This window comes from Protopterus annectens, chromosome 1.part1 (genome assembly GCF_019279795.1).
Source record: "Protopterus annectens isolate FY-2018-M chromosome 1.part1, PAN1.0, whole genome shotgun sequence".
Lineage (NCBI taxonomy): Eukaryota > Metazoa > Chordata > Ceratodontiformes > Protopteridae > Protopterus > Protopterus annectens.
This window is the reverse complement of record NC_056726.1, coordinates 439,830,259-439,974,437: the sequence shown is the minus strand read 5'-3', so window position 1 is coordinate 439,974,437 and position 144,179 is coordinate 439,830,259.

Sequence of the window (144,179 nt, the reverse complement as noted above, 5' to 3'; positions counted from 1 at the left end):
ATCATGACGTGTGGATGTGTGATCATGAGTATGCACCAGGCATCATCTCTGTGTCAGTGCTGGACAGGGGACAGGAGACTGATGGATGTGGTACCCTCATCCTAAGGGGTGTTAGCAGCCACACACAGTCTTGCTAGGTTTACACATGCCGTAGGGCACATAGCCTGGTATGTACATGTGCCTATGTACCTATGTAGGGGTCCATGCGGTTGCGGGTACCTGTGCTATGCTGCTATTGCCAGATGTGCCTGTGGGTACCCCACGACTACGTGGGGAACTGATAACAGTGCTCCCAGTGGGCACATGCAAGTACACCATAAGTGGCATACGGGTTAACTGAACCAATATGGTGCTACACATGTAACCAACATGCATACTGTGTACACAGAACAATGAATGCTGCACCTGCACTACATGGTATATCTGCTGCATGATGTCAGTGCACAAACCACATCACATATGCACCTGTCACCTGCCATACACAGCCACCACAACATACACATCACATACTATGCAGACACAGGTATCACATACACCTCTCACTATGTTGTCCACCCTGTGCATCAGAATATGTTTGCATAACCATGCACCAATGGTGTAGCTCACGATTATGTGGCAGAGACTTCATCATATGCACAGGGTGATATGTGCCACAGGCATAGGCTGTACCAATGGATGACATCATGTGTGTGCGTAAGGGCCTGTGCATTTACTGGGCATGACTGTGCAGAATGCATGTGGATGTGGTGGAGCCCTACAGTTGTGTTTGCTGTGTGTGGGCATGTGTGTACACAGTTCAGTCATCTGTGATGCCTACACGGGGTATACTTGGCAGCCCCAGACTGTACAGTGCAGGCGGTACGGCTCACTGTGTCGGCCTGCGGCAACGTGACCCGTGCCTGCCTGGGGTCGCATGGGCACTACCGGGTGGAGGTATAGAGTGGCCACTCTCTGATGACACATGTCCGCTGGAAACGTGTCCACGCCGGGGCCGTCCAGGGCCACGTCCACGTGGCCTGCTGTGTCCTGGTGTGGTCGGTGTAGTAGCAGCTGCACTGCTGCTGCTACCAGCACTGTGTGGTGGGCATGGGTGGTGGCATGCACACGTTGACCTGTACTTGGTGGTGTTACTAGCCCACGCCACGCGCTATGCCTCACCCCTACCAGGTGTTCCTGCACGGACAGCTCACGCCACGGATGGCCATGCCTCGGTCGAGATCCCAGCCATCTCACCCAATCTCCTATCCAGAACATCGGCAAGATGCTGTTGGGCATTCGCCAATGACTGGATGTTCTCATTTAAGGAACGGATTGCGGACCTCTGCAGCCTCTGCCCTTCCTGGTTCTGCCGTTCAGCACGTGCCTGCGCCGCCATTACAGTCTGGAACATGCGTCTGGTTATACCAGCTGCTGCACCCTGTACGGCAGGTGTATGTCTAGCAGTGCTCCTCCTACGAGCAGCACCTGCCACATGCCTGTGTGGCACTCCACCAGTCATTACACTGGCAATGTGTGTACCCGCACCTTCTGCAGCCACCACACATTCCTGCTCGGTGCCAACAGACACTGACTGTCCGTCATCTATGGGCAATGGTGTTGCGGTATGTGTCGGCATCTGAACCGTGTGCGGGGATGAAAGGGACGTATGTGTGATGTTCTCCAATGGCACAGTGTCTGCCTGTGATGACCCTGCCTGTGCCTCATGCACATGGTCATCACCACTAGTATCTGTGGGGACACTAGCATCAGATGGACCACTGGAGGGGAATGCACCTACAGCACCTGTCAATACAGAGACATACCGTAAGTTACATTACAGACATGCTGACACACACACAGCCACACACACACACACACACACACACATGCAGACACACACACGCTGACACACACACGTGGACACACACACATGCAGACACATCATGCATGTGATATTGCATGTGGCATGCAGCATTACCACACCACAGCCCAGTGAATGCAGCCCAGACATTAATAGTGGCAGTATGCATACTGCCCTGGAGTGCACACTACAACAGGCAGGTGTCTGTTAGTAGGCATGCAGTACACACATTCATGGTAGTTTGCATGCATCACCGTGATACACCGTGTGACCACGGGTGAGTTAACTGTACACATGGCTGCCGTCACTATGTCATGTACACCGCAAACATGTGCGGTATCATGTGGACATGTGTCAATGGTGTCCCAGCACATGCACCACATCACAACGGATGTCACAGTGCAGTGTTATGTGTACAGTCTACAAATACAATGCATCTGTAACAAGGATGTCTGTGCATGTGTGGTTGGTGTGAGCTGTGTACATAGCTGTGCAGTGTGGAGTACGGGTACTGTGCCACTGCACGGTAGCAGGACACCGGTATGTTTCTGTGCGATGCGTGACCTGGATGCATTACATTGCCATGTCTGAAAACCAGTTCAGCTGCTCAGCAGCATGTATATGGTGGACATTGGTGGCACCTCTATTGGCTGGGGACAGTCATTCCATTTCACTGGTGTACCACATCGGATGTCCAGGGGGTCCACTACAGTGATGAGCCCACTATGTGTGGACAGGGTGCAACGGTGACTACCCACTGCGGATGTACTGTGTGGCAACATGCCTGTAGGTATCACCCATGGCCTTGTTTGTCTGGGTCATCGACAATTGTGTGTGATGGACCTCGTGCACACGGCCCTGTGGTGGCACATGTGACATACAACCGTACTAGTCTGAGGTGTCACATTCCCTACGGCTATGCAGACATTGTGGATGTCTGCTATGTCATGCATAGGTCATGTCATGGTGTGACAATGTTGCAGACAGACATCCACGTGCATGGGACATGTCATGTGCCATGTCACAACATGTGCACCCAATGCAGGGGCATAGGTCACAGTGGTAACACCTGTGCTCTGGCCAGATCACAGCTCACTATGTGGTACTGTGTTCATACTGCAGAGGCATACCAATGCATACTACACATGCAGCCATTGTGGAACACCTTCACCATTGTATGCATAGCTGACTGCACATAACACACCAATGGGTTATGTGGTGTCATGCCACTCTATACTAACGGTTGGATCTACTGTACATGGGTGGTGTGTGTGTCGGATGGTGCAACCTGTATACCATGACTGGGGCATACCCAGGTGTGCATGTCATACCTGGACACATGGGGAATATCAATACACCGTATCATGCCTTTTACTAGCAACAGACTTACCTGTGACAGACCCTTGTCTTTGCGACACACCAGACGTACCTGTATAGGGATGACACAAAGGTATGCACATTATCCATTACTATCGCCACAGTAAGCATTCTGCATGTCACATCATGCACCTGCGTGTTCTCATGTGCTCTGCACATGTGTGCATACACAACATAGCATACTGTAGTATGCATCCTGTGTGGCCATATACCTGGCATGTGTTGCTATATTATGTATTGTACTATGACACCCACTCCTACGTCGCTTGTCATACAAACGTGCAACACTGACTTACCAGGCAGCTCCGAGCTCATTGTTTGGGAGACACCCACCTCCACGATGGATGCGAGGGTTTCAGCGTGTTGTTCCATGGGTGTCCCCAGACCGGCCAGGAGCTCCTCCGTGGCTGTGAGTGGGGGCTGGGTTGGTGGCCCACCACCTGTCCCACCTTGTTATCTGGCGATTGCAGCGGCACGCTGTCTCGCATGCCGGATTAGGTCTGTGCAGTGCCTGCGGATCTGTTGATATGTGCGGTTGTGGCCGCCCAGGCTGTTCACCCTCCTGCGCATATCCTGCCACATCTCCTCCCGTTGTTGTGCCTGCAGTGGCACATGGCTAAATAAGATGTCATAATTATCATGTAGCAATGGTATGATCACCTCGTCTTCTTGTCGGCTAAAGGCAGGCAGCCGGGAACGTGGCATTATCTGTAAGACATAACGATGGTGGCAGGTCACATTTACACTGCTGTTCTGGCATACTGCTGGGAATACATTGCTATGACATGTACAACATCTGCACAGTAATCTCTGCAAGGCATCATGGCAGTGATACAGCCAATGTGTTGCCGTCACACCGTTGAGCAGTGGGTGTCATTTCATATCTGTGTGTCACCTCATCACACTGTACACGCACTATGTTGATGTTAGCCTGCTGTGGACATGTGTACCTGTCTACACCTGTGTCCATATCAGTTGGCACGGGTCCCCTTGTGACAACAGTTCTACTGTTCACCTGGATGCTGTCTATATGTCAATAGACATCACGTACGTGGCCATTATGAACATCAGCAGTGGCACTGTACACATACACATGGACACCTGCACATGCATGTGTTGTGCCATGTACATCCACACAGCACTGTATGGGTGTTGGCCAACTTTCCACGGCTCACCTTTGTTGCACATGTGATACACATGGGACAATGTGTAACCATGCCACATTAGCAGGGAAGGTCATGCATAGCATGTACACACGCACATTGCCCACAGCAGCACACAGCACCTGTAACACCACAGGGTGCATCACCGTAACATTACTGCTGTGTATGGTTGATAGTGACAGTGCCTTTTGGCCATCGCACCATGTAGGACTGTGATAGCACATGCAGCCTTGCTGGGCAGGGCTGCATGGTATGGCAAGGTATGCCACATACATGGCACTGGGATGTGATCCACCTGGGGGGTAATGATATTGGCAGGGTGGCTGTCCATTCCATATGTCATTGCTATGTGTATTTGGACATTACACATGTCTATCACCATGGTGTGGACACTGGCCTTATGCAAGGTAGGCTGCACGCTGCTTGGTGGGGGTGTGTCTGGTGCATGCAGGTATCACACACCCATGCATACACTGTAACCCTGACAGGTGCTATGTGCTGCGATATTGATCTACACAGTGCTGTATGTGGCCACACACTGCTATCCCGTGCACATGGATGGTTACCTGGACTGACGTGGGTACCACATATGTCTACATCCAGTGCCTGCTGCCACCCCCATGTCTGCTGGTGCACTACACACCGCCATCCCTCCCTCTGGAAACGTGATGTTGGGCACAGCATAGGTATCCATGTATGGGGACAGGGATGTTCACATAGCAGGGGCACTGATGGTATCGTTGATCTGACCATACACATATGACGCACCCATCACACATACAACCCATTCAATATGTTGTGAAGAACAGTGACACAGCTATACCGCTACGCCGGAGAGATTCACAGGCGTACATACACAGATGCATGCACGTCCAGCTTTGGCATGGCCTGGACTATTGGTGTGGTTCGGCACATAATGTGTTTGAGTGTGGCTGGCGCAGAAGTACTGTGCACATGTCTACACAGTCTGCCTGTTCTACAGTAGGCATCGTTTATGTGCTGTGCACATATCATATCTGCACATTGTGTTGGTGTCTGTCTATCCACGGGCCAGTGGTGGGACACACAGGGCTATTGTTGAACATATATGCATGCAACCCTGTACTGCTGTACTGCTAGCTTCTCAGGTGCTAATGTGTCATACACATGCACACCATACCCACGGATGTGGTAGTGGGTTGCCACCCGTACCCATCTCCTCTTGTGGGTTGCTATCATCCCACACCCTCTTTGTATTGTATGTTCAGGCTATGCACCTGTGTGGGGCTTGTGGGCGTGCAATGCAGTACTATGTGCCTTTGCACCCATCGCAGAACAAGTCATACAGGTACACTGGCGGCCATACACTGCACAGCTTGATGTTGGCACATCACATGTTGTACACACATAACACATCTCCTGTGGGACATGGTCAAATGTACAGGCATGTCCATCAGTCACATGCCACTACTACCCCTACATGATGGCTATGCAGGACATGTGGCGGTACAGCAACTGTCACATGTGCACCTGCAATGCCCCCTACCTGCATCACGTGGTACTGCCTGTGGGGTATGTGCGTCTGCACCCATGCTATGGCCATAGATGACAGTTGTACATCGATATGTGCAACATACCTCATTGGGAGTTCTCATGTGCACATGTTCAACATGTCAACGCATTGTTTGTGTCTGTCAGACAGTCATTGTTGTGCATGGTTTACATGGCAGCCATGGCGTACTGTGTCTGATTTCACGTACTTCATTGGGCTACCAGCATTGTACATTATCACGGCACATTCCAGCCATCACATAGCCATCCTAGATGACAGTGGGAGATGTTCTGCCATGTGCACATATGTCACACAGTACGAGGGTGACTGACACACATTCTCAGGACAGGGTTCTGACTGCTGTGGATGTGTGTGATGCTGTCGACGACCATGACTGCACCAGATGGTGTCATCTGGATGTGTAACATTCACAACACACACCTACCTTCACATAGCAACACATCATCCACAAGGATGGACATCCCTGCATGAACACTGTATGCAGTATGTCTGTATGACCACTGCATGCACCACTGGTAGCCACCAGCATGGCTGCCAACAGCGGCAGTGTGTATCCTGTGTGAACATGGGTTACACCATTCACAACACACCTGTGTCAGATGTCCCTGTTGTGTGTCACAGTGCAGTTCCACACATCATGTAACAGTATGCATCATGCACCGGTATGTTGCAGACATGTGAACGGCTGTGCAAGTCAACATATGCACACATGACACATCACCTGGTACAACATGTCTGTCTTACCACATGCTATTGTGACCACCCTGTGATGACATTGTACAGGCTACGTGGAATGGGACATCTGATGGCTCAATGGTGTACTCACCCTCTGGGTGTGTGTCTAGCCGAGTGTACAGTAGGCAGTGGTCTGCACACAGGGATACTGTACATTTGCCTACTCTGTCACTGCGACTGTTGACTATGATCATACTGTACTTATGCAGGCATGTGGTATTGATCCAGTATGACAGTCATGGTCAACCACAGTACTGTGGCACACATGACCTGCGGACATCTGCCTAGGGTGTGGGGCCCACATGTCCATCTTCACATGCTATGCTGCCTCTGCAGTAGTGTCACATGTCTGTCGCCAGCAGGGCTGTCACAGGCAGGCACGGCATGCAGTGATGTGTGACAATGCTTGCACCCCCCACTGTGCTGTACACATGCACTGCACACACAGTAAGGCATGCCTGACATTAATCTGCAGTGCCTGGGACCTGCCTCCATGCTCTACAGAGCACACCTGCCGGTCCAGATTGTACACAGATCATACCTCCCAGGCACATACCTGGACTGCAACACACACGTTTGTGTCTCGCTACTGACAAGTGATCAGCTCTTGTAGGAATAACGTCTTTGTTCGGTATGAACATACAGTTTGACTATCCTGGGAGTCTTCCTTATATCCTTCGTCACCTGCGGCATGTGGGTTCATCACACCAATAGCTGTTCCTCGGTGTGTACTTATGCGCATATCACCTGTGCATCTCCTCCATTCGTACAGTACTCGTCGGAACTAGGCCATGGTTCATTCATCGTCTGGGCGTTGGTTATCTGCACTACCTTCGTGGGGATGGTATGTATTGTGTTATATTATGTGTGACTACAACCGCTATGTGTGGCGTCAGGTACATTTGGCTGTGGTGTTAGCCTTGGATTGTGTGTGTTGGGTATGGTATTATGTTCCACATGTGGGTGTCCGTGTCCTGCCGGCGTCTGTCGATGGCGTTTTGCATTCTGATGTGTAACATAGCTCTTGTATTCCTGTACACAATGGATGCAGGTATGCATCCGCTGCTGATAGTGGTTCCCACGCGGGATGTTGCGGGTATGCCGCTGTCATTAACTGCCTGTATGTTTTTGCTGCTATTTCGGATTGTATCCCTTTGATATGTGCGATGAGGTATATCGGCGGCTGTGGGTGACGGGTACGGGTTGTGAGCCTTGCATTTGTACATACACGGTATGCTTCTGTGTGTGCTCCATCCCTGCCTGGGGAGTTACAAGTTACCTGTCTGTTGTTCTAGGAGTGTAGGTTTTGTTGATGTCGTCTGCTGTCGGTACCGCCTGCTTGTGTGCTTCCTGCATGTATTCCTCCGTCACATCGGTAGTATATCTGCAGCTGTTCGTACGTGCCGACTATCCCTTGGCATTTTGTCACGGATATTTACGGTCATTGTGGTCCTGTAGTTGGGACGGCCTGTATGCTACCGGTTGCCACCTATTCGGGTGGCGATTGCTTGTTTAACACTCGTAGAACACACAGCGGTGTTTACGGGATGATACCTGTCCACGATCGGTGCCGGGGTAGCACATGCGTATTTCTGCGGTACATAACTATTGCTGCGTAACGTTGCCGATATATCGTATTGGAATTAACATGTCGGCGCCATACATACGGTGATGGTTTGTACATGCATCCTTTGCATGTCATGTTGGCTATACTCCTGTGGTACATTCTGGGACATTTTCGATTTGCATTGTTTTACGTCACCACGCGCCTAGCCAGTGAGGAGCTCTCAGTACTACTTTGTGGGTACTGATATACATACGCCTGTGGTTCCTATACTGTATGCCTACACATGTTATTCCACTCCGCCTGTCACATGCCACCTACATACACATTTTATAGTGTCACACACATTACACTGGCACAGCGGAACACACGACACCCTCACCTCACACACAGACATACTGCCGCTTTCGCAGGGACGGTTGCACACAGTACCTACATTGACCACATCGCCGGCGGCGGTGTCTACCTCCGCCCTCATATCCTAAGAATATTACACGCACATGTCCTGTTACTGTATCGTGGCCTGGCGATCATCCCGAATGGCGAATATGCATTTAGGTGGGTTGACCTTTCCATGGGTGGAGTTCCCTGCTCTGTCCACCCTCCCGGATAGTCGGGTTGTCGTTCAGTATGTTTACTATGTTGAGAGTTCGCATCTTACTGCATCTGTAACCTTGCATCCCTGTGATTCCCTGTTTAACTTGTTGTACTTTATATCTGTGTATGTGTACATATATTTCTACGTGTGTAATGATATCTATATCCATATTTGTGTATGCACATATGTACATATGTAGACACCTTGCGCCGAACGTGGCAGCATACGGCTACGCCGTCTGCTGTCGGACCCGCGTGCGGTTGAGGTGTTGGCGTTCCATGCTCCGCTGGCTGTTGGTTGTGCAGTGTTTGGGTGCTACCTATGTTGGAGTCACACATGGGACCGCCCATACAGTACACATTACGGGCGGACATGTTTGTGTGCCGTCCATTTCACTGTGTGTGCAGGTAGGGAGGTGTCAGAGTATGTGCTATACGTTCCCTCTTTGCCAAGGCATAGGCATATTGGGTATGCCTCCGTCTGCCTACTGGGGCTGGCACAGTGTGTTCATGGCGCTGAACGCCCTGTGCCTGTGCTTGCCTTGGCAGTTGTGGCGGGCTTGGTGGCCCTACACCATTATGTCCCTGCGGCAGCTGTTTCCGCAGGATCATATTATGTAGCATAGCACATACTATGAATATGTGGGCACATGTGCCTGGAGAGTACTGCAAGGCTCCACCAGATGTATCCAAGCACCGGAACCGTGATTTCAACATCCCAAACACACGCTCTATGATTATTCTGGTTTGTGCGTGTGCCTCATTATGGCGTTCTTGCATGTGTGTGTGTGCATTTCTGATGGGTGTGATCATCCACGGCTCCAATGCGTAGCCAGCATCCCCCACAAGGTGACCTTGTGTGATGTTCCCCCTGGCGAATACCTGATACAGCTGTGAGGCATGCCAGATATGGGAGTCGTGGTAGCTTCCAGGGCTGCCAGCACACATCCATGATAATGCCCTGCGCATTGCACACGACCTGGCAATTGATGGAGGGGAATCCCTTGCGGTTTATGTAGCGTCTACCCTGCTCACCGGGTGGTGACTTGATTTCTATGTGCGTACAGTCTATCGCACCCAGTACCTCCGGTATTGTGCCACACGGTGGAAGTGGCGCATATTGCTAGCCAACTCCTCCTGAGATCTGGGGAAGTATATATACTCATGGGCATGTCGTAACATGGCATCCAGAAACTGGTGTAGTACCCTGGATGCTGATGCCTGTGAGATGCCCATTATATCCCCGGTTGGCCTTTGAAAGGTACCTGTTGCCAGTATTCGCAAGCTTACACATACCTTTGTGTCCACTGGGATGGGCTCCCCTCTGTTGTCTCTTGTTCTCAGGCTTGGCGGCACAGCTCCACTATTTGCTGTAACGTGTCCCTGTCCACCCTGTAACGCTCTACTATCTCCAGGTCTTGCAGCCCCTGGTAGGTCACCCTTGGTCTGAACACTCTCCTTCTCCTCTGAGGCCTCCGGTAGTTGTCGGCACCCTCCTCCGCAACTCCGTCTGTCTCTAACACATGCTGATGCATCACGGCCATGGCAGCACCCAACATATACATTTTAAAAGTTCCCGTGTGTTTACACCATAAGGCGCAGCGTTTGGGAATTCGCGCTGTGTGTTGTGTGCATTCCCACTTTATAGTGTTGTGCTGTACACCCGGTGATGTCATTGGGTGTGTCTCTGCTGCCGTATCTGTGGGTTATCTACCGTGTTTTACCGTTGGCACTGCAACGCTGTTGCCTTTGGTGTTACATTACACTTGCCTGCACTGGTTTAGCTTTACACCTTACTTTACTGTTTCTGCACGTTGCACCTACTATTTATGGGAGTGCATCCTGCAGGCACATGACATGTCATGCATTTTGTCTGCCGCCGCCGTTATGCTAACTCTCTCCTTGGCTGTGCTGTATCGGTTCTTCGCTCTTTGCATTTCTGCAACATCCACTACTTTCTTTGCATTCATATACCTCCCCTTTCCCGTTTTGCAGATTTCTGCATGCAGAGTTGTCAGCTGCCGCCGATTGCCCACCGTCGGTTGATTGGTGTTAATTGCTCATTACGACTCCCATTACACTGCTTCCGCATTTCCTCATATTCTCCGCATCACCTTCCTGTATCCATGGTTGTTGACGGGGCAGCCGTCACATGGGTTTGGGGAACGTAGTCATCCTCGTGCACATGCATCTGTGCGCGCATTGTATACTCTCAGCGCATCTATTTCCTCACACGCTGGTCCTGATGCTGTGATGTGCATTGTACAGCCCAGGTTTGCTGGGTTCCAATGTGCTTCCTCCTACAGCGGCACACCCCTCTGCGATTGACAGGTATTCCCTCTAGGCCACTCCTCGGTGTTTTACCACTGCGCCGTTTGGTGCAGCCTTACGCCGGCGGGGGTTTTGCGATTCAGTATTATCTGCCTCATTTGCATGGCATTGACTACTAATACATGGTTACGGCGCCAGACACCGACGCCACTCCTTGGCAACCCTTGGGCTGTGGTTGTGGCTTTCCATTCATACTATGGTGTATTGTGGCTGTGATGCTGATGTGTCTTATACTGCTCTTTTATGGCATTGTCATATTACTTCATTGTTCCTCACCTTCCGCGGACATGTCCTGGGGTTCTGCTGTGGTTTTTGCGTACATGACATTTATGTCGTTATTTACATTTTCTGCATATTTTCCTTTGACATTCTCGGTTTCTTTCCACATTGCCATGTTGCACCACTATGACACATGACGTTGGCAGCCTTCCGTTACTCCTATGTCATGTTTGGATATATGTAAACCGTTCTTTTTGGTTTACATTGCCGTGCTGTTATGCTACGCCCGCGCCACTTCGTGAATCGCTACTTGCCTTCATTTGCATGGTGCAACACCGCACATGGGGTATTTAACATACCTACGCCAGAGGCGGCGCAACTCCGGTCTACGCCGCTGATGCACTTGGGTTTGGATTGTACCTGAATCGCTCGGCGGCCATGTCTGGCGTTGTGGCGCCTACGCCATGCGTGCGCCTGGCACAAGGTTCATGAATCCCGGGGTCTGTTTTTCTAGATACATAGGAAGAAATGTGGGGAACTGAATAAATAACGTGGTGACATATTTCTTCAATTATTATTTATATTACACTTGGAACAAAAAAACATGTACACAGAACCATACATCTTTTTATTTCATGTTTTTAACTGTAAAATAATTATACTTCTTCAGACTCTCCATCCACCACACTTATATGTATTTGAATATCTACCTATATCTTACAGCTATAATGCCATTGCTGTCACTAAAAATATGCACATTTTCATCAATTCCTGGATCACTGTTAGCATTCAGTAAAATCTGCCATTAAATTTTCCTTGTTTCAACATAGTGTCCCCATTTGCTCCCCCTATTATCTCTTCCAGTACATAAAATATAAACATGTTAAAATGTATGCTTGTACAAGGCATTATTAATGTCATTCCTATGTATCCTGTGCAGATATTTGTAAATTCTCTGCTTTAACTAGTGTTTAGTTTTACCAACACAAAAGACCAGGCATGACACACAGGTCAAAAGATATACCACTCCCTTATTATCACAGTTATATCTCCTACTTTTTAATTATTCATAAAAATAGTTAATATTAACATTTTAGTTTTTTATCATATGTACAGTAATGGAATGCACCATAGTTTTCATTTCCTTTATCCGTGTTTTCATTTACAGTAACATGAACGTTCACCTTAATAATATTTTCATGTTCTTGCTAACGATGTTCCAGGAATCAATGAAAATGTGTGCATTCTAGACATGCATATGTAAAATTGAAAAAAAAAAATACATTAAACAATTTCAATATGATTTAACAGCATAGCATACTGTGAGGATTTCTTCCCTTAAAGGAAAAAAAAATGAAAACCAAATCAAGAAGGTTCATATCTATCATTTTATTGCATTGCCTTCAAGACTGCTAGTTCAGACACAGAAAATTTGTGCAAGGTGAAAAAAACATGAGAGACACCCTCACAAACAAGTATGACACACTAGACATTTGAGCATCTGATGCTAATTTAAACTGCACCTGGTGCTGTGTGTTAGTTTTCATAGGCTGTCATTGGTATGCTTAGTACTGGCATTGACGATCCATCTTTCTGTGAATTTTAAGTCAGTCTAAAACAGTTACATGCTATATGTGCAAAACTGTACAAACTTGATTTGCACAGTCGTGGCAAGAATCCCTGTAACCTCAAGTGTTGTGCACAACTGGGTAATGTGGCTCCATATACAGAACTGATTCAAACCTCAATGTTCTTCCTTACTCCTTGATTATGAGGTATTATACATGTTGACTCTGAGATAAACATAAAAGTCAGGTACACTTTGGATGAAATTCATGCATCCCCCTCTTAACTGTGTCAAACCTGGTAGGAGGCCACACTGTCAAAAAATCTTGACAGCTCTAGTCTAGATAGATATTTAGAGAAGAAGAAGAAAGATTAAGAATCACCTCTTAAGCAGATATGAACACCAGTGCCTTACTCTAAGTAAAGAAAAATGGTTACCAGTAAGTGATAAGGCTACTTTCCTCCTGAGTACACTCATCTTCAAATTTCTCTTTCAAAGACAGTCCATCCCTTCACAATAAATTGTTTGTTAAAGCCCTGTCCTACTCATTCTGTAACTCTCTCCAACTATGGAAAGCTCCATTTACTGTTACAGCTTGGGAAAACATCCTCCTCCTCCAAACTTGCCACTGCCTGCTGAATCTCTCTTTCAGAAGAAACTGAGCAAACAGTTAATCTTACATCCTTCAAAAAGTCTCTTCTTTCCCATTTACTTAAGGAAAACTAATATAACTGCTTCCCATATTTTGGTTAAGGAAATTAGTTTGGACCACCATTTTTCTAATTCCACCTTTTTTACCATGATAATACTAGACAAAAAAAGCAGTTTGACTTAGTCTTTTATATATTGTTATAATATTTACTATTATTTATATTATGCTTTATTTTTTTTTTAATTCAACAGACTGAGCATTCAAACTTTCTGTATTAACTGTGTTTACTATTACAGCTTAATAACATTTATCAAAATTCTTTGTGTACTACCAAAGTATTTAGTTATTTATGTGTATTGATTTTCTGATTGCATTTGCCTGCTTGGTCTGGGTTGTGGCTAAAATGGATCAATGGACCAGCCCACTGACCTGGTTAACAGACACTAAATAAATACATTTCTTTCAGCCCATTTTCAAATATTTTGTTCAGAATTTTCCAGTCTTTTATGAAATCATTCATGATATTTAAACATTCACCTAGAGCAATAGCATTATACATACAGTTTTCATACAGTGAATGCAAAGTGTGATAAGTAATTGCAACATATATCTATCTCTGGATTTTAACACAGAAATTGCAGCATACTATTGAGGTGCAGTCACTGGTCATGTAGTTTGATGATTATTCAGTGGTCAACAGCTAACTCAGTTTATTTTACTAAAGGGTAAGATTTAATTCATAAATGTAGCCTTTGTGTGTCCTGTGAAAGGCAAGCATTTGTAGTACAAGTGCTTTATGCAGTAAAATGCAAGAAAAATGATGGAAAATGCATGTTATTTGAGCAAATTCTCCAATGCGTGTCTTGACGGCCTCAACATATTATATATAAAGTATCTGAAATTAGCTATTGCATTTATATCCGGCTTGATACTAACATTAGAGCAAAATAATTGAGCAGTAAATTCAATATAAGTTAAAGATACCTCTTTAATAGTAAAAACAAAATATATGACAAGTCTACTGTTTGAAAGCCTCCATTTAAACGATACTCAGAATGAGTCTGATAATAGAGTTGAAAAGAAGGGAGATGTTTTTTCCTTTCTTCTATCTGTAATATATACGTACATACAGGCATATATATATATATATATATATATATACATATATATATATATATACATATATACACATATATATATATACATATATACACACACACACATATATATATATATATATACATATATATATATATATATATATATATATTTATATATGTATATACACATATATATATATATATATATATATATTTATATATATATATATATATATATATATATAATATATATATGTATATATGGGTCTAGGACTATTCACTGAAAGCACATTTCACTGAAAGTCAGATGACTGTGCACAAATCACTGAAAGCTCAGTTCACTGAAACACATTTCACTGAAAGTTATATATGGCCTTTTCACCTCTGTTATGCAACCCTGGAGTTAGTATATATAGTAAAGGGGGCACCGCCCCTACATCGGGGGGTGGGGGGCATAGAGCCCCACATAGTTTGGATATATATTACGTTCAGAAAAGAGTAATTTATTGGAATTGCAAGTATCCATGTATATAGTTCAAAATATTTAAAATAGGTGGGGAGCGATGCCCCCCACACCCCTTACTATATATACTAACTCCAGGGTCACACTACAGTGGGGAAAAGGCCATATATAACTTTCAGTGAAATGTGTTTCAGTGAATTGTGTTTTCAGTGAATTGAGCTTTCAGTGAATTGTGCACAGTGAAATGTGTTTTCGGTGAATAGTCCTAGACCCATATATATATATATATATATATATATATATCTATATATATATATATATATATATATATATATATATATACACACACACACACACACACACACACACACACACACACACACACACACACACACACACACTCACACACACACACACTCACACAAACACACCCACACAGATATAGTAACCTATGATAAGCATTCCCAATCCAATTAGCACAACACCAAAACCTGAATAAGGAAATAGAACTAGACTGCAGCAACAGGAATAACAAATTTATTGTAAGCAAGATTAAGCGTTTTCAGCCGAGTATATCCCAGACTTCATCAGAATCAATTAAACAAATAAAATGTATGTTTAAATACTTGGTCCATGAGTCACATGACCACAACTGATCCATACAAAATAGATCATTCCTAAAAAACCCATTACTCAAAACCAGAAATAAAAAAACAAATGTTAATAAAGTACTTTTTGAAAAAAGCTTGAAATTATTTCCTATTTTAAAACAAGAGATGAACCTTATACATTGTAAGATCTTAATTTTAAAACACTTGTGATACACATCTGATCATTTAAGCCAGGGTATGGATAGACATTAAGCCTGATCTGCCAAATCAACTCCTTAGCTTCTATAAAAACAGTCCAAAGACCCCCCCCTCGGATTTTTATAGACAATATCCAGTTCACCAAACAAACAATTATGTGTAGGGAATTCAGTCACATATCTGTATAAAGCATTATGTTGTTTTTTATGTCCAGTGTCATACATATGCTCATATATGTGGTCCCTTAATCTATGCTAGGTCTTGCTGACATAAAAACAAACACATTCTTGGCATTTTACAGTATGAATCACACCCACTGAATTGCAAGTGTAGTGAAAGGTAGATCTTACATAACTCTTGCTGACATATAAAATATTGCTCACTAAAATATATCTGCACTGCGGACATGCAACACATTTGAATGTATCCACCATTTTAGAACTGGTACTACAAAAAGTTCCATTATCCTGCTCAAGGTAATTCTTGATAGATTTAGCTCTCTTGGAAACAATTTTAGGCTGTTTACCAATAATATCCAATATACCCTTAAAATCATGAAAACATAGCCCAGTTATTATTCAAAATATGAATGATGTCCAGGTGTTCAACCGTGTAAGTAGTGATAAAGGAGTTGACAAATCCAGCAATATCTTGTCGAGGAGAGGCTGACCTACAAATCCACCTTCTTGTTCAAACAACAAAAGTGGTCTGTATATACTCTCACTTCTTTTATTCTTTACTTCATCAGAAATATTCTGCACTAGCTGAACTGGGTAATCTCTAGCATATAGGTTCATAGGTTCATAGGTTCATAGGTAGGTACTAGGCTATCTGCCCAAAAGCATTTATAAGCCTAGCCAGAATGTGTTGGTTTTCGCCGCCCCCTTAGATTAGTTCCCTGTGCCTCTGTCCAGCAGAGCCATTGAAGTGATCCCTGGGGTAAACTTTTTGTTTCCCATCCACTCATCAAGGTTTCTCTTGAAGAGGGTTACATATTCTCTAATTTATTACATTCATTCAAAAATGTCTGATCCTCTGAAATTATCCAGGCCAATCTAATATACTGCCCTTTGACCAATCCCCATTTCTGGTGGGCAGGATGCCAGCTGGCGTAGTGAAGGAGGCTGTTCAAGTATGTGGATTTCCTATAAATATTACTCACATATTTATTGCCCTTTAAATCCTTAGTTAATTCTACATCCAAGTAATTGATGTTAACTTTATTAAATGTGTAAGTAAATTTTAGAAAGGTTGTGGTAGTATTTGGAGATTTTTTTTTAAAGTTACAGTATGACATGCAAGGGCAGGAATGCAACCTGTTTAAAGGCTAATAGGTAGGAATTTCATATAATTCTTTGGAGTCTTACCTTGGCTGTGGATATGGCTGCTTTCATGCGCAAAAATGGGGAGTGCAGGAGTCCTGAGTTTTTGTTGGACTCCTGGTGGAGCATTATAGACCCCTGCTGCTGGAGGGTGACTACCAGGGATCAGAGTATAAGTCTGAGTGCTGGGATCATTTGGTCAGGGACCTTACCAGTGCTAGTGGTATCCCCCACGCTGGTGAGCAATGTCATCACCACTACGATGACCTGAGATGTAGGAAGAGGAGAACCTTGGACACCTGGGTCCAAGAAACTAAGGCTGGGCACACCCCATAGATATGTAAGTATGTTTCCCATAATTTATAAATATACAAGCTGAATCTGTTGAAAATTGGTATGTTTAATGGTTCGCTTCTCTTACCACAGCTGCAGAAGAGAGGGCTCACAATGTCCAGTCCCATGCAGGGCGGTTGGCCAGGATGAGGCGAGCATATGATAAGTAGGTAAATCATCAAAGTAATAACTTAATGCATAATTTAATAATAAAATAAAGTAACTACAGATTTTGCAGTCTTTACAGTCATGTATGACATACCTGGGACATGTTACATCTTTATTAATGTGTCACTACCTATCTGAAATGATCAAGCAAGTTAAAGCAAGTAAGCATGCACTACTGTGTAGCATAGCTTCCAAAAATCAGTTAATGTTGTGGTCTACCCAGATTGAGAGTCACTGTTGTAGTCTGCTCATTGTCTGAAATATGCTGTAGGTTGCACTCAATACATGAACAAGGTATACAGGTAAGTTAACAGAACTGCTAGACAGCTATCCATGTGTGTAAATAACAGATTTCATGCAACATTAATCAATAAAGGTTAAAAGGAGATGATGCATTGATAATTTATTTCAAATAAAGTGTTCAGTATTCCTGTACTCACTGCTTGTGTGTTCTAATCTGACACCAGTCAACTGCTAAAACTTAAGGTAGTAAATAATGTGTGGACATATGTCAGAAATAAATGCAGTGCAATACACAAATTAAGGTTCAAACTTGTGTTCTACTCATGTAAAGTGCACAGAGTAAAAGAACAGGGTGTACAGTAAGTTAACAGAATACCTAGACAGATATCCATGCGTGGAAATGTCAAATTTCGTGCAACAGTAATCAATAACAGTTAAAAGGAAATGGTGCTTTGATAATTACTTTTATTCAAAGACAGTGCTTAGTCTTCCTATAATCACTACTTATAGGTTCTAATCTGACCCTAGACACAGCTATGCATGTGTGTAAAATTTGGATTTGACACAATAGGAATCAATAACATTTCTAAAGGAGATGGTTGTCTGAAATATTATTTTTTAAAATAAAATGCTCAGTCTTCCTGTAATCACTGCTTGTGGTTTCTGCTCCCATGGCAGCCAACTGAAAAATGACCAGCTGTCTAGTGTAGTTAGTGTACATGAACATACCTCTCTACTGTCATGATTTTTGCAGAATGTAATGCCTCCCACCCCGTATGTGTGGTCCTTTGATTTGCAGATATATGTCAATACTGGGAATGGGATGTCCTGGCAAATCTGTTATCACAACACCTTGGTACTAATGTATGAGAACACTATGTAAAAATATTAGTTTCATACGTTCATAGGTAGGTACTAGGCTATCTTCCAGAAGGCATTTATAAGCCTAGCCGGAATTGTGTTGGCTTTTGTCACCTACTTAGATTAGTTCGCTGTGCCTCTGTCCAGCAGAGCCATTGAAGTGATCCCCGGGGTAAACTTTCTATTTCCCATACACTCATCAAGGTTTCTCTTGAAGAGTGTTAGCAAGGAGGTCTGCCTAATGAAGACTGGAATCTTGTCCAGAGCATGGGAAGTCTCTGGGACAGGAATCTATCCCTCCAGCACATCCTATTTATTGTTGTGGGGAGGTTTAGATCCCTAGAGCTTGTGGCTTGAGCGGATATGGTTTTCTTGGATCTATATTACAACATCGACATTTCACAACTTCAAATGTTCTAATATCGACCCCTATTCAGCGAACACTGACAATCGAACATGTAGAACAGCAAATTTTTTCCTAGGGAAAAAAATTTGCTGTTCCGAAACACATACACACAACACAAGCACACCAAGCAAACAGCAATACGCCCCTAGTTTGCAGTCGTCTGTGAATTTGGTCAGCCATAGACCTCATGTGCTTGCCTGTACCTCTGAGAGGTATATGCTGAACAGAAGGAGTCCTAGGACTGAGCCCTGAGGAACACCACTTGTAACTGGTTTAGAGTCAGACCTAGCTCCTGCAACTCTTACCCTGTCGATGTGTCTTTGTACCCTCATTTTGTATGGCTTGGCCCATAATGTCTCACACTAACCAGTTGAGAGCTATGTATGTGCAACAGTATATATACAATATAAGTAGTCACTGTTCTCACAAGTCAAATTTAACATGTCTAGAAGTATGTAGTGGTAGACTGTGTAGTTATATTATCTGTGAATTTACCAATGTTCTTCTTTTTTCTCTCACACCACCCCTTCTCTTCTTTTATTTATTAATTATATTTATTATTATCATGTGATATTATCATATAATTTGTAGTTATCTGATGTTGGCCTTATGTATGATTTAATATTGCTTTGCTATTAAAAACTTTCATTTACATTATATATTGTTGTGTTCCTCAATATAATATTTTCAATTTCTTTCCATTACTCATTTTTGCTTTCTTTTATGTTATTACTTAAATAGTTTTGGTTATGTTTATTTTTCCTTATGTTTATATTTAATTTACCACAGAGCAACAAGGTAGGCCAGTTCCTGGTGAACCACCTACCTTGGCTCCCATGGCCGAGGCACCAGAGCCCAGCACATCTGAGCTGCAGAGCCTGGAGGCACCTCTTCTGCTGCCCCAGCACTACCTGCGCCATCAGGTAGTTCCACCCCACAGGCTGAGGATGGTGCCCCCTCTGGGAGTGGAAGTGGCAAGGGTAATTATGTCACCTGCAATTAACTGCCAGGCATGGTGTGTGAGTTGCTGCATTGAACTGTTGGTGCAGGCCTATGCTGGATGAAGAGCATGCTGTCCATCCCAGTGGGCAGCCTCACCCCAGGCACCGGAGTCAAACACTGCTTCCACAGGAGCTGTGAAGGATCAGTGCTGATAGTCCCATGGGTGAGGACTTGAATCACACTGCTACCATGTCTGATATTCATGGGACTGGGATTCTACAACACCCTCCCCAACCAAGGTGTTTACCCCCCACTTGCGTCACACACCAACCCTGTCTGCTGTCTTGTCAGTCTTGTCTGTCTGCAAAAGCTTCCTCACCTTCTCAAATTACCTACCCCACACATACCTATGTCCCTTCCCCATCATTCCATTCTTATCTTAAAAAAAAAAAAAAATTATAGGCACGTGCCACAAAAAAATATTGTCCCATACATAGCTCTCCATTTCGCACGTGTCCACTGAAGACATGTAATTTGGCCCAATTGGCTTGAAAAAGTACTTATGTTGTCATCATCCCTCCCTCTGGGGTGAGACTCCAAATGCAGCTAAAAAACTATTAAAGTGCACAGTTGATGACGTTGAAGAAATGGATAGTTATGGTTCTGCTCTACACCCTTCCTGCACATACTTTCCTGCCTTTCACTATGTTTTACCCCCTGCTTGCACCCCATTTCATCACTGTCCTATCTCCCCATTTTTCTTTTTTTTTAAGATTATTTTGCACAATGCTGCATGCTGTGCAGCATCGCTTAGCTATGCAAACAGCACTATATTGATATATGTATCTGAAAACATAGTAATCACATTGAAAATTACACCTGCACCCTATTTTGAACCCAGGACCATTGCACCTGAAGGGCAGTGCATTAAGCCACCAAGCTATGCAGCTAATTAATTAACATAGGTGTTTTGAGTGAAACATCATACTTGCCATTTTTCCGTCATTAAGTGCATTTAAGGAATGTCGTGCATTGCACCACATCACGCAAATTTGCTAAAAGAGTAATGGAAGAATAAGAGTGTAACTTGGACTCAGATATAGAAAAACATCACTACAAAGCCAGACACATAATAATAGATGGAAGTGAGGTATCTAACAGCAGGTAACTCTGCAATTGTATCTGCAACATTTAAAAATACACCTGCTAAAACATTAATGGAAAAATAGGTGTTTAACTGGGACTGTGTTGGAGAAATACATCACTGTAAAGTCATACACATAATAATACATGTAAATTTTATTTATTTATTTATTTATTTTATTTGTCTTTTATTAACGAGGTAGTCCACTGGGTTGGTGGCTCATTTTCAGAGGAGACCCAAGGAGAAAAGCTCCACAGCAAAAAATAACAATAACAATAAGCTCCACAACAAAAAAATAACAATAACAATTACAAAGTTTACATTACAAGGTGAGTTTATATACATAATTACATGCATTCATGCCATAAAATGAACATGGGCACAATAGCAAACAAGTATTCATGTGATAGTGGAAAAAATTAATAAAGCATAAAAAGTCAACAAAGACAGTAGCTAAAAAGTAGAAGAGGTAGAAACGGGTCTATATCAATTACGCGAAAATCCATTTCAGTGAATACCAAAAGAACGACACATATTAATCGAACCGCGAACAGACCGAATGCGCTAAACTGCAAAATTTAAAACATCGAACGGTCATAGTCGGCCAACCCCACCACCCACTACATACTACCTACCCAAACAAAATAAATAAACCACATACATACACTAACCAAAACCTACTCCTAACCCTAAAGGAAAGCACCAAAACCCAAATTCTAACCCTACATTAAACCCACACACACAATTAACTATGCACTATCCTTAACCCCTCCCTAACCCTAAGGTCCGTAACTACTGCACATTTCCCCTAAGGAGATATACCCAAACAAAATAAATAATACACATAAATAAATTTAACAAAGCCCTACTTCTAACACTACACTAAACCCCACATACACAACTATCTATGCACTATCCTTAACCCCTCCCTAACCTTAAGGTCCATAACTACCGCACACTTCCCCTACAGAGATATACCCTAACAAAATAAATAATACACATAAATACATTTAATGAAACCCTACTTCTAACACTACACTAAATCTTACATACATTACCTATCTATACACTTACCTTAACCCACACCCTACCCTACCCTAAGGTCCATAACTATCACACACTTACCTTATGGAGCTATACCGCAGATGGGCCAACCAAAACACTTTGACATTTCGGATTTCACTATTTTGGACATTCGGCATTTATGTAGTTTGCGCAATACATGTCGATCATTTCATATTTGCGGAAACGGCGTTTTGATCATATAATAGGGACCTGGCAGAGACCTGTAATGAAATTAAAGATTTACAAATAGGGTTTCAGAAAAAAAGCTCTTAAACATCTTTAATGAGTAAAGCGAGCTGGTAGAGGAGAAGTGAAAGAAAACCAGGTATGAGAAGAGCAAGGGGGCGGTATAGTAGGTAAGGAAGAGAAAATATGAGATTTAAGTATAGTATTGTTCAGTGGCAGAGCTGAGGGACTACAGTACTAGTGTTTCTGAGAATTATATTAAAGTAAGGAGAAGAAAGTTGTTATGATCTAACAACTGGGCAAGTATGTATTAGGTGAGATGGTGACAAGTGCAGGAAGGAGAGTCAGCAAGGTAGTTCTTCAGTTCTCTTCTAAAATGAAATGATGATTGAATAGAATGTATATTGGTTGGTAGTTTTTTCCAGGTTTGAGATATAGAGCACTTATAAAGTAATCTGCCTATTCTTTTGTTAGGCCTGTAGGTGTCAAGTAGCAGTTGGTCAGCACTATGGACGGACTGTGAGGTTTTGTAAATGGATTGGAGGGTGGACAGGGAGGGACAGTTGGCAGGTTTGCACAGTAGAGAATGTGTCACCATTAGCTGAGAAAGTTACAGTAGTTGAGGGAAATCAAGCCATTGTAGTTGGTTAAGGGCAAGGCAGAGATGGGATTTGTAAGGGAAATTACAGGCAAATCTGGCTATCTGGTTGTAGGTTTGTTCAAGTTTGGTTAGCAGATTTGCTTGGGGGTGGGTAAATATAGGAGCGGCATAGTGTAGGCAGGGGAAGAGGTAGTCATGAGCTAGTGAAGTCTTTGAAGTGATGGATAAGAATTTTTTGTTTCTATACAGTAAACTGAGTTTTTGATTGGTCTTTTTGATGGATTGTTGGATATGATGGTCAAATTTCAGATGATCGTCAATTGTGATTCCTAGAAGTTTGGTATGGGAGTCAGCATGAATGACAGTGTTGTCTAGACAGACAGATTTTGGAAGAAAAAGAAAAATCTTAGTTCTCTTTGGATTAAGGATGAGTTGGTTACTGAGTAACCAGTGTTCAATGGTGTTAAAAGAAGTCTGGGTGAGGGAGTGAAGGTCAGAAGGGTTGTCGCAGAGGGTAATAAGTGTAGAATCATTGGTGTATTGGATTAGAGAAGAGGTACAGCAGGTGGACCGGAAATTATTAGTAAAACTATTAAACAGTAGCAGTCCTAGAATGGATCCTTGGGGTGCACCTGTTTGGATAATTAGGAAAGGTAACCAGGAAGTTTGCAATCTAACAGATTGTTGTCTGTTGTTAAGATAACTAGGGAACCAGAGAATAGTTGAGGCAGAGAGGTTGAGTTAAGTTAGGTTAGTAAGAAGCTTAGGGTGTAAGATGGTGTTGAATGCCTTGGAGAGGTCCAGGAATAGGCATGACACTCTTGCCTCTGCCATAGTCTGGGTGAAGGATTGAAGGGTTGTGGATGTGCTTTGGTAGGGCCTAAATCTGTGTTGAGATGGGGTGAGGATATTTTCCTGCAGCAGATATTTAAGAAGTTGGTAGTGAATACATTTCTCTAAAATTTTTGAGAAAGGAGGAAGGATGGCTATAGGTCAGAAATTGGAAGGGTCGGTGAAGTTACCTCCTTTGTGAATTGAAACTATATAAAAGGATTTCCAGATTTCAGGGACTGAGGATTCTTTAATAGAATGGTTGATGAAGAGTGAGATGGGATATGCTGTAGTTTGGCTGCAAGTTTGAGAAATTGGGGGACAGGTTGTCTAAGGAAGGAGAGCAAAGTTTAAGTTTCTGCAAAAGGGATTTTATATAAGCAGTGGAAACAGGTTTCAGGGAGAAGGATGAGTGGCAGAAGATGGTGGAGGGGGGTTGTGATTGGTTAGAGTTGGGGGAGTTAATTTGTGGATAGAGTCTATAAAGTAGTTGTTTAGTATGGTGGCAGTTTCAAGAGGTGATTTATTGGGGAAGGGGTTGGGGTGAGAAGGTTTCCCTGGGTATAGAATATTGTTTATGGTGTACCAGAAATTTCTGGGGTTTGAGGTGGGAGTAGATTGAGCATGTTGATAGAATTTTTTCTTGTCTCTGTTAATAATTTTTTTAGGAAGATTTTGACTTTGTCCATTATTTCTATGTAGTTTCTCTAAGTTTCATGGAGGAAAGGGTATCTTTAGAGAGCCAGGTTGCAGGATTAGATTTGATCCTAATTTTTCTAATGGGTACTAGGGCATTTAGTATCTTTAGAAAAATATTGTTAAACTCAAGAACAGCATCATTTAGAGGAAGGTTAAACAAGTGAGACCAATTGACAAAAGAGAGCTGGTTGTGAAAGTCTCTGTGGTGAAATTGGTCAGGTTGTGACAGTCTTTATAAAGGTGGGTTTTTAAGGTTTGAAAATATACTCTTAGTATTAAGATGGGGAGGTGATTACTTAAGGAGTCTGGTAAAGTGCTGGGATTATGATTCTGATTAGGTTTGGAAGTTAAAATCCAATCAAGAATGGAGCTGGAGTTTTTATTGATGTGGGTGGGAGTAGAAATAAGTTGACTGAAACCAAAAGGTTTATACTAAGGCTTGGGGAGTGTGTGGGGGGTGTATTCCAATCAAAATTGACATCACCTAGTAAGACTGCCTCATAGGGTAGATGTTGGGAGATCCATGATAGAATGGATTTAAGAATTAGAATATTGTTACCAGGGGGCATATAGATAGATGCTATTGTAAGTTTCTTGTGTGGGTTAAGGTGATAGTTGAGAAAGATCAGTTCTGCAGGAGAGAAGTCATGGATAGGGGGTGAGGTTAAGCTGTTCTGAGTACATGATAGCAACACCTCCCCTTTTTTTAGAAAGTCTGTCTTGTCAGAATATGTTATAGCTGGGGGGGGTAGAATTTCTGAGTTAGTGATATGAGGTTTAAGCCAGGTTTCTGAGAGAGTTAAGCTGTGTGGGGAGTGGTGGGCTACCCAAGCATGTAAATCTGTGATTTTGTTTGGAAGACTTTGTAGGTTTATGGAGTTGATGGACAGGTATTTAGTTGAAGAGGTGGGGAATTGGTGTCCAGTAGGTAAGGTGGAGGTGGTAGAGTTGGATGAAGAGGATGGACCAGGATTTGGCTGGATGTCCCCATCTGACAGAAGTGTTATTGGAAGTAAATTAGGTTTTGAGAAGTACAAGTAGTAGGTGGTGGGTTTGAACTTCAGTTTAGTGGATGAGACAGCAAGATTGGGATGTTTCAGTTCATGCTAAAATATATAGGAGTTATTGTAGACAAAAGGTGCAACAGGGAAGTGCAGGGTTTTATAATGGGAGGATGCTTGATGGGTAAGAGTGGCTAATAGTGGGGGGTATAGTAGGTTAGGGTGATAAATGATAAGCCAGATAGGAGGCACAGAATTGAAGTTAAGAGGAAATACACCAGTATGCTGTTATTTTATGTGGGTGAATTATTGAGATGATGAGAGTGGGGTTATTGAATGTAAGGAAGATTTTGTAAGAGAATTAAGAAGGTATAAGGAGGAGCACTAGGTGGAGGAGGGGGAACATTCAGGGATAAGCAGATATGAAGTGAGGACAATTTTCTTTGGGCTATAGAGCTACAAGGAAGTGGGAGAAGAGTGAGGTAGGGGATAGAGAGCAAGGTATGGGAGCATTTAGTGAATAGGATAGAGCTATATTGAGATTAGATAATTGGAGTGAGGAGGGAGGGCTCTTACAGGGAGGTTAGAGTACAAATGTAGAGTATTCAGGGGTGGGTGAGAAAGGGGGCAGGGTAGAGGAACGGAGTGAAGCCGAGCATAGTGAGAGCGATATGGAGTAGGCATACCCAAACTACTAGCTTCTCCATGAAGCCAAAAAAAGAAAAATAAACTATCAGTAAATAGTTTGAATCCATGTGACGTTTGGCGGTAGGATGTTCCAGTTCACAAATAAAATGGAACTTTATGAAAGAGCTTGGTTACTGGTAAATAATAATCCAAAAGTATTATTTCTTGTAACCACTCTGCTCTTCTCTATATGACTTTTCAAGATAAGGCTGCATGGTCAAAAGTTTAACAGCTGGTGGGGAGCTACAGTGATGTGTTGTGACTGCAGTTAGCTGTTATGCTTAACTACAGAAAGAAAACATTTAAGTGGTAGACATACAAAGCTTAGCAGTATTAGCTTAGTTAAGAATATTGGTGGAGGCATGAGAGTGTCAGTGGTGGGGTGCTTCTTGCAGAATGAACAATGCAAGAATACAGCTCATGCGAGGAAGTGTTAGACCTGGGGAGAGAGAGAGAGAAAAGAAAAAATGAAATTAGTTCAACCTTTAAGGAAGAAAAAAATGTCTTACAGCAGGTTGGGTGAATTATGGTGGGATGCAGAAGGAAAGAGGAAGAGAGCTGAAAACATCCTCATAATTGAGGAGTTAAGACAGCACTACCATGTCCTGCTGTCCAGAGGGAGGGCAAATAGACAAGGGCAACAAGCCCTATGGGATGAACTAGTACATAACATAAATGCTGAGGGTCACCAGAATTGCACTTATGAGCAGGTGTGACACCGTGCAACACACACATGATCCACTCCACATGCAGATGTGCAGCGAATGTGGAAAGGGACTGTCAGGTCATCGGTGCTAGGCCTGCAGTGGAGCAACCTCTGTCAGCCACTTCAGAATTCCTGGTGAACCTTGCAACACAGGACAGCTCCAGGCATCCATCATACAATATGTCATGGATGTGGGTACCACCATTTCCACTCAAGAGGGGAATCCAGCTATGCTTAGTTGGATCAGCATTGGAATACTGTAGCATTTAGTGTGTCAGGGTGTACATAGTTTTACGTGGGTGTTAGCTGTTTCAGCGGGTGGTGGAAGGAGGTTGTGTGTGTCAGCTGTTTCATCAGGTGGTGGAAGGAGGTTAGCTGCAGTTTTAAGCTAATGCAGAGATTGTGACCCACATACCTGTTAACATAGCAACTACTGTAAATGGGAGATATTCAGATGTAGTACCAATGTTATATTGTAACATGTGATGCTGTTTACATTGCCGCTCCCTCAAATGTTTTTCAGGACCACCAGGAATAGGAAGAGGCTGTGCTCCTGCTGCTGGTAAGCACAAAACATTTTTGTTAGAGATGTAGATTTAGTTCAAGGTATTAGCTAAAGTGTCATCCCAGGCCTGCTGGCTGGATTGATGTACTATTTGCATGATTGTTAAAAGTACAGATATGTTCTGACTGTACACACTTTAGGGTCATGCTTATGCCTTGTAGGTGTAACCACAGTGATTGATTTCACAGTATTGTCAGGACTTTTCAGAGGGCCATACCTGTAAACTGTGCAGAGTTCTGCAGAATGTCAACAGTATACATAGTTTGTCTAGCTCATGAGAGTCTAATTTAAAGAACTGTTATTTTAAAATATTTACAGGTTTGTGTAAGAAAATAATGTCCTCATGTCCTACTATATCAGATTGTGGATCATACAAGTTTGTAATAGTGACAGCGGTATGTTCAGCTTACCATATATTGCAACATAGTACTTCATAGCATAGTAGTGCAGGTACTAATGTGATGCTTTTCCCTTTATATCACAAGTGACCTGGGAGGTTGGTCGTTGTCCACTTTGCAACCTGATGTCAGTGCCTCTTCAGACTCTGATGATGATGGTGGCCAAAGTGAGGCACAGCTGAAGGTTTCAGGGGCTGAATCTGTCACAGAGGTTTACATCCCTCATCTACCCTCATTATCACCGTACACACTCAGTAAGCCTATGCATACGCAGTCCCCTGAGGCCACAGATATTGGACAGTCAGAGGGTGGGGACATTGAACAGGGAAGTGTGGCTAATGGGGCTGTAGTGAGTGTTGACACTTGCCATAGCCAAACAGTTGGCGATGTTCCACACAGGCGGATTGATAGGGGTGCTTGTAGGAGACCTTCTCTCCTCCACCACCTGTTGCAGGTGTCTCATCATCTGTCACTAGGTTCATAGGTTCATAAGTGTGTACTAGACTAATGGCCCTGGGGCCTTTGCAAGCGTAACCCATAGGATTACCCTGCCATTGTGCCACCCGACCTTAGTTCCCAGTGCCTCTGCCAAGTAAGGCCACTGGAGTGATCCTCGGGGTGAATTTTCTGTTTCTCATCCACTCATCAAGCTTTCTCTTGAAGAGGGCCAGTAAGGTGCTCTGCTTGACATGTATGAAAAGTCTATTCCATAGCATGGGCAGTCTCTGAGTTATGAACCTGTCCCTCCAGCATGTTCTGATGATTGTGGTAATGAGGTTGAGGTCTCTGGAGCGCGTGGTGAGGAGGGATTTGGATTTCTTTAGATGTAGCATTTCTAACAGAGCTGGGTCAGACATGGCTTTGTAAGTCAAGCAGAGATTGTCTCTAAGTAGGCAATATGAGACAGAATAGTTAGAGTTTTTTTAGTCTGTCCATATAGGACAAATGTTTAAGGCCTAGGATCCTCTTTGTGAGGTACTTTTGTGGCCTCTCCAGTTGTTGCAGGTGTTTAGTGAGGTACATGCCAAATGATTGGCCTAATGAGGGAAGAGTAGAGGGAGACAATGACCTCTTTCTTCCTAGATGCAAAACCCTTAGTAATGAGATGTGCCAAATAAAAGGACTTTCTGACCACTAGGCGTATGTTCAGGGCCATCATGGAGGCACAGACGTGTTCCAAAAGGAACTCCAGATGAATGCTAAGGGTTATGGATGAAGCATAGTCTGACATCTGTGACTGCCTCCACTGCATTGCTGATACCCTGGATCAGTTGACTGACACAGTGGAAAGACATTGATCTGAGATAGATCGCAGACCATCTGTCTTGGAGCACACGTTATCTGTGATGGAAAGTCTGGTTGGAGTTGAGCGTCGGACTTGTGGGCATAGGTCAGCAACTAAATCTGTTGAGAGTCCACGTGGCCATGCACAATCACACTTCTGTAATGGCAGTACATCCAGTGCTCCAGAGGGGAGTGTGCTGTCCATACCAAGACACAGCAGACCATGGGCTCATGGTCCTGGGTGTTCCAATGGAAGACATTGTCCCAGCAGACAGCAGTAACTGTCAGGTAGTAGTCCAGCATCTGACCTTGGGCATGGAGGTGCCAGTGCAACTCCTGGCAGAGCCAGTTCTCTTGTTCATGGGTGGAGACAATGAATAGTCAGCTCTACCATGCATGGCTCAAAGTGTCCAGCATAGAAATATGTAGGGCTAGCAATGATCTTGGCTGTGGTCACATAGACACACACACACACCACTGACACATTCAGGTCACCTACAGACACACACACCACATTTACATGGTCCCTCTTGCCTACTTCCCTTCCTGACTCACACACATGCTTGCCATCCTATTGGGTCAGCCTAGGCTTTCTGCACCCCCACACAACACCCTATGCAAGTGATGATACCTATGTCACATCCCTGTCATCCTTCTCATCGATGCAGGGAAATTAAGCTATGTGTCTGATGCACAGGGTGACCATCTAAATTAATATGTATGTGTTTCATCCATTGCTCCCTTAGACATGCTACTTGTACTAGTCAGTTACAGATATTATACGCTGCCATTTGTAATGGGTAAACCACATTATTTTGTGTACATTACATTGGATGCTGTTATAATATCTGTGTAGTCACACAATGAAAGGTGTCTCATGAAAATGTTTACATTTCAATTTCAGGATTGTGTAGGACACACCTATGGTACACAGTTACAATAAACCCATCAACATCAGAGCACAGGATGGAATGTCAGCACAGAAGAAAAATGTCTTCAGAAAGGTAAAACAGCATAAGTGCATGGCTGCATAGGTTCATATGTGTATAATAGGCTAACAAAAAAGGGCTTATTTCAGCCTAGTCATGCGTTCTTAAACTCTGACAAAGTCTAATACCCTTGATAAGTGGAAGCAGGGTTTTGGGAGCTGAGACATTTATAAGATGGTGTGTGGGAGATGAACCATCTGCAGTTTCTTGTGTCCATTACAGACATTTTTCCTAAACCAGTTATGATTATTTTGTACTGCATCCTATTGTATCACTTCCACATGATGTGCATTATGGCCGAACTCTGCTTCACATGGATGGCTAGGGTGTAGTCTCTGGGTTACATACTTGTCTCTCCAGCATGTCTTATTTATACCACAGTCAAGGTATAGGTGTGCAGAACAGGTAATTCTCATGCTAGTCCTTTCATGTATATGCAGGAGGTACACAGTGTGGTCTGACACCTCCCTGTATGGCAGGCATACACCTCTCCTCCAAAGCATGTAAGAGACAGAATACACAGTTACGGCCTTGACGTGGTCTGCATAGGACATGTTATGTACATTGTGTATTGGTTTACTGTGGAACTTCTGTAGATGTTACAGCTGTCAGAAATGCCTGGTTAGTTACATACCAAAGGTGGCATTTCAGTCAATGATAGGTGTAATGAATGCCACATACAGTGGAACAATAACTTTCTTTGATTTACATGCCATAACTTTGTCTATAGTTTGTGCAACATAGAATGAATCCCCACATATTAACGACTCATGACAGTCAAAGGCTAGATCACTCTCTATGTGTCCATAAGTCCCTGACTACTGGGTCAACTGTTGGAGGTGTGCAGACAACAATATATTTACCAGGAGTGGATGACATCCCAAAGGATAGTATTGTGCATTCTATGGCATTTAGTGTTGGTCCATGGCCCTAACAACAACTGAATGTCTGTGTCAGCCCATCCCAGACAACTGTTGAGTCAGTGTGAGATTCAATGACAGCTCCTAATTTGCAATCATCTGAAAATTTAGTCAGTAAGAGGCCACTAACAGTGGCCATGACAGCAGAAAAGGAAATGCCTAGAAGGAGTAGTCTCAGGAATGATTTCTGAGGGAAGTCTACTGGGGACTGGCCTCATTGTAGCAGTGGACTCCCCAATTATATTGCCCCAGATAATGTCTGTCAGCCACTTGTCTATCCACCAGCTGACATACTAGTTTGTAACTAACCTCTACAGTTTGTCAACAATGCCTGATGGGCTAATAATGTCAAGTGCCTTGTCAGGCCATGGCAGGTGGAGTGATTCATTTTCCCCTCATCCATTACTTTGTTTATCACTCAATGAGGTCCACCAGTTAGGGTAGGCATGATCTGCCTTTGACAAAATCAAACTGGATTTGGTCCAGTGTCTGTAGGTGTACTACATATTTATTGATCATTTCATGTTAATTCTTTTCATAGCTTTAAATATCGGATTACTGAAACATCTGGGGACAGTGCTTGGCACTGCATGCTGGGTGTCCTGTGTGCAACATGGTATTTCAGTTAATTCCATCATGGTTCACAAGAAAATTGTTGCACAAAATGTCTGAGTCTGTACAGAACACAGGCAAACACTGGAGGGGAAAGTAATACATATACCCTGTGAAAGTAATGATGGAGATTTTACACAGTTATTCTGCAGTTAGACACTAATCAAGCAGTGTGTACTGAAAAAAAACAATTACCTTGTGAAGAATGCTGAAAAGGCAGGAGTCCCCTGAAGAGCTGGTGCCTGGCTACTACTACTTCTGGTCTCACCACAGTCACTCTCTGCTGGGATATCAAGCTCCTATTCATTTTCTCTCATTGGAGGCAAAAACATTAGTGCCGAGCTCAAGATGAGAAGCAGGCCACCACCTGTTTGCTGATCCTGAGATTAGGAGCTGTCACTGAATCCCACACTGTCTTAACAGTTATCTGTGATGGGCTGACACAGACATTCAGTTGTTGTTAGGGCCACCCAGTAAGGAAACCTCCATAAAAAATTTCTCCAAAGCCAACTTCATGCTACTCAAGTCAGAAGATACAAACTTCATGACACCCATGCAGATGGGAACTGAAAGTTCGACTGCTGAATCCTACACTAAGGCACTGTATGAGCACATCCACTCATGCATGAATCGTGCCATTCCAATTAGAACCAAGATGCTCTCCTCCAAAAAAAGGAAGCTAATCTGGTGGTCCCCTGCCATAAACAAACTTTACAACAAAAGGAAGAAACTGTTGCAGAAAAGAGGAAAATCCCAGGATGCATAAAACTCCCTTACCAGCCTCAGTAAGAAGCTGAGATCCCTCATAAAATCCTCCAAAGCTAGTTACGAAAATAAAATTGCCAAAGATTCCAAAGACAACCACAAGGCATTCTATAACTATGTCAAGAATCTAAATGGCAATGCTCAGATCTGCTCTGAGCTACAACAGAATGGCATTAAATATACTGATCCCAAAAATATTGCCAATATCTTGGCAGATCGATTCACTGCCAATTTCACCCCCCTCTCACCCCCTAAATGGCCCATCTCAATACCGGAAGATTGCCAAATTCCATTAATAACGGCCACACAGGTAAAAAATGCACTCTCCAAAGCTAAGAATACAGCATCCATGGGACCAGATAACATCCCGGGCTGTGTACTGAACTACAAAATGAACTGGCACCTCACCTAAGTGTCATGTTTAATCATAGCCTCACCTCAGGCTTTGTGCCCACTGAGTGGCGCACAGCTACAGTTATCCCACTCCACAAGGGGGGATCCACCTTGGATCCCGGGAACTACCACCCCATCAGTCTGACAAGCCTAATCTGCAAGACCATGGAATGTATTATCATGGAACTTATAAACAAAGACATTGGCAACCTTCAAACACTGGACCAAACCCAGTTTGGGTTCGTGAAGGGACGATCTTGTCTCCTGAACCTGACTGACTTCTTTGAATCAGTCTCTAGAGCTGTGAACAAGGGTAAGGCAGTCCACACAGCCTATCTGGACCTCGCCAAGGCCTTTGACACCATCCCCCATTCTGGAATAATAGATAAACTTACTAAGCTGGGCATTAATCCCTACATCACTCAATGGGTTGCCAACTGGCTTACTGACAGAACCCACACTGTAAAAGTAGCTGACTCCAAATCCAGCTCCAGACAAGTGACAAGTGGAGTACCTCAGGGTTCAGTCCTGGGACCTGTCTTGTTTGGCATCTACTTCTCTGAAGTACAGGCCAAAACTAAGTGACTCTGGCTAACAAGGTTCACAGATGATTGCAAACTGGCAGCCATTATTGAATCTCCAAATGATGTGGATACTCTACAAAAGGGCCTCACAGAAACAGATGCTTGGTGCCAGAGCCATGGGCTCAAGCTCAATGCCAAGACATGTATAATTATCCCCTTTGGGAAAAAACATGTACCCGTGAATTACCACATAGGTGGCAGTACACTAAACACTGAAAGTGTGATAAGAGACTTAGGGACACATGTGGACAGTGGTCTCACCTTCAATAACCACATCGCCACAACAGTCAGGAAATCTTTCTATGTGGCACACCTCATCACTAAGGGCTTTTCATCCAGAAAAAAGGAGGTCATTGTCCCACTGTACTCATCCCTCATTAGACCCATTATAGAATACAATGCCCCATTTGGTATGTACCTCTCAAGACATCTGCAACAACTGGAAAGGCCACAGAAATACCTCACTAAAAGAATCACAAGCCTAAAGCAGATGCCCTATGCTGACCACCTTAAAAAACTCTAGCTATACTCTGTCGCATATCGTCTACTCTGAAGCGATCTCTGCTTAACATACAAGGCCATGTCAAACCCAGAGCTGTTGGACATGCTACACTTAAAGAAATCCCAATCCCTCAGAGCTACATGCTCCAGGGATCTAAACCTTGTCATCACAATAAACAAAACATGCTGGAGGGTTAAGTTCCTGACCCAGAGATGCCCCAGACTCTGGAATAGACTGCCCATGCATGTCAAGCAGAGCACCTCTTTGGCCCTCTTCAAATGGAACCTTGATGATTGGATGGAAGAAAGGAAATTCACTCCGGGGATCACGTCAGTCACCCTGCTAGACAGGGGTCCAGGGAAGCAAATAGTGTGGGAAGAAATAGCCAGGAATTGTTATGGCTAGGCTTGTATAGGCCCTAGAATCGATAGCCTAGTACCAACCTATGAACCTATGAACCTATAATCCACACACTTATCCCACGTCATGCTAGGTTCTGGTGGCTTGACATACCCTTTTTCCAGGTAGATGCATTGATTAGCAATCAGAGCAGTCATTTGAGTTTTGCATGTATTATGCCTTGTGTTCCGTGCCTCACAGGATTTGACTAGTGTACTGACCTGATGGTGATTATGAGCACAGCTTTTGTGTCACAATATAATGTTCAATGTCAGGTGACATAGATGTCCAAGGTTGCTCTAGTAAGCTCTACAGCAGCAATGATCCATGTTAGGTGACAATTTCACAGCAGTTCATGCAGCCTGCTTTTTAACAGTGCAATGGTGGGCATCTGCGTGACATGGATCTGAGGCCTACTACAGAGGAGTGGCCACCTTTGGCCAATGTGTTTCTCCCTCCCACATGTCCTAGGTATGTTATACTGTACATTTATGTAACCGGAACTTCTGTGTTCCCACATCATTTCACACAACATCCATTTGCTGTCTGGTTGCTTGACAGGAACTGTAGATTTGCAAGGCCAAATTAATGACTGCAAATTTGAACAAGTTTTTTGTGCATGTATGGACATCCACATCTTCATTGCAAATAGTGTGTTTGAGGTTGTCAACCACAAGGGTATAGCAGCATGACCCTAACTTTGCTGGAGTTATACATTGTCACATATGTAGGTATGCTATTGTGACCCTGCCTAATAACAGAATTATGGTTAATGCAAGTGCCACATGCCTGGCAAAGCAGTGTACCCAATCTACCATGTTTTGCCACACTGTCAGGTACTGTTTTACCTTAGGATGACAACATAAAGGTGATAACATGTTACATGTAAGCATCTGTCAGGCCACTGTCTAACGATGGCTTGTTGCGACATATACACAAGCAAGAGTCTATTGCTAATGGCATTATCACTGACTGCTGATGACATGTGGAAAGCATCCTCATCCCTCTACTCCTACTCCTCACAAACACAACATGTGAGAGATGTGACTATATTCAAAATGTTGAATCCATGCTGTCTCACACACCAGTCAATACATATGACAATGAGCTGGCTGCCAACATGCACACCTCACCTCCTACTCCACCCAAACCCACATCACACTGACCTACATGTGCAGAGCTCCTTACCAGACACATACATAAATACCAGACACCTCAGAAACCCAAATGCAAGCTCGCTACACATAATCATACCTCTGCAGAGCACAGTACACATAACAGCTCATGCACCACTGTCTCACTAGTCAAACACCTAAGGCAAAACACAAAATCAAACATATTACTCACTGACTACATCATTACACACATTGATGTCCCTCTCACCAGTCTACAAAGGTCACTGTCAACTATCTGTGAGGTGCCAGCATACGCCATATCACACATGCACTCAAGTCTGTCAACATCAGGAACTGTCATGACTATGTCGTAGTTCCTGTTGGTGTATGCAGCTTGAGACATACCTCTCTGGACTGTATGCAGAGACATGACTATGCGTACGGACTCTGTGTCTCAGGCAGGTATGCCCTTGGCCTTCAGCTGCATTTGACCATCACCTAGGATGATGGTTCAATAAAAACAAAAAATTATTAAATTCAATAATTGTCTTAGCATGTGGTATCACTGTAAGGGAATCTACTATCTGTCAGCCTGAGGTTACTTGTTCAACAGACCTCGATGCTTTGCCAGTGATAGTCTTCATCTGTCACCCCTGGGATTTTGACTTCTGGCTAAGGCTGTTGGCACCCCCATAATGCCCCTTTTAAGTGGTGTCTCAAGGGAAAAATTTCCAATGAAAAAACGCCATCTACAAACAACATCACTGTTATGTTGCTACATGTTAAGAATATCAACATGAAACTCCACTCACTGGAAGCTGTCCCCACTTTGGAAGATGCAGACATTTGTGCAGTCACAGACACCTAGTTCAAGGCTGTGAAGAGCACCACAGCCATACCAGGCTCTGCCTCTTTCCACATGTCCAGACCTCAAACTTAAAGTGTGCAAAGTAATGCAAGCGGTGTATACATATTCATTAGGGACAGATACACATCCATCAAACAGTATGATTCCCTGGAGAAACTGCAGGTGCTATTGACTGCTTGTAGGGTACCTAATCAAGCCATTGCCAGCTACAGGAGCAACTCCATGAATCGGGACACTCATTGTGCTTATTTGAATCTAATTGTGTCTGTCAAGCTACATCAAAACAACATGGTTTAGGTTGACTTTAACTACCCACCAACTGGGTTGATTACTCGTGCTCAAACTAACTTGCCCAAAGGTTAGTCAACTTCCTTAACTACAATGTCCTGGAACAGCGGCTTGAAATCCCCAGAAGAGGAACCAATGTACTGCATTGGGTGCTTACCAATATGTGTGATCATTGTAGCACCCCCCCCTTCACTGTGAGGTTCTTCTTGGTGAGATCTGACAACAAACTGGTCTCATTAAAAGTAAGTATCAAACCTGACACTCCCCCTTGCAGCAAATAAAGTAATGAACTTCAACAAATCAGATTATAACCTCCTATGAGATGGTATAAATAGCTTGACTGCACCTCTCCCCTTAGATGGAACAGGCAACTATGCTGAGCTCCACACCAATGCTCTATACAAGCACCTGTACAACTGCATTGACTCAACTGTATCTGACAGGAGCAAAACAAGCTCCTCATAGCACAGCAAACCTGCCTGGTGGACAACTGGCATTAGGGTTAGGGTTAGGGTTAGAGGTAGATATTGCTGTCTAACTGTAGGAGGGAGGGAGCCCTCCTAAAATGGAAGCACTCCCTCCTCAGCTTAAACAAGCAAATAAGTGTTGTTGTGAAGTCCTTTATAACAAAGTATGGGACAAAATTAGCCTCCTCCACAAAGGACAGCCACAAGGCATTGTGTAGTTACATGTGTAACCTAAAAGGAAAGGCCGAGATTGTTGTTGAACTAGTAGTGAATGATAACATATATAATGAGTCTGTAGCCATTGCTAAATTGTTGGTCTACAGGTTCTGTGACAACTCTGCTCCCCTATCCCTACCACACATACCCCATGACATCCCTACAAGCTATACCATACCTTGTATTTCTAGAGAGCAGGTCATAAATGGCCTCTATAAGGAGAAAAACACAGCATATACTCGACCTGCTAACATCCCAGGCTGCATCTTATATGAGATCCAAAATGGATTACTAACACTATTGGGAACTCTTGGCAATCATAGTGTAACCACTGGATGCATCCCAGCTGACTGGAAAACAGCCACTGTTAGTCCCTTGCACAGAGGCGGTGAGTTCATTGACCAAGTGAACTATAGACCTATTAACCTGAGTTGCCATATCTATAAGACCATGGGGCAAATCATCATGAAACTTTACAGCAAAGATATAAGTAATCTACAAACACTTGACCCTACACAGTTTGGGTTTGTGAAAGGGAGATCACACCTGTTAAACCTGGTGGACATCTATGAAGCAGTCACCAAGGACCTGGATGAGGGGACATCTGTGCATACAACTACCTAGACATAGCCAAGCCATTTGACACTATCCTCCACTCAGGCATCATTGACAGACTCACCCAACTAGGCATCAACAGTAATATCATTAGAGGACTCACTAACTGGCTCACAGATAGAACTCATATAGTCAAAGTAGGAGAATACACCTACAATAGCAGAGCTGTAACCAGTGGTTTTCCACATGGGTTCAGTCCTGGGTCCTCTACTGTTTGGAATCCATTTATCCAAAGTACAAGCACAAAGTGAATGTCTGTGGTTGACAATGTTTGCTGATGCCTGCAAACTGGGAGTGGTCATAGAATCTCCAAATTATGTCATCCTACAAGAGGGTCTTACATGAACAAATGATTGTTGCCATACTCATGACCTTATACTCCATGCAAATATATGTAGTACCATTCCTGTCAGTAGTGGCAATGTTCCTGGTAAGTAGCACATCAGTAGCAGCACCTTAAGTGCATACTCAGGGGTGAGAGACCTGGGCACACAGGTTTACACGTACCTTAGATCAGCATGTCTCTAAAGTGGTAAGAAGGGCATTATATCTTGCTTATGTCATAACTGAAGGCAGTGTCACTCAAAAATGAAGTTGTTATAACATCCATGTACTCTTCCCTCATCAGGCCAATATTTGAGTGCAATGGCCATTTTCTCATGTATCTTTCCAAGCAATAGTGGCAATTGCAAGGGAAATTCAAGTCTTCAGCATCTGTCCTATGGGGATCATCTGAAATCACTGTCACTTTAGCCTGTGTCATACAGGCTACTCAGAAGTGAACTCTGCCTTGCATACGAGACAATGTCTGACCTTGCTTTTTTGGAATTGCTGCATATCCATAAGTCAAATGTTGCAAGGATTACAAAATGTAAGGACCTTAACCTGGTATGTGACATTAATAAAACATACTGGAAGGAGAGATATGTCTATCAGAGTTTAACAAATCTTTGAAACAGACTCCCACTTAATGGCAAATAGTGCACCTCATTGGCCTCTTCAGATGCAATCTGTATGACTGGATGAGTAACTGTAAGTTCACCATGGGAGTTCTGCCTGTGTCTCTCTTGGACAGGGGCAACAGGTGCTGATCATGTAAATAAGGGTGTTAACTTGCTAGGATTGTAAGGGCCTACGGCCATTAACCTAGTAAATTCCAATGATGCTATGATCCAATACATGGATGTAAAATGCTCTGACTAACATCCAAATACACCAAGCTGGCTACAGTGAGAATAGTACCACTACTAATTAATGTTTACAGAACACTGCACAGCACACACATACCCCAAGATGGCTACAATGAGATTAGAACCCCTACCTATATAATGTTACACACTACAGATCACAGTGCTTAATGCATGCGGCATGGCTCAACTCTGATATTAACATCTCTTTAGGTACTCTTATGCTAGATGACAACAGCAGGCCTTGTGGTGGAGAGGAATCACCTGCTATGCCCAAAATACTGCAAAACCCTGCCTTTTTCTAAGTCAGTGTAGTAATCATACTTGTTTTGTAGGGAAATGCACATACACTCACCTATTGTCAGCACAGCACCAGCAGCACTGACTTCAGCATCTATCACATATAGATGTAACATAGCTGCAGCAGCCCCTAGCATTATCTCAGTTAAAATTCCCAAGTCTCTACTCTAATCATCCAGAGTATTGATGGAAAATCAGAATGTTGGGTGTATGCATACTTTATACAGGTCTGCTGTAGGTCCACCATGTGGGATTGGCTAATTATGATGCATTTTACCTGCCTAGACTATAATTAACATGATTTAAAAGATGTTCAGCACAGCTTAGCTTATACACAATAATAAATATTCATTTAATATATCCGGTTTTCATTGATTGCTGCCTATGTCTTCACTGTCACATGTGTAGTGTGTTCATGAGAACACGTTAAGCTATGTGCTGCACCAGCGCAGCAAAGCTTATACAACAGTCAAAATTATTAATTGAATATATCCGGTTTTAATTATTTGCTGCCTACATCATCACTGTGACATGGGGGGGTCTGTCCACACAAACACGCTAAGCTATGCGGTGCACTGGGCAAACACACACACTGGGAACTGAAAAACCTTAAAAGTAACAGAATGCACCCCCCCCCCCCGATGTCATCCACATCCAGTGGGAATATCAATACCGTGTAGCCTGGAAACTATACAGTTCATAGCCATGTGAGCTGGATAACAGCATGAATGCACCATTGTACAGACCTGATGCAAGGTCCTATAGTACATTTGTGAAAAATACATTATAAATGTTTTTTTTCTCTCTTTTTTTTGTTTTGTATTTTTGTTTTGTTTTTTCTATTAAGCATGTTTGTGCAATGCGGCACATAGCGCAAACATGCCGAGATTATTAAAAAAATATTAATTTTACATATTCCCTTTCTCTTTCAGACATCCACAATGTACCTTTTGGACATATTTGTATGTGATATGTGATATAAGATTTTCAGGGGAGGTATGTCCATGTTCGTGGAGTTTTACATCCCCTTCTGTCTGTGTTGATTCCTGTATGTGGAAAAATTCCATGCACACTACAGACACTGACACGGATTATACACGGATTCCTTTCTGCTTGCTGGATTGCTCTCCTTTGTCTTTATCTACATACAAAACTCCATTTTTTACTGGGTTTAATCTACAACCCCATATAAATGAAAATGCCGCTAGCTACATAAATACACTTGCTAAGCATGCTATTTTTCACATCAGTACTGCATTTATCAAGTAAGCATTTTTTCTGAATGATAATTTATATCTTCCCCAGAAAATACAAGTTTGTTTTACTTCTACTGTTTTCCCCATAGAATTCTACTTACATCTTTATTCCCAAATTTTTTACCTAACACAGAAATTTCATTCATTGTAAAATATATATACACCCGTTCTTTACCATAAACATAAACATTTACTTTTCTCTTTATTTAAAGCCATCCCTATTATCTGTAGACACTCATTTGTGCAAATTATTACTTATTTTATCTACATTTTCTTTTTTCCAATTATTATAATGTCATCTGCATAGGTTAATAAAACTGGAATTCTCAACTCTTCAGGTTTTATATAACCGACCTCTTTCGTTTTGTAATTTATTTCATATACTATCACATTCATAACTAATGCAAAGAGTATACATCTCATTGGACATCCCTATCTTACATCACTCTTCATATGTACCTCTTGACTTAACCAGCCATTTACAAGTATTTTTACTTTATTATTACTATACACTGACATATAATTTCCTAACTTCCTCACTTATATTCTTTCATTATTACCCATACAATTTCATGTCCAGTTGTGCCAAATGTAATATTAAAGTTTCCTACACAATTTTTACTTCTTCTTTTCTGTTCCTATCATCCACAATTTCTCTAATTATCATAAATAATTCTTGACAACCCTTCACCTTTGTATTATATGTGCTATCTTCCATAATACTTTGCATTTTAGCGTCAAATCTCTTTTGTATTATTTTCATAAAGCTCTCAAAATCATTATTATTCAGTACGATCGGTCTCCAGTTTTTAAGTGTCTTCTATCTTCCATCTTCCATATGAATTTAAGTATTCCACTGCATAATCATTTAAACATTAAACCTTCATTTAACCATTCATTCCAAATCTTTAAAAAATAATGTTTGCCAGTCCCTTAAATTCTTATACAATTCCTACCTTATTTTGTCTGGTCTTGCATCCAAATCTATATCTACTTGTCCTAATATGTTATCTAACTCATTTAAAGTAATCTCCTTTCTTTATTCTCTTTTTCTGCTAACCTTTTCATGTTTTTTTTTTTCTATAGATTTTTTCTATAAACATTTCCGGCACTTATTGTATTACACTATTCATAATCTTTTCCTGAGTTCTACTTCTCTTTTTACATTTTTTATTTCTCTCATTATAGTGCCATCTCCCTTTATGAATTTGCTTAAGTATATTGATACTTCTCATTTTTCTTGTAAAAATATCTTTGCTTATATGACAATTCTTGTATTTTTTTTTCAAAGTACTTTCTAGCATTATGTTCTAAATCTTCCAATGCATTGTTATATGTTCTGTTATATTTTTCTATCTCTACTTTTCTTACATCATATTGCCACTGTAAAAATAATTTGTATATTTTTCCTTTAAATATCAACTACTATTCAGACCAGCTTTTATAAAATGTTCTCATAGTAATATGATCTTTCCATAACTGTATTACTAATTTCTTTCCTTCGTCATTCCATGCTTTTTCATTTATCCTTTTAATTCATTTACCTACTTTATACATTTGTTGTTTTCCTTTATCTCTAGACATATTGGAAGATGATCAGAAAATTCTGTTTCATCTACCTCCCCTTCTCCAATAAGTAAACTTTTTGATACTATAAAATTATCAATTTCCGCTCTCTGTATACCCCTTTTGTAAGTCCATGAATTTTTGTCCCAAAGTTTCAACTTACCACATCTTATAAGTTCTAACATTGTTCTTATATCATTTCCTTTCTTTTTACACTTACCTCTTAAATGAAATTTAAAGTCTACTGTTATTATAATATTCATATTTAAGACTACATAGTCTAGGTTCATAGGATGATCTAGGCTATTGGGCTGGAGTTCCTTATAAGCCTAACCAAAAATTTCACCCATGTTCCCAAAAAGTCAGCACATGTTTCCCCTGTCCAGCAGGGACACAAGTGGGATCCCAGGGGTGTATTTTCTGTTTCCCATCCAATCGTCCAGGTTCCTCTTAAAGAGGGCTAGTGAGGTACTCTGCCTGACATGGAGAGGGAGTCTTTTCCACAGGTGGGAGAGTCTTTGAGACACAAATCTATCCTGCCAACAAGTTCTATTAATGTCATAAACCAGGTCAAGGCCTTGCGTGCGGGTTGTGTGAGTGGAGTTTGGCTTATGGATATGCAGCAACTCCATCAAAGCTGGGTCTGAGATGGCTTTGTATGCCAGACACAGGTCACCTCTGAGCAGTCTGTATGAGTCTGAGTAAAGGCACAGGGCTTTTAGCCTATCTGTATAGGATAGGTGTTTGAGATCCTGGATTTTCCTGATCAGGAACCTCTGTGGTCTCTCCATCTGCTGCATGTGCTTGGCAAGGTACATGCCAAAGGGGGGCATTGTACTCGATAATGTGTCTGATAAGGGAGTTGTACAAGGATGTTATGACCCCCTTGTTCCTGGATGAAATACCCTTACTTATGAGGTGGGCCATGTGGAAAGCCTTCCATACAACAGAGGTAACATGGTAATCAAAAGTCAAGTTGCTATCAACCTGGGTGCCCAAGACCCTCACTTGCATGCTTAGTACATTGTTCTTAATGTGATAATTAGTGGGGACACCATTTTCTCCATTGGAGATAACAATGCATTTCTTGTCATTCAGTTTGAGGCCATGTTTCTGGCACCATTCATTAGTTTTGGTAACGCCCTCTTGGAGGATGTGCACATCACTAGGGGAATTTAAGACAGCACCCAGCTTGCAGTCATCTGCAAACTTGCTCAACCACAGACCACTGGTTTTGGCTTGTACCTCAGAAAAGTATAATCCAAACAGTAGAGGCCCCCAAAGCCAATCCTTGGGGTACTCCCCTTGTTACGGGTCTACTACTACAGGTGGCTACCCCTATTTTGACTGAGTGAGTTCTATAAGTGAGCCAGTTAGCTACCCATCTGGTAATATACAGGTTGATGCTTAGCTGAGAGAGTTTTCTATTATGCCCGAGTGGGGAATAGTGTTGAAGGCTTTGGCTAGGTCAAGGTAGGTGGTGTGCACTGTCTTCCCCTTGTCTATGGCTTTGGTTACTGTTTCGAAGACGTCAACCAAGTTTAATAGGCAAGCTCTCCCTATGACAAAAGCAAACTGTGTGGGGTCAAGCATTTGGAGGTTGCCAATGTCCTTGTTTATAAGCTCTATAAGCAATCTTATGTCTTCTAATATAATTATATCTACATCACATGTATTACACCACTCCAAAGTCTTTTGAAATAAGCTTTCCATTTCTTTACATTTAGTATTAGCATATTATGTTATACATCTATATACTTGTTCTTTTCATTTTAAATCTACAATGATTAATCTTTCCATTTTTGCTAAAGTTAAAACAATAAGTGAGAAGGTCACTGAAAAACCAATCAGTAAAAACAAAATGAAAACTCCAGCAAAGCTAGAACTTCCACTGAGTGACCTCCCAAACCTCTTGTATCAGAGGCACATGGGATATATGCAAATGACCCTTATGAACATCAGTTGTTTCAGCTAATTGGCGATTCTGAATGCCCATGACTTGTTTTGTCATTTTAATGGACAATTTCACCCCAATAAAGTCAAACCCCACTAGCTGCGGATATGCATATTTCGGTCTTGTTATGACCTCATCAGCACAGCACAAGCAGAGTGTTTGACTAATCATAAGAAACACAAGGATGTTATACCCAGCTGATGTCCATTATCATTAGGGTCACTGCAAAAATATTCCAAACAACAAATTAAAACAATAAGTGAGAAGCGTTACTGCAAAAATATCCCAAACAAGAAATTTAATGTCTATACTGTATTTCTACAGAATGTGGCTATTCCTGAGAATCTCTCATTTCCCAAATCCCATATTATCTTTCCTCCTCATAGTTTCTCTGCAATCTTTCTTAATTTGTTAAAAAATACTTGTCTTCTAATATAATTATATCTACATCACATGTATTACACCACGCCAAAATCCATATTCACATTTACAGAAATCACTCTAAAATGTTCATCTCCTTAGATTTATGGTTCCATAGGTTCATAGCTAATTATTAGACCAGCTTTCTTAATAAGCCATTCTAAGCCTAACCAATTTCTTTTCCAAAGGTGAGAATAAAACACTGTATGTTTTGTCTGAGCCAGATGTGTTAACCATTATACCAAGCCCAAATCTTTAGCTGTATATATTCTTTTTCATCCAATTCCTTTCTTTTTCCCTTTTGTATTTATCCCTTTAAATTTTATATTTCTGTTTTTTACCTTTTTAACAACAGAATTCTTTTTTCCTTTTACTACCTCCCAATTTATGTCTTCTTCATCACTTATTTCAGAATCTTCTTTTATGACCTCTTTATTATTTTTTCTCATTTTTTTTTCTATTTCTACTACTTCTAAAATTTCTACTCTTATTTTTCTTTTTCCTTGGTCTTAATTTAATTTTTGCAATCCATCCATAAATGTCCATTTGTTACACTTATAACATATCAATTTACATCTTTGCATCATGTCTCATTTCCCACAAATATAACATTTTCTTTTGTCACAGATACTTATCAAATATCCTTCTTTTCCACAAAAAAAAAATGTTTTGGATTGGCCTCAGTATTTTACGAAAGTATTATTCCCCTCTACATTTATTATGTTTGGTATTTGTATAATTTTTTTTCTCTTTCTATGTTAATATAATATTAGACTCGCAGCCACCAGTCCATAAAACCCTTTGGCATAAACATTGGTAATGTCCAATAATTCTTTACATAAAGCTTTCAAATGTCCTTTCAAAGTCTTTCTTTCTGTTAAAAATTGTACACAAATCTTCTTTTTGTTTCCCTGTTAATTACTTTTATCACATAAAGATTCCATGGGTTATAGTCTTTCTTTTTTCATATTCCTCAAGAAACTTTCCATTGAAAAAACAGTCTCAAATATAACATCACAAAATGTCTCTTTGTTAATACAAATAACTGCTCTTACCTCATGTGCTTTTACACCCAAAGAAGCTATTAAATTGTCCCTCACTTCATGCCTGTCCATTTCTTTGTCTTTTTTACTTTGAATCCTTACCGTGTACTTCATTTTTCATTTTCTTCTGCCTTCTTTTCTGCTTCCCCACTTTTGCCTTCTTTTACTTTCCCCACATATATCTTCTTTTCCATCTCACCACTATTCTTCAGGATTGCGTCAGCATCATCCTTTTGTATTTTCTCCATAATGTCCCACCCAGGAAAAATCTCCTTCATTTTCTATCTCACTGTTCTCCATCATTTCTTTAAGTAAATCATACCACAACCCTCCTGACTGGAGGGCTGTAATTATACATCCGTCATTTGCTGACTCATCTCCATCAAACAGGTTTCTTTGAAGCATTTCCTCAGAATCCAGCACACATTTTCTAGTCTTGATATTTGCTTTCTCCTTCATTTCTTTCACCACTCCATCATCTCCTCCTCTCCATCTTCCTTAATGTTTCTCTGGGCCACCTCTGCACCTGGAATGGAAACAGGTAGTGCTCCTCCAAAATAGGTCCTGCTCACAACAATGACAACTAGGGGCTGTTCCCTGATGCCCTGGCCAAATTTCCCCTAGTAGTATAAATTCCAACTCGAGTCTCTCCTCAAAAGAGGCTACTAGCCTAGTGGGACTAACCTAGTCAACAAAGTCTGATTGTCACATTGAAATACCTGTGGTAAGTAATCCTTTATTCGACCATGTTCGTACAATCAATAAACATTAAGCGCTTTCATCCACTGCTGTGGACTTCATCAGAATGCCATTGCCAATGGCTCGTAACAATTTAGATTACTTTTTTGGCGCCAACTCCGCCCCCTTAAATAACTTCCTTAAAGGCACATAGTTGCATATATAACAAACTATACATCTAAATGATTAGAAACTTAAAAATATCAATTTCAATGTATAAAGAATAAAAAATAATTCACATATTCATGCTATCATCTGTCTATACATAAATAATAAAATTAATGTATATAAAAAAATGAATGCATGTATGGATATTCATCTATTAATATCAATTGTCAACTTTAAAATAACTTGATAGGCATGGACAAAAATTCATATAATAGTCAGCAAAACTGTAAAATACTATACTACGCAAGTAAATATAAAATAGAAGAAAACATAAATAATCACATATTACAAACTAAGACATCAAGTAATACAAATATAAATATAAAATTATTGTGTTTCCAAAATAGGTTTTATCGAAATAAAATCATTCAGTCCTGGTTTCCTAGCAGCGTCAGTGTAAATCTGCCAGAGAACTTCCTTTTTACTCAATAGAATCTTGTAATTACCTCCCTTAGAATCTATCTTCACTTGGTCAATAATACCAAATTTAAAAGTGTGCTCATTACCATATTCAAATATATGTCTACTTAGCGCTTTGTTCATATCCTTATTTTTAATAGAATACAAATGATCGTATATGCGTTTCTTAAAACAACGTTCAGTTTTCCCTATATAAAATCCTGAACAGAAACTGCATTTTGCTAAATATATTAAATTCTTCGTGTTACAATTACCCCTTAGAAATTTGATAGTGGTCCTATAGTGGTCATTATAAACATGGACATGATACAGATAATCCTGAACCAATCCAAACCACCTTAACAGGATCCATTCTTATGGGTTGTCATCCCTGTGGACTTTGCATTAATTGCAAAAAAATATCTAAAACCAAAGAATTCACCAGTAGAAATTCTTCCACTGTATATGAGATAAAATTTTTTGCCAATTGCAGTTCAGATTGGCTTATTTACTTAGCTACATGTTCATGCCGAGCCTTTTATATAGGCCAAACATCTAGGCCACTCAGATTGAGAATTTCGGAACACATTAGCAACATCAAAAAAGGCAGAATCAACAATGCTTTATTCAAACATCAATTATCACATCCTTCGGCTTCTTTTATGTTTACCATTATTGATATCATTCGGGGTAAAAAAATCTAACAAAACGGGTTGGCATGCATTATTAAATTCAAAGGAGAAAAAATGGATTGTTAAGTTGGGTGGTCTCTTTCCACCCGGGTTGAATGACAAGTTTTAGTTTGAACCAATCAGATTTGTTTGCAGCCTATTTAAATGACAGCTTTCAGCATGCTTATTTCACACTGAAGAAGGCTGTGTATAGATTACCAGCCGAAACCGGTCTGTGTATTTCTTTGCTGTCCTTATGTATTACCAATAAATAGCATTTCACTGGGTCCTATTTTGCTGGCTCTTGTTTTGCTTTTGTATCGTTGTTCCTTTGAGCCGTGCAATTGCTTCCGTGCAAACATTTTTTGTATTGTTCATCCTAGATTTGTGTTTGCTGGAAGCCTGACCCTACTCAAGTTTGGTTTTTACCAAGCTTATTTAACAAATTTTTTTTGACTCATTAGGACTGCTTATGGCTCATGGTTTATTACAGTCCATTTTATGATTATATCATTTTTTGGCATTTTATTCCAACTACGTTTCATTCAAATATCCAAGACTCACAATAATATTGCATTTAATCACCACTTTTATACCCTGGTGATTCAGTGATTCGTATATGGACTTTGTTCTATTTGGATTTATATCCATCTATGTTGATTCTGCCTTTTTTGCGTATCTGATCACAATATCTGGTTTTCAGTTGGTCTGGTCATTTCATTTCGTGGTGGATTGGTTCTGCGCATACTCTGGGTTTCTAGAGGAAGCTCCGCCTTCATATCGACATCAGGTTTCCAGCTGGGCAGTCGCTTTGGCGTGAACAGGGTGCAGTCTTCATTTCACACTCGGAGTCATTTTTTGGTTCCTTCTAACTATTTTCTGGTCAGTGTTGGGTCGTTTTTTTCTCCAATATCAACAGCATAGATGAATATTCACCCAACGCATTTCTTTTGGCAGTAACTGAAGGTCCTGGATCAGAACATTTTTTCAGTTTGCCTTTGGCGCATCTGGAAGGTTTCATAGTGAGTTTTTTGGCCTTTGAACATTTACTCTTTTTTTCCATACATGTTGTACCTGTACTGTGGGGGACTCACCATTTATAGAAGATCCAACTTTGGTGACTGTGTATGTGATTCAACTTGTGGAGGGTGCTTATTTACCGAACTGTGTTTCGTGTTGATGCTTTTGTGAACTGTTTACAAGCCAGCGTTCCACGAAATCATCGCCATCTTGGTTCCGAGTGGATTATAAAGTTTATTGACATTTTCTTTAGAAATGACTATATCTACAGTACATACTAGCATCTGCGACCACATCCTTTACACCTAAGTTATGGACTATTTTTTATTTTGATATGTCAATGTTAAACCTTGGTATTTTCCATTGCTAAAAGGGAATCAAGCTTTTTCTTCAAGGATTTTGCATTTGGTTTAACCATTGCAGGTTTCTTTTTTGTGACAGGATTAATAAGCTTTATATTAGGAAAGTGTTCATTATACCTTACCAGCTTATGTATGTATTATGTCCTTGATCAAGTTATAGCTAAAGAGTGATCTATTTTCTCTTTTTGGACCTTGTTCACTGTTACAAATATTTTTTGTCTCATCTCTCCGCACCAAGGTAGTTACCATTTTTGATTGTGACATACCACTAACAGCAGGTCCAATTCTGGTGATTGTGGATGTGATTCAACTTTTGGAGGGTGCTTATTATTTTTTGTACAGTGTTTTGTGTCTATGTTTTTTGTGAACTGCTTACAGCCAACTTTCCACGAAGCTATCGCCATTTTGGTTACGAGTGTAATATCAAGTCTATTGACATTTGGTTCATAAAAGACTATATTTCATCACTCATTAGTATCTTCGAAGAAACCCAATGTTATGGACTATTTTGCATTTGATTTTTGAATGCTTAATTATGACATTTTTTATTGCTAAACGCTAACATTTTTCATTGGTTTAACCATTGCAGGCTTCTATTTTTGAAGGGTTTAATAAGTTTAGTTTAGCAAAGTGTTCATCATACTTCACTGGCTTATGCTTGTATTATGCTTTTGGATCAGTCTATATTTAACTGTTCAACTATGCAACAAACGATTACATTGTAGTCTAAGGTTGATTTTTTATCTTATCATATTCCCATCAGTTAGATTTTGACCTCAATATTGTTGGAACATATCATATCCCTGTATTATTTATTATATTATCCTGATAACATATGACATAACTTTTTAGTCCATTCTTGACTTTTTTGTGGGTCTTTTTGTCCAACTGACATTTAGTTATTTCAGTTTGAGACCTTTCCACTCTATTTATATTACCAGTTTTGTGATCAAGGATCCAGTCACCTGGTAGTTCCTTTTCAATTATTTGATATAATTTTTCACTAACTATTAAGATATCATACATGTCATGGTCTTTGATTGTCAATATTGTGGAAGGCTGTATATTATACATTTCTTATCCATTTATAATTTTTCGATATACATTTTTCTATTGACCAATTTTCATTGGTCCCCACTCATAGCCAGTGGCCACCTTATACTATTACCATTCATTTTTGTGTCTCTCCCCTCCATTTCTCAGTATTGATTATTTTCTCAATACTCAGGGCCAGGAATTATTGGACACCATTTATTTGTGCTTAGGCATTGGGTCCTTTGTTTTTTTCCTACTTTTGTGGGCTTCAAGTTCCAGTTGTCCCTGTTATTTCGATGTACACCTGATAATTAGATAGGCTCTTGCCTACATAATTTGTTTTTTTCCTTGAGTGTGTCTCCTATTCTTTTTTAACTTTGTCTGAACCGTTTTTTTGTTTGGTACTCATCAGGGACGTAGTCCCATTTTGGGTCTATTATTGTCCTTGATTTGGACGTAGCCATTGTAGCTATTATTGTCCATCTAATTTAGCTTTTATATACCCTCATGGATCTATTGAGTCTTGTTTCTGGACTATCCTCTGATAGAGAGGATCTGTGTGTTTTTGGTTTGGGTCTCAGCCATGATATTGCTAACAATGGGGAACCCATGGGGTCAGAGACAACCTGCAATTTGGCATTTGATAAACTTCATAAACATCTAAGACTATTGCGCTCCAATGTGTGGCATGCTAAACTTTTTAAAGCATATATTGCCAAAAATATTACTCCACATGGCCTCAGGTTAGAATTCAACCCCTAGTTGCTGATATTGATGACGATTTATCATCAGAATGGGCAGGGATCCAACACCAAGCTAGCATGTCATTTGTTCAAGCATTAAACAAATATTATGAGCGTACAATCGACAAGGAAGTCAATATTGTCTTGGGCCTTGCTAATGATGTAATACCTTTTGAAAAGGAGCCTTTTTTTGCCAAACATTTGAACAGAGTAGCTTCAGACTTAAACAATTTGGAGACATACCTCAAGACAAAAAAAAATTCAGAAATTTAACAGGGATATGTTGGACTACCAGGGCAGCAATCCCTTCAATGTTAAAAAGCAAGTGAAATTCAATATTCCACATAGCCGTCCCACAAAAAGGAAGAGACCCAAATCAATACTAAAAAACAATTTGGTTTCTGATACTGGCTCGTCTACTGACGAATTAACCTCTGGCCCTGAGAGTGAACTGCAGACTGCATCTGGTTCACCCATTCCCAAGTGATCACTTACAGGGGCCCCTTTAGGACCAAGTACAAAAGAGGGGGGAAAAAACATAAAGGCCATCACAGACATACAAGGACTCTTACAACAGGTAATGACGAAGTAGAATCATACATGTACAACAATGTTTTAAATCTTTCCAGTTATAATTTATCACCCATTGAAATTAATGTCCTTAATAGAGGTTTATCATTTGTTCCCGTTTTTTTTGTTACTGAAGATTCATTTGCACAGGATGTGTCATCATTTTGTAGATTGCTCAATTTAAGATTATTTTTTGGGTGTACTAATGGTTTTGATCTTTCAGAAAAATTCACATATCACAAATCTCAATTCAACCCACCCATGCATCTTGTTGTTTCACAGTTTCAAAATAATGTTCTCAAGGATCTACATTATTCACATTCAGTATCTGATATTCGATCAAATAATATCACTATGACTGAACAATAAGTGATTAGGAACTTACAAAACAATCATGACATTGTAATCATCTCAGCGGACAAAGGGGGTGCTGTGGTGGTATTGGATTGGCATGATTATAACCAAGAAGCTCTCAGGCAACTATCTGATGCAAAATATTATGCAAAAATGATAATAAATCCTACATCTAGATTCCAAAAATAAATTTTTGAATTTCTTTCTCATGCCAGAGATGCTTCTATTAGTGATGCAAATCTTATGCATCAATTATCAGTACAGGATTCATCAAATCAGTACATATACTTCTTGCCTAAAATACACAAGGACCCTACACACCCCCCAGGTAGACCCATTGTATCAGGCAGGGGATACTTTACGGAACCCCTTTCACTTTTTTTGACCGACAAATTGAAACCCCTTTTGTCACTTATTCGCTCACGCTTAAAGGACACAACCAACTTTCTGCAAATTATTTCAGACACTCAACTGGAACCTGAATGGCACATGTGCACTTTAGACATAAGTGCCTTATATACTAACATTCCTCATTCCGGTGGATTAGAATCTTTATCATATTGGTTGGAAATTTCAGGTTTATATACATGTGAATTCAATGAATTCTTATTAGATATGGCCTCCTACGTCCTGACTAATAATGTTTTTTTCTACCAAGATATCTGCTACTGGCAAACTAAGGGTACCGCCTTGGGCTCCTCCTTTGCGCCAATCTATGCCGATCTTTTTATGGCTTATTTGGAGAAGGATTTGATATACAACAGCAGTAACAACATATATCTTGAACATCTTGATATTTGGCGACGATACCTTGATGATTGCTGGGCAGTATGGAAGGGTGATCTTGAAGGACTATTCGAATTTGTAGCATATCTCAACAACAATCGATGGGGTATACATTTTACTTTACATTATGATCACAATAACATCACATTTTTAGATGTATCTATCAATAGATTATCTGATCATACCCTAGGGACTCAAGTACTCAGGAAACACCCTGAATATAATACTATATTACATGCCTCGAGTTTCCATCCTCCACACATCTGTAAAAACATTCCTAAATCTCAATTTATCAGACTAAAACGTATCTGTTCTGATAATACATCCTATAGGGAACAAAGTAATGACCTTATCAACCGATTCAGGAATAGGGATTACAAGATGGGCCATGTCTTTGATGCCATACACCAAGTGGGTCATATGGATAGGGAAAACCTATTAACTTACAGGGCCGATCACAGTTCTCCCAATCAACCCCTCAGATTTACTACTACATATGGCAGAAATTCAGACAACCTTATTCAGAGTATCCAAAGACACTGGAATTTGTTACTATATGACACTGATATATCCACCATTATTCCCATTCGATGTCTTTTTTCATTTTGAAAAGGTAGAAATCTGGGTAGCACATTTAGTCATTATAAACATGGACATGATACAGATAATCCTGAACCAATCCAAACCACCTTAACAGGATCCATTCTTAAGGGGTTGTCATCCCTGTGGACATTGCATTAATTGCAAAAAAATATCTAAAACCAAAGAATTCACCAGTAGAAATTCTTCCACTGTATATGAGATAAAATTTTTTGCCAATTGTAGTTCAGATTGGCTTATTTACTTAGCTACATGTTCATGCCGAGCCTTTTATATAGGCCAAACATCTAGGCCACTCAGATTGAGAATTTCGGAACACATTAGCAACATCAAAAAAGGCAGAATCAACAATGCTTTATTCAAACATCAATTATCACATCCTTCAGCTTCTTTTATGTTTACCATTATTGATATCATTCGGGGTAAAAAATCTAACAAAACGGGTTGGCATGCATTATTAAATTCAAAGGAGAAAAAATGGATTGTTAAGTTGGGTGGTCTCTTTCCACCCGGGTTGAATGACAAGTTTTAGTTTGAACCAATCAGATTTGTTTGCAGCCTATTTAAATGACAGCTTTGAGCATGCTTATTTCACACTGAAGAAGGCTGTGTATAGATTACCAGCCGAAACCGGTCTGTGTATTTCTTTGCTGTCCTTATGTATTACCAATAAATAGCATTTCACTGGGTCCTGTTTTGCTGGCTCTTGTTTTACTTTTGTATCATTGTTTACATGCGCCACATTTTTTTAGTACTACCAAAACTATTAATTTTATGATTTTTAGAAGTTGATTGTTCTAATTTCTTTTTTAAATTCATTCCAGTCCTATAAACAAATGTTGGAGAAGTCCCAATTATATCACTTACTTCCTCATCCACTAATAAAATGTTCCAATTATTTTTTATAATGTTTTTAATAAATCCAACATATGGAGAGTATTCCAAAATACAAGCTCTTGCATATTTATTATCGTATATAGCATCTTTGTTCTTAAATTCTCTGCCTAATAATGGGGGAAATTTTTTACCCCATTCTTGAATAACATATGCAGAGATATTGTTTAACATATCTTCTGGGTATCCTCGATTTATAAATAGTTCTTGTATATATTGTATCTCTCTGAGTACATCTGAGTAGTCAGAGGTCATACGCGCTGCTCGGATACATTGACCTTTGTATATACTCCTCATCATAGCCCATGGATGACAGCTATTATATTCCAAATAGCTGTTTGAAAAAGTTTTTTTCCTGTATATATTTGATTTAAAACCTGATTTGGTCTTAGAAATGTATAAGTCCAAATAAGCAATACCCTTATAATTATTTGTGAACGTAAATTTTAAGAAACTACTGGATTGGTTTAAATAATTCATAAAGCAGTCAATACTTTGCTTGTCCCCCCTCCAAAGGACAAACATATCGTCCAAATAATGAGAACAGTAATATTCACTAGTAAATAAATGGGTGATTTCCCATTCTAACATAACTAGATTGGCGTATATGGGAGCGCAAGCCGCTCCCATAGCTACGCCTCTTGTTTGTTTAAAATTCTCGCCCTCAAATTGTATATAGTTATGGTCGAGTACTAGTGACATGAGGTCCATAATAACTAAAATTTTGTCCCAGTCCAAGTCCGAAAACTTGGTCAAACTGTTACAAAAATATTCTAGACCTGTTTCCTTGGGTATACTGGAAAAAAGGTCCACCACATCTATGGTGATAAACGTAATGTCCTCTGACCATATATCCTTAGTTAACTTAGACAAAAAAGACCAAGAGTCTTTAACCAGGTGTGTAATTCCATTATAAACAGGTTTAAGCCAATTGTCAATGACTACACCTAATGGATAAACTTTAGAATGACTTCCAGAAACAATAGGCCGAAAGGGAGGGTGTTCAATGTTTTTATGTATCTTTGGAATCCTTACTATACTAGCTAAAGTGGGATATTCCACCTTCATAAAGTCATCTGTATCCTTAGTTATTCTATGATCAAGCAATAATTCATCGATACATAAATCTATACGCTTATACCCAATGTTGATTTCGTTTATAGATACCGTTTCATAATTTCCTGATTCATATAAAATTTTATAAATTTCATTAATGTAGTCCAAGGTATAATATAATACAGCTCCTCCCCCTTTGTCGGGTTTCATGACCCTAATGTCATTATTAGTTGTTAACTCATCCAGTAATTTCCTTTCCCCATTACTCAAATTGTCCAACGTTTTCTTTTTAATTAGTTTACTATTAATACTATACACCTCGTTGGTCACTGCCTTTTCAAAACAAGCTATACTACGATGTGCAGGAGGTATATAGCTACTCTTTTTCTTGATGTCTACCTTCTTATATCCAGTTTTGTTCTTAAAACACACAGCTAAATTTAATTTTCGTGTGAATAACTTGATGTCAACAATGGTGTCAATCAATTTAAAACAAGGTCTGGGTGCAAATTTACTCCCTTTCGCAAATAATGAAAAATGTTCCATTTTTAAATCTAAATTAGTGTAGTTGTAAATATTAAAGTTATTATGGCAATAAATAATGTCATTAACTGTATTTGATAATTCCAGGGGTTCTAAATTTGTGAGTTCTAATCCCAACTGTCCATCTGTTTTCTCCATTTCCAACCTTTCCTCTGAGTGCGATTTGTTGCATATTGTTTCTCCCTGTGAAAATTTCCTCAGTTGTCATAATTATCATCATACAGTCTATTATCTCGATCATATCTATCATTACTATTTGTCTGTCTGAATTCATGTGCCCATTGATAATTATTAAATTTCTTCCATATATAAGCTTTATTATTCTTATATTGCGCAGAATCTCTCTGCATTTTTTTATCTTTCTTAATATATATATTATGAGCTTTCTTTTCAGCATAAGAAAACTGTTTATTATACAAGTCTTTCCATTGCGGAAAGCATAAATCATTAACTATAATATTATTCAATTTTTCTACTTCACTAAGTACTTTACTTAATTTTTCATCATTTTTTGCAATTAATAACTTCATAAAGTCCATGCCAAAACTGTCAAATAAATTATTAAAATCCTGCACATTTGTTTCATCCATATCAATACCCATAGGGAATTTAAAAAACGTAGTCCCATGGGTACAATTTTCAATTTGATACATTTATTTAGATATGCATTATCAGTTTTTAATCCTTTAACTACTAAGAAATTTTTGCCAAACATATAAATATAGTCTTTTAATGTCCCTTAAGACATCACGGGGCTCCCTTCAGGCCGAGCCACAAATGGTTGTTCGTGTTGATCTACTTGACTGTTTTTTAGCAAAGAACTTTGACTTTAATAACGAACAACCATTTGTGGCTCGGAAGGTGTTGATCAACTTGACTGTTTTTTAGCAAAGAACTTTGACTTTAATAACGAACAACCATTTGTGGCTCGGCCTGAAGGGAGCCCCATGATGTCTAAAGGGACATTAAAAGACTATATTTATATGTTTGGCAAAAATGTATTAGTAGTTAAAGGATTAAAAATTGATAACGCATATCTAAATATATGTATAGAATTGAAAATTGTACCCATGGGACTACGTTTTTTAAAGTCCCTATGGGTATTGATATGAATAAAACAAATGTGCAGGATTTTAATAATTTATTTGACAGTTTTGGCATGGACTTTATGAAGTTATTGATTGCAAAAAATTATGAAATATTGAGTAAAGTACTTAGTGAAGTAGAAACATTGAATAATATTATAGTTAATGATTTATGCTTTCCACAATGGAAAGACTTGTATAATAAACAGTTTTCTTATGCTGAAAAGAAAGCTCATAATATATATATTAAGAAAGATAAAAAATGCAGAGAGATTCTGCGCAATATAAGAATAATAAAGCTTATATAAGGAAGAAATTTAATAATTATCAACGGACACATGAATTCAAACAGACAAATAGTAATGATAGATATGATCGAGATAATAGACTGTATGATGATAATTATGACAACCGAGGAAAATTTCACAGGGAGAAACAATATGCAACAAATCGCACTCAGAGGAAAGGTTGGAAATGGAGAAAAACAGACGGACAGTTGGGATTAGAACTCAGAAATTTAGAACCCCTGGAATTATCAAATACAGTTAATGACATTATTTATTGCCATAATAACTTTAATATTTACAACTACACTAATTTGGATTTAAAAATGGAACATTTTTCATTATTTGCGAAAGGGAGTAAATTTGTACCCAGACCTTGTTTTAAATTGATTGACACCATTGTTGACATCAAGTTATTCACACGAAAATTAAATTTAGCCGTGTGTTTTAAGAATAAAACTGGATATAAGAAGGTAGACATCAAGAAAAAGAGTAGCTATATACCTCCTACACATCGTAGTATAGCTTGTTTTGAAAAGGCAGTGAACAACGAGGTGTATAGTATTAATAGTAAACTAATTAAAAAGAAAACGTCGGACAATTTGAGTAATGAGGAAAGGAAATTACTGGATGAGTTAACAACTAATAATGACATTAGGGTCATGAAACCCAACAAAGGGGGAGGAGCTGTATTATATTATACCTTGGACTACATTAATGAAATTTATAAAATTTTATATGAATCAGGAAATTATGAAACGGTATCTATAAACGAAATCAACATTGGGTATAAGCGTATAGATTTATGTATCGATGAATTATTGCTTGATCATAGAATAACTAAGGATACATATGACTTTATGAAGGTGGAATACCCCACTTTAGCTAGTATAGTAGGGATTCCAAAGATACATAAAAACATTGAACACCCCTCCTTTCGGCCTATCGTTTCTGGAAGTCGTTCTAAAGTTTATCCATTAGGTGTAGTCATTGACAATTGGCTTAAACCTATTTATAATGGAATTACACACCTGGTTAAAGACTCTTGCCCCGGGATTCATGAAGCTCGGCGCAAGGCCGGCGTAAGGCCTGCGCCGGCGGTGCATGGAATATCCGGCGCAGTAGCGCCATATACATATTAATGAGAGTGCACCGGAATCACAGACACGTGCGTAGTGTACGTGAGCGAGCCCAGGTAGGATGCGTCTGGAGGCGTGTCTAAGCCGGCATGAGGTGAGCAACCTAATGTGCTGACAGCCACGGTCCGCCCACAATAGTAATGGCAGCAGCCAGGTCCCGTGCAGAATGAAACGCACGTACAGTATGCAACATAGTCCCCGTTCCAAATTAACGGAGAAGCAAATAGAAGCCACGAAGGCATAAGTGTACCCGTCCAAGGAGCAAAGGATACGCATAAGACCGCCTTGGTCCCGCAATGCACTGTCAGTGTTTACACTCAGAGAAGGTGTACAGCCGCATGTCAGCGCACCGCACCGACATAGGAGCAGCGACTAAGGTCACCACCTGTCCCACTTTGGTTGGGGCAGTCTCTCCATGGACAGTTGTGTCCCGAAAAAGCGTATTAGAAATGGCTGATGTGCTACGATTGTAGGACACAATGATATCCCGTATGTAATGTAATGGTAGCATGAATTGGTTATTTCTGTAACAGAAATACCTAAATGACACAATAAACAGAATAAGCAAGGAAATTGCCACAATAATAAGCAAATTATTTAGGCAAACAAGTGAATTTCTATGCTATATAGTGACCGTTTGTATGTGTCGGCCTGTAAAGGCAGATGTGAGTCGGAAATATCCCAGATCGGAAAATGGAAAAGGTGGAAACCCCAGCAGCGACATGGGCATGGTCACCAGGGTTACCTGCTGTCCCAATGTGCCATGGACAGTCCCTGATTGGACAGTCGTGTCCCTGCAACAATCGTAAAATGGAAAATGACCCCGATCCCCTGCCATAAATTCCGCAATATATATGTAAATAGTAGCATAAAACATATACATTACGATATGGAACACAGACATGGCATAAGAAAAGAAATAAGGAACCCAAGCGCTTACAGAATAAGCTCATAGTATGGCAAACAAGTGAAGTTCTGTCAACTGCACTAGCCCTGGGTATGTGTAGTCCTGCAAATTCCGAAGTGTCCACATAACATGCCCCACTATGGGCATTGGAAAAGGTGCCAACCATAATGGTCACAAGCAGTAGTGACAGTACATAGCCGGGTAGCTGTGCTGACATAACAACAGTAAGGAAGCAAGATACCTCAAACACAGGCAAACATGTGCATAGCAACATATCCCAGACCCAGCAACGTCTCTGTTGCATACACTGGATGGTGTATGATGAAGTGTAATATCCAGAAGCAGAACCCATGCATTCGGATGTACTACACAATAGCCTCATTGTACATGTCAGTCACACCCATGTATACCCCTGCACCCAAACCTGCTAGCATCCGTGTGCAGCTATACAACCACACACAATGTGCATACCTGAACTGTGGTAAGAAGTTTGTGTTAGGCAATGCCACGCGGGCAAATCATTACCCACATGTCACCAACCCACCGCAGGTACAGATATGTAAATGGCTGCATGTGAATGTGTCAGCAGAATGTGTACATCCGGCATGTAGTATGTACCCGTCCAAACCATCTAGGTTTGCATACGACACGGTGCACATAAGTGTACACATGTGGACAAGTCGGTCGTTGGACCACCGCATCGATGATTATCTTTGCAGTGAAGTCGATCACATATAGCGGAACAGGTGCCTACCACACAGGACGTCCTAACAGGGTGCTACAGGCAAAGAAGGGGAAACTGGGACATCACATGTGGAGATTAGCGTGGCTGGACGGACAAATACACACGGTCAAGGTAAAGGATGGAACAACATGCATATGGCTGGATGGATGTTGTTCGTAAAATATATAGAAACACATATGAAGTTCCAGTTTACACTCTAAATACTATATAATGTATTGAATTGTACCGTACAATATGGCAGTAGAACTAAGCCTGCATGTAATTGGTGAAGCTAAGCTGTACTGTGATGGAATTCTGAACCTGGCAGTAAGCAGGACAGCAGGCTCATGTCTGTCATCATTAATTATTTGCTGGGTTACAGAACAATAAATGTATGTACATGCATAACAGCACTCCTTCCCCAGAGGAGGATGGCCTTGTGAGCTCAATGGAAGATAGCAGTACAACTCCCTACCAGAGAGACAAAGCAACGTATTAAGAAATTAACTGTCCACTGTATCGTAACAGTCTAGGGTCCTTGAAACAGCTACAATCACAAAAGGATACTGTAATGTACAAGGTGCCTTGCAAGGCTGTGTTATTCCCATGAGAAAACAATTTAAAAGCACGAGCCCAGCACCCACGTATGTATAGACTATTGCGGACCATAGTGATGGAAATGCCCTGTGACCGACCACGTCAGTAAGGTGGGCAAAAGCTGATTGTAAACACTATATAAAGAAACTGCTTACTGTATAGAGTCAGACAAAACTCTCATACTTGGACTGTACATTATTTAGCCTGCCTGTGTACACTACTAAAACTTTCGAACCCGAGCCTCCTGTGTTATCGGCTGTCACTTAGAAAAGCCTACTGATAACTACAGTCTGGTTGTAACAACTTATTTCACATCGTGATCCTTGTAATCCGAATTCCCTTGGTAAGCTACAGGTCAGAGTGCATGGCTGGTTAGACATGTACGCTGGAGAATATGCATAAATGGTTCTTCTTGAATGAAAAGACCTCCGACTGAATTGTTGTGTGTAAAGAGGCTGTTTACTGTCTGATCTGTGGCTGAAAAGCGGAAAACTGGATCCCAAGAAGAAAACGTGCAGCCTTAAACAGGAGGCCCAGGTAAGGAGTGTCTGCCTTTTTGTGTCTATTGTAGATCAGGGACCAGACTACATTGTGTTTCTGTTAACAGTAGTGATATCGGGTCGAAGACCTACCCACATACTGTTAAATCTGAACATAGGTCAGGGGAACACACAGCAGAGTAAATAGTGATTGTAGACACTACAGTGGATACAGGGAAGGAGACACACGTGTTATGACAGAAGGGTACGTAGCAGTCGTGTAGAGGATATGGGAGATTATCAAAGCAACAGATCATGTGATCCAGCGTTTGACGGGTGGCGTGAAGAATATGCAATCGCAGAGAGCACATAATTGTGAGTTACGCAGCAAAATGGGGTAATAAATATGACATTGATGGTATATTAGGCAACATATCGTTACTGAAACATTGTAATCCCTGAAAATTTGATGCATATGTTCCAAGGTAAACACCTGTTCCACCCTGAGAGGGATATGCCCTCTCTGGCCAGTCGTGTCCTGTAAATAAACCGAACAAATGTCAAATGTCCTGATATCTCAGGACAAACATTTCCCAGATATATATCAAGATGGTAGCGTAAAACAGTAAATTTGTATGTGGAACAGCAAAATATAATAATAAACAGAATAAGCAACTGAAATGCTACAACAATTGGTCGCTCTCCTGGCAAAGCGTGAATACCTGTCCTATGTACTGGCCGTGGGTATGCATTTTCCAGGCAAATTACACGTTCGAACACTAATGTCCCACATTGTGCATTGTAAAGGTGGCAGCCCTAAGATGTGCAGGCGACAAAACAGCGACAATTGGGTATCCGTCATGCACATCGGTGGACTGAGGTAGTGTACCGAAGGGAATAGAACACTACAAATGGCTAAGCATCATACGTACACAGAGAAGATCATAATACAGTAGTACCGACCCCCCCACAACACCCTACCACCTCAGATACCACATGCAGGATATTAAGCGGGAGGGCAGGATAGTCCCCACCACGTTATGCTGTGGCAACAGAGGTAGCACAACGAACAAATGTAATAGAAGCTATTGAAACCACATCCCGAACACGTAACATACCTAGGGACACCCGGTAAGAACACAGTACTAAAACAGAGTGAGGATATCTGTCAATTAATTGAAGTACCGAACCATCATGCAGGACAGGAAGGCCAGGACCCAACCCCGTGGCGTATAGACCGTGGACACCAGAAGATATCTGCAAAGTCAGAGAATTCCCCATCCACAAAGTAACCGCTATTCACCATGCAATACCCTGTATCTCCTGATCGGAAACCAAAAGGGGAATGGCGGATGGTACAGTATGTATAAGCTGTAAATAATGTAAGAATACTTAGGGTAGCGTTGGTGCCAGACCCACACACTATATTCAATGCTATGAACATGCCACAGAAGTATCTTACCGTGGTACATATAAGCTATGCTTACTTTGCAATACCTATACATCCACATAGTTCGTATTGCTTTGCTTGTACAGTCAGGGTGACAGATACAGCCATACCCGGCTATCGCGGGGCTACTGTGAAAGTACAACGATATTCTCACAGGGGATGGCTAGCTACATTCTGTGTCAACTCCACCCGGGGCCAGTCAAGCTCCACTTTAATTGGATGATATTCTGCTTGCGGCCCCTACCCAGCAGCAATGTATGGAAGATACAATAGCATTATTGAGATAATCAGCAGAACAGGGACATAAAGTAAGCAAGCATAAATTGCAAATACAGAGAATACAGGTCAATTACATGGCATATCTGGTATCCAAGTAGGGTAGAACATCACAAGGCGATAGGAAGGTAGCAATATAATAAGCACCCAAGCCAACTAACAAGAAGGGAATGATGTCGTGTCTGGGCCGACTAACACATGTTAAATCTGGATACCAAACAATGCTGTGGAATCCGCTGTCTTGTTTGCCTTAACCTTTAATACACCCATGGCAGCACAACACATAGTACACGGATTACAGTAGCAGAAACAGCGTTATGCAGACTAGAGCCAGTGATACCCTTAACAGCTGTAGTAGGTCTCGTGAATAATCATAACACATGTTGTCAGACCGTAGCTTGTAAGCGGAGATATATGGCGTCAGTCTTGATGCAACAACAGGGAAGTAAGCAACGCCAAATAGATGACTACTCATTGCAGTTGGACACTGTGGCATGGTCACTGCCACATTGTGTACAGGCAGTTGTTGTAGCACCCATGGCAGTACAGGCCCCGGCCGTAATGTTACTAGACCACCCTCTCACTGTGAGAATGTGTCATGCAGTTGCCATCAATCTGCTGCAAGAGAAGATAGAATTCCTGACTCGTGCTACACATGTGTCATGTCTGACCATACCACTGAGTCAACCTCACATGGTGATTGAACGTTGTACAACATGAAACCTATCAACGTCACGTCTGACAGCTGTGTATGGTACATCACACAGTAGCCTATATGAAATGGCTTAAATAACTACACACAGACATGATAACACTGATATACCCTTAGATGATGCAGAGGTGACAGTTAATGTGTACGGATCATGTAGACAGAGTCCTACAGGAACGAATGAAGTAGTTTATGCAGTAGTTATTGATAATGACGGCCAAACCCTGCAGCATAACGTGTCTGCTCAAGCAGCAGAATAGATAGCTTTAACACGTGCTTGTACTGTAGCGGAAAAATGATGTGTGGACATATGTCCCGATAGTCATTCTGTTGTCTGTGCAGTGCATGTTTATGAGCAGCAGTGGAAGAATAGGGGAATGATAACATCCACCGGTAAACCGATTAAGCATGCGCATACGAACCTGAATGCATTACACTACATGCAGTTACCCACTGAAGTAGGTAATTGTAAATGTGCAGGGCATAGAATGCAACAGGATAACAGTAGGAAAGTTGAGGCATGAGCTCATGCACCTGCAAAACAAGCAGCGTCACAGTTGGAAAGTGTCTGTGTGAATGAGGAATGACAAACCTCAGACTGTTTAGATGTAGAAACTGTACAAACAATGCAAACAGCAACTACGAAAGCAGAAAAGCCGACGTGGTTATGACGAGGAGCAATCCTTGAACACGGACTGCACATATCCACAGTGAGAAAGCCAATATTAACGTCTAATATATTCAGATATGCGGCTTTGTGGAGCCATGGGTACAGACATGTCTCAACAGGGGGGATGGTACATTTGGTTAACAGAATACCCCTAACATACGGAATTACGAACCACATACAAACCTCATGAGCAGCGTGTCACGTTTGCCGTAGATATCATGCACAGGGAGTATTTAAACCGAAGGGAGTGAGTTGACCTACACCACCCTAACCGTTCCGTGCTATTTGTATGGAATTCATACATCTGCATAAATGTGAAGGGAACAAAGACTGTTTAGCGATTACACATATAGATAATCAAAATGGGTAGAAGCATTCCCAACCAGTAATCCGGATGCAGCAGCAGTGGCAAAGGTGCCAGTAAAATTAAGTATCCATAGATCTGGCATGCTGTAAAGAAGCTACAGTGACAATAGAACACATGTAGTTAACCAGACAATCACGCTACCTGGGGGATTACTTCGTATTACCATGAATGTCAATTGCATGTACAACCCACACTCAGCACGACTGCTGCCGCAGAATGGGATCCCGAGAAATAAGTAGAGGAGTTGGGTGGGTGACATCCAGGCGAGTTACATGAACTGTCTCCCTCTAGCATTGCTGAGCATGACAACAGTTCCAAATGTAAAGTGCTGCACCCACTTGAAGTACTATGTGGAATGGCATAACATGTGCCAGAGTGGAAAGCTGTCACGCCTGCAGAGCGAGGTCGATGACTCAGTAGTAGGTGACATGAGAGGATTGTTAACTAGTAACACTGTTCCTCAGTTAAAGTCTGTTACAGATAAGAGCAACCGAAGGCGGAAGCATAGCTGACACCAGTATCCTGTGTGTATGTCACTGTTATCCAAAGAACATTATTGCCAAGTGGACAGTGCGAATGTCTGTACCGGGTACTGTTGGCAACGCCTACCGCAGTAAAGTTTGCAGAGAGGTTGTCCTGGGTCCACCTCACATTTCTCAAACTGGTAAAGGATATCAAGTCTGATTGACATCTTGTAGCTGATATACCAAAGAGCCCGAATCACCCGGCGAAGACTGTATAACAATACAAAGCAACCCCAAAGACATTTATGTTTGCTGTCCTAATGATTATACACCTATTAACCATGTTTGTGTTTACGTTACAATTTCCGGAACCTCACCTGCATATAACTACACGGATACAAATACTGATACGTGATGAACTGGCCACAGAGTGTCTTCCACACCTCAACAGATACCTAGGCATGATGCGTGTGCATATAGAGACCAGGAACACTTTAAATTGCTGTGTTTGTACTGCCATACCTACATCATATGGAGGACTTCCGATGCATGTGGTCCCCTTGGGGATAGATTGAGACTTGTGAATATCTACACTTTGATACAGGTTCTGTGAGATCACAGGACAACGTGGCAATGTACTTACCTGTTACACAAAAAGGAATTGTATGTTATCATAAACATGGTACAGTTGCAGTTGGTGGGAGTATTTGTAACATAACTGTGTCTTACGAATGTCATATAACAGCCAAAGATCACAGTACTACTTGTAGCACCATTCCTAATTTGTATTGAAACATCATGAGAACAATGTTGAAGGATGTGCAGAAACATCCTGAATTGTATAAACAGTACTCTGTTAGAGACAGGAATTTGTTACATGCAGAGGTAACCCGCATCAGTAATAAAGTAGAATATAGTTATGTTGTTTGTGGGAAATAAGCATAGCAATGGTTACCTGGGAATTGGTCCGGCAGTTGTTATTTGGGCTATCTGGCTCCAGTCACATGACATACTGTACAATTGCCTGTGGGTGCGAAACGAACTATAACACATATAGCTCGAAGAACTGGGAACACAGTTGGGAAACCTACTAATCCAGTGGGTGAAATGGAAGCTGTTCTGACATGTCAGTCCTCTGCAAGAGATAAAGGAATACCGATTCATATGGACTTCAGTGACAGCGTCACAACCTGGGCAGGAACACCCCAGCTTCTGGAGTAGTGAAAGCAATCAGGGAACAGAGGAAGTTATCAAAAACTGTCGGAGGAAGGATGAATGTGACTTTCCGCTCCTGAACATGTGACTGATGAACTGGATGCAATGAGAACTGTTGTGTCACAAAATGTAATAGTGCGACTGCACCGTGGCGCTGAGAATTGAGTGCGTGGCGCTTACTGAAGAAGATCGCTGTGTCCAACTACCACATGAAGAGACCAAAAGCAACGCCCACCTACAGGTAATATAGCAGGTGTCATCCATGGCGGAAACAGGCCCAAACCCACTGCCGAACCATTTCCACAAACCATTGGGTGGATGGGGTCAGTCATACTGAATATCATGAATGCCATTTGTGTTGTTCTGCTCATATTGGGAGCATGTGTCTAGTGTGGGATACTGTGCATGTAAGTATTAGTCAGGGACTCTGGCAACATACCTGTACCCGAGACTATGGATCAAGACCTGTAGTGGTAGTTCTCAATAGAAAATGCAATCCTACTTGCAATGTACATCTAATTACCTGCCTAGTTAATCGTTCCACAGAGGAAGACGCCAGGGAATGAAATAATGTTGTATATGTCTCTGGATAGAGTAGAAGCAATCAAAGGAGGGAGAATGTTAGCAAAATGCATATTTAAACATAATATGACGTGCAACTTTAGAAGCTAATAGTGTATAATGCATATTATTCTACCTGACAATATAGCAGTACAGCTTCTCATGCATGTAATTGCTTGTAGTGTAGCTGCAGTGTGATTGAACCCTAACCCTAGCAGTAACCAGTGCAGCAGGTGTATGTCAGTCAGCATTAGTCATCTGCTCGGTTACAGAATAATACATGTATGTACAGGTATATCTGTCATCCTTCTACTGAGGAGGATAGGCTTGTGAGCTGTAACACAGAGTACAGCTGCTCAGCAGAGAGACACAGGAACCTAGTATGACACGGAGTGAGGACTGAATATGAACAGTGTTGGAACCGTGTCAGAGCAGAACTTACCAAAGTACAGTCTAACTGAATATGTGTCTCGCAAGGTTGGGCTATCCTCATGGGAAAACATGTAATAAGCATTACCTGAGCACTGTTGTAGGAATACAATGTTCTGTACTCTAGCAATGTAAATGCCTCGTGACTGACAACATCATTAATGTGTGCAAAAGATGATAGTATACAGAATGCTCATACAGATGTAACATGTATAGAGTTGAACAAATGTCTAAACTTTGACTGCATACTCCTTTGCCTCCTGCTGCACAGTAATAAAATGTTATTAATCCCAGCTTCCTGTGTTAATGAGTGTCATGTTGAAAATACGAATGAGTGTTACAGTTTGATTTAAAAGACTTAATTGACAGATGTTTACGTTCTAGCATTGGAATAGGTCAAGACAAACATCACAATGTCCATGTGTACCACATACACACAGCCAGTAACATGCAGTAGTAGTGCATGAAGGCATACACGACTGTGGGAATAGTACAGGACATATGGCACGTGCCAAGTGCAGATGCATGACACAAACACCAGGATGGGTGTCCCTGCAAAGAGGAACATGTGCCAACTACACCTCCCACAGATGTACTGGCAATAAAAACACATGGCAAACACACAGACACACTACTGTCCAACACATGACTGCAGCGGAGCCTGGTCAAACACCAACATGAAGCATGCACAAACAGGGACTTGAGTAATGTTTGCCTTAACACCCCCCCCATAGGCCAAAGAAGAATAGAATGGACATATGCATGGAATGCTGTGAAGGATGTGTGGTAGTCCTCAGTATCACAGTGTTAGGGACACAGATACACTGTCATCAACTGTGACGTATGTGCAATGTACACAGCAAACCTGCATGTAATACAGAGGACAATCATGTGCCACAGAAATATACAGTGGCGAAAGACTATAGTGGATAGACAATTGTACATGTGACAAACTATGAATATAGGTTCACCGTCCATAGGTACAGGGTAGGCCATCGTCCCAGGCCCAGCCATAATACTACACCATAGTTAGGATGACTTTGCCAACCTTCTGTTCTTCAGATGAAATACCCATGATAATGCTGTATCTCCGTCAAGCAGTGATAATGATGTAATCCCTGGCCTATACCTGCAATCCTCCATCCAATGGACAACATAGCTGCGAACAAGGCTAGGAAGGATGTCTGTCTCACATGTACTGTGATGTAGATCCACAGCATAATGATTGTCTGGGTGATATCTGTGTCACCCAAACACATCCCATGAATGACCGTGACAAGGTAAATGTCACCTGCCCTAGTGATTCTGAGGGATGCGGATACAGTAGGTGAAGCATACACATGACATATGGGTTGACATGGCCTTGTATGTCAGGCACAGGTCAACAACAAACAGCAGGTATGTGCCGTGATGTGGCAGGGGTCCTACATGTGGGGCAGCATTACACAAAATGGTGTCATCCTGCATCTGTACAACGATCAACCTATGTGGGCTTCCCAGCTGCTGTAGGTGTATGGTCAGATACAGTCTGAATGGGGCAATGTAGTAGATCATAGGTGTAACACGTAATGGGTACAAGGGAACAATGACCTAGCCTGATGTAGATGTGAATCCCTGCACCAACAGGTGGGCAATGTAGAAGACCCACACAACCACGATAGCAGCGTGTGTGTGGAATGAATGGTGACCATCCAACACTGTCCCCTGATTCCTGGTAATCACCCCTGTGCTGAGTGGACAGCCACCTATATGCTGGACAGGGGTGACCTAGTACTTCTCCACAGGTATGATGTTGCATGACGTTGCATTTAGCTGTGGGACATGTCCCTGACAGCAGATATGCATACCTGGGAGGCCCCTTGAAGGATATCTGTGTCAGATGTCTGTCCCACTATGGCACCTGTTTTGCAATCATCTACAAACACTGTTGCCCATTGCACCCCTGTGTGTGCCTGTACCGTGAAGATGTAGGTGTATGACAGGAGTGCACACATGGAAGGGCCCCATGGGACAGTACCTCTGACAGGCAGTAGGTCTGATATGCTGCCAGCAACTATGACTGTGTGGGTTGTGTCACATAGACAGTTTACAACACATTCTGTGATGTGCGTGTTCACATCCCAGCCAATGGGTTTATCAACGATACCTGAGGTGGGTAATGTGATGAAGGGCTTTGCCAGGTCGAGGTAGGCTGTATGGACTGCAACACCCCCATCAGTGTCCTCGGCGACTGTCCTGAAAATGTCAACCATGCTTTAAAGGCATGAACCGCCCCTGAACAAGACAAACCGTGTGTGAGGCAAAGTAAGTATGTCCCCTATGCAGTCATGTACGAGCCACAGTATGATCCCTCCCCATGTCTTTGCAGATAGGTCTCCTCAGGGTAATGGGACAGGAATAACCAGCCTCAGTGGAGGCATTGGCCTTCTGACGTGGGACTACAGTTGCCATGTGACACAACCTGGGTACCCTACCTGAGGTGAGGCTACGAAGAAATAGCTGTCCTAACTGTGGGTCCAATTCATAACCGAGATAGTGGAGTACACAGTGGGGTCACCAGCTGGTCTCATCGATGCTATGTCCACTACCCTGGAGAGAGCATGTCCCACCTGTGTGTCACAGAACATTTGGTGACCACAAACCTGTGGTACACACATCACCTCATGTGTGGGGAGGGTGTGGAGATGTCCTCACTGGACTCGTCAGCCTGTATGTTGGCAATGTGTGTATGTTGAGTAAACCCCACCTGTATGTGAACCCAGTCAGAGCATATGTGGGACTGAGCTCCCAGGTGTCCAGCATAGCAACTGAAGGTGGTATGATTGTTAGCCAGGTCCATGTAGGTATATCTGTGGAATGTGCCCTGGACTATTTCATGACAGTGTGTAAGTCTACACATATGATGACCAAGGGTGTCACACCTCACAAGGTGTCTGCTCCACCTTGTAGTAGCCACCTCCTCGTGTTGTACATTTTCTGTATGGCTGGGGTACACCACACTGGATGCTTGGCATTGGTACAGTGAACCACAGTTGGGTAAGTGAATGACTGGCTCATGCAGTCCTGTAGGTACTGGTAGATGGCAAATGTGATTGATGCAGTGGCTGCCGTACCATCGACCACTGGCTCAGGGTCCTTAAAGGAGACCACAGTACTGCGCAGTATTGTGTAGTCTGCCTCTGAGCAAGCAATGTGTATGGTAACTGGCAACACTCACAGCAACGGATGCCAAAAGCAGAAGCCAATGTCCACACAACATAGATCAACTTCTGCATGACAATATGTGTTATCATACATGTATTGACATGTGTCTGCCAATTACAATTGGAAATGGCTGGTAAGACTGGCCTAAAGTTCCCATGATGTACACAGTCTGGGGGTGTTGTTCCGATAATAAAGTGGCAATACCTCCCAATCGTGACCTCTGGGTATGGTATGAAAGTGGTTGTTAACCTGCAACATTGGATGTATAGCATTGGTGTCTGGTGTCGGAAGACATGGTTCCTGTAGCACAACACAGTATGGGTAGTGAAGCACACATACACGATTGCTGAACACACAGCATCAGTGAAACCCAGTGCTCACAAGGACACAGTCCGACAAGCTCTACACTTTACATATGCACAGTGGTGTCCATTGTAGGACCCAAAAATTGTGGAAAGAACCAAATTATGTCTTATTTCAATGCGTACCTGAAATCATTGTCGTCACAGGTACACATATGCACCGCAAGAGTGTTTAATGTTGCTGATAGCTGTGCATGTAATGCAGCACAGATGCACAGAAATACCCAGGGTACCGGGTCCATAGAACTGCGTCCACATCACAGTACCGCACACATGACGGATGTGTAATGGGTACTGTCAATTGTTGCAGTCAAGGGATTCTGGGTATGTAGACGCTGTGCTCGGTGTTGTTTCGCAGGCAATCCTTTCTCCGCCCGTGGGAGGATGTGCGTAGCACCTGCCTTACTCTCCGCTAATAATGCAAACCATACTCCGGAGAATGCTAAATGTAGGTGTGTAATGTGTACATCCCTATACTAGTGTCCAGTAGGCAATTGTCATGGATGGACACCCGTATGGCCAGGATGGCACCCACAACTGCAAACCCGGGTAAATGACATAGCCGCGGGAAGGCATAACACAGGAAATACACATAGGGACTACAGTTGACATTCCACATACAAAGCAGGACCGTCGTGCCAACACCGGCATACACAGCACTCAATCTGCCAGCAACAGACTGAGGAGCACCCGCTACCGTACAGCGGAACAGATGTGCGACCTGTGGAACACATACTAATGGCACACACACAACGTCAAGTAGGATATGTAAACTATGGCATTCCCACCTATGAAGACAACATGGTTAAATGAATACATAGGTAATCAACATGTTCTGGTGGTGTTATATTGCAAATACAGTGACGGATATGTCCCATTGGGACGTCTGCGGTTTATATGGAGCATTTGCTAACCAGCATCATTGGATGTATGTCATTTGTCCACAGTACTAAATCACCTGGTTATGTAGCACCATGTGGAATGGGTGGTCAAACAGACATCCGCGATTCCTGAACACACAGTATCAGTGAAACCCAGTGCTCACAAGGACACAGTCCGACAAGCTCTACACTTTACATATGCACAGTGGTGTCCATTGTAGGACCCAAAAATTTGTCTAAAGACAGCTCTTCCGCCTTATTTAATCAACTAACGGAACTCATTGTAGTCACAGGTACACATATGCACATAGCGTGTTTAATGTTGCTGATAGCTGTCCATGTCATGCAGCACAGATGCACAGGAATACCCAGGGTACCGGGTCCATAGAACTGCGTCCACATCACAGTCCCGCACACATGACGGATGTGTAATGGGTACTGTCAATTGTTGCAGTCAAGGGATTCTGGGTATGTAGACTCTGTGCTCGGTGTTGTTTCGCAGGCAATCCTTTCTCCGCCCGTGGGAGGATGTGTGTATCACCTGCCTTACTCTCCGCTAATAATGCAAACCATACTCCGGAGAATGCTAAATGTAGGTGTGTAATGTGTACAGCCCTATACTACTGTCCAGTAGGCAATTGTCATGGATGGACACCCGTATGGCCAGAATGGCACCCACAACTGCAAATGGGTAAATGACATAGCCGCGGGAAGGCATAACACAGGAAATACACATAGGGACTACAGTTGACATTCCACATACAAAGCAGGACCGTCGTGCCAACACCGGCGTACACAGCACTCAATCTGCCAGCAACAGACTGAGGAGCACCCGCTACCGTACAGCGGAACAGATGTGCGACCTGTGGAACACATACTAATGGCACACACACAGCGTCAAGTAGGATATGTAAACTATGGCTTTCCCACCTATGAAGACAACATGGTTAAATGAATGCATAGGTAAGCAACATGTTCGGGTGGTGTTATATTGGAAATATAGTGACGGATATGTCCCATTGGGATGTCTGAGGTTTATATGAAGCAGTTGCTAACCAGCATCTTTGGATGTATGTAATTTGTTCACAGTACTAAATCAGCTGGTTATGTAGCACCATGTGGAATGGGTAGTCAAACAGACATCCGCGATTAGGGAACATACACCAGCAGTGAAAAGCACTGGGCAGGTGGACACAGTCCAGCAACATCTAACTTGACATATGCACATCGGTGTCCATTGTAGGACCCAAAAATTCTGTTCAGAGAATGCCTGCTAGCTTCCTGCATTACTCATGTGATCTAATTGTCGTCACCACGTCACACGTACACATATACGCTAGCGTGTTCAATGTTGATGATAGCTGTCCATGAACTGCAGCACACATGCATAGAATTACCCAGGGTATCGGGTCCATTCAGCTGCGTCCACATCACAGTCCAGCACACATGAAGGATGTGTAATGGGTACTGTGCACTGTTGCAGTCAAGGGAGTCTGGGTATGTAGAATCTGGCCTCGGTGTTGTTTCGCAGGCAATCCTTTGTCCCGGCCCCGTGGGAGGGACATGTGCGTAGCACATGCGTCACTCTCCGCTATTAATGCACACCATACTGCGGGGAATGCAAAATGCAGGTGTGAAATGTGTACAGCCCTATACCAGTGTATAGTAGGCAATTCACATGGATGGACAAGCGTATGACTAAGATGGCACCCATAACTGCAAACCCGGTGGAATTACAGTGCCGTAGTAAGGCATTACACAAGTCATACACATAGGGACTACAGTTGACATTCCCCATACAACAAACACAGACAACCGGCTGATGAAGTCTAAAGCAAAGGCAGGTACTGTAGGGACCGTCAGTGACCAACCAGAGCACACCAAGAATTAAAGGCAGTCACCATAGTCTATTGGAGCCCACTTCGTCTGCTTCATAAGCAGACTTATTCAGACTACATACAATGCAGTCCAACCTACTACATTTACAAGCATTAATTGGTCAGTACATTACATGTGCTAGGTACTAATTACATGCCTTAAAGGCAGACAAGCGAACAAACCTCACTTGCGTTGCAGATCCCACACAGTGAGGACATCAGACATTGCTTCGAAAGGTACAGTCTTCATCGGAAAATATAAATATATGTACATATATGAAACATGAACCAACATAAAATGTTTTCCAAATGTCTGACTGTGTAAGATACATATATATGTCCTACGGATTGTGCCAATATATTAACAGAACTGCAGACACCTAGTAATATAAATGAACCATAATATATACACATAAACCGTATGATTATGACTACTGTAAAATAGACCAGCGAAATGTAAACATTCACAATGTGCTAATGTAAATATTCAGTTAGAAGGTTACTTAAATAAATCAACTCAGTCATCCATGTGTAAATACTAACACAAGGCCAGCGAGGTGCTTGCCCTCACATGTACTGGGATGTTGTTCCACAGCATAGTGAGTGTCTGGGTGATGAATCCGTCCCAACAACACGTTCGATTAATGACAGTGTCAAGGTGTCGTCAGCTGCCCTTGTGGTTCTGAGGATCTAACTTATTTTCGTGAAGCATAGTCATCAGATCTGGGTTCGACATAGCCGTGTATGCCAGGCACGGGTCACCTCTGGGCAAGTGGTATGCAACTGTATACAGCTGGAATTCTTTCAGTCGGTCAGTATAGCACATATACCTGAGACCCTGCATCTGTTTGTCGAAGAACTGTTGGTGCCTTTCCAGCTGCTGCAGGTGTTGGGTCAGATACATTCTGAACGGGGCATTGTACCCAATCATAGGTCTATTGAGCGATGAGTACAAGGGGACAATGACCTCCCCTGATCTAGATGTGAATCCCTTCATGATGATGTGGGCAATGTGGAAGGTCTACCTAACTATGTTAGCAACATGTGTGTCTACCGAACGGTGAACAACAACACATGTCCCCAAATCACTGGTAACCCCCTCTGTGCTCAGTGGATTGCCACCTATATGGTAGCTCGGGGTAACCTTGTTCTTCCCGAAGGGTATGCCTATGCATTTCCTGGCATTTAGCTGTAGGACATGTCTCTGGTACCACTTATCCACATCTGTGAGGCACTCCTGAAGGATATCTGTGTCAGATGTGTGTCTGACTTTGGCACGCGGTTTGCAGTCATCTGCAAACATTGTCACCATAACCCCCTGTGTATGCGTGTACAGTGGAAGCGTAGATGCTGGAAATAGTGGACCCAGGACTGAGCCCCATGGGACACCACCTGTGACTGGCTGTGAGTATGACATGGCACCAGCAACTATGGCCATGTGTGTTCTGTGACTTAGCCCGTTTGCAACCCATATGGCGATGTATGGATTTACATTCAAGATGGCGGGTTTATCAATTATACCCGAGGGTATTGTGTCGAAGGCCTCTGCCGGGTTGAGGTAGGCTGTATGGACTGCTTTACCCTCAGCAATGGCCTTGGTGACTGAGTCTACAAAGTGAAACACGTGTAAAGGGCATGATCTGACTCTGACCAAGCTAAACTGGGTTGTATCCAAAGTATGCGGGTCCCCTATGTCTATATCTATGTGTCCCATTATGATCCATCTCCATGGCTTTGCAGATAAGGCTTGTCAAACTAATGGTATGGTAATAACCAGGGTCAGTGGAGGCACCATCTATGTGGAGTGTGACTACAGTCGCCCTGTGCTACTACTCAGGTACGTATCCTGAGGTGAGGCTAAGATTAAACAGCTGTCCTAAGTGTGAGTTAGAGTTCCTGGAGTACACAGCTGGGACACCATGTGGAGCCATGGATGCTGTGTTGACTGCCTTGGGGCTGGATGTGGGTAATGTTGGACATACCCACGGCAGACGTGGCACGTTCCCGAGTCCGATGCCCAAGGGACCACACACATAGCCGGCCTTAGGCATAGGCCAAGTAGGTAGCCGCCTAGGGTGTTGCTCTACTCGGGGCACCTTTCTAGACTCTATTTGGTGTAGGTAGACCAGGAGGGGGGTAGCGGGTGATGTATCGGTGGCAACTTCTGCCTAGGTCACCACTTACCGTAAGGCCACTCTTCCCGTGGGTAATACAGCAGTACCCACACCCAGGCAGCGGGTCATTGCTAGGGTCATTGGTAGTATGGCACATCATCTATGTAAGGAAACCATATATCCCCAGACATAATGGCACAGCATAATGCCTGTTAAGCGGCCAAAGGCAGACATACGTCACCCGCGGTGCGGACGTACTGCGCGTGATGCCCGTTAACAATGCCGACATTGTCTCGCTTTGTGAAACAAACTCCACAGAGACATTCAATAATAGACAGCGACGGACAACCCGATGTCCTCGTGTCTGAGATGTTCAACCTGTTACGCCATGTTAAATGTGTGTAGCACAGCGGAACCGGTCCAAACAAAGCAACGGACATGTCTGTGGCTCACTGAAAGTCGTCACGCAATGTTAAACCCTTGTAATATTGCGACACAGGCCATACATACGGAGGGTTAGTAATGGAAATTGGTTATTTCGAGCAGACCGTGTGCAATTAGTATAACGACATCTACAACGGGTACACCGGCCAATCGGCGCATTATGAATAATTGGGGGGGGCCGTGACATGGTACCATGGACACGGACAAAACGTGCCCATGTGACTCATCTAACATTCGTACAGGGTCAGGGCAGTCCCGTACAGTGGGCGGCCAAGACCAAACCCAAAGCACCACAGCAACACCCTGACAATCGAAGGCCTGTATGCGTATGGGATATAAGCAGCTGTCATCTGAACAGCCCTGCGGTGACGACATATGCATCCTGGGCCATGGGCGAGGGGGAATTAGGAATGTTCAACATGCAGTACCGCTCCTTTCCCAGCAGGAGAATGGATGCCTGTGGCGTGCGTGTGTGCGGGGGGGGGGATATGTAAATGTACATAGGTACCATGGGTATGCATATTAATGACAACGAACAGCTAACGTGCACTGGTCACAGTAACCGTCAAACGTGAATGCAGTCACGTTTGAATTACGACTATTTTTATTTATTTTAGTTTTAATTTATTTTATTTTACATTTGATGACCGGGCTAGTCTAGCTGGATATATGTCCATTTGCATTAGAGGCCGGGAGAAAAGCTCCACACATAACATAATAATGACAGACAGACATATTATTAATAAAGACATACAATAAAATTAGAAATATAAATCAATTTTGTTAATAAAATCAACATACATTAAGGAACTCAAACAGTTTAATATCATACATAATGTTTGGTCAATTTCAAAGCATTTTATCTAGTACATAAAGGTTATGCAATAAGGCATTTGCCATATGGATAACAGTTGAAGCTCAGAAGGATACAGTAGTAAAGGGAATGTAAGATGAATAAAAGGGAAGAGGCAGGGGTTAGGAAAGAGAGAGGAAAAGAGGAAGACTATAGAACATATACATGTGCGTATGCGTAAAGCGTCCATGCTGCAAAGACTGTTACATATATAAAGCTGTAAGTGCTTTCTGCACCGTCCGTCAACGGATCAGACATATGTTACGGAATAGTCACAAGTAGCATAAAACACGTAACCACACAGACACTGTAAACATATATAAGCGGACTACGGATATGCATGTGCGGCGTCGCGTAACCCACAATCCGGACATGCGGTGTGCGTGTGCGTGTGTGATCCAGTGGAACCAGGGAAGGTTACGGATGTCTCCTCCACACGTTTACATTCATAATTGTCAAATATATGCTTAAATAGTACTTATTGATTCCATGCTTTGTTATCGTAATGCTACTATTATACACATTGATATACAATAGCCTGATCAACACACTACATTCTAAGGTGCACTCTCAGCAATTATCAACTATGTGTCCGGATACCGATTGTATTTACCAATATTGTATATATATTGACACATTGTTGCCGTATTATTGTTTCCATGAAGTAAGGCATGCAACACTGATATGTATATGTCACGTTATAATCAAGACTTGGAGCACTGTCCACCTAACTATGAGCAGGTTTATTGATTATTTCGCTTTAAACCGACTCTGAAGGAAGTGTATAAGGGGCGGCTATGTCATGCATTCCGTACTCCGACGATGCCCCATGTTAGTAGGTGAGAGAGCTCAGTATCCTTTCACTGTGGAGTCTATCGTATTTGACAGTGTCTGTTTTTGCCGATATATGTTCCATGATGTCGTTTAGGAAGATGGGCAGGGCGCTTAAGGTTTGCTGTATTTCCGCATACTGGCACGTGGATATAGATAGGCCATGTAATACAAATGATGGGTTGTCAAGCAGACATCCACGATTGGGGAACATACAGCGGCAGTCAATACCACTGGCCAGATGGGGACAGTCAAACACGTTCTACACTTTACAAATGCACATCGGTGTCCATTGTAGGACTCCAAAAATTACAACGTCTGCTCCTTTATACACCGAGATCAGCCAATCAGAATACTAACCGTGACTACGGCACAGCTAAACATATGCACCACCAGCGTGTTTAAGGTTGATGATACCTGCCCATGACATGCAGGACATATGAACAGAGGTCCCCAGACTGCCGTGTCCATACATGTGCGTCCATATCCCAGTTCCGCACACATGAAGCATGTGTCATGCGTACCGCGGGGGGTTGCAGCCATGGTATCCTGGGTATGCAAAATGGGGCTCGGTGTTGTTTGGCAGATAATCCGTTGTCCCGCCCTGTGGGAGGGCTGCGGGTACAGGACGTGCCTTAGTCCCCAGTAAGGATGCAAAGCATCCATAGGGTAATACTAAAGGCATGTGTGAAATGTGCTCAGCCCTACATCAGTGTCAGTAGGCATTTCCCAAGGATGGACAAACGTACGGACAAGATGGCACCCATAATAGCAAACCTGGTGGAATCACACAGCCGTAGTAGGGCATGACACAGGACATTAAGATGGAAACAACAGTAGATACACCCCGTAGACATCCATCCTGCCGTGCGAATCCCAGCGTACACAGCAGCGAAGGTGCTATCAAGTATGTGGGGATCACCCGCTTCCACTCTGCGGAACATACCTGCGACCTGTGGAACACATATTAATGGCACACCAACAACGTCAAGTAGGAAGGTCATACTATCGCTAAAATATGGCGTTCACACACATAAACGACATACTGTCATCAATAAATAGGTTGTACATGTACCGGCTGTGTTATACTGACAATACAGTGGCGGATAGTTCACAATGGTACCTGTGAGGATTATCTAAAGCAGTTGCCAACCTGCATGACTACAGTAACACCCTATGGGTAAATTGTGGAAGGACACGGGTTACGTAGCACTACATAATATGGGTAGGCGGACAGACATCCGGGAATGGGGAACATATGGCGGCAGTCAAACCCACTGGCTGAATGGACACAGTCCAACATGTTCTAAACTTTACATATGCACATCGGTGTCCATTGCAGGACCCAAAAATTACTCCTTAGGTAAGTGTAGGCAACATAGTGTGAACCGGAAGAGGTGACAGCCGTGACTACGGCACAGGTAGATATATGCACCACAAACGTCTTCAAGGGTGATGACAGCCGTCCATGAAATGCAGGACATATGAATAGGACTCCCCAGGCTGCTGCGTCCATACACGTACGTTCACATCCCATTTCCGCACACATGAAGGGTGTGCAAGGATACTGTCGAGGGTTCCAGACATGGGATCGTGGGTATGCAAATATGGGTGTCGGTGTGGATTGGCAGATGATTCGTCGTCCCGCCCCGTGTGCGGGACGTGGCCATAACATATCGTTACTCCGCAATACTAATACCGATCATCCACGGAAATGGAGAATGCAGCTGTGAAATGTTGACAGCCCGATACTAGTGTCCAGTAGGCAGTTCCATGGATGGACAAGCGTCACGGCCAAGATGGCACCCATAGCTGCAAACCTGGGGGAATCCCACAGCTGTGGCAAGGCATAACCCAGGGAATACAGTACACACTCCCCATTCAAAGCAAGACCGCTGGGCAGATACCGGCGTACACAACACTCAATGTGCCGGCACATCTATGGGGATCCTGCGCTTCCATACAGTGGAACAGATGGGTCACCTGTGTAAAGATACCAATGGCACAATCTCCACGTCTGCTGGGAATGACATAGGATGGTCAAACTATGGCGTTGACACCAAAGAAAGACATCCTTCGGTGAATTAATAGGATTGATGTCAATACACCATGGCAAACACCCAATGAACAGGGAAGACTTGCTGGCACCCTATGGCCACAAACCATGTCACACATAGGTAGATGGAACAGTCAACATAAACATTTCGTCCACGACAGGTGCATATGGTATCCAAAGGTACTTCATAGACATGTATGCGCTATTACCCATTGGCCCTGTGAGACTTACACATAACATGGAAGTATCCAGGCTTTAAATATCCACCCTTACACTTCCATTTGTCACTTTCTATGCGAGCAATGGAGATGTAGCCACAGCATAGAAAGCAGAGACGTACTGCTAACGAAACACACACATGTCAACATCACAGAAAGCATACTATGAACACACTTATTACATGATATTGTACTATGAAACACAAACAAACCAGCAACCTGCAGCAAGAATAGTCCCGTAGTTCGACACAACACAAGTCTTCGTAACATTTAAACAGTTCATGAAAACATGCAACGTTTCCGTTGTTTCCACAACGTGTGCAGGAAAAATGCTATGTCTACGAATGTTAACAATCAACAATGTGAGTCTTAACATGATTTTAAATATCACAGTGTTGATTGTGAACACTGTAACAATATGCTCATTCAGTTGTATTTTCGAAAGTAACGGAAACACACACACACGGAAGGGACGGGAGATGAACCTACGCCTATTTACATGAACTCAGTACAGTATGAAGCATTTACACAACGCGCTACCGAGTTAACTGACGTGAGCGCTGTCAGTGGCATACATGTAGGCTGCTGCCGCCACCCGCAAGACAATATTTGGAAATAGCCAAGGCATGTGTTGCGGAGCGTCTAAAAGCATAATCAGTCGCAGAGGCAGCTGGAAACACACACACACAGAGACACACACACACACGGAAGGGACGGGGGACGAACCTGCGACTATCTACATGAACACACTACTGTATGAAGCATTTACAGAGCGCTACCAAGTTTACTAAACAGGCGCTGTCACAGGCATACTTGTAGGCTGCTGGCGTCACCCGCAAGACAATAGTTGTCAATAGCCAAGGCATGTGTTGCGGGCGTCAAAATCATAATCAGTCGCAGAGGCAGCTGGAAACACACACACACAGACACACACACACACGGAAGGGACGGGGGCGAACCTCGACTATCTACATGAACACACTACTGTATGAAGCATTTACAGAGCAGCTACCGAGTTTACTAAACAGGCGCTGTCACAGGCATACTTGTAGGCTGCTGGCGTCACCCGCAAGACAATAGTTGGCAATAGCCAAGGCATGTGTTGCGGGCGTCAAAATCATAATCAGTCGCAGAGGCAGCTGGAAACACACACACACAGAGACACACACACACACGGAAGGGACGGGGGCGAACCTCGACTATCTACATGAACACACTACTGTATGAAGCATTTACAGAGCAGCTACCGAGTTTACTAAACAGGCGCTGTCACAGGCATACTTGTAGGCTGCTGGCGTCACCCATAAGACAATAGTTGGCAATAGCCAAGGCATGTGTTGCGGGCGTCAAAATCATAATCAGTCGCAGAGGCAGCTGGAAACACACACACAGAGACACACACACACACGGAAGGGACGGGGGACGAACCTCGACTATCTACATGAACACACTACTGTATGAAGCATTTACAGAGCAGCTACCGAGTTTACTAAACAGGCGCTCTCACAGGCATACTTCTTGGCTGCTCTCGTCTCCCCCAACACAATAGTTGGCAATAGCCAAGGCATGTGTTGCGGAGCGTCTAAAATCATAATCAGTCGCAGAGGCAGCTGGAAACACACACACACAGAGACACACACACACACGGAAGGGACGGGGGACGAACCTCGACTATCTACATGAACACACTACTGTATGAAGCATTTACAGAGCAGCTACCGAGTTTACTAAACAGGCGCTGTCACAGGCATACTTGTAGGCTGCTGGCGTCACCCGCAAGACAATAGTTGGCAATGGCCAAGGCATGTGTTGCGGAGCGTCTAAAATCATAATCAGTCGCAGAGGCAGCTGGAAACACATACACACAGAGACACACACACACACGGAAGGGACGGGGACGAACCTCGACTATCTACATGAACACACTACTGTATGAAGCATTTACAGAACGCGCTACCGAGTTTACTAAACAGAGCGCTGTCACAGGCATACTTGTAGGCTGCTGACGTCACCCGCAAGACAATAGTTGGCAATGGCCAAGGCATGTGTTGCGGAGCGTCTAAAATCATAATCAGTCGCAGAGGCAGCTGGAAACACATACACACAGAGACACACACACACACACACACACACACACACACACACGGAAGGGACGGGGGACGAACCTACGCCTATCTACATGAACACACTACAGTATGAAGCATTTACAGAGCAGCTACCGAGTTTACTGAGCAGGCGCTGTCAGGAGGCACACCCCTTCGTGAGTGGTATGATTTGTAGAGGCAATGCACCCGATCGGCAGTGCGGCCAGAGTGCGGAGGCACGCAGTCTGTTACCATCCCAAGGTCGCCGTACACTAACACGTTAGTGCTGCAGTCGGAAATAACAAGTAACTACTGATCAGTACATCACTGCATACTGGGCATGCTCAGACACTTAGACTCGGCACAGGGCAGACATGCATACACATGTTGCGACAGCATGGGTGGCGGAATGTGGACCGTCGTGTGTGTCCAGCCACACAACAGGAACCTGGCCATGCCACAGACGTGGCCGTTGCGTGGGGATACAGGCATGCACCGGGTATGACTGCAGACAGGCGCGGTGTGCACTGTGCTGTGTGTCTATCTACACAGCTGCCTACTGGGCATGCTCAGACACTTAGAGTCGGCACAGATCAGACATGCATACACATGGTGCGACGGCATGGGTGGCGGAATGCGGACCGTCCTGTGTGTCCGGCCACACAACAGCAACCCGGCCATGCCACAGTCGTGGCCGTTGCTGCGAGGAATATCTAGGTGCAATTAACCATGTGTAGGACTGGCCTACAGTTTGTTGCATGCTACAGACAACCCTCCCAAACACAGGATACCTTCACAGATGTCCTGAGGACACTGGTGAGTGGGCATGCTCTCACAACAGCACCGTATTGGGTGACATGAACCACCCATACATAGCCTGGGAACATTACCCATGGCACAACACAGTCCGCCAGCAGTCCCAGGTGTTCACACACCTGGCCACTGTTAAACAGCCATGCACCATACATACTAGGGGGGGGATGTCTGACAGTTCTGCCCATCACACATGGTGAGGATATGCCCCACACAGGATGTACAGCCCCAATGGTGATGCAAGACCGTATAGTGGATCCACTGGTCATCCACTCACTGTAACCAACACCAGCATGGGGGACCTCAGTGATGACCTCTCCACATAAAACCACACACATCATACGACCGGTGTGGTACCCTACAAGTCCTCCATGCCAGTGTTGAACAGAGGCCAGACCTGCAAGCGCCTAACGAATGCCTTCCCCGACCACCCACATGCATGTCTGCAACAGGCAAACATGATGACATCAGGCCCTTGTCCACCACAGGTAGGCACATGGTGTGGTGGACTGCAGCCACTGGCTACCTGTACATCAACAGTTGGAGCTACTACATGGCAGAGCAATGACAGTACCAGGAAACCATCACCCATTCATACCGGCGTTACCATACGGCCCCACATACCATCATCCAGGTCCGCTTGTGGGAGTGGTACTGCAGAGGGCACATGAGACAACCACAGGGCCTTCCCTAACTGTGGTAAGGACATGGTTGGGGCACACAGACTTGCCTGGAAATGGTCCAGAATGGTACAACAGTCACTGCACCCACAGACATTGTCTGCAAACCACAGGACATGTTCCATGCATACATCCCCAACAGGGAACATATCCATCCCACCAGAGTGTATCCTCCCAAACATGTCATATGGCCTGGGTGATCCCATATCTCTATGGCGGTTGACACGTCAGCAATGGGCACCGATGGTGTCCCTGGCTGTGTGCTATCCATCCTCATTGAGGCCCTCGGCCCACACATGCGGCCACTGTGTCATGTTAGCCTTACTATGGGCTATGTCCCCAATGGATGCCATATGGCATCTGTGGTCCCACTATGCCAGGGTAGTGCTCCTATGGACCGTCAACAGCCACACCCTATACGCTTGACAAGTGTTGTCTGCAAAGCTGTGTGGAGGTCCATACAGGTGGCCATGGTTACAGATAGCGGTGTACAGCCAATGCGGAACATACCCACAGCTACATAGTCAAGGGCAGATCCTGCATCCCGTACCTGCTCGTCCAGTCTGGAGTGGTCACCAAGGCCATTGATGGGCGTTGCTGGGTTTGCTCTCAGTACCTTGACCTGGTGGGAGCGTTCAGAGCACACTACACATGGGACCCATAGAAGGCTCGCCAGCATACATGTGGGGACATATGTCACCCGATGCTTCTCAGACAGGTTGGAGGTCACACCACACAGGGTTGGTGCTCAAGGTGCCTTGTCACACTCATATCTGGACCCAGTGGAGGCCCACAGGGCTCACTCCTGTGCCCCCTGCCATATGGCATCCGACCTTCAATGTGCATGCAATCATAGGGGATTGTAGCAGACAAGGTATGCAGATGACTACGCACCAGCCAACATACCCAACACCCCATGTTACACGGACATCCACCTAGGGCGTCATAGACAAGGATGACTGGTGCCAGAGCCATGGCCTGCTACTAAATGCCAGAGAAGGTGCAGCCCTACCCAGTGTGAAGGACATGTTCGTCCCAATGTCACATGTAGGTGATGCGCCATTAAAGATGGTGGGCGTGTTCAGGAAATGGCTACCACACCTGTCGGCAACCTCTGTCAACACACACAATGGCAATGTGGGTGTGAAGACATTCCATTGTGGCCTCCTGGTCTGGATGGAATGTCAACCACATCAGGGGTGTTCATTGTACCCCTGTACACATCACACACCAGAGCAATGACTGCATACAATGGCACATGTGGCCTGTAGCTAACCTGGCGCCTGCAGCACTCGGAAGGACCATAAGCGTTCCACAAGACGGGGATGGCGGTGCTAGGACATGTGTCACAAGCTGCACGGCCAAGGGGACACCGGCTGTGGATCTTCACAGCACAGCTGCTCCGTGGTGATCTGTGCCTGACATACCGCGGCCATGTCTGACCTGGGTGACATGGGCACATTCCACCTCCCAGGCTCCATGCAAACACGGGCACAGAAGCGACTGTCAGACACCTCAACACAAAGATGAGTGGGGCGTGCTGGGGAACAGGGTTAACGGCCAGACACCCCTACAACACGGGGAGGGTGCCAGGCCATGTGAAGGAAAGGCCCTGACTGCCTTTGTCCAGGACTGCTAATGACATGTGGATGTGTGATGATAGTTATCGCCAGCCAACCTCTGTGTGTCACTGCTAGACCAGGGACTGGCGACTGCTGGATATGGCATCCCCATCCTGAGGGGTGTTAGGCGCCACACACAGTCATGCTAGGTCCACACATTTCGTAGGGCACATATCCTGTTACGTTCATGTCGCCTATGTACCTATGTAGGGGTCCATGCGGATCACGGGTAACTGTGCTATGCTGATGTTGCCAGACATGCCTGTGGGTACCCCATGACTACGTGGGGAACTAATTACAGTGCTCCCAGTAGGCACGTGCGAGTACACCATCAGTATCATGCGGGTTAACTGCACCGTCATGGTGCTACACATGTAACCACCACACATACTGTGTACACATATCAATGAATGCTGCACCTGTCCTGCATGGTATGTCTGCTGCATGATGTCCGTGCACAACCCACATCACATACATACCTGTCACCAGCCATACACACACACCACAACATACACATCGCTAGGTATGCGGACACAGGTATCACATACACCTCTCACTATCGTGTCCACCCTGTGCATCAGAATATGTTAGCTTAACCGTGCAGTGATGGTGTAGCTCACAGTTATCGGCAGAGACTTCATCATATGCACAGGGTGATATGTGTGCCACAGGCATGGGCTGTACCAATGGATGACATCATGTGTGTGTGTAAGGGCCAGTGCATTGAGTGGGCATGACTATGTAGATTGCATGTGGGTGTGGTGGAGCCCTACAGTTGTGTCTGCTGTGTGTGGGTGTGTGTGTACACAGTTCAGTCATCTGTGATGCCTACACGGGGTATGCTTGGCAGCCCCTGACTGTACAGTGCAGGTGTTACGGCTCACTGTGTCTGCGGCGACCTGACCAGCGCCTGCCTGGGGTCGCAGACACGACCGGGTGTAGGTGCGGACTGTCCACTCTCCGATGTCACATGTCCGCTGGAAGCGTGCCCACGGGGGCCGTCAGGGCCACGTCCACGTGGCCTGCTCTGTCCTGGTGTGGATGGTGTAGTAGCAGCTGCACTGCTGCTGCTACCAGCACTGTCTGGGTGGGCATGGGAGGTGGCACGCACGCTGACCTGCAGCAGGTGGTGTTGCTGGCACGCCACGTGCCCTATGCCTCACCCCTAACTGGTGTTCCTGCACGGACTGCGCCGCTCAAGGATGGCCATGCCTCGGTCGAGGATACCAGCCATGTCACCCAATCTCCTATCCAGAACATCGGCAAGATGCTGTTGTGCATTGCCAATGCCTGGATGTTGTCATTCAGGGTGCGGATTGCGGACCTCTGCAGCCTCTGCCCTTCCTGGTTCTGCCGTTCGGCCCGTGCCTGCGCCGCCATTACAGTCTGGAACATGCGTCTGGTTATACCAGCTGCTGCACCCTGTGCGGCGGGTGTATGTCTAGCGGTGCTCCCCTACGAGCAGCACCTGCCACATGCCTGCGTGGCACTGCACCAGTCCTTACACTGGCAACATCGTGTGTACCCACACCTTCTGCAGCCACCACACATTCCTGCTCGGGGACAACAGGCGGCTGACTGGCCGTCATCTATGGTCAACGGTGTTGGGGTATGTGTTGGCATCTGAACCGTGTGCGGGGATGAAAGGGGCGTATGTGTGATGTTCTCCACTGGCACAGTGTCTGCCTGTGACGACCCTGCCTGTGCCTCATGCACATGGTCATCACCACTAGTATCTGTGGGGACACTAGCATCAGATTGACCGCGGGAGGGAACTCACCTACAGCACCTGTCAATACAAAGACATACCATCGGTTATAATACAGACACACACACACACACACACACACACACACACACACACACACACACACACACACACACACACACACACACACAGACAGCATGCATGTGATACTGCAGGTGGCATGCAGCATTCACACAACACAGACCAGTGAATGCAGACCAGACATTCATAGTGTCAGTATGTACACTGCCCTGGTGGGGACAGTACAACAGGCAGGTGTCATTTAGTAGGCATGCAGTACACACATTCATGGTAGTTTGCATGCATCAGCGTGATACACCGTGTGGCGCAGGCGAGTTGAGAGTACACATGGCTGCCGACGGTATGTAATGTACACCGCAAACATGTGTGCTATCTTGTGGACATGTGGCGATGGTGACCCACCGCATGCACCACATCACAATGGCTGTCACGGTGCAGTGTTATGTGTACAGTCTACAGATACAATGTATGGGTAACAGTGATGTCTGTGCAGGTACGTTTGCTGTGAGCTGTGTACATAGCTGTACAGTGTGAAGTGCGGGCTCTGTGCCACTGCACAGTAGCAGGACACAGCTATGTGTCTGTGCGATACGTGACCTGGATGCATTACATTGCCATGTCTGTAAGTCAGTTCAGATGCTCAGCAGCACGTATATGGTGGACATTGGAGGCACCTGTAGTAGCTGTGGAGCCGCGTTCCATGGCACTGGTGTACTACATTCGACGTCCAGGGGTCCACTACAGTGATGAACCCACTATGTGTGTAGAGGGTGCAGCGGTGAGTACCCACTGTGGATGTGCTGTGTGGCAACATGCCTGTAGGTATCAACCATGGCCTTGTCTGTCTGAGTCATTGACTATTGTGTGTGGTAGACATCGTGCACACGGCCCTGTGGTGGCCCATGTGACATACAACCATACTAGTGTGAGGTGTCACATTCTGTCGGATATGCTGACAGTGTGGATGTCTGCTATGTTGTGCATAGGTCATGTCATGGTGTGACAATGCTGCAGCCAGACATCCACGTGCATGGGACATGGCATGTGCCATGTCTGGCGTGTGCACCGATGCAGGGGCATGGGTCACATTGGTAACACCTGTGCTCTGGCCAGATCACAGCTCACTATGTGGTACTGTGTGCATACTGCACTGGCATACCAATGCATACTACACATGCAGCCATTGTGTAACACCTACACCATTGTATGCATAGCTGACTGCACGTAACACACCAATAGGTTGTGTGGTGTCATAGCACTCTACGCTAACGGGTGTATCTACTGTACATGGGTGGTGTGTGTGTGTCGGGTGGTGCAAGCTGTATACCGTGACTGGGGCACACACAGGTGAGCATGTCATGCCTAGACACATGGGGAATATCAATACAGCAGAACATGCCTTTGACTAGCAACAGACTTACCTGCAACAGACCCTTGTCCTTGCGACACGCCAGACGTACCTGTAAAGGCATTGCACAAAGGTATACACATTAGCCATTACTATCTCCACAGTCAGCACTGTGCATCTCACATCATGCATGTGTGTGGTAGCATGTGCTATGCACATGTCTGCTAACACAACATAGCATACAATGGTTTGCATCTTGTGTGGCCATATACCTGGCATGTATTGCTATATCATGTGTTGTACTATGACACCCACGTCGCCTATCATACAAACATGCAACACTGACTTACCATGCGGCTCCAGGCTCATATCTCGGGAGACACCCACCTCCACAATGGGCGCAAGTGTTTCTGCGTGTTCTTCCGTGGGTGTCCCCAGACTGGCCAGGAGCTCCTCCGTGGCTGTGAGTGGGGGCTGGGTTGGTGGCCCACCACCTGTCCCACGTTGTTGCCTGGCGATTGCAGCGGCACGCTGTCTTGCATGCCGGATCAGGTCTGTGCAGTGCCTGCGGTTTTGTTGATAGCTGCGGTTGTTTACGCCCACGCTGTTCACCCTCCTGCACATCTCCTCCCACATCTCCTGCCGTTCCTGTGCCTGCTGTGGCACATGGCTAAATAGAGCGGCGTGGTTGCCATGGAGGTATAGAATGATCACCTCCTCCTCCTGTCGGCTGAATGGTGGAAGGCGGGAGCGTGGCATTATCTGGAAGACATAATGATGGTGGCAGGTCACATTCACACTGCTGTGCTGGCATACTGTTGGAAATACATTGCTATGACATATGCGACATCTGCACAGTGATCTGTGAAGGGCATCGTGGCAGTGACACAGCCGATGTTCTGGCTTCACACCATTGAGCACTGGGTGTCACATCATATCTGTGTGCCACCCCATCACACTGTACACGCACCATGTAGATGTTAGCCTGCCATGGACATGTGTACCTGGCTGCACCTATGTCCATATCAGTTGGCATAGGTCCCCATGTGGCGTCTGTGGTACTGTTCACCTGGTCGCTGTGTATATGTCAGTACACATCACATCTGTGTCCATTGTGAACCTCAGCAGCGGCACTGTACACATACACATGGACACCTGCACATGCATGTGTTGTGCCATGTACTTCCACACAGCACTGTGCGGGTGCTGGACAACTTGCCACAGCTCACCTGTGTTGCATATGTGATAGACATGGAGCAATGTGTAACCATGACACATTAGCAGGAAAGGCCATGCATAGCATGTACAAACACACATTGTGCAGAGCATCACACAGCACCTGTAACATGACAGGGTGCATCGCCGCCACATTACTGCTGTGTATGGTTGATAGTGAGAGTGCCTTTTGTCCATTGCACCATGTGGGACTGTGATAGCTCATGCAGCCTTGCTGGTCAGCTCTGCATGATATGGCAGGGTATGCCACATACATGGCACTGGGTGTGATCCACCTGGGGGTTGGCGGTATTGGTAGGGTGGCTGTCCATTGCATATGTCATAGCTGTGTGAATATGGACATTCAACATGTTTATCACCATGGTGTGGGCACTGTCCTGGACCGAGGTATGCTGTACACTGCTTGTTGAGGGTGTGTCTGTTGCATGCAGGTATCACACATCCATGCATACACTGTAGCCCTGGCAGGTGCTATGTGCTGGGATATTGATCGACACAGTGCTGTATGTGGACACACACCACTATCCCATGCACATGGATGGCTGCCTGAACTGATGTGGGTAACACATATGTGTACATCCAGTGCCGCTGCCACCCACATGTCTGCTGCTGCACTACACACCGCCATCCCTCCCTCTGTGAAGTGGTGTTGGGCTCAGCAGAGGTATCCATGTATGGGGACAGGGATGTTCACATAGCAGGCCCACTGATGGTATCGTCGATCTGACCATACACATATGATGCACCCTCACACATACAACCCATTCATATTGTTGTTCACAGCGGTGACACAGCTATATTGCTATGCGGAGGCATTCACGAACATACATACACACAGGCATGCCGTCCATCTGTGACATTGCCTGGACTATTGGAGTGCTTTGGCACCTAACGTGTTTGACTGGAGGTGGCGCAGTGCTACTGTGCACATCGCTACGTGGTAGGCCTGTTCTCACGGTAGGCATCTGTGATGTGCTGTGCACATCTCATATCTACACATTTGGTTGGTGTCCATTGGTCCACAGGCCAGTGGTGGGACATACAGGGATGTTGCTGTACATATATGCATCCGACCCTGTACAGCTGTGCCGCTAGCCTCTCAGATGCTCATGTGTCGTGGACGTGAACACCGTACACACACATGTGGTTGTGGGCTGCCGTCCGTACCCAGCTCCACCAGTGGGTTGCTATCATCCACACACTCCTTGTACTGTATGTTCAGGCTATGCACCTATGTGGGGCTTGTGTGCATGCAATACGATACTATGTGCCTTTGCACCCATCACAAACAATGTCACACAGGTACACCGGCAGCCATACACATCGCAGCTTGTTGTCAGCACGTCACATGTGGTACACACCTAACACATCTCCTGTGGGACATGGTAATTTGTATGGGCATGTCCAGTTGTCACATACCACAGCTACCCCTACATGGCAGCTATGCAGGACATGTGTGTGGACATCTACTGTGACATGTACACGAGCAATGCCCCTACCTACATCACATGGTACTACCTGTGGAGTATGTGTGTCTGCATCCATGCTATGGCCATAGATGACAATTGTACATCAATATGTGCAACATACCTCATTGGGGTTGTCATGTGCACATGTTCCATGTGTCAATGCATTGTTTGTGTCTGTTGGGCGGTCATTGTTGTGCATGGTTTACATGGCTGACATAGCGTACTGTGTCTGATCTCAGGTACTTCATTCGGCTACCAGCATTGTACCTGGCAATACATACCAGCCATCATGTAGCCAGCTTAGATGACAGTGGGAGGTGTTCGCCATGTGCACATATGTCACACAGTGCGAGGGTGACTGACACACATTGTCAGGACTGGGTTCTGACTGCTGTGGCTGTGTGTACCGGTGTTGACAACCATGACTGCACCAGATGGTGTCTTCTGGATGTGTGACATTCACAACAAACACCTACATTCACATAGCAGCGCATCGTCCACGACAATGGACATTCCTGCATGAACACTGTGTATGCGGTATGTCTGTATGACCACTGCATATATCACTGGTGGCCACCAGCATGGCTGCCTACAACAGCAGTGTGTATCCTGTGCAAACATGGGTTACACCAGTCACAACACACCTGTGTCAGATGGCCCTGTAGTGGGTGACAGTGCAGTTCCATTCATCATGTAACAGTATACATCGTGCACCAGTATGTTGCAGACATGTGAACGGCTGTGCTAGTTGACATATGCACACATGACACATCACCTGGTACACCGTGTCTGCCTTGCGACCTGCTATTGTGACCACCCTGTGATGACATTGTGCGGCCCACATGCACTTGGACATGTGATGGCTCAATGGTGAATTAACCCTCCAGGTGTGTGTCTAGCCAGGTGTCCAGTAGCCACTGGTCTGCATGCAGGGATAGTCTACATTGGCCTACTCTGTCACTGGGACTGTTGACTATGGTCATACTGTTGTTATGCAGGCATGTGCTGTTTGTCCAGTCTGATAGTCGTGTTCAAACACACTACCGTGGCACACATGACATGTGGACATCTGCCTAAGGTGTGCAGCCCACATGTACATCTTCACATGCTATGCTGCCTGTGCAGTGGTGTCACATGTCTGTCTCCGGCAGGGCTGTCACAGGTAGGCACAGCATGCAGTGATGTGTGACAATGCTTACACCCTCCACTGTGCTGTACACTAGCACTGCACACACAGTACAGCACACATGTCATTTATCTGCAGTGCCTGGGACCTGCCTCCATGCCCTGAACGGCACACCTGCCATTCCAGATTGTACACAGATCATACCTCCCAGGCACATACCTGGACTGCAACACACGGGTGGGTGGTTCCCACACCACACCGTGATTTACACACATACTGTATATTCCCATGACACATTGCATCATAGGTAGTCCATGTTCAGATACCCATGTTCGTGGCCGCTCGCACATTGTGACAGCGACAGTGAATACACTGTACACCACAGGTTACATGCCGGTCAGGTTGGCATACTGTACATTGCACCTAGGACAGTTGCTACTGCTATGTATTGCCAGCAACACGCCCTTCCCTAGTATGGACTCCCATGTACCCACACATGCTTGGCCATGCAGTACACATAGCTGGGTGACACATTACACGACACATACCATACCTACACTACCCTCAGCATGCACCACACCTCCATGTGTCTGTGTGCTAGGCCTACACACCTCCCGCCTCTGTTTGCTGAACATCCATGCTTACCATCCCTGCTAGCCACACCCTAAACACACAACCATAGCAGCATGCATGGTACATACACACTACAGCGGTATTACTGACATCCACTGACAGTGGTAGATGATGGCATGGCACCCCGTTCGATGGACAGTCTACGTGCCTATGCCAACACTGATCACAGTGCACTTCTGCTACATTTACACACTGGTAGGGACCATGCTATTCCACACTGAGACATGGTGGTACTGGCCTTTTCACAGACGCCACAGTGGTATTCCTGTTCCATGCACGTGCTGTATGGGCACATGTGCAGGCTGTTGCAGTAGTTATGTTCACCTGTGTCTTGTGTGTCACTTGACAGTCATGGTGTGTCCTGATGGTGCATGACATACTCCACAACTAGCTACCTACACATGACTGCCAGACATTGCAGTGTGGGCCCTCACGCAGTGTGGTGGTATGTCTCTGCTGTTTGACTACATCCACATTCAATGCAGCATACCACGGTCATGCAGGCATTGGCGACACAGATGTTGCTGTCATCGTGCCTGCCAATGGGGTACCTACCAACAATACACACTCTCACTCACTACAGGGTTCCAATCCTTGGCTGGACATTGTATTAACCCTGTGGACACATACATAGTACTGCCATGCACATGTTATGTCCGGGAACACAGTCGATGTCACCTCAAACCGCCGTGGTTGTTGTATCCGCCAACCAGGCTGGTACATGTCTCTGCAGCAGCACCCGTCAGTGACTGCTAGCCCATTCATGTACGTTGTGCACCCTGACCACCACACTACCACATCTATCACACTACACATGGATGGTACTGCATTGCACGTATGGGGCTGCATCTCTACACCCATGACTGGGCCATTCAGTATGGCACTGGGCCACATCTTGACATACATGCTTCACACACTCATTGACTACCTGCATGCCTTTCCTGGCACCCTTGTTGGGCTTCTGTGCGCCACAGCACACCACATCCCATGCTGGCCACCTGTCATATTATTGCATGGGTGGTTGGGGTGGTACAGAGGGTATCACATCGGACATGATCCGCTCTTTGCCCTTCAGCACCATTCCACTTTATGCTATTGCCAGTGTACACATCCAGCATCACATTGTACCCTGTGTATCGGGATGTTACGCCATGTGCCTTCTGTACAGTTCACACAGTGGTGCAGGCATATCATGCTAACTACTACAAGTCAGGGACGTGTGACATTGCACGGTCCTCAGACATGTGGCCCGTCATGCTCAGTATTTGCATACATACACTACCTGCTGTCACACAGTACTGTACATGCCTACATATACCACTTCTACATACCTGGCAGCATTCTAGCTCATCCTACTCATGTTGCTGACACCCATACAGGTGTCAGTGTGGCAGATATATCATGTAGATATCATTTTATCAGTTACATCACACATAGTGCATACACATCACCTTTGCATACTGACAGTCATGCGGTGTGTATCACATGGATACTGTCCCTATACAGGCATATCACGTTGTACATGGTTGATGTACACACACATGGCCCACATGGTGCTGTGGTTGCCATATTACACCATGGCGTGGGTACACATGTGCAGGACCACGCATTTCTGGACCGTATGTCTGGCTGATACCTTGGGTGCCCTTGTACCAGTGCCATACACACATGTACCGGCAGGCCGTGTTACAATAACACGTGTGGTGTACCTTACACAATGGATACAACGTTGCATGTCTCAGTATAGTCATGCTGTGCTCTCTACCCAGCTCAGACAGTTTACATATGCAAATGACAGTCATGTAACACATCTGTGCTCACCTGCATGCCACTAACACAGGGGTGTAATCTACTCTGCCATGGGCCATGTTCTCCGCAGTACTGATGCATGTAGTACTCCTACATGGCGTTTGCAGTGGGCAGGGTGGGAGGAGCAGTCCTGCATGTGCACACATGCCACATTGCTCAGCCGGGCGTCTGTGTGACATCCACAGACTGGACACACACCATGCTGTGGGACATGGGTCCTGTGCACATCCCACAGGGGCACACTGTGTCACTAGTCATGTGATAGCTTCCTTGCTGGTAGGGTGACACAGACCCATGGTACCACCACGGCGGACGTACTGTATAGACATGACAGTTGACATCCAGTTCTGCCGTTCAGTGGACACTACCATGGGGGGGCTTCAGTACTGTGTACATTGCACTCGTGCTTACGCACGGCTCTGCTGGACATCATTGTGGCACACATTGCACCTGCTATGGAGCGTTTGGACATGGTCACTTGCTGTTCCCTCCATTTGGTACCTATTCTGCTACTACATTGTCCCATATGTGCAGGCCATACATATCTTGTGTATGTACATAACATTAGGCCATCGCTCCATCATGCATGCTATGCCTGTGATACTGTCTATGATTTGTGAACATATCCATCATGCCAGCTTTGCATTACACATAATTGACATAGTCGCCCCTACTGCGTGGGATACGTGCGCGTGTGCACATTCCGTATGACATCGATGGTATATGCCCATGCACATGTGTGCTGTGACACTATACATACATGTCCTATCCCCTGCTGTGGCACTTCATTGTTGGATATCCACTGCCAGCATCAGCGTGGGTGGTGGCATTGTTCTGTGTTTGCAACCCCTATGGCAGACCTGGGTGCGGTTACCACCTGTGCCACTTTGCAAGGGACAGTCCCTCCTTGGGCAGTTGTGTCCTGACAAAATATATTACAAATGGCAATTGTCCTGAGATTGTAGGACATCACTATATGCCATTCTTATGTAAGAGTTGCATCACATACTTATTTATGTATGTACATTCCTAAATGTTACAAGACACACAATAAGCAACTTAACTGCTACAAGACTACAGTTTTCTTTATGCAAAACAGTAGAGTTCTAACCTTTGTACTGACCATGGGTATGTGTCCACCTGTAACATCTGATGTGTGTCCCGTAGATTTCCCACTTTGGCCATTTGAAAAGGTGGCAAGCGAACCTGGGGTTATCCGGGTGTGTACATGTTGTCCCACTGCTGTGCACACGTTGTCCACAGTCGTTGGTATGCTGCGCGTTTTAGCATTACATATCCAACCTTTGCCTCTCTCTGCCTGATGGACAGGTATCTTTACCTACACACACCGTTCACATACTGTACAGATTAAGTCATACGTATCGTGTTACACACCAGTACATGTCGTGGGTTCGACATACCTTTCCAGCCTTTTGTTCTGGGTTCGTCTCTATTCCCTTGTTTCTCCTTCTCTATTCGTGTTAGTTCGGTATGAACATACGGTTTGAATATCCAGGGAGTCTTCCTTATATTCGTCGTCACCTGAGGCATGTGTGTTAATCAGGCCAATAGCTGTTCCTCGGTGTGTACTTATGCGCATATCGGCGGTGATCCCCCTTCCTTTCGTTCGTTAAGCGTCGGCACTAGCCCATGGTTCTTTCCTCGTGTGGCCGTTGGTTATTTGCAATACCTTCGTGAGGATGGTATGTATTGTATCATGTTTGTGTGACTGCATCCGCTATGTGTGGTGTCGGGCACATTTCGCTGTGGTGTTAGCCGTGGATTGTGTGTGTTGAGTATGGTATTGTGTTCGACATGTGGGTCCACGTGTCCTGGCGGCGTCTGTCGATGGCGTTGTGCATTCAGATGTGTTACATAGCTGTTATTTTCCTGTACATAGCGGATGCAGGGATGCATCAGCCGCTGCTAGTGTTTCCCAGGAGCTTGTTGTGGGTATGCCGCTGTCATTCACTGCCTGTATGTGTTTGCTACGGTTTTAGCTGTTATCCCTTTGCCATGTGCAATGGGGTATATCTGCGGATGTGGGTGGCGGGTGCAGGTGTGAGTCTTGCATTTATACATACCAGATATGCTTGTGTGTGTGCTCCATCCCTGCTTGGGGAGCTGCGGGTTACCTGTCTGTTGTTCGGGAATGTTTGTTTGGTTGATGTCGTCTGCTGTCGGTATCGCCTGCATGTGTGCTTCCTGCACGTATTCCTCCTTCACATCGGTTATATATCTGCGGATGTTCGTCCGTGCCTACTATCCATTGGCATTTTGTCGCTGATAGTTACGGTGAATGTGGTCCTATACTTGGGGCGGCCTGTATGCTATGTAGCCTCCTATTCGTGTGCCGCTTGCTTACACACCGGTATTTACGGGACCGTAGGTGTTCACGATCGGTGCGGGATAGCACATTCGTATTTTTGCCGTACATGCCTGATGCTGTGTAACGTTGGCGGCGGACCGTGGAGTCTACCTTATGGCCGCCATACCTACGGTCATGGTTTGTACATCGTCCTTTGCATCTCCTGTTGGCTATGGCCCTGTGGTACACTTTGGGACATTTCCGCTTTGCATCGTTTACGTCGCCACGTGCATAGCCACTGAGGAGATGTCAGTACTACTTTGTGGGTACTGCTGTACATACGCCTATGGTTCCTGTACTGTATGCCTCGCCTGTTATTACACTCCGCCTGTGACATGTCATCTACATACACAGTTTACAGTGGACATTACACACACACAGCGGAACACACGACAACCTCACCTCACACACACACATATTGCCGCCATGGCTGTCAACCTTCTATTTCCAGAGTGAGGAACACACACAGTAGTAATGTGAAACAAATGGGCATAATGTGGAACACATAGTAATGGCATAGTGACAACTTCAGCTAAGTAGGTCATAGGTTGATTGTAATATGCTGATTTACTTACAGTGAAGAACCTTTACTGACTTACTATGAGTACATTCTATTTACCAGGATGTCATTTATATACATTCCTAACAATGGATGTTTGACAGACATTTTCAATGTGGAACTTGGAGGAACTGCGAGGAACATGAACATAATGTCGTACACTTCACTGGTATGCTTTCCGCTTTCGCACCGACGGTTGAACACAATACCTACGTTGGCCGCATCGCCGGTGGCGGCGTGTATCTCCGCACTCATATCCTATGGATATGACACGCTTTATATCTAGGGTTGCCACCTTTTCAAATACACCAAGTGGGACATTGTCTGTGGAAGCGTCAGATTTTGCATGCAAACACATACCCACGGCCAGTACAAAGGACAGCAATTCACTTTTTGACAGGATACAAACCTGTAGCATTACAGTTGCTTATTCTGTTTATTATCATATTTAGATGTTTCTTCTACAAAATCACTTGTTTTATGCGACTAATATAGAAATTATGGGAAATAGTTTTGTCCTACAATCTCAGGACATTTGCCATTTTGTCAATGTTTTTGCAGGACACAACTGCCCAAAGGGGACTGTCCCTCTGGCGTGGGACAGGTGGTAACCCTACACATATCCGTTACTGTACCGTGGACTGGTGACCATCCCAACATCGGATATGTATTGATGCAGGTTAACATTTCCATGGCTGGCGTTACCTGCCCTGCCCACCCTCCAGGATGATCGGGTTGTCGGTCACTATGTTTACTATGTGGTGATTTCGCGTCTTACTTATCTGTGAACTTGCATCCCTGGGTTCCATATTACCCTGTTGTACTTTATATCTGTGTATGCGTACATATATTTCTACATGTGTACTGATGTGTATTTCCGTATCTGTGTATGCACATGAGTACATATGTGGTCGACTTCTTGGCGATAGTGGCAGCATACGGCTCGCCGTGTGCTGTAGAACGGGCGTGCGTTGAGGTGTTGGCGTTCCATGCTCTGCTGGCTATTGGGTGTGCGCTGTTTGGGCGGTCCCTTTGTTGGAGTCACACATACGTCCGCACATACGGTACACATTACGGGCGGACACCGTTTGTGTGCCGGCCATTTTACTGTGTGTGCAGGTCAGGAGGTGTCAGTGCATGGGGCCTACACTGTCCACGTATGTGCTATCGTTCCCTCTTTGCCAGGGCGTAGGCATATTGGGTGCGCCTCTGTCTACCTACTGGGGCTGGCTCAGTGTGTCCATGGCGCTGAGCGCCCTGTGCCTGTGCTTGCCCTGGCAGTTGTGGCGGGCTTGGTGGCCCTCGGCATTATGTCCCTGCAGCAGCTGTTTCCGCAGAATCATATTGTGTAGCATACAACATACTATGAATATGTGGGCACTTGTGCCTGGAGAGTACTGCAAGGCTCCACGGATGTATCCAAGCACCGGAACCGTGATTTCAACATCGAACACACGCTCTATGATTATTCTAGTTTGTGCGTGTGCCTCATTATAGCGTTCTTGCATGTGTGTGTGTGCATTCCTGATGGGTGTCATCAACCACGGCTCCAGTGCGTAGCCAGCATCCCCCACAAGGTGACCTTGTGTGATGTCCCCTGGCGAATACCTGATACAGCTGTGAGGCATGCCAGATATGGGAGTCGTGGTAGCTTCCAGGGCTGCCAGCACACACATCCATAATAATGCCCTGCGCATTGCACACGACCTGGCAATTGATGGAGGGTATCCTTGCGGTTTATGTAGCGTCTACCCTGCTCCCCGGGTGGTGACTTAATTTCTATGTGCGTACAGTCTATCGCACCCAGGACTTCCGAATATTGTGCCACACGGTGGAAGCGGCGCATATTGCTAGCCAACTCCTCCTGAGATGTGGGGTAATTTATGTGCTCATGGGCATGTGGTAACATGGCATCCAGGAACTGGTGTAGTACCCTGGATGCTGATGCCTGTGAGATGCCCATTATGTCCCCGGTTGGCCTTTGAAAGGTACCCGTAGCCAGTATTCGCAAGCTCACACATACCTTTGTGTCCACTGGGATGGGCTCCCCTCTGTTGTCTCTTGTTCTCAGGCGCGGCCGGCACAGCTCCACTATTTGCTGTAACGTGTCCCTGTCCACCCTGTAGCGCTCTACTATCTCCAGGTCTCGCAGCCCTGGTAGGTCACCCTTGGTCTGAACACTCTCCTTCTCCTGTGAGGCCTACGGTGCGTTGTCGGCACCACCCTCCGCAACTCCGTCTGTCTCTGCCACATACCTATGCATCACGGCGGCACCCAGCATATACATATTAAAAGTTCCCGTCTGTTTACACCCTACGGTGCGGCGTTTGGGAAATCGCTGTGTGTTGTGTGCATTCACATTTAATACTGTTGTGCTGTATACCGGTGATGTCATTGGGTGTGTCTGTGCGGCCGTATCCACGGATTATTTCCGTGGTTTTACGCTGCAGCTGCGGTACTGCCTGTAGTGTTACATTACAGTTGCCTGCATTGCCTTCGCCTGGCATCTTACATTACTGCATCCTGCAGGCACATGGCATATGATGCATTTTATCTGCAGCCGCCGTTATGCTACCTCTGTACTTGGCTGTGCTATTTCGGTTCTTTGCTCTTTGCTCTTTGCATTTCTACTACATCCCCTACTATCTTTGCACTCATATGCCTCCCCTTCCCGTTATGCAGGAGTCTGCATGCAGAGTTATCAGCTGCGGGCGTTTGCCCTTCCTGCATTGATTGGTGTTAATTGCTCGTTACGGATCCATTTACACTGCTTCCGCATTTCCTCGTATTCTCCGCATTACCTTCCTATATCCCTGGTTGTTGCCGGTGAGGCCGTCACATGACTGGTTTAGGGAGCGTAGTCATCCTCGTGCACATGCATTTGTCGCGCATTCTGTACTCTCAGCGCATCTATTTCCTAACACGCCAGTCCTGATGCTGTGATGTGCATTGTACAGCCCAGATTTGCTGACCTCCAATATCCTTCCTCCTACAGTGGCACACCCTCTGTGGTTGACATGTATCTCGTGTAGGCCACTCCTCGGTGTAGTACCGCTCGCCGTTTGCTCCATCCTTACGCCGGGCCGTTTTTGCGATTCACTATTATCTGCCTCATTTGCATGGAATTGACTACTAATACAACCACTCCTTGACAACCATTGCGCTGGGGTTGCAGCTTTACATACATACTATGGTGTGTGGTGGCTGTGCAGCTGATTTGTGTTCTACTGCTCTTTTAGGACATTGTCATATTATTTCATTGCTTTACAACTTCTGTGCACATATCCCGGGGTCTGCTGTTCTTTCTACATACGTGCCATTTATGTCATTTTTACATTTTGTGCATATTTTCTTTGGACATTCTCGGTGCCTTTCCACATTGGCATATTGCACCTATATGATACCTGACTTTGACAGCCTTCCGTTACTCCTCCGGTATGTTTGGGTAAATGTAAACCGTTTTTGGTTTACATTGCCGTGCCCTTACGCTACGCCTGCGCCACTTCGTGGATCGCTATTTGCCCTCATTTGCATGGTGCAATACCGCACACAGTGTGTTTTGCATACCTACGCCTGGGCGGGATGGTCCGCGCCGCGGTAGTGCGTGGAATTCATTCATACCTGAATCGCTAAGCAGCCATATTTGGCGTTATAACGCCGACGCTATGCTGGCGCCTGGCGCAAGGTTCATGAATCCCGGGGTTGGTCTTTTTTGTCCAAGTTAACTAAGGATATATGGTCAGAGGACATTACGTTTATCACCATAGATGTGGTGGACCTTTTTTCCAGTATACCCAAGGAAACAGGTCTAGAATATTTTTGTAACAGTTTGACCAGGTTTCGAGCTTGGACTGGGACAAAATTTTAGTTATTATGGACCTCATGTCACTAGTACTCGACCATAACTATATACAATTTGAGGGCGAGAATTTTAAACAAACAAGAGGCGTAGCTATGGGAGCGGCTTGCGCTCCCATATACGCAAATCTAGTTATGTTAGAATGGGAAATCACCCATTTATTTACTAGTGAATATTACAAGAATATAGTTTACTATTCTCGTTATTTGGACGATATGTTTGTCCTTTGCAGGGGAGACAAGCAAAGTATTGACTGCTTTATGAATTATTTAAACCAATCCAGTAGTTTCTTAAAATTTACGTTCACAAATAATTATAAGGGTATTGCTTATTTGGACTTATACATTTCTAAGACCAAATCGAGTTTTAAATCAAATATATACAGGAAAAAAACTTTTTCAAACAGCTATTTGGAATATAATAGCTGTCATCCACGGGCTATGATGAGGAGTATATACAAAGGTCAATGTATCCGAGCAGCGCGTATGACCTCTGACTACTCAGATGTACTCAGAGAGATACAATATATAGAAGAACTATTTATAAATTGAGGATACCCAAAAGATATGTTAAACAATATCTCTGCATATGTTATTCAAGAATGGGGTAAAAAATTTCCCCCATTATTAGGCAGAGAATTTAAGAACAAAGATGCTATATACGATAATAAATATGCAAGAGCTTGTATTTTGGAATACTCTCCATATGTTGGATTTATTAAAAACATTATAAAAAATAATTGGAACATTTTATTAGTGGATGAGGAAGTAAGTGATATATTTGGGACTTCTCCAACATTTGTTTATAGGACTGGAATGAATTTAAAAAAGAAATTAGAACAATCAACTTCTAAAAATCATAAAATTAATAGTTTTGGTAGTACTAAAGAATGTGGCACATGTAAACAATGTTACGTTATATTAGAAACAGAGAATCTTATATTAGATAATATTAATAGGACCACTATCAAATTTCTAAGGGGGTAATTGTAACACGAAGAATTTAATATATTTAGCAAAATGCAGTTTCTGTTCAGGATTCTATATAGGGAAAACTGAACGTTGTTTTAAGAAACGCATATACGATCATTTGTATTCTATTAAAAATAAGGATATGAACAACGCGCTAAGTAGACATATATTTGAATATGGTAATGAGCACACTTTTAAATTTGGTATTATTGACCAAGTGAAGATAGATTCTAAGGGAGGTAATTACAAGATTCTATTGAGTAAAAAGGAAGTTCACTGGCCGATTTACACTGACGCTGCTAGGAAACCAGGACTGAATGATTTTATTTCGATAAAACCTATTTTGGAAACACAATAACATTATATTTATATTTGTATTACTTGATGTCTTAGTTTGTAATATGTGATTATCTATGTTTTCTTCTATTTTATATTTACTTGCGTAGTATAGTATTTTACAGTTTTGCTGACTATTATATGAATTTTTGTCCATGTCTATCAAGTTATTTTAAAGTTGACAATTGATATTAATAGATGAATATCCATACATGCATTCATTTTTTATATACATTAATTTTATTATTTATGTATAGACAGATGATAGCATGAATATGTGAATTATTTTTTATTTTTTATACATTGAAATTGATATTTTTAAGTTTTTAATCATTTAGATGTATAGTTTGTTATATATGCAACTATGTGCCTTTAAGGAAGTTATTTAAGGGGTTGGAGTTGGCGCCAAAAAAGTAATTTAAATTGTTACGAGCCATTGGCAATGGCATTCTGATGAAGTCCACAGCAGTGGATGAAAGCGCTTAATGTTTATTGATTGTACAAACATGGTCGAATAAAGGATTACTTACCACAGGTTATCATTTATTGTGCATCCGGTATACTCCAGCACCTTCATTTTTTCCTTTTCTGGTATCGCTCAGCTGGCGTATTGGTCTGATTTGACATTGAAATACCTGTTAAAGCCCAGCATTCAGTACCTATATATATCTATATCTATCTATATCTATATATATATATATATATATATATATATATATATGTGTATGTATATATATATATATATATATATATATATATATATGTGTGTGTGTGTGTGTGTATATATATATATATATATATATATATATATATATATATATATATATATATGTTTGTGTATATATATATATATATATATATATATATATATATATATGTGTATGTGTATATATATATATATATATATATATACATATATATATATATCAGGCCACATGTCAATCCCTTTCTGACAGTCCTTAGTAAAACTTTGAAGGAATTATACTCAGATACCCAGGTACAAAATCTGGCTTGGACCTCCAGTCTACTTTTAATGACTTAAATGTAGCTTGCTTAAGACCGAAACGGAGTTGGTTCTATTGCCATGATCAGTTTGAGGAATTGTGGTGGTGGTGGCATCCTCCCAGGGTCAGAAAAGGCCACTATTTTAAGAACTATATAAGGTCTTTAACTCCAGTATAATTCCAACTCAATGCAAGTACAATTTAGACATGTATTGCATATTTCTCAACCTTAAGATGGCAATGTACCCATCCATAATAGAACCAAAATATAATGCAAAATGCTGGACTGTCACTGTAAAATGACTGCAAGACATTACATTTTACCTCTGCAGAATTGGCCATATCTCATTTCCTGTTTGATATTTCTTAATAAAACATCCAGAAAATTTTACTTTTAGAAAGCTAAACAGGTTTGGCTGAGCTGCACACTGCTAAACCACTTTGAGCCCGTACAAGAAGAATCTTACCCAGTGCGTGTTAACTAAAATCAAACTAGCTGCTGATATGGACCATGGGGATTTGCCTAAATTAAAAATACATGGATCTTTCTTACTGCTTTACCCCTGGTGAGAAGTAGGAATGCCAACACACACTCTCTTTTTTTCACTAAAGGAAAGTCTGATTTGGTTTCTGTGTTGAGCTGACTGTTTACTTTATCTTTCTTTACATTGCCATATTGCAGAGTTTTGCTTTAAATTGAACTGCGTGGCATGTCTCAGCACCATTTTTTGCTGAGCTGCACACTGCTGCAGCACCTTGAACCTACAGAAGATGAAGGCGACCTGGTGTTTTTTGTCTCTAAAGTATTGTTCCACTGTGGGCATCACCTTCATTTGCTTATCCTTCCCACACTACATTATCCTTTCTTCTAATCCTATAAACCTGACTACTTCCTCCTCATTGTATGTGCTAATTACGTTACACTATAAGACACAATAAAGGGTATTGTCATGGATTTTCTCCTCCACACCTCCGTTTGTAATATATTATTAGTTCTAGTTCACACAGACATTTTACTTCCTGAAAGTCAGGGAAGTGGACAAGGAAGCTGTGCTAGGCAGTTCTGCTACAGACAATAAGTTGTCAGACAGGAGGACATGTGAGTCATCTTTCAAATGGATACATATCAGTAAGGAAATGTTAACAAATCAAAATGTATATCTGCATTACACTATGCAGCACACCATGTATTTTGACTATAAATAAGAAAATAAATATCAATATGTTGTAAACTGTTTAGGCTTTCTATCTGGTTGCCTCATTGTCTACCTATCCATCTTACCATATGCCTGCAAAGATATCTACCTAGCAAACTGCTTATTAATTTTATTTTTTGTTGATCTTTTTATTTATTAATTTCTCTTTATTTGGATTTGCTAAAGTGTTATTAATGTACATACATATATAGCTCATAAAAGTATACATGTACAACTGAAAGTCATGGTTGGGTCCTGTATGTGGCAGACCCAAATTCCTTGAGATCCCTACATTTGTATGACTGCCAACTTTTTTGCTCAAGAATTCTGTATAAAGCCTAAAATAATGAGGGGAATAAGGGGCCATCAATCAGGATATTGCTCTTATAAACTCAGAAGCTTGCTAGAATAACAGGTTTTGCATTAGCATGCATATGTGAGGAATATGAAGTCTGAATTTCAAATGTCTGTCATTATTTAGTGGCTGTAATACTCAATAATTTAGCAGAAAACCATGAATTTTATGAATAACAGACCACAAAATGTTGGCCAAAAATCTGGGCATTCAGTGAAATTTTTAACCTGACCAGGCATATGAAACAAATGGAGTGTTCACAGAGGTTCCTCACAGAAAAGATTACATGGTGTAAGCAACTTGTCTTTTGCACATGGTGTAGACAACATATATTTTGCACATGGTGTAGGCAACATGCCTTTTGCAAACAGCCTCAAAGCCTTATCCTTGTACTCGGTCTGCTACAGGTTGATGAAAATCAATCTGAATTTGACCTGAAAGCATCCTCTGATCAAACCATAATGGACATGTTGCACATCTGTAAAATAAATATCATCAGAAACTCCTTATCCAGGGACCTAAACCTAATCTGCATCATAAATAAGACATGCTGGAGAGACAGGTATACATCTCAGAGACTGCCCCTTCTGTGGAACAGGCTTCCCATCCACATCAAGCAGAGTTCTTTCCTGTAGCTATTCAAGCACAACTTGGATCAGTGAATAGGAAATCATAAATTTACCCCTGGTCTTGCACCTGTGTTTTCTGTCAGAGAGAAGTACCTTGCAAATGCTCGACCACTAATGCCCAAGTTATATACAGCCCCACAAAAATCAATGGGACCAAACCCTGGCTAATATTTTTGGGAAGCATGACTATGCTTAAAAAGGCCCAGAAGGGTCAATAGCCTAGTAATCCTCTGTGATTTTATAATCCTACAACAGTTGAGAGGTACTGTTAGTAGCATTTGATTGTTGGTGCAGGTGATGTTTTGCATAAATACCTTCATAGGTGAATGTCTCATATGCATATGCCAAATGCATGCCCGTGATAGATGAAGCAATGACCATACACTTTTCCCTATTACTGCTACAGGATCTTATAGTTAGCACAATAATGACTAACACTCAGAGTTGGTATCTATATAACTAGTGTGGAATAGGGGGTGCATACCCTAATGTTAGAAGGTGCAGTGACTGGTATAATAATAACACTATTTTTACTGATTCTTTAAGTTCAAATGCTGCTCATAGTTGGCTGCTCTTAATATTTTATGATTATATGCAGCAAAATTTTGAATCTGTCACTTTGTTGCAAGAATCCATTTATCTCTCACTGTGTCCTCAGCAACATTGATGATGTACAGCAACACATCCATATGTCTTCAGCTGTGTCATCCACCATGTCTTCCATTGTTATTGGTTCACATATCTTGCATGACAGCTTTTAACACTGGATTGGCCTGCTGTATATCTAGGTGATATAATGCAAACTCTTAGCTAGGCTAATGTGAATGCAAGTTGATGCGGTTTCAATATGCACTGTATAAGAGATGTCAAATGGTCCTTCTATAATCATTCAAGCAGGCATGATCTCAATCACTGCTGCTTAAATCTTCTTCCTTCATTCAGTGTGATTTAAGTTATTCAGTGCAATTGATAAGCAGTCCTTGCAACTTAAAGGAATTAATCAAAATCAGTAATCATTTCAACAGCCAAAACTGAGATTATGGCTGCTTAAATTGTACACTGTTTGCAGCGCATGCATGTGTGTGTGTGTGTGTGTGTGTGTGTGTGTGTGTGTGTGTGTGTGTGTGTGTGTGTGTGTGTGCGTGTGTGTGTGTGTGCCTGGAGGACTTTTGGTTTTCTTTAGCCCTCAACTGTAGAGAATTTTTTTGGGAGGAGGAGGTCCTCAACTCCTGAGGATGTTTTTTTGTTTGTTTGTTTGTTTTTTTATTTCAATTGAAGGTAGGCAGCAATTAGAATACCACCCAGGGCACTAGTTGACCTACCAATGGCTCTCATGTGCTCAGCACAGATAGCACTGTGCACATGTACAGTCTGTGGGTACTGCTTCTGGTCTCTGTGTTTCATCATCTGATATGCCTGCTAAGGCATTTTTCTGATTCATAACAGCATTGCAACTTCTAGGGACAGTTGTCCGTATGGCTGCAGCAATGCTATCACTGCATGCACTTGAATCCTGTGGGAAAACATTTCTACATTGAGTTATAGTTCCTCTACTACATGAACACCAGGACTGCAGTATCACAGTGATATCCAAGCTACATTTATTAATCACTCATTAACTGACATATGTCTCCTGATGCATCAGCTATCATGTACCACATTATGCTTTGTTTAACTGTACAGGGCATCCTGTGTGGATGAATAATGCATACATCATAAAATGGAAAAAAAGTCATAGCTGCATAGTTCACATCAGTACACTAAAAATGCATTATTACATGATAGTATACGTTGTACTAAATTTCACAATGATTATGATGTCTTTCATATATTGCAATACGTGCAGTATGTGCAAGGTTATGCATGCTGATGAATGCCTACAGTATATTCTGCGCACTAAAATAAAAATGAAGCAATCCTGAAACTTCCACAAAATTCAAAAACACATGGAGAAAGGAAATACCACCAGATAAACTTGTCTGCCATGCACTTTAATAAATAGTTAAAACAAAAAAACATGGACGAGTAAGCACTTTCATCTCACTGAATTTCACAAAAGATTTGACACTTCTTCAGATTAAAGTTATGGTTTAATATTAGTGGTTAAACTACTTGATCATCATGTGACAAATTCAAAGTACATTAAAAAATCACCAGTGCGGAAACACAGCAGTCACATTTCAAAATATCCAAAGGTAGGGTAGGCAACAAACAGCAGGCAGCAGGTAAAATAAATCCAAGATTAATGCATGTACAAACTGGTAAACACTTTTGCTATGGAATCATAGCTTCTTCAGACCCTAATAAAAAAGAATCTTCACTGAACATTTATATAACAGTGTCATAATACACAAAGCAATCAGGAGCTAAAACTAATAAAATAATTAAATAGTTAAAGCTGAACTCACTGAAGAAGTGAACCCAGCATAGGGAGATAAACATTACTTTTTAATTCTCCTGGCTTTTAAAACAGGTTTCAAGGGTACAAATTAATTTAAGCCTAACCCCATATGAGAACATAGTTTGGCTATCCATCTTGCTTCACATCTCTCTGTTACATTTTCAGTGTTGCCTAACCTAGCATTTTCATATATAACATCTAACACAATAAAAGAAAACCTATGTGCATTACCTTGCATCTGAACATGTTTAGCTAAGGCATTAACAGTATTACCTTTATTAATACAATATATATGGTCCCTAATGCGCTCACAAAACTGATGGTTAATTTTGCCAATGTAAAAAGCAGCATTGCTCACAGTTAACTAAATAAACAACATTCATGGTATCACAGTTAGCCATAACATTAAAAAATATTTCTTCCCTGTCTGTGGATGAACAAACTCATTACCCTCTCTAACATACTGACAGAAATTACAAGTGCCACATTTTTTGGTGCCCTTTCTCTATTGTCCATAGCCCAGCTTGTCCAGATAACACAACAAACTCTTTAAATTCACCATATTGCTGTAATAAAACTTAGGAGATGTGCCAACTAATGCTTCAGTTGAATAAGAAGTTAAAATATGCCAATTATTTTTAATTACATCAGTGATCTTATTTATGTTGCTGGAAAAAGTCATAGGAACTCAATGTATTGTCCCTTCTAACTTGTCTATGTGGGTCTCAGGTGGGAGTCTTAAAATAAGGTCTCCCAACACCCTTCCTAAGCTGGCATCAGTCACTTTATACCCCCTATCCTCAAAATCATCCTTCAGGGTCACAAAAAATTCCTCAAAGTCCTGTTCTTTAACATGTAGCCTAAAGGCCCTTAACATTTGCCCCTTTACCATATTCTCAAACATATGGTTAGGATACATACTGCTACGATGGACAAAACTCATTTTGTAACAATCCTTCCTATAAAGGCTTGTAATAAGTCTATTACTACCAGGCTCCCTCTTCACCATAACATCCAAATAGGATATCTCAGTATGGGACTTAGTAGCAGTGAACTGCAAAAGTCTGTAGTGGAATGAAGGTAACAGATAAATTCATCTCATTCCACTATGGTGCCAGTCTAAATCATAAAACGATCATCCACGAACCATTAATAAAATTTTATTTGATGACCCCACCATCTCGAACTCACTAGAAACCTGCATTTCCATATGGCCATAACTGCATTGGCATAGCTACTGGCACAAGGTGTGTCCATAGCTACACCATGCCTCTGGTCAAAATATCTATTATCAAATGTAAAAATGTTATTCTCCAAAACCATCTCAAGGAGAAATACAATACAATCAATCTGCCTAGAATCCAAATCACCTCTCATTTCTATAAAATCCTTGACCATTAAAATACCCTGCTGGTTAGGTATCACTGTGAACAGAGATACAATTATCAAGTGTTAACAAAAGGTAACTAGATGGAAACACATCAACCTTGGAAAACTCATACAAATCAAAAAGAAATTGCTGTGTGTCTTTTAACATAAAGACACATGTCCAACATCGGTCTCAACTTTTTCTCTAAATAAATGGACATAGGTTCAGTGAGCCACCCCCTCCCCCCACAACTATAGGTCTAAATGGAGGATGGCTCACGTTCTTATGAATCTTGGGTAAACCCGTAAATAATGGAACAAGAGGTAAATCAACTTTTAGGTACCTGTACAAATCATCAGGGATAGCTCCTTCTAACTTAGCATTATAAAGCAAACCATGAACACTGCAAATAAAACCATATAACTCAAACTTTGAAATGTATTTATAAGTTTCACTATCAGATAACATAGCATTCAAACTGTTATAGTAAAATTCATGGTTCATAACAACCATCATGCTCCCTTTGTCAGCTGATTTTACCACAATACTATGTTCATTCATGAGGGAGCGTAAAATACGCCACTCCTCTGGTGACAAATTAACAAACCTGCGACCAGTTTTATCTTTCTGTAACACATTATAAATATCAGATTCACAATTCTCAAAAACAGTTCTAACGTAGAATTATTGATAGGAACAAATGTACTAGGTTCACAAAATAAAATCCCCTGTGCGACAGGACCAAGTAGAATAAGGTCTCTGCCCCAAGTTTCCCTCTGAATCAGACTGCTCTACTCAGAAATCCTATACCTGACCAGCAACCAAACGTGGAAGGCTAAGACTATCAGCCCAATTACAGCTGATATATGCTAAGGTCTCTGCCCCAAGTTTCCCTCTGAATCAGACTACTCTACTCAGAAATCCTATACCTGACCAGCGACCAAGCATGGAAGGCTAAAACTATCAGCCCAATTACAGCTGATATATGCTAAGGTCTCTGCCCCAAGTTTCCCTCTGAATCAGACTGCTCTACTCAGAAATCCTATACCTGACCAGTGACCAAGCGTGGAAGGCTAAGACTATCAGCCCAATTACAGCTGATATATGCTAAGGTCTCTGCCCCAAGTTTCCCTCTGAATCAGACTGCTCTACTCAGAAATCCTATACCTGACCAGCGACCAACCATGGAAGGCTAAAACTATCAACCCAATTACAGCTGATATATGCTAAGGTCTCTGCCCCAAGTTTCCCTCTGAATCAGACTGCTCTACTCAGAAATCCTATACCTGACCAGCGACCAAGCGTGGAAGGCTAAGACTATCAGCCCAATTACAGCTGATATATGCTAAGGTTAATTTTGGCATCTTGTTCCTGTGTGCTTCATCTCAGTCCAACTAGGTCCAAACGCACTGTAAATCTTCCCCGACTCTACCATAATTAGGGACTTGCCTAATGTGTCGGGTTATCAAGTCCTAAAAATTTAAACTCATCTCTAGCGCTGTGAAGCTAGGTATATAGAGAGATTGGCTTACCTGATAAAGAAAGATACGGTAGTCAGCTTAAAGGGCTTGGCGTACTCTATATCTGTAATGCTGTGCTGCATAAAGTCACATATAAAGTATAATTCTGTGGCAGTCAAATTTAAGTGGCTTATGCTGTCAAACCAGATACTTACTGTGTGAATCTAACTCTAAGCGACATTGGCCATTGAGAATTCTACCTACTAAATAGTGCTTTTAAAGTTTAGAAGTATACGCCATTTCAAAGCTACGTACCTGAAACAAGCTAGCCCTAGTAACAGTGTCAGCCCCGCTCTGCTCCACCCCCTCTCTCTGAACAGAGATTACTTATATCCCTACAGAACCTGCCAATTTTTAAATCTCCTGTGCGACAGGACCAAGTAGGATAAGGTATGGACATACAACACAGCGTTTATCCTTTATCTTTTATCTTCTAATGTCTACTTAATGTTTTTTGTGAGCTAAAATACTTCTGTAACTGAAACGTGTTGCATTTACATTTGCTGAGTTTTGTTATAACACTTGCTGAGTTTGTCACAATTTCTTTAGCTCGTACCTGTGCTACGGTATCTGATAAGCCAGAATGTAGCTGAGTGTAATAGCTACATGATAAAGACCTTGAAGCCAAGCCAGACTCTAACATATTATCCTAGTTGAAGCTGTAATTACTAGTATTTCATGACCTGTGTAACTTATAAGAAGATGGATTGCTAGGGATAGATCTGAATTAATGCAGATTATCATGATTACTGACTAAGAACTCTAAGTTTCATTGCGAGTGAATGTTAATGTCTTTGTCCATGCTGGCTGCTTAAACTGATCTTGCTCTGACTAATCTTGACTGTACCTAACTAGATTATCCCTTTTCTAGGTCTCTGCCCCAGGTTTCCCTCTGAATCAGACTGCTCTACTCAGAAATCCTATACCTGACCAGCGACCAAGCGTGGAAGGCTAAGACTATCAGCCCAATTACAGCTGATATATGCTAAGGTTAATTTTGGCGTCTTGTTTCCTGTGTGCTTTATCTCAGTCCAACTGGGTCCAAACACACTGTAAATCTTCTGCGACTCTACCATAATTAGGGACTTGCCTAATATGTCGGGTTATCAAGTCCTAAAAATTTAAACTCATCTCTAGCGCTGTGAAGCTAGGTATATAGAGAGATTGGCTTACCTGATAAAGAAAGATACGGTAGTCAGCTTAAAGGACTTGACGTACTCTATATCTGTAATGCTGTGTTGCATAAATTCACATATAAAGTATAATTCTGTGGCAGTCAAATTTAAGTAGCTTATGCTGTCAAACCAGATACTTACTGTGTGAATCTAACTCTAAGCGACATTGGCCATTGAGAATTCTACCTACTAAATAGTGCTTTTAAAGTTTAGAAGTATACACCATTTTAAAGCTACGTACCTGAAACAAGCTAGCCCTAGTAACAGTGTTAGCCCCGCTCCGTTCGCCCTCACTTTGTGAGGGCTCACTTTGCTCCCTGCCCTGCCCCCATATCCCACCCGCCCCAGTATAGTTACATTTATGTACATCAAACCCCTCCCTCTTTCTTTCCCACCCAATCACTACTCCCAGGCCACTAACGTCAACCTCCTGCTTAACAACCCACCCCACTCTTCACTTATTCTGATTCCAGCACTTCACCGATTGCTACAATGGCAACTTACTACTAACTAGTCCATAACCTCTCGGTTACAAATAAATTAACTATTATTCCTCTTGAATCTAAACTTTAATCCATACTATATTTTACTTTTATTAGAAATGACTCCCCCACTTCCACTGACTTTCCTCATCTCTTCTATAAGCATTCCTCTCCTAATAACTGTCTTCAATGCCACCTCCTACTCCTGTTACAAACTACCCCTCCTTCTCCCCCCAACTCTTCTACTCTCCCCCATCCTCACTTCATCACTTATCACTTTCACAACATACCCCCCTCTCTTGTTCAACCTAACCTGCTTCACTATTTTAAACTAAAACTCCTACCCTCTTCAATAAAGCTCCATACACCCAAAGTGAAATTGTTCTTCCTACTAAATACAAGTTGCATACCAAAATTCCTGCTCTTTCCTTCCTCTAACTGGCTATCCCTATCTGGAGACATTCACCCCAACCTGGGACCCAAGACTAGTACCAATCTCACTTCCTCTACCTCTCCAAATAGTAGCAACCATAAATACCTCAAGCTAATTACCATTAACACCCAGAGTGTAAGAAACAAAATAGCACTCTTCCATGCTTGGCTAAATCAAACTTTCCCAGATATAGTAGCTGCCTCAGAGACTTGGCTAAAACCCCATATTAATGACTCTGAGATTCTACCCCCTGGCTTTAAAGCTATCAGATGTGATCACCAGAACACCTTAATCGCCTTAATCTATAATAGCCTACTGAACCTCTGTCCTTGCCAGAACCCCATTCCGCAGTTCGACAATGCTGAACTAGTCATTGGAATTCTCAAAATGAATAATTATAAAAGTATTTGTGTCATGGCCATCTATATCCCGCCTGGAAACAATACTACCACTCTCGAAAACATTCTTTTATGGGCCTCAACTAACATTAAACTTGAGACATACATATTAGGTGATGTGAACATTGACCCGAATAGAATCAATAACAACAATCCCTCACTATCTATAAATCTTTTTAATTTCACTCAACTAACAAATGGCATCACCAGACCCAATAGAAACAACCCCCCAGGGTCCACTCTGGACTGGATCTTAGTCTCCCATCCTAATAAGATCTCTCACTCTGGTATTTTACCAGATCCCATGAGTGACCATCTCCCAGTCTTCATTCACCGAGCTACTCACTCCTCCCCTCACCAACACCACTATACCCGCACTCGTAATCTTACAAACTTTAACCCCTCTATATTCTCCGAAACACTTAAACTAACAAATTGGGACAAACTAAAAACTCTTCCACTTAATAAGGCCTTAGACTTCTTCAACACAACCTTCCTAGGCATCCTAAACTCGCAAGCACCACCTAGAACAAAACGAATAAAAGCCAATTCTGCTCTATGGCTAACAAAAGACACCAAAGCACTTATGATACAAAGAGACAAGATCTGGAAACTTCACAACAAAAATAAACATCCTGCTACCCTTCTTAAGTATAAGCAACTCCGCAATCTAACCAAAAAGCTTGTTACCAAAGATAAAAAATGTTATTACACTAAACTTCAGTCTACTCACTCCAAAAATCCAAAACAATTCTGGAACTCCATTAACTCTCTTTTGCACCCTGGTACCAAAACCAATCCCTGTCCTGACAACAATAAAACTGATACAGAAATTGCCACCCTTTTTAACTCCTTCTTTGCCAACTCTATAGCTGAACTCACTAAGACCTTCCCTAACCACATCTCCTCCTCTCCGCTCAATCCCACCACCCCTTCCACTCCTCTACCCTCCACTCCCAATCCTACCCCCTCTTTTTTTTAAAACCAGTCTCAACCTCCTACATCAAAATGCTCATCTCCAGACTTAAACCTTGCTCCAATGCCCCCGACAACATTCCCTCACTCTTTCTAAAGCTTGCTGCAGATGGTATTGCTATCCCCATCAGCATTCTCATCAATAGATCCATACAGGAATCTTATGTCCCCAAATTGTGGTGTGCCAACTTTATCCTACCCCTCCACAAAGGAGGCAAAAATAATAGCATCTCTAACTTCTGACCAATAGCCATTCTTTCCCCAATCTCAAAAATCCTTGAAAAATGTATCCAACTGCAACTAATGCCGTACCTCATCAACAATCAACTCCTCACCCCTACCCAACATGGCTTCTGTCCCGGCCATAGTACAATAACTGCTCTCCTTTCTTTTTTAGACACAGTAAACCACGCTTGTGACTCTGGAGAAATTGTTTCCACTGTCCTTCTGGATTTATCCAAGGCATTTGACACTATCTCCCATACCCTCCTTCTGAATCACCTTTCTAACCTCAGTCTCTCTCAAAACTCCCTTACATGGTTCCATAGTTATCTCTCTAACAGATCTCAGGATGTTAAATGGCAAACTGGTACCTCAACCTTCCTACCTACCCCAACTGGGGTTCCCCAGGGGTCCATACTTGGACCAATGCTCTTCAATGTATTTATCAATGATTTTCACGCTGCGATTCCAAACACCAAAATAGTGCTATATGCGGACGACTCCACTTTAGTCTGCTCTGCTCCTAGCCTTCCTGAGCTTCAGGCGAAAACCCAATTGGCTTTTACAACTACTGAGAACTGGATGTTTCAAAACCATCTTTCCCTTAATGCTAATAAATCCCAAATCCTTCTTTTCTCTCTCTCAAAAACACTCCCACTCGACAAGCAATCCTTCAATATCATCAGCCATGCCAACTCCACTATAGAAGTAGCCCCCTTTGCTAAACTTCTTGGGGTTATCATTGATGAACACCTGACATTCAATACGCATGTCCAACTAAATATTAAAAAAAAATCATAAGAAGCTTGGTATGCTACACAGAAATGCTCTCTTTCTCTCTCTGTCCATAAGGCAAACTCTCGCCTCTATCTACTTACTACCATCACTATTGTACGGTGCACCACTTCTAACCAATCTTTCTACTACCATCACCTCAAAACTAGAAATCTGTTACAACAAAATTGCAAAATTCGCTACTAAATCTAAACACTCTACCCACCATTGCACCTCTCTCCACATGCTAAATTGGCTAGAGCTTCCTAACCACCTTGACTACCTTCAACATATTACAGCCCACAAACTAATCTTTAAACCTACTGCATGCCCTGCTCTAACTAATATCCTACCAGTCTACACTCCACCCAGACCCCTAAGATCTGCCGAAAAAAATCTACTTTCTGTTTATAAACCAAAACGTCACCCTGGCCAGTTTCTCCTATCCTACTCATTAGCCAAAAAATGGAACTCTCTTCCATCCCTGCTAAGAACCAATACAAATTTTGAACACTTCAAATCCCAGCTCCATTCCCACCTCTCCCAAATCCGGAAATGCAATTGCACTCTTCCTACCTATTTCCATATACCATCACCCCTACATGTTCTTCCTTATGTACCTTTACTCTTGCTGCTTTATCTACAGCTGCCCCTCTCTGCATCAAACGTATAAGTCCAAACCTTGAATTGATTATCATGTAAATACTGTATATTGCTTTCTATCACTATTCTCTGCTAATGGCTCTCTTACTATGTATGTATACTATGAACTGCGCTCATGTTTTTCCTTTTCTTCTTCTCCTTTGCACCATTCAAGTTTGTTACTCATTATATAAACACTTGTTATTCAAAATGCATAATTCTATGTTTAACTGTATAAATGTAAAATGCTATGCTTGTTTTGTTGTTTTTGTTGTATATTACATGGAGCTTTTCTCCCCGGGCCTCCACTGAAAACGGGCCTTTTGGGCCCAGTGGACCTCCCTGGTTATCAAACTGGAAATAAATAAATAAAATAAATAAATAAAATAAAACAACATCTTTGCCAGAAACAGTCTCACCAAACTGCACTTCAACATAATATTCCATGCAAAGAGTTTTAGATCAAAAATAACGTCACATCGCAAACTTAGGATGTGATGAAAAGATAAACCTTTACTCAAAATGGACACTTCTGCCTCAGACAGCACCTGCATAGATATATTGTGTATCAAAACCCGCGGTGGTGGTGTTGCGGTAGCGTTGTCGCCTCACAGTAAGACGCTGTCCGGTTTGATTCTCAGCTAGAGCATCTTCTGCGTGGAGACATGCGTGAATGGGCGTACCTTCGTTGAAGGTTGTGCATCAGGGCTGGTAACTCGGCATGTAAAAATCAACTACCAATCATTAGCGGACCGGAGTTCTGCTGTGGCGACCCTTAACCGGAAAAGCCGAAAGACACAACAACAATAACAACAGTGTTCTTCTCTCATGAGCCACATTCTCTTTAAACTGTTGTTCTCCTTTCCTTTGTGCATGCTAACCATGTGTTTGAGAATGTAGTAAAGGGCAAATGTTAAGGGCCTTTAGGCTACATGTTAAGTCATTCACTCCGGAGCAGCTCAGAAAAAGCTGCCTGCTTAATTCCACCATAGGAACAACAGTGCAGCCTTAGTTCATTTTCAGAAAATCCATTTGTAATACTATACAGAAAACAAATGTTCATAACTCTTTAACTATAAGAGCTACACTAAAAATGTAAACACGAAAGTTGTTCAGCAGACACTGACCTTTCCAACAGTGTAAATGTTGATAGTGCATATCAAAGTCATTATTAAATATTTGGCAAGGAATGCTGATATTGTGCATATTTTTTACCTTTTTGGAAAAGCAAAGCAAAATATATTGGTCTATGTACCATGCAGACCCATACAATTTGAATTTAATTTGTTAGTATGAATGTCAGCTTTAAAATGATACCTTAACCATTACAGTGTGACGCTCCTTTCATGAGATATTCACAGAAATATGATTAATATATTATTTCTCATAATTGATAAATAAACAAAGCATAATATCTCATCACCTGTAACAGACAGAGCCTACATATCAGTGTAGACGTTGTGCATCTGAATGTCAGTTTCAAAATGATGCATTATTTATATAAAATGTTAAATGTTGTTTGCACAAATATATTGTTTGCACATCGATAAATAAACATACATATAATCTCTATTCAGATATAATTATAATTTTCACTTAGGTATATGTGTTGTTCATACATACACACTTATTTATAATAACGTACTTGTAAATGCAGAAGATTTTAGTATCTGAAATGCCCTGAAATGAACGGAGATATAGATCTGATTTTGCGCAGTCCCACATATATGGTCTCTTAGTGTTTTCCGTTAGACATAGGTATACATATTTATTTCTTAGAGATTTTAATAAGCTATAGTAGTTTAGTTTTATTATGATCCTTGAACATGACACATATTGCTAGGTCGCAGTTTATTTTGATGAAAGAAGTACTTAGAATATTTGTACGAAGCTGACCTTTTTGATGCTTACATATGAAGTAAATTTTAATCAAATAAGCTGTATACACCATAGCGACATACTTTTTTCAGCTATAAGTGCAATTTCTTTATAATATAATACACTATATACTACATTATATTTTTATTTACTTAAAGATTGAGGTCCTTGTTAATGATAACATTAAGTGTGTATATATTATGTTATCAGTTATATGTATTTTTATATACAAATATCAACTCTATATATGTTTCTATGTGTTACTATCTATTTTTGAATTTGGTTTTAAAATTTAGAGTGAGCCTTTAGTTATATATATATATTCTTTCTTTTCTTTTCTTCTCTTCAGAAACAGTATGTATTTCATTTGAAGTAACAGCTTTCATTTGAAGTAACAGCTTTCTGATCTAGCTATGGAATCATCACGTTAATTGATTAATTAATGTATTTAACAATTTATCAATTAAATGTACTATATAAGAACTGTCTTAGCTACAATTAAATAGATCTGAAGAAGCGTACAGCCTGTACGTGAAAGCGCTTATCTCTCTTGTTTTTGTACTCAATAAAGAAGAACTTTTTGCTGCATAATCGTGGTGGTCCTCATCCTTGTGTTTCCTACCTTTTTGGAAAAGCAAAGCACAATATATTGGTCTATGTACCATGCAGACCCATACAATTTGAATTTAATTTGTTAGTATGAATGTCAGCTTTAAAATGATACCTTAACCATTACAGTGTGACGCTCCTTTCATGAGATATTCACAGAAATATGATTAATATATTATTTCTCATAATTGATAAATAAACAAAGCATAATATCTCATCACCTGTAACAGACAGAGCCTACATATCAGTGTAGAAGTTGTGCATCTGAATGTCAGCTTCAAAATGATGCATTATTTGTGTGATTTCCATGCTCCCTCGCAAAGATATGGGCATAATAATGAGAAGTATTGTAAATGTAGAATTTTCATATTCGTACAAGACTAAACAAACTGTGATATCTGTACGTGTGTACAGTGCACAGACACAGTTCTTTTACCAGGTTGTAAGGAGTAACACTGTCTTCAAAATGAGGTATTACTTCACACAATGAGATGCTCCCTTGCAAAGTTATTTACCAAAATATGAAAAAAATCATAATTTCCATAACCTAAGTCCCAAACAAACTTTGATATCTGCACATGTGTCAAACATACAGGCACAATTATTTTACCATGTTGGAACCAGCAATACTTTCTTCAAAATGAGATATTACTTGGCACATTCAGATGTTCCCTTGCAAAGTTATTTACTAAAATATGAAAAAAAATCATAATTTCCATAACCTAAGTTTGAAACAAACTTTGATATCTGCCTATGAGTACAACATACAGGTACCATTCTTTTACCATGTTAGAACTATAAATAATCTTTTCAAAATGAGGTATTACTTAGCACATTCAGATGCTCCCTTGCAAAGTTATTTACCAAAATATGAAAACAAATCATAATTTCCATAACCTAAGTCCAAAACAAACTTTGATATCTGCATATGTGTCAAACATACAGCCACAATTCTTTTACCATGTTAGAACCAGCAATACTGTCTTCAAAATGAGATATTACTTGGCACATTCAGATGCTCCCTTGCAAAGTTATTTACCAAAATATGAAAAAAAAAATCATAATTTCCATAACTATAAGTCCCAAACAAACTTTGATATTTGCACGTGTGTCAAACATACAGGCACAATTATTTTACCATGTTGGAACCAGCAATGCTTTCATCAAAATGAAATATTACTTGGCACATTCAGATGCTCCCTTGCAAAGTTATTTACCAAAATATGAAAAAAAAACATAATTTCCATAACCATAAGTCCCAAACAAACTTTGATATCTGCACATGTGTCAACCATACAGACACAATTATTCTACCATGTTGGAACCAGCAATACTTTCTTCAAAATGAGATATTACTTGGCACATTCAGATGCTCCCTTGCAAAGTTATTTACCAAAATATGAAAAAAAATCATAATTTCCATAACAGTTATTTGCCAAGCTCAGAGAAATTAATTTTACACAACACATTTCATAATAGTGTTTTACTTACTATACTGGTCCGACTTGGTCATGGGTGTTTTCCATTCTTCTCACAAGCTGCATGTTAGCAATCTTGCATGGCTCTCCTCACGCCATTGTGGAGGTTGGTCAAGAACAATGCAATGCCCTCCTCAGTTAGGTGAATGCCATCCCTTCTGAACAGGTGAACATCTTCCGCGGTGATGCCGTTATGGCAAATTGTAGATCCACCGACCTTGTGCATCAAGCCATGCATGAACGCATTCTGTAAATGTCTGAACAGCAGAAGACAGTCTTACCTTAGCTGAAATAAAGCATGGATGGACACTGACAAGGGTGCACAGCAAGGGCAAATGTAAAGAGAAAAAGCAGGGTAAGGACCGCTGCTCCACTAATATGCCAAGGACAGACATGGGGCTCCAGATGTTGGTTATCTGTAGTGTCCCATAGCTGTGCTGGCTGCCCACTCAGAATGCTGACACCACTATGGTCTCATGACCTCCTTCAGTGTCAGCAGTCTGCCTTACCTCTGCCTTTTCTCTTTACATGTGCCCATTCAGCAATGGACCTAAGGGATGAGGGACTGAAGTAACTCACTAATTGCTGTCCTGACCTTCATACATTTACTACCCTCACCTACATACATTGACTACACCTGAAGGGAGGAGACTGAGAGGAGTGCTACATCAGGGCAACATGTCAAAAGACCAAGACTGACCAGGGCTGTGTCTTTTTGCATGTGTCCTTTCCCGGAGGGAAACATTACATCACAGTGGCACACCCAAGCCCATGCTTACCTAGGACAGCAGCACTATGGGACTGAGCTGAAGAGTCTCCAAGTTCCCAACTGCAATCCAGATGGATCACAAGATCGATGCTGGCTGGGTATGCCCCCTGTGATGCACCCACCAACACAAGATTCGGTGATGGGACAGCATAGGGTTTTTGGCTGCTCCCTTTCCAGTGACTCCCAGAACAGCAGAAGACAGTCTTACCTTACTTGAAATATTATAGCCACTTACTCATGAAAAAACAGCAATTGAAGATGTAATGTCTACATTTTTCCTCCTAGACTGCTTACTTTTCTTGAAATTGTATACATGACATAAATGAAAGTAGTGTGGAGGGGTGGAGGTGTATTGCAATCACTGCAAGTGGAGAAAGAGCCACACGTGAGTTGTGCATTCATCAATGTGATGACTTCTACTTATGTGAATAACAGTGACAGCTGCTGACAGTTTTACCTGAAAAGTGACAATGACTCAGTACTATATTGTAACTGCACTGTGCTAATGACTTGCAATGTTATGCATGGCCAGACACAGGTGATAATTGCTGGCATTCATTATATTACCTTCTGCAGGTGTTATGCAACACAGTCATAATCTGTTATAAGGCCATAGTCAGTCACTTACATATTACTGTGCCCTTCCTCCCACCTAAATTCCACACATGTCTGACAAAGCCAGGAGAAATGCATAAAAATATGGTATCTCCATGCTGTCAGTAGTCACTCTGTAATATTTATCTCAGTCAGGTAACTACTCACTATAATCATATTAATAATAAGACACGCAGAAATGTCAAACTAGATAGCTTGTCTTCTGCCATTCACTTACTCAGCAAAAACAGTATAAAAGTTATTATTGAGCCCATCCTCCCACCTATTTGTTAGCAACATACCAATGAGGAATGAGTCATATTACAATTGTTTGTCTACATCACAAAATCCTGTGGAATAAACAGTAAATATCAAATACATGAACACAGGTGCAGACCATCATTTGCTAAGTAATATGGTCTGACACCCTTGTACTCCCATGCTGTAACTGCACAAATAAGGTGATAATCACCTGCATGTCTTGACTGCAAGATTCTGCATGCTCTAACAAAAGGTGATAATTGCTCCACATAACCTATATGTGGGGCCTGATATGGGGCACCTCTAGTAGGCCAGGCACGACTTATGTATGCCTTTCTCCCCATTCATTTGATTCCCAAGTTTCTTCAGAAAGCCAAAAAGGTTGAAGAGGACAATAATCCTTGTTTATTGGCCTCAACAAATCTGGTTTCCTTTCCTTTGCCCTCATCTTCAGAAGGATCCCTGGATTCTGGATCCCTTTCCAGACCTGTTGTCACATCTGACAGGAATAACTCATCCCAACCTTCTCAATCTCAAGCTGACAGCTTGGTTCCTCCAGTTCCATTGATTGCCACACACCCAGGCTCTCCCCCCAGTCCATTATATCTTGATGTTCTCTCACTCATAAGCCATCTACTCAGAAACTATGTAGGAGTTTATATGATCAGGCAAACTTAAACAACTTCAAGTTGCAATGAAACACATTCTAAAAACAATGATGTATATTTAAATGATTCACAGCCAGTGTTATATGCCAACAAAAGTAAACTCATCCTGTTCAAAATTGGCTCATGACACATTCAATATTACTACAATGTACAGCAGTAATACTGGACTCGTATCACACCAATCTATACAGTCTTACACACTTAAATCTAATCTTCATGTAAACTATACAATAGGCAAAACAAATAAGACACTTGGAATGCTTTGTTGAGCAAAATCCTAACTGATTTCACGCCATTAACTTTTCCATCTCTCCTACTCAGCAGTACTTAGTAACATACAATAAAATCAGTAACACAAACATGAACAAGAATATAATGAAATAGGCAACTATGCAAACCTTCCAAAAGAATGCACCAATGTGCTGCTTTTCAGAAAACAAAATGTTTAGATATACAAAATTACATAACATTTATGCAGCTCATCTCAGGTGTATACACAAGATAATCTATAACTCACATAAATACCCATCAATACAGACATTGTTCAAATTATCAGTCCAATAAAAAGCAAGAATTAACTATTATTGAATCAAATAACTATGGCTGAGTCACTACACTCAGCACAACAAGTTATAGAATTCAATACTGAGCAATACCAGACCCCAGTTAACTTGTTGGTTAGTCTTTCTTTGTCATACATCCTTCAGGTAACTGGAATATGTTTACCATTAGATCTTTGAATCAATTGCAAACCCAGGCAGCACAATGGAACATAACCAAACAGGGACAACAATCTATACAGAAACTAAGATTGGCCTTCTTAGAAAATGCTGATATACTAAGACAGGTTCCAAAAGCCTACTAGGAGGAGATCAGCTTGTTGTCATCTTTTGAAGGATTTGTAAGTAATATCTGAATGTAGCTTGTGTAACCACTGGTATTAGTTTCTGCATCACAGTATCTTTCCAAGACATTTTTTAGTATATACAAAGAATCATATGCAGTCTTCTGGATGGAAAGTGAATACTCAAAGCAAAGTCCTCATTTGGACCTATGGCAGTCTCACTCCTTTACTATTCGAGCTCTCATACACCCAAGCAGGCACTTCTACATACATAAACACACTCTACATTCATTCCTTCACCGATCGCTCTCTCATACACCCAAGCAGGCACTTCTACATTCATAAACACACTCTGCATTCATTCCTTCACCGATCGCTCTCTCATACACCCAAGCAGGCACTTCTACATTCATACACACACTCTGCATTCATTCATTTACCAATCGCTCTCTCATGCACACATGCAGCCACATCTACATTCATACACACACTCTGCATTCATTCATTTACCGATCGCTCTCTCATACACACATGCAGCCACATCTACATTCATACACACACTCTGCAGTCATTCCTTCACCGATCGCTCTCTCATACACCCAAGCAGGCACTTCTACATTCATACGCACACTCTGCAGTCATTCCTTCACCGATCGCTCTCTCATACACCCAAGCAGGCACTTCTACATTCATACGCACACTCTGCATTCATTCATTTACCATTCGCTCTCCCATACACACATGCAGGCACCTCTATATACATACACACACACTTCATTCTCTCTGCACGCACTTGCAATCAGTGCACCAAAATACACAAGAATCAAACCCACTATCCTAGCCTACATAATGTCAGCTTAACTTACCACAGGCTAAATGAATTCAGCAGTAAGAAGCAATTCTTGTCGCTGGCAGAAGAAAAAATACGAGACCTACGAAGCAAAAACCGCAAAACATCTGTCTCTGGTTCTGATCAGTAAATAGAGGGATCCAGCAGCAGGCAGAATCTGCAAATATCAGAAAAAAGAAAGGAAATATCTGCTGCTGGACCCTCTATTTATTCAGGGAGAACAAAAGAAATTTAGATTTCGGGTGGAGGTGTTATACAAGTGGTGGCTTGGACTGCAATAATCTGATTGGCTGCCACCACTTGCATAATCGACCGCTTTACAAGCTGATTTTCTTCAAAAACTTCAATGTGAGTAGCATGTAAAAACACACTGAATCGTAGGTATATGATGTAAAGAACAAGTCAGACTACGATTTAAGCATGTTTTACATGCTGCTCACATTGAAAATCTACATTGCAGTTTGTCACGTCAGTGGAAGGTACTCAGAAGTAACAGCTTGCAATTCCTATCGTCTCACAGCGCACTTGGGTGTAAGCACAGAGGCGCTGTGAGATGGTACTCGGGGTTAATGAGTTAAAGACCAGGATTTTGAGGAATTTATCATGACCCTGAAGGATTATTTTGAGGATAGGCGGTATATAGGGACTGAGATAGCTAAGGGTATGTGTGGTACCTGCCAGCTTAGGAAGGGTGTTGGAAGACCTTATTTTTATGACCCTCCCCAACCCGAGACCCACATAGACAAGTTAGAAGGGACAACACCTTAAGAGTCCTATGACTTTTCCCAGCAACATAAATAAGGTCACTGATGTAATTAAAAAGAATTGGCATATTTTAATTTCTGCTTCATTGACTGAACCATTAGTTGGCATATCTCATAAGTTTGATTACAGGAATATGGTGAATTTAAAGAGTTTGTTGTGTCTATCGACAATGGGGAGAGGGTACCAAAAAAATGTGGCACTTGTAATTTCTGTCAGTATGTCAGAGAGGGTAATGAGTTTGTTCATCCACAGACAGGGAAGAATTTTTTTTTAAATGTTATGGCTAACTGTGACATCATGAATGTTGTTTATTTAGCTAACTGTGAGCAATGCAGCTCATTTTATGTTGGCAAAACTAACCGTCGGGTTCGTGAACGCATTAGGGACCATATATATTGTATTAATAAAGGTAATACTATTAATGCCTTAGCTAAACATGTTCAGATGCATGGTAATGCACATAAGTTTTCTTTTAATGTGTTAGATGTTATATATGAGAATGTTAGATTAGGCAACATTGAAAATGAAACAGAGATGTGAAGCAAGATGGATAGCCAAACTTCGTTCTCATATGGGGTTAGGCTTAAATTAATTTTTACCCTGGAAACCAGTTTTAAAAGGCAGAAGGAGAATGAAAAAGTAGTGTTTACCTCCTTTTGCTGGGTTCACTTCTTCAGTGAGTTCAGCTTTAGCTTTGTATTTGTTTTATTAGTTTTAGCTCCTGATTGATTTGTGTGTTATGACATTGTTATAAAAATGTTCATAGGTTCATAGGTTCATAGGTAGGTACTAGGCTATCGGCCCTAGGGCCCATACAAGCCTAGCCAAAAAATGTACCCTGGCTTTCGCCACCCAAAAAAATTATTTTCCTGTGCCCCTGTCGAGCAGAGCCACAGAAGTGATCCTCGGGGTGAATTTCCCATTTCCCATCCAATCATCAAGATTTTTCGTGAAGAGTGCTAATGAGGAGCTCTGTTTGACATAGATAGGTAGTCTGTTCCAGAGTATGGGAAGTCTCTGGGACAGGAATCTATCCCTCCAACATGTTCTGTTTATTGTGGTGACAAGGTTAAGGTCCCTAGAGCGTGTAGCTCGGAGGGATTGGGATTTCTTTAAGTGGAGCATGTCCAACAGCTCTGGGTTTGACATAGCTTTGTATGTTAGGCAGAGATTGCCCCTGAGTAGGCGATATGTGATGGAGTAAAGCTGTAGTTTTTTGAGACGGTCTGCATAGGGCATATGTTTGAGGCCAGTAATCCTCTTTGTGAGGAATTTCTGTGGTCTTTCCAGTTGTTGTAGATGTCTTGTGAGGTACATACCAAAAGGGGCATTGTACTCTATAATGGGTCTAATGAGTGATGAGTAGAGGGGAACAATGACCTCTTTTTTTCTGGATGAGAATCCTTTTGTGATGAGATGAGCCACGTAGAAGGATTTCCTGACCACTGTGGCGATGTGTTTATCAAAAGAGAGACTACTGTCCACCTGTGTCCCAAGGTCTCTTATCACATTTGTGGCATTAAGTAGACTACCAGCTGTGTGGTAGTTCATGGGTACAGAGTTTTTACCAAATGGGATGACAATACACTTTTTGGCATTGAGCTTCAGGCCATGGCTTTGACACCAGGCATCTGTCTCATTGAGGCCCTTTTGTAGTTTGTCCACATTGTTAGGAGTTTTGATTATGGCTCCTAGTTTGCAGTCATCTGCAAACTTTGTTAGCCAAAGACCTTCTGTGTTGGCCTGCACTTCAGAGAAGTAGATACCAAACAGGAGAGGACCCAGGACTGAACCCTGTGGTACTCAACTTGTCACTGGTCTGATGTCGGATTTGGAATCCGCTACTTTCACAGTGTGGGTTCTGTCCGTGAGCCAGTTGGCAACCCATCTTGTGACATAGGGATTTATACCTAGTTTAGTGAGCTTATCTATAATTCCAGAGTGGGGGATGGTGTTGAAAGCCTTGGCGAGATCTAGATAAGCTGTGTGAACCATTTTACCTTGATCTATGGCTTTGGTGACTGCTTCAAAGAAGTCAATCAAGTTTAGGAGACATGATCTGCCTTTTACAAATCCAAACTGTGTAGGGTCCAGAGTTTGGAGATTACCAATGTCTTTGTTTATGAGTTCCATGATGATACGTTCCATGGCCTTACAGACCAGGCTCGTCAGACTAATGGGGCGGTAGTTCCCAGGGTCCGTCGTGGCTCCCCCTTTGTGGAGTGGGATAACTGTTGCAGTGCACCATTCAGTGGGTACAAAGCCTGAGGTGAGGCTATGATTGAACATGGTACTTAGGTAGGGTGCCAGTTCATTCTGTAGTTCGTGTAGAATGCAGCCTGGGATATTGTCAGGTCCCATGGATGCTGTGTTCTTGGCTTTGGAGAGTGTGTTTTTTACCTGTGCAGCTGTGATTATAGGAACTTTGCATTCTTCAGGTATAGAGATGGGCCCTCTAGGGGGTGAGAGGGGGATAAAGTTAGCACTGAACCTATCTGCTAGGATGTTGGCAATATCAGTTGGTTCTGTATATTTAGTGTCATTATGCTGTAACTCAGAGCAGATCTGAGTGTTCCCATTTAGATTCTTGACATAGCTATAGAATGCTTTGTGGTTGTCTTTAGAGTCAGTGGCAATTTTGTTTTGTAACTAGCTTTGGAGGATTTTATGAGGGATCTCAGCTTCTTACTGAGGTTGACCAGGGAGTTCCTCCAGTCATGGGATTTTACTCTTTTTTGCAACAGTTTCTTTCTTCTGTTGTAGAGTTTGTTTATGGCAGAGGTCCACCAGATTGGCTTCCTTTTCAGAGGATAACATCTTGGTTCTATTAGGGATAGCATGATCCATACACTCGTGTAAGTGCTTATAAAGTGCATTTGTGTAGGATTCGGCAGTCATACCTCTATTGTCCATCTGCATGGGTGTCATGAAGTTTGCCACTTCTGTCTTAAGAAGTGTGAAGTTGGCTTTTGAGAAGTTTTTTACGATGGTTTCCCTAATTGGGGCTGGGGGTGGGATGTGGATGTCTAGCTGATTAGCTTGTGGTCGGATCTGACCAACGAGGAATTGACCTCTGGTGTGGAACACTGGTTTCCCATGTTGGTAATGACCAGGTCTAGGATATTGCTGCCCCTGGTGGGGGTCTGAATAAGTTGATCCAAGGCGTTGGAATTTATGAATTCCAGAAAACGTTGAGCAAAAGAGTTGGTACACGAGTAGTTTTCCCAGTTAATGGTGGGGTAGTTGAAATCGCCCATTATTAGGGTGTTGGGTTGTATCCTAATACTTTCTAGTGTATCAAGAAATGAGGAGTGTGAATCCTGGGGCATGGTGGGGGGTCTGTAGCAAGCTACAATTTGGATTGCAGTCTTGCCCAGAGTTAGTTGCACTTGGATAATCTCGGATGCATTATGCTGTGCAACTAGCCTGGAGGTGTGGATATCCTTAATGAATATGGACATGCCTCCACCTTTAGTGCTTCTTTCTGGGTTAGGTGGCTGAAAGGTGTGGTATGAATTGAAGCCTGGTAATTCAGGGGTGCTCTCTGGAGCTTTGAACCAGGTCTCTGTCACTGCACAGATGTCAATGTTCTCCATTTTAAGGAGTGCTTCAAGTGAGTGCATTTTGAGGTTTAGACTTCTAGCATTGAGTAGCATTACCCTCAGATTTTGCTTGCTTGTTCCTGTTACGGTGGTGAATTTGTCATTTGAACCTTGCCTAAAAAAGGCACTATAGGGGTTGCAAGAGTCTTAGCCAGTATCCGGAATCCTAAGGGCGACAGGTGCAGGTCATCTCTGGCAAAGCATCGTGGAATGTCAATCATGTTGTCCCAGGCAGACAAATACTGGATCCCCTTAGAATGACACCAGAAGCTTAGCCAATTGTTGAAGTCAATCATTTTGTCCTTGTACTGTGATATAATTCTGGGTGATGGCAGGATGTTACTCAGGGTTAGGGTCATACCTGCCTGGGATGCAAGATCGGAGAGCTCCTCCATGTCTCTTTTCATGTAGTCCAGGGAGGTATGTCTCAGATTATTCACACCAACATGGACAATGACAGTGTCATATTTGTACTTATTGTGGAGTGACCTGAGTGCATGCGTTATATGGCGGATCCTGGCACCTGACAGGCAGCTGACAGTAACTTTCTCCTTGTTTAGTCTAGTGAGTGGAACATCAGTGTGCCTGACTATAGAGTCACTTATCAGGAACCAAAAACAACCAATACACCAAAGGGAAGGGAAGGCACACAGTCGTGGTTGAGGTAGCTGAAGACTATATAATCCACAATAAATCCGATGTAACGTAAAAAATACGAATAATCCAAGGTCAATAATACGCTCCAAATTGTAGTTTATTTATGAACAAACAATACACAACTTGCGTCGACCTATGTTTCGTCCATCTACATGGACTTCTTCAGAACACAAGTTACAACTCAAAACATGCCGCTTAAATATACACACATAATTGTTGATTGATCAATTAATGAATCAATTGTTTAAAATGATGTGTATTTTTTACAATTTTATATACCCTAATATAATAAATTAAATGATGTGCATTGTAGTGTGTTGTGTGTATCCAACAAATACGTACATAATGATGTAAATATATATGTATAAATAATGTGTATATAATGTATAAAAATTGTATATGTTAATAAACATCCTAGGGCTTCATAACCAAAATATGTGTATTTTTATGAATTAATTTCTCCACGAAAGACATTAAGTTATAGGTATATGTTGTACACGTATATTATAGATAAATGAATAAATATATAAATAAATACATGATAAATACTGGTACAACTATAACAGTTAACAGACATACTATTAGGATCCATGAACATATCAACTGTTATACTATTAACGTTATATATATTGCAGTTTGTCAACAGTGTGATGCTTTTTATGTTGGTAAAACTAGTAGACATTTGAGGAATCGAATAAGGGAACATCTGTCAGATATTAAAAACATTAAGCTCACCAACGCATTAACTAGACATATAGTACAACATACAAATCATCAATTTAAGTTTTTTGGTGTGTCGCATTTAACGAATGATCCACAGGGTAAGATCACTAAATATAATTTAGACATATTAGAACTAAGGATGCAGATTTTATTAAATGCGCATCAGTATCCTGGGCTTAATGAATATGTTAGTATAAAACCCATTTTAAGGTTATGTAACATAAAAGGGAAGTAATATTATATTGTAATGTTCACAAGTATAATGTTTTTAATGCGCACACGGTTTGTATTATCATACATATACTTCTAAAACAATCAAAAAATTTTTAACCATTTTTATTTTTTATTCAACTTTTAATATATACAACATATAGGGCTGCACAGCAAGAGTGATCGAATTTTATAGTTGGTGCATTATTTTATATATATATATGTGTTATGCATACATATACAAATTTCCATACATGGGTTTTCATCTGACATAATATTGATACACATATAATTAGATTTTAATGATGCATAGGTTTATATGAGTAATTAATTTAATAATATAAAAAAAAAAAAAAAAAAAAATTTTGTAGCAGTTATTGGCATTTAGGGGTTTAATTATTTATTTATTTATATATTTATTCATTTATCTATAATATACGTGTACAACATATACCAATAACTTAATGTCTTTCGTGGAGAAATTAATTCATAAAAATACACATATTTTGGTTATGAAGCCCTAGGATGTTTATTAACATATACAATTTTTATACATTATATACACATTATTTATACATATATATTTACATCATTATGTACGTATTTGTTGGATACACACAACACACTACAATGCACATCATTTAATTTATTATATTAGGGTATATAAAATTGTAAAAAATACACATCATTTTAAACAATTGATTCATTAATTGATCAATCAAACAATTATGTGTGTATATTTAAGCGGCATGTTTTGAGTTGTAACTTGTGTTCTGAAGAAGTCCGTGTAGACGGACGAAACCTAGGTCGACGCAAGTTGTGTATTGTTTGTTCATAAATAAACTACAATTTGGAGCGTATTATTGACCTTGGATTATTCGTATTTTTTTACGTTACATCGGATTTATTGTGGATTATACAGTCTTCAGCTACCTCAACCACGACTGTGTGCCTTCCCTTCCCTTTGGTGTATAGAGTCACTTATGACTAGAGTGTTCGGTACGTTGTTATGCCTTATGGGCTGTGGTTGAGTGGCACACTGAGTTTGTGGGCTATGTGTCATTTGGGTTGTGTTGGGGGGTGGAGTTTGCTTGCATTTATGCTTTGGATGTCCCTGATGCTTGGGAAGATTTTTATTGAGAGCCTCCGCGAATGTAGGTGCGTGTTTTGTGTTTCTATGTGTGTGGTTTGGTGGTGTAGGTTTTGAGGGACTATGTGATGAGTGTGGTGTGGTGCAAGTGTTTACCTTCTCCTCTTGACTGTCTAGTCCAGTCTTGGGTGAAGAGAGCTTTGCTTCCAGTTTGGCTATATAAGGGCATCTCTCACAGGTTGTAGTGTTGGGTGGTAGGAGGAGAGGGTTGTCTGTGTACATGAGGCAATTGCTGCATTGCCCCAAGATGCCCAGATTCATCAGGTAGACAGGAGAAATCACTGGGAGCTGACCCTTAGACATGCCTGGATAAGTGCTTATTTATTAAGTACTAAAAACTGCTTTCCACTAGACAAGTGAGAAAAGTTGAGTGCTGTAGTAATTTGCAGCTTATGTAGTGCTTACAATGAGTTCTGAACAAGTGCTGAGATCAAAGAAACAGATTTGAGTGCTGAAACTAGAAAACTGGCTAGTTATTAGAAAAAAACTAAGCTAGAAGGCTTCCCTCCAACACAGAAGGGCTTGGGGGCTCAGAAGCCTACAAATAGTCTATACCACTTAACAGGAAAGGCAGGAAACAAGCTTAATTTTTTTTTTCTGTTTCCCAGATGCTCTCTTTGTACACAGTAGGAGTGCCTGAAATCAGAATATGATCTCACTGCACTCAGTTGAGTGAGCAAATGAGATGGGCCCAGAAGGAGTATCCAAACACAAATTTACAAGAGAGGCGGGCAGTTTCAAGGCCACTAAGATTAACACCAAAACAAAAACAGGGAGGGTAGGTGGGACTAACTGAAGAGCAGAGTCAAAACTTCCAGTTCAGTTAACATTCCTGCAACACAGTTAAATCAATTTAAATACTGTATTTTTAAAAAAAGTGCAGAAAAAGGTACTTAAATTCTCTTATACGTCAAGTTGAATACAGCTAGTTATTAGCCGGCCAAAGCTGAGGTTTTTAAGTAGAAAATATTTCACACTGTACCACTTAAATAGGCAAAGACAGGAAATCAAAGAATGTGGCTACCCCCACACCTGCAATTCCTAGCATATAATAAAATTCAGCAAGCAATGACTAACTTCCAGTTCAGTTAATATTCCTGCAACACAGTTAAATCAATTTTAATACTGTATTTTTTGAAAAAAAGTGCAGATAAAGGTACTTAAGTTCAGTGAAGATGCTATTTTATTAGGGTTTGAAGAAGCTGTGATTCCATAGCAAAAGCACTGACCAGTTTGTTTATGCATTAAACTTGGATTTATTTTATCTGCTGTTTGCTGCATACTTTATCTTTGGATATTTTGAATTGTGACTACCATGTTTCCACACTGGTGCTATTTTTTCTGTACTTAGTTTTGGTTCCTGGATACTAGTGTGGTATGTCTACTGGTGGACTTTTTTGTGTTTTATATGTGACAAATTCACATAATTCAAAATTTAAAGACTGACATTTTTAAAACACATTTAAGATTAATTGCTGAATTCAATCCATACATATTACTGACATCTAATAATATCTACCACTTATATTCAAGATAGTTCAAAAATAATCCTCAAAACTGCTGTCTATAATGTGTTTTACATAATACAGCATACTAGACAAAAACTTTTTAATGTTTGTGCAATACCTGTAGAGTGCATTAAAAAGGTCTTTGTTTTTAATGGCAAAACATGCTCCCTAAGTCTTTCCTTTAACATTCTGGTAAATTAACATCACAGGTGAAGCATAGTACCATGTAAACCATAAAAAAATTAACTGCAGGAGAAAAAGCCAGGAGGAGCATAAGTTGTGTTTGTATTGGCACAATAAGTATGGGAGATGACGTTACTGTATCTACAAGTATTACAGCTAAAATAATTGATTGTCCCCTTTCTATTGGTCCTCATTTATTTTGCTCCTGTTCCCTATGATGGTTTTAAACTTGTTTCCTTTTTAATAGACAGACCTGAACACTTCTCCTACTGCTTGTAACACCTCATTCTTGATGTCCATTAATCTCCCATCATTCTGGATGACATTTCTTAGCGCATAAGACAAGCACATAGCTGTGTTTCAATTACAGCCTACATTTTTATTCACAGGTTCCTGTTTAACCATGTCTTGAAACTCTCCAAGGGTAAAATCCACCTGTTGTATAGGGTATCACAACTCTCTGTTTCTGATGCTGGGGATACAGATTGCAATAGTAAAGCAAAGGGTTGTGAAGAGTATGGGTTGAATTCAGCAATTAATGATAGTCTCCAGCTTGTCTCCCTTCATAGTGATGAAAACATCCAAAAAGAAATGGAAAATGTACTGATCTTGTTAGTGAACTCCAAAAATTCAGCTTCCTTATTCACATCTTGCGGAAATTTGCCCAATTAATGATAGCCACCTATACACACAAGGAAGATGTCATCAATAAGCCTCACATAAAACTTCACATTTGAAAAATCTGGTCACAGCTGTTGATATGTCTGCAAGGAAATGCTCTTATCATCCACCAAATAATAGTCTTATTTCAGAGAGATCATTATAGTATCATTATATAATAATGCACTTGTCAGTCTTGTTATCTTTCAGACAGGCCACTGATATTACGTTGTTCTTATCCTTAAATGTTGCTTTAGTATGCGCAGTCAGTGAAATTTCCATTGCACATTTGCTGATGTTAGTGTATTTCTCTGTAAGCGCAATATAATGCATACTATCACTGCTCACCATAGCTATTTTTAAGCAATCTGCAGATGACGTAGCAAAAGTTTCAGTGGATCTTGTTGCAATTCTATTAACTTTTTTCCTCAAAGAATATTATGATTTTTCCAAAGTTCTTATATTTCTCCCACTCAAAGCTGTCCTCATTTTCAAATTTTGGTTAGTTACTATTTGTAAGTCAGACACAGTTGCCAAATCAGTTCTCAAGTCGTGACCACACACCAATAGCAGTAAAAACACACTGCTGACATCAGCTGGCAAAACACATACACATCAAGTAGCTATTCCTGTGCCTGTGTTCCACATTTTCTGTTCTTTCCTGTTACAGTTATTGCATGTGAGTACACGCACAAATACACACACACACACACACACACACACACACACACACACACACACACACACACACACACACACAAACTATAATGTACCACCCAAAATTGAGTCATTATGCATCTCTGAACAAGCACAATTCCAATGTCCATGGTCAAAACCAAACAGCTAAAGTCATGCCAACACACCACCCCAATGCACAAAAAAAATGCAAATTAATAAAAACAGCACACACATAAAATTGACAGCACCCACACTTGTATAAGACATAAGTACACACACACATATACCACATGCTGTATATAACTTTGATACATTGCACTAGTGATTAAATATACAAATGCACCCTCTGCAGCATACACTGCATTCCTACAACCCTTTCCCACATACACCACCACAATCCCCTCATCATAAAGATGAAAAGATAAGCCCTCTAGAAAGTGAAATTTTATTTGTATGATATGGGCATTTTACAGAATACTAGCATAACATTATCAAACAAGTGATAATTTACTTTCATTAAGTATTGTCTAACAAAACATATTTCTCCATTACATCTGTTTTCTATCCAACATATCCACAGGGAGTCAGACATACACACACTGTGCCAGGTAACCATGGGCCTTTGCCCATCTCTCCACAAAAGCAATCCTTCAACTGCTAAAGGGGACCACAGTTGTGCCATCCTGCTGCAATGACATCAGAATCTCCTCCACTACAGTAGGTGTCATTCAATCTCTGCTTCATCACTGTCTGTTACACCATCCAAAGTAAAACCATACAGACACACATACATACATAAATACATATACTTTGTACTAGCGAACCATGGAAATTCCTCTGTATCTCCAAAACAGAATGATGCAACAGCTATGAGGGACTACAACTGCTGAGGATCTCAGCTTAGAGCATCAGACAGTTGCTGCAGCAAACCCACTGCACTGATGCCAGAAACTTTCATAACAAGTCATGTGTTAGTCCTGCTCTTCTCCATCAGTCTCTGCTTTACCACACACACACACACACACACACACACACACACACACACACACACACACACACACACACACACAAAATCTACAAGTGAACCATGGAATTTTTACCACCTACCCACAAAACGATGAAACAACTACTTTGACAATACAGCTGGTGATGATCTCAGCTGAGGAAAATCCACTATCATTTCATCAAGCACACTACACTCTCAACAAAATCTCTAACACAGTGTAGGCAGCACGTGTACATGCAGCTCTGATTCATACTTCCCCATAACATTGTCACACAAAATACATACGTACAACACACCTAGTATACTATTGGACTGTCAGTCTTCATCAAACTCTCTACAAATTTCTACAACAGCTACAGGGGCACCATCTGTAGCTGATCTCAACTCACGATAGCTCACAATTGTTTCAGCAAGTCCATTGTGCTGTCATCATAGTGTACCCCACCAGGGCAGGTGTCAGCTCAGCTCTGCACCATTGTTCTCTGAAACACACAAACACACACACACACACACACACACACACACACACACACACACACACACACACACACACACATACACCTTCATGTTTACATAAACATGTGACTGAATCTCTGTGACAGATATCTACCCAAGATGAAAAGTAAGTACATGTTGCAACAAATTTACTTAAACTGGATCATCATGACCTATGACACCATGCAGGTGCACCAAACACACCAGGAATAGATATGCTGTCCATATCCAACCATTAAGCTACATTATAACCACTACAGTAATAAACAGGTGTATCTGGAAGAAGCTTATCAGTTTACAAATGATTTGAGCTAAGAAAAATGGTTTAGCTAAACAGAAAAAAAAGATTTCATGGTTGTGTTTAATACTGTCATCTTCCAAGCTTTGTCACATGTGGTTCACAAAAAATACCGCATATCTACTGATTCATGCTGCAGTTCCTTGCAAAATAAATATGACAAGATTATTGAGTGACATTATATATCATTTTTATACAGTCCAATACATCATCAATCCTCTCTGTGGTATATGTACTATATACCAGACTACATGCTTGCATTGCTTTTGAGACAGCTGGACAGTATACAATAGCAAATAAGTGAATTTACTGCATCAGCATTTATATTTCCTTTTCTCCTTTTTTGGAACCCTGTGGAGCTGCTATTGGTACTTTCAATGTACACTGGGAGTCACTCCTGACTGCTGAGATGGACCTAAATCATTCGCATCCTGTTGACTGGGCAGAGGCAGAACATTCCCATTTCATCTTCATACTCATGGCCTTAAGCACCCTACCCATTTCCTCCCAACATCAGAGTCAAACTGACATAAGGGTTTTATGGCTGATGACACATGTTGATGTATGCTTCCAGACCCTTGTCATCATTGGATGGATAGCCAGGAATCACCACCTCCAATAGCAGCCGCAACAAATGAAGTTTCCATACAGTAGAAATTCTGAAAAAATGAATATATCACCTTCTGATTTTGCTGTGTGACATAGGAAGTGACACCATCAACAGCAGTGCTCCATGTCACAGTACCACAGTATACATGCAAATATATAACATGATATTGCATCTAGTTACATTTAACTGTTTTAGGGCACCACTACCATAGGAGTATTGACTATGTGCATTCAGGTTAAACACTGCTTTTCTGTGGAAGCTTTTTCACACTTCAGGTAATGCTGCTGTTATGACAAACTTGTAAGTGTTCTAGATCATTGTCTCTGACTGGGATCCCCTGACTTTCATTCCCTCTTCATCACTGTATTTTTGTAAACAAGAATCACATTCATTCACTGAGGACTTGAGCTGTCTTGCATAATCAGTGAGTCTGTTCAGCATGGTAACTGCTACTGTGCTACCTCCTTCAAGTTTTGGTCATTGTTACTCATCATGCTTCACAGTTTATCCATATGCAGCTCTTAAGGCACTGTTTTAATCTTTGCCTTTCTGCTCTGCTGTTATTATGAAGTAATTTTTGGAAAAATCTGTATACTCTGCACTTTAAATGTATAGCACAGCTAGTTAAAAGAAAGTCTGGGTTGAATTTAATAAAGCCTACACATTTTTTTTCTGTATAGGCTTCACACCATGCTGCTGAAATGGCTGTAAATATTTTTAGATTCAGTAAGTACTGCTGAGTGTTGGGCACAGCCTGCCAACACGGAAGATTCCATGGCATGCAAATCAACTCATAAGCAGGGGAATCTCATGCAAATGAGGCAGGTAGAACAATCCAGCAAGCAGATAGGCAGCCCTGCAGACCCTGTGTCAGTGTCCATTGTGTACATGGAAAAATCCCATGTACAGAACTGTAAACAGACAAAAGGGGCTATAAAAATGTAGGTAGATAGACAAAAATGGCATAGCACACACAGATATGAGCAAAATTCCTCTGTGTGTTCCAAAAGTTACTGTAAATATGTTAAAATAAAATATTTTTTAATAATCTTGGCATGTTTGCACAGTGTGCTACAGTGCACAAAAATGCCTTATGGAAAAAAAATAAAAAAAGTGTAAAAATCAAATATTAACATCACGAGACAGAAATGTATTACAGGACCCTGCATGCAGTATCTACAATGGTGCATTGGTGCTGTTGCTAAAGTGGAAGGGCTTGGAAGCGTGTAGTATCCAGGTTGTGAGCAAGGATTCCTATGCAAATGAGGTGGAGTTACTGAATAGCATAATGGGGTAACTGTGTTCGCATATCCCCTCCGTGTAGGCAGAGAACCATGTTGGTGTTCATACAGGAGGTAGATGAGATCAACAGAGGGAGTGTGCAAGAACTTCTCAGTTGATTGGAGCTTAGGTGCACCTGTTTGCATAGCGCAGTGCCATGCTGAGTGTGGAACCCTGGGGGGGTGTGCACTGACGTCTAAGCTTTGTTTATCTAAGGGGTGTGTGTTTCCGTGTCTTTGCACAGCTCGCCAATAAGCTGAGCATGCATGTTTGAGGAGGTGTGCACTGACTGTTAAACTGTGTTTACCTAAGTGGTGCACATTTGCATGGTGTGCCACAGTGTTCAGAGTATCTGAAAGGCTGGTGATGCATTAATTAGTGTTGATCCTTGCTTAACTTCAACTAGGGCCATTAAATGATATCAATGATATATTAGGCAGGTGCACTGCATCATAGACAGCCAATCACGCAGGCAGAAGCTAGAGTAGAACACTATAAGGTATGCATACACCCTTACAATCTGATTTTTCCTCCATACTCTGCCCTATTGGAGTACAGACGTGGGAATTTTAACTGACAGAATTCAAGGGGCTGCTGCAGGTCTGCTACATCTGTATGTGTTAGATGCTGAAGTCAGTGCTGCTGCTGCTGACAATAGGGCTAGGCAGAGAAGGAGAAGAGTGTTCAAGCCCAGGGTAACCTTTCAGGAGCTACATGAGCTGGAGATTGTAGAGAGCCACAGGGAGGACAGGGACATACTACAAGAACTCACTGAGCACTGCCGCCCTCAACTCAGGCCCAGAGGCAACAGAGGGGAACCCATCCCAGTGGAAACAAAGGTATGTTTGATATCCATACCTCCAGATCCAGAATAGATTTCTTGGATATTACCATCCTGAAGAATGTAGATGGTACCATGGATACATGTACTTACAGAAAGGATTGCTGGAGAAATAATTCCCTACATCAGATAAGCATGCATCCACAGCATACATAGGATAACAGCCACAGGTACCTTCCAAAGACCAACTGGAGACATGATCATGGCCTCATAGTCATCAGCATCCAGAGTACTCCATCATCCAGGCTACTCCACCAGTCCCTGGATGTCATGCTACCACATGCCAGTGAGCAGATATATTTTCCTCTCACCCCTGAGAGCCAGCAATATGCAACACTTCTACCATGTAACACACTACCCTGAGGTACTGAGTGCCATAGATTGCACTCATGTATACATCAAAGCACCACCCAGTGAGAATGGTAGAATCTACGTCAATCACAAGGGGTACCACTCCATCAACTGCCAGGTCATTTGCAATGCTCAGGGCATTATCATGAATGTGTGTGCTGGCAGCCCTGGCAGGTATCACAACTCCCATATCTGGCATGCATCACAGCTGTACCAGATGTTTGCTAGGGGGGACATCCCACACAGCCACTTACTGGTGGATGCTGGCTACACACTGGAACTGTGAATGATGATACCCATCAGAATTGCACACACACACCCACAGAAGAATGCCAAAATGAGGCACACACCCAAACTAGGAACATCATAGAGTATGCATTTGGGTTGTTGAAGTCATGGTTCCAGTGTCTCAGTATATCTGGTGCAGTACTCTCCAGCCACATGGGCACATATGTTCACAGTATGTACCATGCTACACAATATGATCCTGCAGAAGAGCTGCAGTAGGATCAGCATAGGGAAGGGATACACAGCTCCCCACCAGTGCCTAGGTCACCACAGCCACAGTCTCAGGAGGACTTGGAGGAGGAGCCCCCTGATGATGTCCTTGTAGGCAGATGTAGGTGTGCCCAGTATGCCCTGGCATTAGCTAAGAGGCAACACATAGCACATTCACTGACAACCTACAGCCCTAAGGACTGACACTTTACCCCTACTCACATACATATAGTAAAATAGCCGATGCCAGTCAACCCCCAACAACCTGTACCTATCCATGTATTTGCTGTGTACCACTTGCATCACAGAGTCAGCCCTGAGCAACAATTTTGCCAACTGCTGTATTCACAAGGTAAGTCTCTAACCTACACACTAATTGTAAGGATTACTATAAGGTATTGTATGTATGGATCTGATGCTGTTATGCAAGGAAATATAGTGGGCTATTTGGTCAAAATTAAAATCCACATGGGAAAACTTGTACCCAGTCCAATAGTATGTGTTCCTTAATTTTCACTAGGCCTCATGGTTGGAATATTCATAACATCAGACAAGGGAGATGTTAAATAGAGGGCACACATGATATTTGACTGCTGTCTACCCAAGCTGATCATGTGCTGTTGTTCCCCCACCCCCAACACAGCAGTGTACCCATATAACCGCTTTAACAGAAAATCAACTATGGTACACCAGTGGACCAGGCAATCTCAGGGCTGTCACATAGATATCGCTCACACATTATATGTCTCTCATCACGCAGGATAACAATGTACATATGTATGCTGTTGATTGGATGAGGAATGAACGCTCTCTGTCTAGTGACCTATGTGGCTCAGTGGACTAGAGAAGCTAGCATGAGTGATGGTGTTGATGGTGCTAATCTGGAACTACTCACATCTTTTGTATGTGAGGTAGCAGTATGTTGATGTTTTCACAGAATGTCATACCTCCCAACCTCTTAGTGCAAGACATCTGGACAAATACAATGGATAATATGCATAAGCAGAGTGTGTCTGATCTAAAAAAGGAACTGTCTGTAAGGGGGTACAATGATACAGAGATTAATAATGTAGCAACAGATACAATGTGACTAAGGACTACCAGAGGTAAACCATATTTTCATAGGAAACAGGAAGATAAAATATGTACAATAGTTGATGATCAATCAGTGACGAGAAGCATTATAGTCGGGATATTGGTCCAGTATGTGGTATAATTAGAAAGAATTGGCCAATGTTCACAGTGGATGCAAACATACAATGGATTGTTGGCAACACACCATGATTTTGTTACAAGAATAAACTAAATCCCAAACAACTTTTATGTAGAGACTCATATAAGCACAAGAATGTACTCCAGACACAGAGACATGGCACATTTAGATGTGGACATTGTAGTACCTGTACTTACATACTACATGATGGTTGTTTTAAGCATCCAATCACAGGAAGATGCTATAAAACGAAAACCTGTGTTGATTGTCAAACTAGGAACATTATTTATATTGCCATCTGTATGCTATGTACAAGTTTCTATGTTGGCAAGACTAACTGTCCATTAAAAACTAGAATTCAAGCACATCTAAGAGATATTAAGAACAAGATTTCCACCAATGCTCTCAGTCAACATATTATGACAAATCCTGGTCATAATTTTCAATTTATGGACTTACAAGTGGTCAACTGTAGTTTGAGAGGTGGTAACATCAAAGAATATACTGAGAATGAGGAAACAAAATGGATAGTCGATTTGAGGGTGGATAAAAGCCCAGGCCTGAATAAACTACTCCCCCTCAAACCTGTATTAAGAAGGCGTCGCCTTAGGAGATGATTTTGTTTGGACACACCCTCACATTTAATGACAAACTAACAGAAAAAGAATAGATCTGACGAAGGCTTTATGCTGAAAGCATTCATCTCTATTAATTTTTTATGTTTTTAAGTAACAAGTTTTATTAAATAATAAAAACTCTTATGGCATCATTCTCTTGTTTTATTCACATATTATGTTGTTTTTGTTCTTGAGAGTAATTCTGCTGGTTCTCCTGGCTTTATTTTTAATTTCTTAATGGTGTCAGTGGGTATGGGCTGAAATAAGAATGGGGTTTGTATGACATTTTGTTGAGTGGAGGGTTAGTAATGACAGGGTTAGAAGTCGCTGATGGCCTGGGGTCGGTGTCAGAATAGGGTGAAGGTTGGGGGGGTCCAGCATTAGGGGTGTTAGTAGGTCTGAAATTGATTTTATGAAGTGCTTGTTAAAGTTTTCGGCTATTTGTGATGGAGGGGTATCAGGTGATAGGGTGTACTTTCCATTTCTTCTGGGGTTAAATAGAGAAGACATGGAGTGCCAAAATTTACTGGGGTTGATTTTATGCTGGAGTTGAAGCTGAGAATAATATGACTTCTTATCTCTGTTGATTAGTTTTGTCACTTTGTTATGTAGTGTTTTGAAATTAATATGATTTTGTTAATTTTTGTTTTGTTTCCAGGTTGACCAGGCTAGGTCCCTTTGCTTCACCAGACGTTTACATCCCTTAGAGAGCCATGGTGCTGAGTTCATAGGTTCATAGGTTGGTACTAGGCTATCGGCCCTAGGGCCTATACAAGCCTAGCCATAACAATTCCCTGGATATTTCTTCCCACAATATTTACTTCTCTGGACCCCTGTCTAGCAGGGCAACTGACATGATCCCCGGGGTGAAGTTCTTTTTGATTCTTTTCATACAAATGGGAGCTTGTGTATTAACTATGTAAAGGAAGGTGTTATTAAAGTATAGTAGCTGTTTAAGGGGTGTCCAGTCTATTTCCTGAAGGAGATTGTTGAATTTATGCTGACAAAAATTATTTGAGTTCCTAACTGATTTTATAGTGTGTACTCTTAGTTGTTGGGAGTTTGTTCTAAGGAGTAAGCTGACAGATGATCGCTCAGGGAGCTAGACAGTGTGCCAGAAGAGGGATAATTAGCAGGGTGGGATACTAGAATCCAGTCTAAGGTGGATTGGCAGATAAGATCTTTGCTGTATCTTGTTGGAGCATTGATAACCTGAGAAAAAACATACAGATTTATACTATTTGAGGGGGAGTTGGAAGGTATGGTTTGCCAATCTATATTTACATCTCCTACGATTATCATTTCAAGGTTTGTTGTTTGGGATGTCCAGAATAAAGTATTTTCCAACACTGGTATATTGTTATCTGGTGGGATATGTATTACTTCTTCTTCTTTTCGGCTTTTACCGGTTAGGGGGTCGCCACAGCGGAACTCCGGTCCGCTAATGATTGGCAGTAGATTTTTATGGTGCCAAGATGCCAGCCCGACGCCCAACCTTCAACAAAGGCACGCCCATTCATGCATGTCTTTTGAATGCCACTCGACCACGGGGAGGACATGCAGACTCCACACAGAAGGCAATCCAGCCGAGAATCGAACGGGAGAGCCTCTTGCTGTGAGGCGACAATGCTACCGCTGCACCACCGTGGCTATTACCGCTGCACCACTACGGCTATTACGACTATCCAAATTATTTTTGCTACATTGAGGTTCAAAAGGAAGATTAGTACCTCAGCAATGGAAAAGATGGATATATTACTGGTGTAGGGTGTGATGTTGAGTATAGAGGGATATAGAAGTGCTATCCCTGCCCCTTTTTTTGTAGATCTGTCTCTTCTGGTTATTGCAAAGTTTGGAGGTATTATTTCTGAGTCTTGTACATTGGGATGTAGCCATGTTTCAGTAAGGGCTAGTATGTCAGGTTTATTTTGATCAATCCAGGCATGCAGTGGGGCTATTTTATTATATATACTTCTAACGTTAAGTGTAAGTATGTTTAAATCTTTGGGGTTACTCTTGTGGTTAGGATTAGAGGGTGGGCCAGAGTTTGGTTGTACGTCTCCACATTTGAGTAGATAGGTAATAAGGAATGTGTACCATAGGAACTGTTTTTTATTTCTAAGTGAAGGTACTGGTGTCAAGTGTGGTTTCATAAAAGGTGAGGAGGCCAGTTTGTGGCTTGAATAAAATGGGAGGGTATAGGGGAAAAGCTGAGAGGAGATATGTGAGAAGCTGTGTTGTTTATTGGGGAGATGGTTAGAGGACGTTGTTGATGTGTATTGGTGTGTGGGGGTATGCAAAGATATAGCTGTAGTGAGGATGAGAATTAAGAGTAAAGAGGCTAGGCAACTTAGGAGGAGCATGTCAACTGTGATAGCGGGTTTAAAAATAGTAAAAGTGGAATTTGTGTGTTTGAATGTAGTATCAGGTGTAAATAAAGATTGTTATCATGTGATATGTGTGCAGCTGAAGGTAAGGTTGGAAATGTTTTGACTTCAAAGAGGGCTTTGATAATGTGGTTAGGTGTTTTACGTTGCAGTTTGTGATAAGGATGGGTGGGGGAGATGTAAATGGTCAATAGTAAAATTATAGTGCAATGC